Source organism: Passer domesticus, chromosome 1 (assembly GCF_036417665.1).
Source record: "Passer domesticus isolate bPasDom1 chromosome 1, bPasDom1.hap1, whole genome shotgun sequence".
Classification (NCBI taxonomy): domain Eukaryota; kingdom Metazoa; phylum Chordata; class Aves; order Passeriformes; family Passeridae; genus Passer; species Passer domesticus.
Window position 1 is genome coordinate 65,650,221 of NC_087474.1, and position 144,179 is coordinate 65,794,399.

The 144,179-nt window shown below is 38.1% G+C and overlaps 4 long non-coding RNA genes across 11 annotated transcripts; 2 read left to right on the forward strand and 2 right to left on the reverse strand.

The window, feature by feature from the left end:
* Window positions 1-1,818: 1,818 nt before the first annotated feature.
* Window positions 1,819-44,322, forward strand: LOC135301454 (uncharacterized). 2 transcript variants are annotated; one of them, XR_010363207.1, is made up of 5 exons: window positions 1,819-2,345; window positions 13,869-13,929; window positions 17,327-17,408; window positions 34,742-36,197; window positions 39,612-44,312. It is a non-coding gene; the product is annotated as an uncharacterized LOC135301454 (long non-coding RNA). The 2 variants fall into 2 exon arrangements; XR_010363208.1 differs by lacking the exon at window positions 34,742-36,197 and having other exon boundaries at window positions 39,612-44,322.
* A 7,874-nt stretch (window positions 44,323-52,196) lies between these two features.
* LOC135301480 (uncharacterized) lies at window positions 52,197-57,215 on the reverse strand. Its single transcript, XR_010363219.1, has 2 exons — window positions 56,961-57,215; window positions 52,197-55,495 (listed from the first exon to the last, which is right to left on the reverse strand). It is a non-coding gene; the product is annotated as an uncharacterized LOC135301480 (long non-coding RNA).
* A 213-nt stretch (window positions 57,216-57,428) lies between these two features.
* Window positions 57,429-71,054, forward strand: LOC135301435 (uncharacterized). Of its 5 annotated transcripts, none has more exons than XR_010363205.1 (4): window positions 57,429-61,105; window positions 62,853-62,999; window positions 63,083-63,138; window positions 66,198-71,054. It is a non-coding gene; the product is annotated as an uncharacterized LOC135301435 (long non-coding RNA). The 5 variants fall into 5 exon arrangements; XR_010363203.1 differs by having other exon boundaries at window positions 57,430-61,105; window positions 66,211-71,054; XR_010363202.1 differs by lacking the exon at window positions 66,198-71,054 and having other exon boundaries at window positions 57,435-61,105; window positions 63,083-64,675.
* Window positions 71,055-89,460: 18,406 nt separating this feature from the next.
* Window positions 89,461-100,482, reverse strand: LOC135301465 (uncharacterized). 3 transcript variants are annotated; one of them, XR_010363215.1, is made up of 5 exons: window positions 100,372-100,482; window positions 97,491-97,601; window positions 95,517-95,682; window positions 93,471-93,587; window positions 89,461-89,769 (listed from the first exon to the last, which is right to left on the reverse strand). It is a non-coding gene; the product is annotated as an uncharacterized LOC135301465 (long non-coding RNA). The 3 variants fall into 3 exon arrangements; XR_010363212.1 differs by lacking the exon at window positions 100,372-100,482 and adding an exon at window positions 97,680-97,949 and having other exon boundaries at window positions 97,506-97,601; XR_010363209.1 differs by lacking the exon at window positions 100,372-100,482 and adding an exon at window positions 97,680-97,949.
* Window positions 100,483-144,179: the final 43,697 nt, after the last annotated feature.

Sequence of the window (144,179 nt, forward strand, 5' to 3'; positions counted from 1 at the left end):
TTTATTGTTCATAAAGGGATAGGTGCATCTTGTTCCTGAACACCCTTCTGAATTTAATAGGTTGAATTATGTTGATTGAATTATTAAGGCTGAGAACAGAAGTGGGTACTGACAACCTGAATACATCTAAGTGGCACTATATACAAGTATGTATTATGACTGACTAGTGCTCACCAGGTCAGGGCCTGCATGAACATTGAAACCTTTTAAATGACTCTATTTAAAAAACTATTGATCTCTAGACTGACAGCCAGCATTCATCTTGGGTGTAAGTTTAAGGCTTTTTAAAGGATTAACTAAAGATACCATAATCCACTGAATTTTTGATCAGTGAGGCTTACTGTGGATACTGACAGTCTGGTCAGAGAAAGAGTCAGATAAACTTTCCCAGACATTCCTCTGGGAATTTTTGAGAAAATTAATTAAAACAATCCTGCAGCTGGTGTTTTGAACGTGTTGTTTACTTGTAAGAGGTGCAAGAAGGGTGTTGTTCCTAATGAGCCAGTGCTGTGAGGAGTGTTGATTAGGGACCAATCAGGTCCACCTTTACCGTAACTGTCTATAAAAAAAATGTGTGGTTTCTAATAAACTGCATTTTGCCTTCTGAGACTTTGGTGTCTACATGTCGTTTTATTCACCCGTCCTCAATACAACAGCGACATCTGGTGGACCCCGGATGTGACTGCAGCCAAGACTGAAGAACCACGGGTCTGGGGGACCCTCTCGTTCTCTGCAGCCGACACTGACGAACAAGGAGTCCGGCAATCTCCGACGTTCCTTGCAGCCAAGACTGGAGACTCGCAGTTGCCCCGTCCTCCAAGATGAGAGGTACGGTGCCTTTTCCCCGTGCCCTCCTAAGAGGGGGCTGGTCTTTTCTGACCATAGGTAGTGGAGACAGCTTAGCCTACTAGGATGGGTCCCCAGCAAGCGAGAGTTTGTGTTCTGGACCAAACCACTGCTTAGACAGACTGCTGGGAAGAGATTCCCTTCAAGATGGGGAATCAAACCTCTACAGAGAAACAAATCGTGCTTTTTGTGTGGAAGGACACATTGCCGTGCATGGAAGTTGCTGTATTGGATCACTCCATGCACGCCCTGCTTTGTTGGGCAAAGGCTCATGGATTTTCGGTGGACACCGGGACTGCTTTTAGTTTAAACACTTGGCAGTCGCTAGGAGCCCGGCTGTGGCAAGAAATGTCCAGTGGAGATAAGGACACTTCTGAATTAGCTGTTACACGGGGCACTCTTTTTAAATTGTTACAAAACAGGACACCCGGGGAGGGCGAACAGGACGTGGCCGACTCAGAGGGGGTGGACGATCCGTCTCTGGACAGTGATGTGCCGGAAGGCAAGGAGGCTGAGGGGGCTGCTGGCGGCTTTCCTTCGGCTCCGCCCGGACCCCTGAGGGACACAGAAGTTGCTCGTAAAATATATCCCTCACCGCGAGATTACGTCCCCCTGATATATCCCTCTTACCATGATTATATAATGCCAACGCATCTGTCACCGGTCACGCAGCTTACGACGGCTTCGTTACCCGAGCCCCAGCCAGAAATTTCTGGGCGTCCTCCTCCATTCGCCCCGCCACCGCCTCTCCCAGCACCACAAGCAGCAGCAGCAGCGGAGCCTTTGCAGCACACAGCTTCGTTCCTCCCGCCGGAGCCTCCTCTCTCCACGCCATAAGCGGCAGAAGGGGTGGCTCCACTGCAGCCAGCACCATTCCCCCCGCCTGCCCCTGCCTCCTCCGCATCGCAAACAGCGGCGGGGCTGGCTCCGCTGTAGACAGGTGGCCCACCTGGAGCCGTTGTCCCCTCGGCCCTCTCGTTCCCATCAGCGGGGTCGGCGCAAGCGTCTGCACTACCTCCTCCCTCTGCCGCGAGCAGAACTCTGGACGCCAGGCCTTCTGTTTCCGCTGTATAGGTGCCACCGCCCACAGGGCCCACCAAGGCTACCCCTCCCGCCTCAGCGCCTCAAGCCGGCCCGCTCTCTTCCGCTTCCTCCAAGCTGTCCGACGGGCTGCTGCCCCGGGATGTGACACGGATGAAAGCCGACAGTTTGTCCCGCAGCGGGGGAAGTGCCTTGGCAGTTGAGAGCCAGCACCGATGCGCTGCGAGAATGCCTCAGAGCCACCTGTGGACATTGCCACCCTGTCAGGTTATCAGTGCAACCAGAGCATTATGGACGTTTTTGGGAATTGGTCAAATTGCGAGCTCTGGAATTGGAGAATTGGGACTTGCTGGAGAAGATGGGAATGCCTGGCGGCGGTATTATCAAGACGGTAGATGCAGCGGCGGGAGACACGGGAAAGTCAAGCGGTTGTTCCAGCATCTGCAGGAAGTATGCAGGTGAATCAGGGAGGCAGTGTAGCCCCACAAGGGGGTGTCCAAGCCTTTCCCGTATTTAAGGCTGTTCCCAATGGGACAAGTCAACAGGCATGATGTTATCGCGTGGGAAGTTGTGCAAGATTTACAAGATAAAGTAGCAAAATAGGAGCTTGGTTCTTCAGAAGTTATCCAAGTTATCAGGGTGTTAAACACAGATCTGCTTGCCCCATTTGATATTAAACATCTGGGTCAAGTGTTGTTCCAACCTGTGCAATTCAGAGTTTTTGAGGACAACTGGAGGCAGATAGCTGATAAGGCTTCAGCAGATAACATGCTGATACCTGAGGATGATCCCAGATATACCGTTGGAATAGATGCTCTTATGGGGAAGGGTGTCTTTTCTAATCCTAATGTTCAGGCTACCTGGGACCCTGGGATTCTTCAGCAGGGTCAAAAGATAGGCATTGGAGCACTGTTAAAAACTACAGGAATGGCTGCTCCCAGGCTAAGATATGTAACAATAACCCAAGAAATAAAGGAACTATATCTGCCATTTGTTGAGAAAATTGCAGCAGACTTAGAAAGGCAGGTTGAGGATAATAACCTAAGACAGATTTTTTTGTAAGCAATTAGCAAAGGATGACACCTGAAGACTGCAATGAAAGAAAGTGATTTAAAATGACAGGATTGTTCGAATTTTGTGGCACTGTAAAATGATTAACTGTATATAGAGCTTTTTCCAATTGGCTGTGAGGGGTTTCTCCAGGCATTCCCCCTTTTTGTTTTTCAAGAACACGGTTTAAAGTACCATGAGTGCGTTCAACAATAGCTTGACCAGTTGGAGAATGCAGAATACCAAATTGCAACACTCCCCATATGGCCGCATCTTCTGTGAGACGTAGGCAGGACCATTATCCGTTTTCACAGAAGGTACACCTAAGATCACAAAAGCCATCCTCCAATGGGCAATAACATTGCGACCCTTTTCTCCAGTATGAGCAGATGCCCACATAGCAGAGGAGAAGGTGTCAATAGACACACGCAAGTACTTAAGTTGGCCAAATTCGACAATATGGGTGACATCTGTTTGCCAGAGCTGCAAGGCTTTTAGGCCTCTGGGGTTTACCCCTGCTGGTAAAGGTGCAGCCAGGCCATGACAGTCAGCGCAAGAACTGACAATGTTACGAGCCTCCGTTGGTGTTAGCTGAAATTGTTTCTGCAGAGTATGTGCACTTTGATGGAAAAAAATCATGTGATGCTTTGGCTTGTGCAATTTTGTCCAGCTGAGGTGCTACCCATGCAGGGTTAGCTAACCTGTCAGTCCTGGCATTACCTTCTGTTATGAAACCTGGTAAATTGGTGTGACTCTGAATGTGCAGGATGTAATATGGATGAACTCAGACCTGAATTGGACACCACAAAGTTTTCAACAAATGAAACAAAGCTGCATTATTTTCTTTCAGAAATGAACAATCTAAACATTTGGTTAAGTCTGCTACATAAGCAGAATCAGTGACCAGATTCAGAGGTACCTGAGAAAATCACTGGAATGCCATGGCAACTGACAGCCTTCAATTCAACCAACTTGGCCAAGCCTGACTCATCTCCTTTCAGCACCTGCCACTCAGATTCATCCTTCCAAGTAACAGCTGACAAAATTTTACCTGGAAATCACATATATTCATTTCAGCAGCCCAAACTATTTACAAAATTGTAGGCTGCTATCACTAATTCACCTGGACCAGACTATGCAGCTGAACATGCATGAAACAGCTGCCTTGACACTTAGCTGTGAGGAGAATCTCCTTACCTGTAACACTAAAGCTGAACTGAATTTTTAAAGTAATTGCCTTCGTAATTGTCAAATAACTAAAACATCAGTGGAATTCTGATATGTGAACTATTTTCTCCTTGATTGCAATGGACAGCATTAACTATTTCTTCTCTTTGGTAGGCTGATGGCCCATCTATAATACAGGCAATCAGCAGTGAGTCTCAGCCTCAGCAAGTTGAAACCAGTAAGATGTAAATATCAGATAAATTGATTGTCAAAGTTTACAGTGGGCAACTTCTCAAACTCAGTTAGAGGAGGTTAACTAAAAACCATTACATTATAATAATGCTGGTTAAATTTGAACACGCACTAATAGTCTGCATGTATCAGATGTGCACTGAGTTTAAATTCATTTTAGTATCTGTCCCAATGTTTTTGACATATAGCTTCCTTCTTTTTTGTGAGAACTACAAATTTATTTAGTGTTGCGGTTTGGGTTTGCCAGCTTGAGATTTCCTGGCTAATGCACTAATTACGTAGTGGATCCAGCACTGGCTATATTGTCAGGCACGTGGTAGAATTATTTACTCATTTTCTGCTGTGAGATAAGGGTTAGGAGGAAGACAATGCAGGCTTAAACTTCGAAGGGTATAAAGAAAACTTTATTAACAGAATTAAAAGAAAAATAATAAAATCATATCTTCACTATAGCCTTACAAAAAGAATTTCAGCCCAAAACTAAGGTATCTCCTCAGTCTCCTCCTATCTGGAATTTAACTCTCTCTTCAATGACCTTAGAGTCTCATGTTGTTGTTTCTACATGTCTTTACCCTTTCCTTTTCTTGATTCAGGAGAGAATTGGTGTTTATAGGTTTCTTTGTTCTCAATATGAATTTGCTCTCAATATCTCTTTATAAATTGAAACAATTTTTATAGAGTTCTGTATCATTGAAAGTTGATCTCATCTAGGCTCTGCAACTGAGGAATCGCTGTGTTTTTTGCTGCCAATCATGTGGTCTCTGCCAACACTGCACAAGCTGTGCTGGCTGCTGGCGCTACCCCACGCTTTTCCTTCATGCAGGGCACTGGGAAAGAGTAAGAAAAAAACCCTGTTGCTGCTGCTTTTGTCCTTCAATCTGCAGCATAGCAGGCTAAAAATGGGTAAGCAAACAAAGTCCACTGACAGTAATGACAAGATAGCTGTGACAACATGGTGCTGCCCCAATCCTGGCCGTGTGGCCCTGGCCATGTCACTGCTCCTGGTCCAGGATGGTGGCAGCTGCATGGCTGCTCTTGGCCCCCAGAACAGCAGTGGCTGCATGGCTGCTCCTGGCCCTGACCTCTATTGGCCTAGGGGCTTCCCCCAGTGCCAGCCATGGGGCCATTCCCAGCACTGGTGCTTGGACCCTGCCAGGAAGGGGCCCCAGCCACCTGCTGGGACAGGGCCTGGTGGGCTCCCCGGTGAGGGGCTTGGCAGCCTGCTTACCACCTGCCGGGGTCGGCTGTGATTTGTCTCTGCCCCAGCACGGGAAAAGGTGGTTCTGGGCAGGCTGCGCTCTCGAAGAAGGAGTCTGGACTCTTGCTTTTGGTCTTCAGTTGCATTTATTGTTCCTTATCTACAAAGTTTTTCTGTCTGTCCAGCCGAGGTCTGATCAGCAAGACAGCCAAGGGCACTCTCTCCCACCCACAGGGCAGTTGTCTCTTTTATAGTAAAAACTACATATAAGATATTTACCTTTAATTTCCAATACTTTTCGCCCTTGTTGGCAAGTGCACTTTCTCTATGAACCAATCCACACATGCCAACATCATCCTGAACATGGATGACAAGGAGAAGAAAGAAGAAGGACAGGGCATGCCCAAATTCCTCCATCTTAGAACTCCTGACCCCCATGTACAGAATTTCAAACCCCCCTGTACAGCATACAAAACCCCCCTGTACAGTGCTCCAAAGTTTTTCCCTTCACCCTGTGATTCCTACTACTATGCTACTTAAAGTTTTGTGGCCTGTAATTCTTTATATAAGGTTGGCAATTTGCTCTATGAATTAAGATCGAATTTCCAGGTGTCTTTGGCTTCCTGCCAGGGTCTCCGAGCCCCTGCCAGGGCTTTGAGACATCCAGGCCATCCAGAGAGATGGTCTGGGTTCCGACAACCACCCCTCCGGGGACAGAAAATCTTGGCTGGGCCACGCGGGGGCTGCCCTGTGGGAATCCATGGAATTAGAGGATTTTAGGAAAGGTGGGAAAAAGAAAGGCCGCAGAGACAGTAAGGATAGTGAAATGCTTAAGCAGCAGAAAAGAGATATCAGCAATAGCGAAGACATGAGAAATAGAACAATAAAGCTATGTAGTTTGGCATTCTAAGTTGCAAAAAGGTATATTTTAGTAAATCTTTAGAAGGTTAAATATGAATAGGGCTCTGTGCTTTGTCTTTTATAAATGAACTATTGTATGAGAGAAAAAGTTGCTATTGTTTTAACCAAAGCTACCTGTGCTTCATGTGGTTGGATAGAACGACTGTCAATATGCTTTTGCTTTATGTAATTGGCTGAAACTAGGTCTGAAACTATCTTATAATATGTTGCAACATTAAGTTTCTTGGGCCTGCTGTCTGGATAGCGAGCTGCTCGCATCGATCCATTGCCATAGCCATGTAATGAGACTGATGCTTCTTAAATAAACAGCTCACGATGCTGTTCAGGTGTGGTCCCGTTCCATTCGCGTCTGTAAATAGTTGCCGGCGTCACTGTCCCGACTGGGTGGTGCTGCCACACACTGCCCCAGACATGCACAGGGCCCAGATGGTCAGTTTACCTCTTCAAAGACTAGAAGCCAAGAGCATTTTCCCGGGCTTTGTTCATTTTTAATTGTGCTTTTTCACAGGGGCATGTTCAACTCTTTTAAGTGGTTTAACTGGGTGTCAATCTTCAAACCTAGCCAGCTGATTGGCTCTTCAAAACTAGCCAGTTGATTTGCTCCAGCAATCCCCACATGGGACCACACCCCCCAAATGAAAATCAGACTTCCATTAAACCATGACATTGGGAAAAACAAGGCATCCAAGAATTAAACAGTGAAATATTGTGCCTTACCACTATACATGTGGTCTTTTACCTGAATTTAATTCAGTCCAACTCAATTTATGTACCACAAATGAGTGCTAGAGACAGCTGAACAACATCACAACACAGGTTTAAAAGAAACCAGACTTTACTAAACCAGTAGTTATGGAATTGTTTATATAAAAAATAGAATAGTGTAGGAACATCTAGTGCTTCCTTGTATGAACTACTGGAAAGAATATAAGAAAATGTAATTACAATAGTAGCTAAAAGGAAGACATTATTGAGTGTGCCCATGGCACTTCAAAACGCATGTTTAAAAAACAAAGAAGGAGGTTTGGGGATGATATATACCCTCATGAAAGCCTTGGATGTTCTTAAAATTCTCAGTCATGACCTAACAAACTGACTGATGCAGGATGTTGTCAGCAATTGTGGGACAGTTGTTTGCCCATTGCTTCACTTAGCAATTGTGGGACAGTTAGTCCATTGCTTCATTTAAACTTGAAGATGAAACAATTTAAGGACAAGACTAAGCAGAAGGATATATACCCTTGATATGAAGATTTACCTATAACTTCTTTTAACTTCAAGAATCAGACATTTTTAAAGACAGGACTGAGTAGAAAGGATACGTATTTTATAGTGGAAACAAGACAGTGGTGCATTAGCTCTCGCAGTTTTTTGAATGTTATTTCTGACAGTGTTTGAGTTGACTTGTTTGTAACTTTCTTAAGTTTGTGTAATTAGGCCATAGATTAAAATAGCCTGCGGCATACCACCCCGCAAAGCTGTTCTTGATGGCTCCTGACATGTTTGTAAAATCTCTTGAAGGTTATGTGGGGTAAACCAACAGCTGGTAAGGCTAGACTTGTCGAGTTGGGTAAAGAGCCTCATTTGAACTAGGAGTATTATCTGTGTCATCATCATTATTCTGTACATTGTGTCATGTTTGTCATCCTGTCTGCAAGGGCCCTGCAGAGGATGACAGACACTGCCTTTGTATTTAAAAACAAAAAGAGGGAACTGTGGTGACTAACAGCTGGCCTGGAGGCCTCCCAGTTACAGATAACCCTAATTGTATAACTTGAACAGTCTGGGCTGGAAGGGAACCAATTTAGGCCATTAGGGACACAGACAACTATTGGCCAATAAACCAGGTGGTAACGAAATTCAGCCAATCAGGACAAACCCTGCAGGCTTTCTAAAACTATACAAAGAGAACTGCACTCAATAAAAGTTGGCTGTTGTCACATGAACCTTGAGTGTCGTGTCGTGTGTCCATCTCAACTGCAACAGAAACGCAGGTGCTGATCTCTTCTCCCTGGTACACAGTGCCAAGACTGGGAATGGCCGAAAGTTGTGTCAGTCAGTAAGGCTCTGACTTGACATAAGGAAACATTTCTTTACCAAGACCAAACCCAGTGGAACAGTCTTCCTGGACAGCCAGTCATGCTTGACCTTTCCTTTCAGCATTTAAGAGTCATTTGGACACTGCCCTTGATAACCTTTGGGCAGCCCTGAAGTGGTCAGGCAGTTGGACTGGATGATCAACCAACTGAGATAGTGTATTCTATTCCCATATGTGCATGAAATAGGCAAATAAGAATCTGGAACATGATCACATTTCACTGTGGAATCCTCTGAATCCTTCACCCTCTGGGAAGACCCCAGGGCATTGCCTTGGAAGAACTTACCATAGAGTTTCCCCCACCTAGCCAGACAGAAAAGACTTCTCTCTGGAGTCTTGCACAACACCATGAACCACTCCAGTTCCTTTTCCCATATGTTCCAAATTCTAGTGGTTTTTCCTTTCCCTGTTTCCTCTTTGGTTGTGGTGTTCCTGGTGGCCGGCCCCATCTTCCCTGTAGGCCAATGGCCTTTGTCCTGATTTTCCTTCAATGTGCCGAAATAAACCTTTTCTGTAACAGAATCATAAAAAAGGCCCTTCTGCCTCTCTTCTCTGAGCTAGCCATGGTGAGTGAGGTGTGTGGACTTGACTGCTTTGCCTGAATGCTTACCCAAGCGGCTTTTCCACAGCAGATGCCTATCGGGAAGTAAGTATACGTAGCAGCATCCACCATCTAAACCCCATGCTGGTACATTTCACCTTAGCAGGATTAAATATTCTCTTGTTGTTCCTCATAACAATTGTGACTAGAAGTTGAAGTGTTTTGATGACCTCACACTTCATTTTTGTACATATTTTTGTCAAAATGAAATTTTCTCATTCAGAGCATTTCACATCATGATGTGAAGATTTTTTCCCCTTCACTTTGCTAGAACAATATAAAAGATTTTTCAGTTCTCATTTGAGTTTCACTACAAGCAATGATCCAAGATGAACTTCACTTCCACCCATTGATGAGCCTAAAATATAGCATGTAGCTGGTTACTGAGTTGCAGTATATTTCAGGAGTTAGTGTCGTTTGAATACAACAGCTATTGTGCTCATGATCCAGTAAGCTGTTATATTTTTCTTAGCCTAACTCACCAATAAAAAAGACTCAACCCCTCCTCCCCTGCCAATCCTCCCAAACCCTAAATGCTAGTGAAACATCCAGTCTATCTTGTAAAGTACTTTACCACCTATGTACTGTTAAAATGGGCTAAACCCTGTTTGCCACAGGTAAATTATACAGATGCTGTTTCACCACTGAAAACTTGAGTTTCTTCACAGTGAAGCCATCACTGAGCCTCTTGAACTTCTCTGAAGAGCTGGCCATCATTTGTTGGTTGTGGGCCTTCAAGACCTGGAATCAAGATAGTGGCTTACTTTTGTTTCTTATTCAAAAGAATTTGTTTCTTATTCAAAAGAAAGGTCATATCTTTCCAATTTTCAGTGAAAAACCTCAGTATTTGAGTCTTGATAATAATTTATAAATGCTGCACATGCCATGAAATTGTGAATTTCAAAATACTATTTAGGAAAAACAATGTCTGCTGATACATATTCTTTCCTAATCTAATTATTATAGGAACTGAAAAGTGAGGTCTTTATTAAAATGAGATTATGTCAAAGTCTGGATATGTGTTATGATGAAATGTGTCATGCATAGCTGTGTATCTTAGTGTTTAAAAACAGAAAAAAAAATCTTGGAATCATTATAAGTTTTGGATAGTTTGGATGAATACAATATCTGGGTCCCTCTGGGACTGTGTGTTTCTGAGATCATCTAGCGACTGTTGGCTCTGGCCTTGGACATTTATTAGCATTTACTTTTGAATCCTAGCAGTCATGTTTTCCATTTAGACAAAGACCCCGCAAGGACTATAGCAGGCACCAAAGGTATGGGGGGAGCTGGACAGGTGTCCCTCACCAGCAAGAATCATGCAAACACTTGACCAATGGTGAGGCATGCTGCATGCTGGGCATCCCCTGAGTGGGGAGCAGTCCCTAAAGCATAACCTTGTATCATTAGCACTTCAGTCCTTGTTTGAAGGCAAAGCTTATCCAGGAAGACAAGAGAGTTAAAAAAAATAAGGCAGCTGCAGAGTTGGGAAATACTCTGAATAAGGCAGCTCAATGAGCAGCTGCAGTACAAGCTGTGGGTTGTACCATGGATGGGGAGAAATGGCCCCTGGCCACCAATCCTGACCTGGCTGTTTGCCTAACAAATGGCATGCAGACCTGTGGCACCAGACAGAGAGGGGTGTATGGTGTCTGTGGTGGTCACTAAGGGGCATGATGTGTGTGTGAGGAACGTGTCCACAGACCTTACGGATACAAAAGCCCAAAGATCCCTTTGTTTGGGGTCCCTCCCCAGAGCCATCAGCTTGAGCTGTTGTATTGCTGCTGCAACACGATTAAATGCCTAAAAGGAACCATACTTGTGGGACTCTACTCCAGGAAACCTATGTATTAAGTGGTGAGGGAAACCTGTCTGACTGTGTGAGAGAAGTGTCTGTAGGGAATTAAGTGGGACACCTTTTGGCTTGCTGAAGCCACCTGCTGCAAAGGAGCTTCAGTCCCAGTAGTTCAAATCTGAGGTGGTACAAGTGTGACTGCTAGAGTGACATCAGAATGGTCAGACATGAATTTTTCCTTAATTTACCCCTGCAAAAAAAGGGAAGAGAGGAAATGAAGGAATTAATGTACGGTTTCAATTTCCCCCCTCACCCCCCAACTCCCGTCCTAAGAAGCGTGTTATGGTACTCAGGAGGCTGTGTAAACTGGGAAAAAGATTACTTTTGAATGATATGGAGTTTAGAAACCCAGAAAAATTAAGAAGTGGTTCACAAAACTGTAGGGTTCCTGTTTGTGTCTGGATATTGCTTGTCGCATATTGTGAACCCTGGTCCTGAAGCTAGAGCCTGTAGGATTTCTGTAGCAGTGGATGAGGTGCGGTGCTTTAGGCATCAGTAGGCTGGCATAGACACGTGGCTAATTTTTTTTTTCCTGTTATTTCTTATTCATGTCTAAGAAGGGAGTAAACCAGAACAACCTTCCCAGGGATGTGGTAAAGAGTTTTAAGATGGATTGAACAGGGTTCTAGATAATCTCATTATGGCTCTTTCCCATGAAAAAAACTCTAAAGCCCACTTGCATCTTCCTTGTAGGGTTAAATTGGCCTAAGCAAAGGTGTGAGCTTAAATACTGTAGTAGGTTTGTAATAATCTCTGTGATGCTTTTATTTTGGAGCAAGAGAGCTGACACACACACACACACACACACACACACACACACACACACACACACACACACATTTATGTATACCAGGAAATAGAATGCTTTTATTTGCTATTATCAAATCTGCTTATGTCTACTTGCCTGATTACCAGCTATTTGAAACCATGCTGCAGTCATCTTTGGTGACATCCTCAGTATCTCTTCTTGCCAATTCAACGTTCCATGCATGAGGCATGTACAGAACCCTAAAAGGAGCATTTGTAAGATATGACTGTTGGCTTAACTGATTATTTGCTTGAATATATCAGGGAAAGTTATCTGAACATCTTTAATACACATACATATACAGAAGTATATGCCTTATTTATATGTACATGTGTATGTATGTATATTTATATATATATATATTTTTATATGAATTTCACTATGCCAAAGAGAATTAATTTTAATATATTATTTTGCTGCCATATCAGCAATCGGATATACATATATTGTTATGTAATTTGTATACATATGTCTGTATGCTTACCTTTTCAGTTTACTAGACTGTGCGTATGATACATATTTCTACTGTGGGCATAGATTACAACATCGAATCAAAAACTATGCTTAAAACTGAAAGGCCTTTTTGTTGTAATTAGCAGCTGATTATACTTTAGATATTCCATCAGTGGCATGCTCATCAGTACTTAATGATGTGACACTGACAACATAGCTATTGTGTGACAGCTGTAAGTTGTTCAGAGGAATGGAGAATTTTTTGTTCCAGCTTGGACAGCTTGGTTGTAGAAGAAAGGTAAGAACAGAGAGGGGCTACTGTTTCAGGGACATGTGATGCAGACAGAAAACTTTTTTGTAGAGAAGAGGTCTTAGACAACATGATGAACTTGTTCTCCTGCATTCTCACAGACAAGAGTAAGACATCTGTATCTGATAGTCCAGCTCAGTTTATGAAGATTTACATAGTTCTTTTTCTTAGAATTTATCATACCGGGGATATCTGAGAAGGATATCTGCTCCTGCAAAAATGATCTAACTAACTCACAGGAAGTCTGAGTTTCAGAAGTAGTGCATTTTAAAGCAAGCAAAATGTGGATTTAAGTGCTGGAGGCTGGTCTGTTCAGTGGAAAGTCTGGGTAAAGTGTCAATGGCCAGGTGGTTCAGGAGAATGGAAAGACAGTGGGTGCTCTTACCTCCTGCTGGTTTCTTAATGACTGACATGATGAGTTCTAAACATGGGTAAAATCTTGCCAGCATTTAATTAGATCTGTGAGGATCGTGGAAGTAATTTTGCCTGGCTTTTGTACAGAATTAAATTTTCCTTATGGAACCAAAATACTAACCAAAGATTTCCAGAATCAAAGCTATCATGAATGGGTTTACTGTGTTATATTTTTATATACTCATATATGTGCACTGTATTATGTTTTCGTATGTGCTGAAATGGAGGACAGTGAATGCCTGGAAAATTTAAGGAGTCTGGCAATGCAAGGTGATGACAGAAGCAAAAGCAAAGTTAATTTCAAAACTCTTGACAGTCTTAATTGCCATCAAATTACTATGTGCTCGAGTTTATTTTGGCTCATTTCCTTGGGAGCATCTGCCTTTATTATTGTTTAGAGAACAGAGTTGGGAGAGAGTGGTTGAGACTGAAATAGAGCCCTTTTTTTTTTTTTTTTTTTTTTTTTTCTTTTAATTTACTATTTGTGCTTGGCAGTACTTGGAATTGTGCTTAGTAGTTTTAAAGACACTGATTTTTGCTTAAAGGCCTTTGGAATTAAGCTGCCATGAGGAATTCTCCACGGTGGAGTGAGGCTGGTTAATTGGTATTCCCTTACCTCCCAGCCCTTTCATCTCTTTTTTCAGCAGTGGTAGTTGAATATTTCCCAAAATGCCCAGATTCCCCTGATGATTTTGCTGATAGCTGAAAATTTCTGCCCAGCAGATGGCGCATTTGTACAGTGCCTGAGACCTGCTTGAGCATATAAAACTAATTATCTGATTTTGAACTTTCCTTCATGCTGTTAAGATTACACAGAGTGCTTGCACATAAAGCTCCTCTTTTTTGCTCCACAGAAGAGAAGGGGCATATTGTGTCCATCTGTATCCTTGGAGTTGATGGTTCTTCTGAACAAGTGTAAGTTAGTCTTTGTTTTCTTCTAAAGTTGAAGCCATTCTGTTTAAACTGAATTATGCCACTTTGTTTCTAAAATGCAGGAAATTATAGAGGTGGTTTTGGTGAATGTGGGCAATGAAGAGTATCTGAATGGGGTGTAGAAACTTCCCAGGGAGAACCCTGACCTCTGCGCCCCTCTCCAGGGAATTGTACTGCCACATCGTTACCATGGCCCCAGTGATAGCTCACTATACCTTCTTCCTGCTGCTCAGCATTAAATTTAAAAGTCTCCAGAGGGGAATGTGAAGAATTGTGAGTGAGACACATATCACCCTTACTTGCTGTATCACAAACCTCTATCCTGTACTAATCAGCATACCCTGTCACAGATATTTCTTTCCTTTAAGACATTTCTGAATGAATTTTACAGTTATCTAAAAATAACACATTGTAAATTAATTTCTAGCAAAATCTGTGCATGATGTAGTTGTAAAATGCTTGTATTCTCTTGTGCAATTATAAACCAATGATGAACTTGCACATTCCATGTGCAGTTATCATTGAAAAAGCGTAATGTGGTTCTAGTGTCCTAAGGCTTAGATGAAATAAACTCAAATCTGCTGCTGATGGGTGTTCCCTAGACAAGCCTTTTTGCTTTGTCTGGTAAGGATTTTGTGGCATAGTTTGTTGGGGTTATTTTGTAGGTTTTGTGGATTGGGATGTTTGGGTGGGCTTAAGGTTTTTTTTTTTTTTTTTTTTTTTTTTGGTTGGTTGGTTTTGTTTTTTTTTTTCTTTTCCATGAGACTATCCAGAAATTACAATGGATTTGGGTTATAAGGAGAAATCTTTATAAGTATCTTCTTAGTACATTGATGCTGAAATGAAGAAACTGCAACACCTACTCCCAATTGTACAAGCAGGCCTTTATAACCATGTCTTTGAACTCTCATGTATTAAGGACAGTCTCTTCTTACACTTGAGATTGGAAAGTTTGAATATCCTTGCATAAGGCTTGTTTCTTTTATTAGTTACTATTTCTAGTGACTTTACAGTAATGATATCTAAGTATGACAGTTATGGAAATCTGTGGGAAACTTGAAAAGCTGATATTTAGTCAAAGGCTTTTTAGGTTGGATTGTTCCCTACTAATGTTTATATTTGCCATCTACATGGTTCAGAGTAAATATTTTCATTTGATTTTGCAAATATTTTGAGGTGCTTTGTATTAAGTATGTAATTACAAATATAAAAAATTGCTCATAGCTAGCATAGACATTTTTCTTCCTCACCTGTGCCCTATTGGTTCTCTTGAAAGAAATAGAGAAATAGTGAGCTTTCTCAACAGTGAGCTCACAACATTGAAATTACTGTTCACTGACTCCTCTCATCCATGAAGATAGATTCAGGGTGTAAATGCAGATGGATGAGTGGAACTTTTCCAGCTTTCTCACATCTAAAAACTGTAGTGGAGCACTGTAGTCTAAGCCACATCCCTACAATGTCTATGGTTCTCTCATAGAAGATGTCTGTAATCTGTGGTTAAATTAAGGAGAAAAATGGTGCAGTTACTACATAATGTTTCTTACTGAGCTTTTCAGAGTGCTTGTGCTGATGCTGCAAATCCATGATAAAGCCCAGAAGATAATCAGGTCTGATAGTCAGAATGATCAGTAACACTGAAAAACTTATCAGATATCCTGGTTACAGACAAGTCTTTAATTTTGGCTGTACTTATATGCTCTGGACCAGTGTATGCTAGTCATTATTCCATTTCACCCAAACAGGAGTAGTAGAGGAGCTGCACCAGGGGAGAATTTATTCTGCTTAGTGAAAATATAGCTGCGCTGTGCACATCAAAAAACTACCCTTGGTTGCAGCTGTCCAACAGTACCTCATGAGCTGGCTTCATTTTTATACATCTAACATTGCCATACACATGTTTTTACATTAAAATAACTCATCAACTATTAATCTTTGTAATGGACCCCAAGGCTGCCTCATCTTGTTCTCCTTTCCTGTTAAATCCATGGCAATGTCTTTGGAAGATCTTTTCCTAATCCTCTCCTGGATTTTAAGTTTGTTTTCTTTGTACTGTATTGAGCTCCCAATTGGAGGACAATGAGTGTTGTTTGCTTCATGAGTTACACATCTGCCAGGAAGCTCCATGAAGTCAGATCACTTTCTCCTATAGTTGCATCATTCAGCCATGCACAGAAGCTGACTCATAACATCATCAGCTACAAGGAATTAGAATAGCATTTTGTAAAACATTTAGAATAGTTTAATAAATAATTTTCACAACTGGATAGGCCAAATCACCGTTACTAGAAGTTTTTATGCCAACAAACTTTTATTTATAAAACACAGAGCCATAAATGGTCATCCATTTGTTTAGATGATATACTATACCTCTTGTTCCTATGAGGAAACTTCGGCTGACTTGGATTTGTTCTAGAATGGAGATCAGTAGAGCTTAAAACCCAGTAAGTGTAGTCCTCTGGTCTGCAGCTGCTCTGTTAATTGGTCGAAGTCTGCTGATGCTATGCTTTCAAACTCTTGCTTGAAATACTTTTCCCCTGCGGTTCAGCCTTACAGGCCAGGAAAGGACATTTACCTATCAATGGACAACTTTGCTGATGTTTGTACTCTTGAGGATCAATTGCACGATTCTAATGTTCACTCTAGATAGTGAATTGAAAGGTCTTTGTATTCCACATAGGCCCACCTCTAAATGCCTTGTTTTTTATTCCAGAGGAAACACAGGAACAAGTGTTAGGTAAAACACCTTACCTTAAAAAGGTAATTTGGCAAGCTGCCAGCTTAGAGATTTTTATCCCTTCTCATCTAGCTATGTCTGCAGAAGTACTCTTAATTGAATAGCACTCTTGTTTCTGCCCCTATAAACTTGCCTGGTAGTGGTAAAATTAGCGGATGTTTCTTTGGCAATCAGGCTGCACAGCTACTGCTCCTGGGAGTGTTGCAGCTTTTTCCATAGAGTGTGGCTGCACATGCTTTTCCCAATCTGCTTCCCAGTTATAACTTAGAGGATGTACTTCCACTTACTCCATGAAAGAATGGATCAGACCTTGATGAATAATAAAAAGGCTACTGCAACAGATCTTTTTTTCATTTGCATTTGCATGAAAGTTTCAATATAAAAGGTTTCTAACATTGTTACTGAGATTCTCTCTTCTCTCAGGTGCATTGAGCAAGTTCTTTTATGCGGCTTGCTTCTCTATAAGGTGTGACACCTATCTATCTCATGTACGACCTTTTGGGATGTGTATATTCACACTCTCTTTTGAAGATGAAAACTATTTGGACTGAGATAGACTTAATAGTTCTTTTCCTTGAGAGATAAGGAAAAAAGTTTTTCAAAAATAAGTCTTCAAAGTTATTAAACATTTGTTTTTTCCAGAAATATGGGCATTTCTTTGTGAAGACTTGACATAAAAATTGAATTGCAAGATGCATCAAGCAGCCTGAACTGGTCCTTACAGGTAATATAGAATGATTTTCTTCCTATTCTGCCTAAAATTCAAAATTTAATAATCTCAAAATAAACTGTTTATTTCAGTTTATAAGAGATATCAACTTGTGAGTATAATTTTATTAAACTATTTATCTTAAAAGGGAAGACAAACATATTGAAAGTCACATGAAAATTTATTACTTTATTTGTACAAAAATTTTGGAAAGTATTAAGGGTTTAGGTAAATCCTCTTCATTTGGCAAAATTAGTTAAAACCCACCAGCAAAGAAAATCACAGACAATTATTATATTTACTCTTCATATTTGCGTAATGGAAGAATGGTGCTATAGCCATTAGACTACAGTATTTCGTCCAGTAGTACTTTAAATTCAGTGAAGTTGTTGCAACCTCCAGAGGAAGGTTTCAGCTCTCCAGTTTTGGGTAGCTGTAAATTGTTGTCTGGCTGCTCACAATTGTGGGATGCTGCAGGTAGTTTAGTGGAAAGGACTGGTGAATATGCAACAGCAATCAGAAATGACAGTTTGCACAGAAGTGCAATGAAGGAATTATAAATTCCTTATGGAATTAGAGAGTTGGCTATTCCACTCTAAATGCAGAATTGGACATTTCATTTTAAAAGGGATATAGCAGAAGCAAAGGAATTTCAATTAAAATGCAGTGAGATTACAATAGACATCAAAATCTTGCCCTTGTTTTTTTTTTCTTTTTTTTTCTTTTTTTTTTTTTTTTTTTTTCCCAGAGAGATGACGGAGGTGTAGGAGAAGAAAAGCTCTAAACAAGAGGACAATGTTTGTAATTTAAAATGACACTTTGATAATAAGGGGGTTTATATTATAAAATATCGCACAAATTATACTTTATATTTTTTTGCTTTTATGCTTTAATATCCCCTTTTATACAAAGTAAAGAACTCTATGAAAAAGTGTAGCATCTAGAGGACTCACAAAAAATTTTCTGTGAGAAGATTTTTCAGTTATACGATATGAGTAGAATGCAATTGTGTGGGATAGCAGCATTAATCTTTAAGTATAAACTGGGTCAGGGTTGTCTGTAGCAATTATTATTATTGCAAAATGCTTCTTTATTGTAAGTAGCAGTTGTCTTGCTGTTAATTTGTAAACAGAAGATATCATGCCTACTGACTTCTGAAAATTAATTCACTCACATCCTTTCTTTTCCCCAGAATAACTGTTTTACTACAAGTGATAGTTCTTTGCAAATGTGCTTTGTATTGGGATAACAACACTGAATATGGTATTAATCAGACTTTTAACTGGGTCAAATACTCAGTGAATATAAACTGGCTGAGGTCCACTGAAGATCTGCCAGTATGCAGGTTTGGCCCAGAGCATTTGATGAAGCTAAAGGAATGCCAAATGTGTTCTTCAAAGGGTGTTCTTCCCCAGGATTGCATATTTGATGGAATTCTTTTGAGATTAGAACAAATGAACTGATTAGCATAATAGCAAAGTACGAACAAGAAAACAAACAATGGCCCCAAATCAAATCACATATTTTCCCTATTATATTAATTTTCAATGCCAATCTTCTCCACTGCTCTACTACTCTTGAGGCTGATTAGGTAGGCCATAATAATAAAATTTCATTATAATAATTTTTTAAAAACATGAATGTTGTTTTTGCAAGAATAATGTGCCCCAGATGCTATACGTATAGTGACAATAAGACGCTCCCCCTCCTTCCAAGTTCACTTGAAAGCAACTGTGAGAACATGGACTCTAATGTATAAGTACCTCATTAGAAACAAATGCAGTTCAGGTAAGGTGGAGACCAGTCCAAGACTACTGGTTTTACTACATGAAAGTCAATAACAGGAATTTAATTAAAGCTGCTCAACTTTGCCCTCATTTGACAAACTTTTAAAATAAATTCCCCACCCCACCACCACCTTTCTTTCCAACACAGTCCAGGAGCAGGAATGTGGAGTGAGCGCAGTTTCTGAAAACAAAATCCGCACTTCTTCTTTCCACTCCCTTCACTCAGAACCAGTCTTAAAGGCGCACAACTTATCCAGCATAAACAGAACAGATGACTGGGGATACAGGCATCATATAGCCAACCCAGGACATTTTTCCTGTTTACAAGGTAACCACTTAATCTATTTGGAAGTACTATTCTCAAAATTCGTTACAGTGATTAATTCTTTATCCATCTTCTTATTTGCACAAGGAAAGAATTGGCCAGTATACATCAGCACAGGGATGGCATGTTGTAATTAAAGAAGAATGTGCATGTCATGGTAATAAATTAATTAGGCTTGCTAGGGAAAAAAAACCACTTTCATTGTTTCTTCTTCAATGGCTTGTGAAAGATAAAATTTATTCTTAGTTGTATGTTGAAAAATATTAGGTTTTGGCAGGGCTTGTTTGAATGTCTGTTTTAGAGATATATATTAAAGCAAGACAATAAAGCCAACAAGTTTCTGAAACCTGTGTTCAAACTGCACAGTAAATATCAACAAGGAGGTGAAGTAATTTATGGAGCATTGACCTGAAAATCAGTCAAGATACCAGACCCAAATTATTTTGGTCTCATACAGGTCCTTCTGCTGATTTGGTATGTGTTATGTGCAAGTCTGGGATATAGATCACTTCCAAAAGGTAATGATTTCAGTTGAAAAATAGTCACCAGTTCCTCAGGGTTGCCTGCAGTCCTGGTGGAATTGATGGATTTACTTTTATATCAAAGACTGAATAAGACCTCTCTTTTGACAAACTGATATGTGGTTGAGGCTGTGCCTTAGATTTTTACAAGAGCCTTAATTTCTGAAGTTTTGCTTCAATTTAGTGAGCCAAACTATATTTCATTTTTATGCATTGTTTTCTTAATATCTGCTTTTGTCTTCCATGCATGCCTCTAGCTTTCACCATTGCATTTACCACCCATTGCTAATGTATAATGGGAGAGATTTTCAGTTGCACTGCTGAAGGTGAATCAAATCTTAGTGTCCTACAACTTCAATAGAAATAGCAATTTTCCCATTTGAGAGACCCATGTAGTTGTGGACTTTTAAAAGTCTCAGCCTTGTTAGTCTTTCATGCTTTTAGCTTTATGCAAAAATACTAAAAACCCACTAGTGTTTCTTGAGATAGGTAGTCCAGCTGAAACAAAATGGCATGAACTTCCTTTTGCAACTTCTCCAAGTTTACCTATACCCACATCTGATAAGTGCTGAAATTTGAACTGATGTGATATCAAGACTGAGTCTCCTTCCTATTTGGCCTTGTTACCTCATGAGTAGAACAGTATTATTGCTCTTTTGTGATGGAGATTGCTGGCTCCATTGTTAATGAAAATGCCTTCAGCCCAGTCCCACCTGCCTATCCTTTCCTTGCCTCAGGGACTGTGTCTTAGGGTGACTTTATGATGCTTGTATCAATTGTCCATCCTGTCTAGCTCAGAAATAAGTTCTGCTCCTTTAAGATTAGATCTGTGAGTGAAAGGAAGGGAAAGTGGTGGCAGGCAGTTTGTGTGTGCAGAAGCTTCATTTTCACTCCCCTGGAATTCCTTTTCTCTTGGTGCATGTTGTCTGCAGCATGGACAGGGAGTGGGAGAGAAGTCTCTTTTGCTTTTAGTTGTTTGTTTTTTTTTTTTTAGCTAGCTGAGGCAGAGAAGTTCCCCAGATTGTGGCTTTTCTGTTTCCTGGAACTGATCAGCCATGTTTTGGACCAAAAAACCCAGAAAAACACTGGGAGCTCATGCCTGTGTTCCACTGGGGCCTAGGATATGGCATTTTCCAGCTCAGGAGGGACTGATAAGAGACTGAGCGAACTGAGCTATATCCCATGAAAAGGACTCTCTCTCTGAATTTGCCATCTCTTCAGAACAATGAGAGGTTCCATTGTTTTATGTTATTAATTTTTCCATGTTTATGAATACTTTGCTTGTTAAATAAACAGTTTTTTCCACTTCTCTCTAAGGAGATTTATGTCTCCTGAACCAGTGTGGGAGAGGGGCCTCTTGAATTTGCTTTCTAGAGGGTCTGCTTCAGATGTTTACTCCCAAAATTCACCCTAAACCAGGACAAATACTTTTTTTCACCCAACATCGGGCAATGTCCTCGGGAAAAGTATTTGTGTATATATGTGTGTGTATATATGTATAGATATAGATATACATATAGATATAAAGGCAAATAGATACCAGCAACAGCAGCAACAACAACCAAAAACCCAGAAACCCATTAACAGCCTTCTTTCAGTTGTCAAGCACATTCCCCTTTGATGTAGTTGGTGTAGTAACTGTCACAGCCAGCAGGGGCGCTGGTGGCTCCTGGCTGGGCAGAGGAGGTGTGATGTTTCACCCGCGGCTGCAGAGGGCACTGTGGTGTGAGCTCAGCTGCTTCTTCACTGGTTAAGGCAGCTTAGCTAGTGGGAGAGATGGAAAGGGGATTTGTTTGTAAACTCACAGGAAACAACCAGTCTCAGTGCTCCTCCAGGCTGTGAAATGGGCTGTAGCAGGAACCTTGGAGTAGCAGGCTGGAACAGCAGAAGCGAGCGCACCTGGGGTCACAAAAAAAAGTGCAGCAAAAACTCTGAAGCTGTGCCAGAAGCCGTGAGGGGACATGGGGTGTCGGGCTAAATTAGAGCAAAAAAGCCTGAAGCGAGTGAGGGCCGAGCCCAGCCCTTTACCCCGCAGCTAAAATCTTGTGGTATTTTGCACTTCCCAAGAGAAAGCTGCCCAGTTAAGACATGGTAGCAAACTGCGCCCTTCTCCCTCCATCTCCTCCCTGCCACATCTTCAGTGTTGCAGTTTTCATCTCTTAGGCAACACATGGGAGAAAATGCCCTGGGAGAAGGGAAAAAAAAGGAAATATCCTAACCTCCAACACACAGAGAAGAGATCTTTCCAGGACACTACAAATAGATCAGATAATGAAAAGTAGCACTACTTTCCCAGAAGTTAAAAAGTGAACTAAACTGGGGGGAAAAAAAGTTTTAATGAAAGTATTTTTTTCCATGGAACATATTTTGGCCAGCTGAACTCTTCCCATTCCACCCCCACATTTTTTGGCAGTCAGTAGTCTGAAGCACTTAGAAAGCAGCAGCCAGTTATTTTTTTTTTTACAAACAATTTCCTAGCAAGTCACCATTATAAAAATATTTTGAAGTCAACAAAAAATATTGTAAATTAACCCAAGCAAGGAATCCTCTCCCCACAACCCCATGCCTTTCTTAATACCTGCTTCCATGAATTTGATACCATCAGAATTTGAGATAAAAAGAACAGGTAATCAAAGCAATGGTGGTGGATGAAAGACATGAGGGCTTTTGAGTCCTGAAGAATTCTTGCACCTGAGCAATTGTCTGTCATGTTATTCCTATGACAGCCTTTGTGTGGAATTTGATTACAAGGGAAAGACAGTTTTGAAATGAGGAATTTTCCTTGTATTATCAGAAAACTTTATTGTAGTTTGCTTTTTCTTTCCAAATTTATTCATATAATGTGGGGGCAAGGTCCCAATTTCAGAGAGAGAAGTAACATTTTTTGTTCCTTGGGTTTTATTTATCTTTATTTATAGACATATTCTTAAAGTAGAAAACTTCAGGTATTTTTCTGTTAGGTTCTCTCAATCTACCATATGGCAATATATAGTTTTAACTCCCACGTGATCTTGTTCACTGTTCTTGGTGGCAGATTGCTACATAGCTGTGCTTTAGTTGTGTAAATTCCAGTCCTGAATCAATTGTCCTTTTTTGCCTTATTTTCTTCAGTAAATACTACTCCATTGTTTTTTTTCCCCCTATTGAAATCTCAGGTAGCTGTAAAGAACTGGATGCTGCTACTTTAAATTAGTGTTTGAAAAATGCTCTACTACAGGAATTATCTACAACTGTTCATGAATAAATTAGCAAGACAGAAAAGAACCATGTCAATATTTTAAAAATAAATCTCTAATTGCACAATTAGGCATCAGAGCAAATGTTTATCTGATGGGTACATGTAGCCTTTTGCTTCTTCAGAAATGTGAGGGGAGGAGTTTATTTGCCAAAGCAGATTGGAGTAGATGTAGTTTCATATTTCCACACAGACAGATCCCACTGGAGCAAGTCAGAAACGTTCATTTGTGCTTAAGCATTCCTTAATTTGATTTAGTCTAAAACAAACATTTTGTTCCTGTTTGTGTGGTCATGGCAGCATGGAGGAAGTGGGGGGAGAGCTGTGGCTGGGATCAAACTCAACTATTATAAATGCTAAGTATGTTAATAGACTATACTTTTGACTATAAATGGGAAATTGAAGGATGCCTGTGAGGTTCAGGCTCAATGCAGTGGCTTGGCAGAAAACTGGGTTTAAGCTTTTAACTCTACCATAAACTTCCTGAACAAAACAGTGTTTCCTTTGGGTTTCTTTCCCCTTACCATGTATGTAAGAAATAATCAGATTTTGTTTATTTTAAGAGTATTATGAAAAGAAGATCATGCTTTATTCAAACGACTTTGTTATTAGGTACAGTAACTCAGATACCATATAACTTTGAAATGGTTAGTCACAAAGCTCAACCTAAGTGAGATAAAATTGATCCCGTATTATTTAGCTCTTGAAAAAGTATAGCTGTATCATACAGATGTTACCAGAATATAAGGCATAGCTGGGAGGAGCAAGGTTTACAAACTAGAAAGAATTGATTCTAGCTGCCCTCATCTTTGGGATTGGATTAATTTTGAATTAATCCATTAAGTACATGACACTGTTGCATGGTAACACTGTTGATTTATGAGTTAATTGTTTTTCAGACACTGTTTTTGTAAGACTGAGTATGGGTTTTTTGTTTTGTCTTTTTTGTTGTCACTGAACCACCATTCTTTTTTTCGCATAGAAATTTGGTTAAATGCCTTAAACTTTTATTAGCAGTACTGGCTGGCATTATGGATGTCACAGAAAGCAAACTGCCTACCGGTCTGGTAAATTTCAGACATGAAACACATGTAGGACACTGGCTTTTTAAGGAGTAGTTATGCCAGACACAAAACACAAAATATTACTTAGTAAGTGAATAAACTGGCTGGATCTAATAATGCACAGCTTGAGGTACTGTGATCCATACTGCAAACATATGTGAACAAACATAGCACCCAGTGGCCATTGCTTCAGAATGGTGTACACCAGGAATACTATTCCTGGAATAAGTGACTTAAGTTCTTAGAAATCTGTGGTTCTGGGCATATTTTTCCCTTGTGCTACACATAATGTGATATCCAACATCTGGCAGTAGACAGGTTGCTACTTGGGTTTTGTGTCCCAAAACACACAGATCTGGGAAAGAAGAGATAATGATTACTTCAGAAACCTCTGTGGGAAAACACACTTCCAGAAAAACATAAACAAAATGAAAACAAAGTTTACAGACATCTAAGAAACATTTGGTACATTAAAAGGAAAAACAAACAAACAAATCATCATCAGCTGATAAATGAGTCAGAAGTCCATGACCTCCTGTTGCAAAAAAAGGAGTGAGACTAGGCCAGCACCGGCTTGTTTTTGATTCATGAGTCTGAGACTTAGCCTTGCATTGAAGGGTGAGTAGCTGCACATATATAGGCTAATGTTCTCTGTGATAGAACCCTTGCAACCTCTTTTATATGGTGATTAAAACAGCAAGTGCTGACAGGTCCTAGTGAAGGTCTGACCAGATCATTGAGAGTGATCAGAAAAACTGTGAAGAAATTTTGGCAGGTTTTCAAAGGAGGGGGAAATCTTTAGACTATGCAGAGAATAATGTGTTTTCAATCTTTAATTTGTTGTGCAATTGCTTACAGTAAAATAATAAACTAAAAATCATTAGTAGAAGAGAAAAAAATATAATTAGTGAACATAATTTCCACTCAAAAAATGTGAAAATATGCAATACAGTTAATATATATTGCTATGTTACTTGCCATCTACCCTGTTGACAGTGAAGAATGACTTTTTTTAATAGTGTGTGAAGTGTCTTACTGTAAATCTCAAGCAAGGGAATGTTTATTGTTTCCTTCCCAAACACTAGGAAGTGAAAGCATTTTAGCTATTGAGTTTTACTCTCCCTTTCCAATTGTTCCACAAATTACATTTTTAGCTGAAATATAAAAGACACTCTGCTGTCTTGCTCTATGACCTGAAGTAGAGTTGGCATCCCCAAAATGGAGACTTTCTTTATTGCAAGGGCTTCACATTTTTTCTACCAAATACATCTAATGCAGCTGCTTTTATGCCAAACACTTGTTTTATTGTTACCCTTGTTTTCCCAAATTGTCTTTCTTTGTTTAAGCCCATTTACTTGTCTGACAAGGCAACTGCAAACTTTAGAGGCTGGGATTTGTGTGTTTCCACTGATCTGCATAATGCTTAGGACATTCCATTTGCCACTTTTGACCTGACGCTTATGCACAGCAGCTTCATTTAAGAACATAATAGTTAATTCTTCATCGTGTTTGTTACAGAACAAGAGCTCTAGGGATGGCTAGCAGCTAACTGCATATTGTACTTCTTTCTACAAATTGGGAGCTTTCTTGTTTTTCTTAATTTTCTTCTTAATTTGTGATGTGTTCCGTACTTAGTAGTTATAACCATGCCAATCTGAATTAGTTATGCAAGTTACACAGTGTAAGCTTGCCTCCGATATTTAATTTTAAGAGAAAATCAGCTATTCTTTGATACATGACCTTTTTCCTCTAATCTTATAGAACTATACTTGCTGATCATTCTTCTTGAAGAATGGACCTAGTAACTGTGTTGTCAGAAACCTGGAAGACATTAGCATCACATGAGACATTCTTCTTTTATTCTGACTAAGCATGAATATAATTGCACACATGGCTCTGTGGAGCATGAGTACAAAATAATGGCTTTCCTCTCTAATATCAATTCTCCAGTTAGGCTTGTGGCTTGGTAACTGTTGATGTCAGTCCTCCTTTTAATCTAAAATCTGATAGATTGTTTCCCTTTCCTTTTACTTTGATAGTTTATTCCTTTGCCTATTCTTTGAGTATTGAATTTTCTTTTTAAACCTCTGAATTAAAAACAAAATTGTTATTTTAGCAACCCTGGCAAATATCTGTTGATCTGTTTCTGTGTGTACATGTATTGTAGCACTGGCTTTTTAATAAAGAATAATTTTATTAGATAACCAAGCCTTCCAATAGATATTTTTTGACATTGCATGGCTGCCAAATCCTCTCCCAGCTGTTCTTTTTTAGTGCATCTTCCTTAACTGGATAGGGGATTAAAATGACAATAAATATTGCGGGTCAAGGCAAAGACAAGGAGGTCATGTACTAATTACCATTACAAGCAAAACAGACTTGACCTGGGGAAAGTTAATTCAACTGTTTTTTCCTTTTTCCTTCACCACCCCCCTGCTGGGCCATGCTCTGCCCATTCTCAGCTGTGCTTCCCCTATGGAGCTCAAGGCTAGAGAGCTGAGAGGCATTGGGGCTGCTGGAGCTATCTGGAACAAGTCATGTTAGGCCTGGGGTAGTCTCTCCTCTTCCAGAGAGCACATCTGGGCACTTGCACAAGGTAAATACCACCAGCAGTTTTGTATGTCTGTTTCCTCTTAAACAGTACAAAGTGGAACTGAGTATGTATTTGTAAAAGTAAATGACAGCTTAGAATGGATATTATCTGACTTGGCTCAATCAGAGCTAACTCTAAATTTTAAAAAAAGCCCGACTGTGGGAAATTATATGTCATGTGAATTAGCACTGATACTCATGCTGACTTCTCTAAAGTGAGGTGAATTAGCACTGGTATTCATGCTGACTTCTCTAAAGTTGCATTGGTTAATTCATATTGTCCTAAGTACAGACCTATTTTTGACTCACCGGGAGAGTGAGTACAGAATAACATAATAAGAAGTATTGTGTTTGATTATTTTCTTTCTTACTATGAAATCTTGACAGGATGTTGAAATAAGAGACATGCAGTATTAGTATAGACAAAGAGGTTAAAGGAAGCTGAGCCTTAGAGCACCATCTTGATTTGAAGAGGAGCTAGACATCAGGCTGCATTTGAAGGCCAGGTTAAATAGATTGAAGTACTTACTCCTTCATGAAGCCACAGACTAATGAAGTACATATTTTTTGCTTGCCACTGAGAAGATTTTCTATGTTATTTTTAGTTTCCTTTTACCCTTGGGTAAATATCTGTTTTATAATAAATAGATTCATAGCACATGGCTTCAGTAATGCCAAAGAACTACTTAAGTTCCCACTTACAGTAGATAGATATCCATTCTGTTTCCCTGGGGTATGCTGATGACTCTTACTGCCAAAAACTATGGATGTCTGGAGAAAAAAGTGTATTTCCTCATGATTGCAGCTTTATAGACATAACAATGCCACATATTTAAAACTTGTTCTGCAGCAACACACTCTTCACTGCAAAGTTGTAAAAGCCCAACTCTACCCGACAGAAGAAAGCAACATAGCCATTAATAAGCTTTGAAGGTTAGGGAAAATGCTGAATTGTAGATTAATGTCATTGTTAGATTTAGTCTGCAATTATTTAATTTATCCATAAGTGTCTGTGCAATGTTGTGCATTTTGTGCACTGGAGTTCAAGCGCAATACTAAGCATGGAAATACCAATGACTAGAGGCACTTATGGAACCTGGAGATGGTTCCATCTTTTACTGGTAATCTGATGAGGAGCAGCAGTGGGGAGTTGGCAAAGCAAGGTAACTATGGCTGAAAAAAACCATTTTGGTTACATCAGAAGAGAGTTAGCGTGTAGCCATTGAGATAAATGTAGTACATGAGAATCTCATTCAAGCTATCAGGATCAGTAAATGTCCTGTCTCTTGCATTTCAATTCTTAGTTGAAACCTATATTGGAATGTACAGAATAAAGCTAGAAAGCCAAGCTGGAAAAAGGAAAAAAGATTTCTAAAACTGCATGGTCGTATTGCAGGTGTTTGCTTCAACAGATGTCATACTACAAAGCAACTATTATTATGGTGGTAATGATCAGTTATTCTTAGAGTATCGTGAAAGCTAAATAAATGCATACTAGTGTAAGGTATTCAGAAAAAATAAGCTTTGGACCTCTGTTTCTGTTCTGTGCATATCCTTCTGTTCTGTGTGTATTCCTTTCTTCAAAGAAGCAACACCATTCAGGAAAACTGCAAGTCATGAGGCAGATAGTGGAACATTAATCTTACTGAAAGGAGATGGGAAAATTCACCCATCATTTCTATACAGGTCTTGATTGACTTTTTATCCAATGGAAAAATCTCTGTGCCTCCATTGCTTTTGTTCTGCTCTTCTTCACAAGTTGATTACTTATACACAGCCACTAGTGGACTTCCAACAAAAATCAATTTTCACATAGTCATTTTATTGACATTGTAACAATGTTGCTTGGCACAAGATGTTTTCATATTTAAAATGAGACATCATGAGGTCCAGGATTCTGACTTCTGATGTGATTCAAATTCCTGGACTGGGCCAAGATTCTGAGAGATATACAATCAAGAAATATTAGACTAAAATGAATGATTTATCAGAACAGGAGACAAAATATTTATGTTTTCCAGTGAGTACATGTTGATATAAAGTTGTTTTTATTATTATGAGCTACTAGATTAATATTTCATCAAATCCCACCGCACAACAATTCATATAGTTGTTAAAGGATTCTGTGCAGGTTACAGTGTGGATAGAAGTCTGTTTTTTATTTCTGGCATCGTTGCTGATATTTTTTATAACTTCAGTCATTTTGACTTCTCACTCTTTAGTGGCATTATATATTCAAATAATAAATCCACCAAATTGTCTATGATTTTTTACCTTGTCTATCCTAATGTCATAATGGATTAGAGGATTTGGGTATTCATATACCTTATAATAGTATTTCTGCAAGAACACATTTAGAACTTGTGTTCCAGTTTAAATTGAGTTTTTTATTTTAGGTACTTCTGCAGTTGAATATTCTGTAAGCCTGTTTAGGAAAAGAGATACACAGAGGTATCAATGGCACTTCTAGCTGAGATAAAGATGGGCCTGAGTAAGTGCTTCCCAGTTAGCAGTTGATTGTACTCACATAGTCAAACTCTGACATTAGGTTTCAACATGACTGAGCAATCAAAATGTGTTGAAGACATGAAGAGCTGCATTTTATATTCTATAGTTATTAAAAACATTTACTAGCCAGGAGAACAGATTTCACACCATCTTAAAAAAATGAACATAAAATTAAATATTTTGTAAGAAATGAGAATATTAATGTGTTAGAGAGCATTTTGGACAGACACTGTAGCCTATGTGCACAAACCTGCAGGCAAAACAATGGACATTCTGTGGATTTAGAAGCATGTTTGCAAACACTCTGAGTACGTGCCTGATAGCAGAGGCATACTGCCTATGGGCAGCCAGCATGAGAATGTTTGCCAACTGCATCCAAGGGAAAAAGATGTGAAAGAACATGGTCTGAAGATGCTTGCAGTGGATGAGAAAATTTTATGCTGATATTGCTGAAAGCTAAGCTACGTGACCAAGATATGTTTAAGAAATGCTCTTTGTTTTATGCATGGTGCTTTGTTAACCAATCAGATACTTTCCCGTGTCGCTTGAACCCTGGATAACCATATAAATGTACCCAGAACCTAACAATAAATGAGCATTGATCATACTTCTATGAAGATTTGATCTTTGACTCCGGAGGCTCCTCTCCTTTTTCCCCCTACCCCTACTCTCTCTTTTATGATTAATGCGCAGTAAGTCCAGGAAATATTTTTTTCTTTGTGTTGAGGTAGTGAAAAAAAGGGAGAGAAAGATGTTTCCCAGGAATAACTGTGAAAAAGCTATGCCAAGGCCCTTGTGTTGCCATCTCTACTTGGTAACATAATAGTTAAAATGAAGCAGCAAAGAAATCACTCTGTGTTGGGAGCAATTTACTCATGACTGTTAACTAATTGTTTTATATGTTTCCAGTCTTCCTGGCCTATGCACATTTATATAATTCCTTTGGCTTGTTCTGTTTGTGGCCTGTACTACAAGAATTAATAGTAGACCAGATGACTTTTGATAGCAGCCTTCCTATATGTTAAAATCTGAAGTCTAGTTTTTGTACTCTATAAGTATTAAAGATGGTGCCGGTTTAGCAAATCATGCTTAGATGTAACAGACTTTTAGGGGGCCATGTAACAAGTAAAACAAACAAAAGTATTTTTCCCCTCAGTGAATACCCCTTTTTAAGCCAGTGATAGAGCTAAAATTACAGAAGTCTACAATTTTGCTGAAGCTACTATTGGTAAATGAGGATTAATCTACTTAAATTTGTAATTTAAAACCTGTAACAAAAATCTGACCCTCAGAGCTACTACAAGTAACCACAAAAAATATTCATCCTCACCCCCCACAGAAAAATTAAAAATCCCTTTATAATTAGGGCATCATTCCTATCTCTTGGCTTTGGGTTCTTTTTGCTTTGACCTCCCATGTTTCAAGAAGGCTGTAGCCTTACCCTGTTGTAACATTTCTGAGAATAGCAAGACCACAGGTTTATTAATGCATTCACAGAAGGAGTGAAAAATAGTTTAAATATATACCAAGACTTTGTGCAAAGAGAAAAGAATTTTAAGACCCTGGTGAATTGGAACTAACTCTAAGAATGTAATTACAGCAAGGAAGATTCACATTAAGGGAAAACTTGAACATGGAAATGACAGTAGAATAGTAAACTGCACTAAGATTTATAATGTAACATAAAATTCCATATTTCTTTTCTCTAAATGTCTCCAAGAAACTCATGTTCAAAAATTTACTCTTGATATATACCTTTCCATTTCTGCTGAAGCACAATTGCTAGGTATTCTCCTCTGTCTTCTAAGTGGGGATAACCAACAGTCTTTATTGCCTTACTGTTTTCTTTCTATTTTTAGTTCTTTATTCATTTCCCTAATTTCTATTTTTAGTTCTCTATTCATTACCCTCCTTTCTATTTTTAAGGGTTTTTTTGCCAATAAATAAAGGGAAAAGTACTTTTAGAATACTTTCTTCTTCCCCATTCCACGTCTCTTCCTCTGTAAGAACACCAGCAATTTTTATAAACTTATGAAAATAATTTCTGAAATATAGTCAAATCCCGTTCTCTACACATGCATATTTTTCAAATAGAAGGACAGCTAAATCTAAAATATTACAGAACTGGGAATAATATGTATGTAATTGCTTTAAGGAATTATCCCTTTTGAGCACTTGCCTCTTCAGACTCCCTTGCACTTTTTGTCAACTAAGGAGCCATTAGCACTTTTTTTCTGATTGGTTTTCCCCTCCAGGTCCTGACACCTGTATAATTTCCCTGTCTCCAGACTTATAGAGACATTATATAATATATAATTCTTATATAAAATAATTATACCTCTCTCTTTCTTCCTCACCGATTTCCCTCTAATCTTATATTTTTCCTCTACTTGTGCTTCTGCGCAGCAGGAACACATCTAGCAGGAACAACCTGCTACAGGACCTAATGACAGGGCCAGTCTGTGGATTGTACCTTAGATTTCTGTAATAGCAACTGCCCAGTTTTGAAAAATATTGAAGTTAAAGCATTTCTCGCATCTTTGCAGAAGCTTGTTCTACCTATGTCCATGGAAGTTGTATTTTTATCTTTCCTTCCACTGTCTCTGGAAATCTTTCCCATCTTTAACCCATATGGCCTCTATCTACAGCTATGTGTTGCTTTTCTGAGATAGGCATGAGAGTGAAGGTGCCAAAACCCCTGATATGTCTGGTACAGTGCACAGTGTGAGGCAAAGATGGCAACTTGATTTAAGTAGCTAAATAAACATGTCAACATGATATATTATTGGGCTTATTAGCCTTGATTTTATTGATGAACTTAATTGTCATTAACTTGGAAATTACAGAATGGTGTCATGTTATCTCCTACATTTTTAAAGACACAATATCTTTGCAGCTGCTTTGCTACAGAGAAGAGAGGTTGTACAGTAGCAAGGAATTGGGATATTTTGCTTCACTTAAAAATACTTTATCATATTGGGTATTATTTGTCAGATCATTTTGTATGATAAAGAGGCTACTGGGAATGTCATATGCAGAATAGACTCCCTAGGCAAGTGGTTGAGTCACCATCCCTGGAGATATTTAAAGAGGGGTTGATGTGACACTTAGGGACATAGTTTAGTGATGTATTTGGCAGTGGTAGGTTAAAGATGGACTTGATGATCTTATGGGTCTTTTCCAACCTAAATATTTCTAAGAGTCTATATATGACTGCACAATTTTTGAGTAGCATGCCATTTTTTTGCAGAGGAAGGAGGACTGAGAATTTTGGTTACTTCAAGCTTAATTTTTTTTTCTAGTTTCTGAGAGCAAATATATCTACATAATTTAACAGTATCTTCAAAAGAGAATAATCTCCAATCTGCAAGCAAAATTGAATAATTTTTTCCTCCATCTCCTCTGATTCATCTATTAGTTGATGGAAGTGTTTACAAAAGTCTTGGCATCAAATTATAGTATCAAGTATCACAAATGGGGTCTAATGACTGGGTCAAATCAAAAGTCATGGAATGAGATTTACATGTCGACAATTAAATGTTTTCACAAATAATTGTAAAATTGTGAAGCCAGTATCATAGAAGTGTGAGAACCCTGTTTATTTAGGAAGTGGTAAATGTTGCTGTTGTGCAAAACTACACAGCAGCAGTGACAATGTCTGTGCTGTAAAAATAGTCACAGTGGGGCACAATAACGATCATAATTGGTAAGTATGCTTGTATACTTTTTCATACATATTTTCAGGTTGTTTGGATATAGAAGAAGGAAGAAAACCATGGTTACTTTATCTTTGTTAACGACATATAATATTCCATTTTAAATAAGATGTATTTTTAAAAACAGTTTGATGACATAACTATTCCTGCTGAAGTCTTTGATTATTGAATTCATAGGAAAAAAGCTTAACTAAATAAATAAATATATTTGATAGTTGCCTCACATAATATATATATGCAATTAATACCATAACACAGCTTACATAGAATGCTTATTAAGAATTGTAAGAGCCTAAATGAAAGATGCAGGACTCCAAGTGGCTCTTCCAAATGCAGTTTATTAAATCCAAGATGTTACAGCAGTCCAGGGTCATGGGTGACAGAGCCTGTACCTACAGCTGTCAGCTGCAGCTGCAGGCAGGCCTGGAGACCCCTAGTTTAGGTTACAAATGCATTATATACTTTTGTTTGCTGAGCATCCTAATACAGTAGAACCAATCTATACCTTAACTTTTATCTATAGCCTATCATAACTACTATAATTACCATATTCATGTTACTATTCTCCAATCACTAAAAGTTAGTACATTACAGTTTAACCTAGAAGTTGTTTTTCAGTTTTCTTGCAGTGGAAAATTCTGAGACCTTTTTTCTATTCGCAACATCTGCTGACTTGTTTGGCTGTGCTATCTTTCTGCTTGGTAAAAACATCTTGTTTGAGGTGGGTTTGTCCTTTGCTCTAAGTAATAAAAACCACCTTCTAACTAACATTGCCTTTGCCTCCTTAGTTAACCAGTAAGACTAGCTCAGCAATTCCTTTCTTCTATATCAAAACTTGCTTCCATCTCTATTCCTTCCTCAGCTTCTACATTCAAAAATCTTTCTGCTAAGCATACATATCTGTGAGACTTTCTTGTCAAACTTTCATCCTTCTCAACAAAAATGTCTGCAAATATCCTGAAAAATCAAATTCTACTGAACAGTGATGGTATTAAAAGCAATAATCCAGGTGAGTTTCCACCCTTCAAGGTATAGTAGGTTGATCCTGACTGGATGCTAGGCTTCCACCAAGCTGCTTTATCACTTCCCTCCACAACTAGATAGGAGATAGGAAATAGTGCAAAAGGTTCATGTGTTGAGATAAGGACAGGGATAGATCATTCACCAAATAGCACCATAGGCAAAAGAGACTGAATGTGACAATAGTGATTGACTTTATTCCCAACAAAATCAGAGCAGATAACGAGAAGTAAAATAAATCTTAAAACTACCTTCCCCCATCCCTCCTTCCTTAACAGACTCTCCCTCCTCCTCCTTGGTGGCATAGGAAGATGGGAAATGGGTATTACTATCAGATCATCACAGTTGTTCCAGCCACTGCTCAGGGAAGAGTCCTTCCTCTGCTCTAGCATGGAGACAGCTCTCCTTGAACTTCTCCAATGTGTATCTATCCAATGAGCAGCAGTGCTTCATAAACTGCTCCATCATGGGTCATTTTTCCATGGGGTCCTTCAGTCACAGCTTGCTCCAGTGTGAGGCCCCCACAGGGTCACAGGTCTTATCAGGAAACCTGCTCTAGTGTGATCTCCTCTCTCCACAGGTCTGCAGGTCCCTGCCAGGAGCCTGCTTCAGCAAGGACTCCCATGGGTTCACGGCCTCTTTTGGTCATCTACCTGCTCCAGCATGGGTCTCCTCCATGGGCTGCAGGGGCACAGCTGCTTCACCATGGTCTTCACCATGGACTGCAGAGGAACCTCAATTCCAGCACTTGAAGCACCTCCTCCCCCTCCTTCACCAAGGACCTGGGTGTCTGTAGAATTGTCCCTCACATAGTCTCACTTTTCTCTTCTCTGTCTCAAATTATACCTGTACAATAATTATTTTCTTCTTCCTTAATATGCTACAACAGAGGCGTTACTGCCATTTCTGATTGGCCCAGCTTTGGCCAGTGGTGGATGTGTCTTGGAGCCAGCTGGCATTGCCTGTGCTGAACATGGAGGAAACTTCTAGAGCTTCTCACAGCAGCCACCTCTGGAACCCTACCCCTGCTACTAAAACCTGGCCATGCAAACCCTATCCATAATGTTGGGCCCAGAATTCTTGCAATGTGCATCTTAATAGCTTATTTTTCACTCCTAGGGAGATATTTCTCCTGAACCAGTGCTGGAGCTATAGCTAAGCAGTTATCCCATTTAAATTCTGGGCATTTCTTTTTTCCCAGCATCAAGTAGTAGCTTCTGAAATAAACACTTCTCTTTGTAAAAAACATTCAGGGAGCCTATTAGTATTTCAGTTGCTACCTGCTGACTGACTGTTGAAACACTTCCCCTAGTTGAAAAGCCCCTTCATAGTGGCAAGTCAATAATATTTCTACTCTTGCCAATTGTGTTTTCATGTTTGTTGTGTAAGAACTACACAGGCGTTTTCCCTGCTGTCTTTTCTTCTGCTATCTAAACTTTTTTTCACCACTTTTAATTTTCCTTACCACAGGTAAAATAGGTCCATGTTTTTCTACATTTTAAATTAATCCAAAGACTGTGCACACATCTCATAAGGAGTCAAGATAGATTAAAGACCTGTTTGTTTGTGTCTTGGGGTGATTTTATGATGATACTCTATCCCCTAATCTTCTGCTCTATGCCCAGAAATGGTTGCTGTAGTTTTGAGATGGGTCCTGGGGAGGGGTGGAAGCCTTGGGGGCTCTTGCCCAGGCTTTGTTCCAAGCCTCACTCCTGGACATGCTTGGTGTGATTTGGACTGACATTACTTTGTTGCTTAACTAGCTTGGTTTTTTGTTAGCTTAAGCAAGAAGTTTCTTTCCCCTTTTCTTTGGCCTTGGAGACGGCAATCCTTTGTCAGCTTTTAGTTTTTTTCTTGAACTGTTAGCTTGGTTTTGATCCAAGATCGGAGAGGTGATCAGCTGGGGATCTGCGGAGAGCTGTGAGGAGCTTTTCCATCCTAGCCCCAGACCTCAGAAAAAGCCAGTGCAGCAAAGTACCCTGAATCCACTCACTTCGTCTTCTGTGAGGAGGAGACCAACATTGGAGATTCAGCAGGTTCCCATCTTTTTTTCTTTTTTTCTGGAGCTGCTGCATGAACTTTCTTGGTGGTGCCATTTTGTTCCTCCCTGCCAGGAGGCCAGCCAGTTTTTCTTCCCCTGGCATTTTTTTTCATTTTTTAGGGGTTTTTTTTTTTTTTTTTTTTTTTTTTTTCTGTGTGTGTGTGTGTGTGTAGGAGGAATAAGGCTCTGACATTTAATATCTAGCATTTATTCTTTTTTTGTGTGCCATGTGAGCACTTTGTCAATAAACAATTGGATTTTTTTCATCTTCACACTCTAGTACTCATTTCTTATCAGCAAGAAGGGATTGCTGAAGCCCTTTTCTTTATAGGAACACTAATGTTTTTTTCCAAAACTTATCTCTAAACCAAGACAGTTTGCTTAGTTCCTAAATAGTTACTAAAATATTTTCTGTATGAGTATTTGTATTTCACAGATAAATATATTTCTCTTAATTTTAAATACAGTTCTTACCAACTGACCAATACAGGAAAATAAACATTCACCATGTAAGGAGTAGGATTTCTTTATTATAGTTATGTTAAATGTAGTAAAACAATTGTATACATTTTGTTGCAGCATGAGAGGTCTAAGAGAAAGATAGGAAACATAATTACTGCCTTGAGTATTTTATTGTGAGACAAATATGATTTGGGAATCTCTGACATGGATTTTACCCAGTTCCTAAATGGGGTCTGTATAATTGTGTTCCTTACAATACCTGACTATAAAATGTTCTTTCTTATGAAATAAGACACAGAAGCCTGCCATGGCATTCTGATATTTCAGTTGTCTAGCCATTTGGATCATGAAGCATGGTAAAATGTAGTTTCGCTTTCCTTGGCTTTTTTTTTTTTTTTTTTTTTGGCTGTATTACTGTGGAATAAAAAAGGTTAGATAGACCTTCCTGGAGGAAAAGGGAGATCATTAACCTGCCTTGGGAGAATGTATTGTGAAAGGAATGTGAGAGGAAGCTCACAAGCCTGCACAATATAGAGTGCTTAAGTTTTATAGCAGCACAGAAACCCCCTACATATGTGGAAACATGGGCAGTTTGCTGTGAAGCAAAGAGAATGAAAAGTCAGGACTTGTACCTAGAAGTACCTTTCTAGGGGTCAGATGGTACTGTGCTTAGGAAGCTATGTTGAAACCTTTCATATATCTTATTATTGCAACCACTGTGTTTTTCTTCCTCCTCATTTGGACCAAAGTAATATATTTGATATCCAAATGATGCATTAATTTCTTGGTATTTTAAACTGTCTGGGTTTTTTTGTTTATTTACTTGTTAAAAAAATTTCCCAGTAACTTGCTGTAAGTGAGAAGCTTGGGCAGAATTGTCTTGAAGGTCTAGCTGATTTGGAGCTCTATCACATGTTACTGGTGTCATTAATGAGCTGGTCACTGCACAGATGAACTCTGTATCTCTGGCTTTTTTTCTGTTTTTAGTAAAGAGAAGAGCAGATCTCAAAACTTCTATATTGCAAGTTTGCCTAGCACATTATACAATAGTATCTGTTAGCCTCTACCCCCTATATGGAAGAATGGAAAGGATGACCCCTGTGGGGTCTCACAGGGAAATGATGGTATAAATTCACTAAATATTGGGGTAGGGAGTGCTATATGAATGTCAAGATTGCTAGGAGTTTTGTGGAGAGCAAGCTTCTTTTTGAGTTCTGAAACTGAAATTCAAGCTGAATTTGAGCTGCCTTGTGCTACTATGTAGCTATAATTCACATTCATGCTGTTTAAAAATGTATGAAGAAACCTGATGCAGTAACTTTGTCAAACTGTAATGCTTGGCCAAAATTATTTCTTAGTGAAAGCATTTAAAAGATTTTTAAACAAGCAAACATAAATCTTGATTTGGTTAACCTGCAGCTGGCATGCTGTTTCCCTCTTATTTAAACATTTGTATCTAATGGACTGATCTAATGTTGCAGTAGAGATGGACATGACACTCCAAGGTTCAAACAGCAATAGCAATCTTTATTGTTCACAGCTCATATTTATATGGTTTTCAAAAACTGCATGTTCAATCCCTATTGGTAGTAACTTGTTATCGCCCAATTCATTGGCCAATAGCTGTCTGTGTGTGTGCTTGCCAAAGACTGGCCAGCATCTGTTCCTTGCGGTTAAGTCCTTCCGCTTTTCAGTGCTTTTGTCCTTAAAGATGTTTAATTCCTTTTCTCATGGGTACAGGCTGATCAAGTCAAGGTCAAGGTTACTTGTGTCTGTGAGGCCTTCAGGCCAGCTGTTAGCAGTCAGAGTTCCCTCTTTTGGTTTTTTGACTACAAAGGCAGTCTTTATCATCCTTTGCAGGACCGTTTGCAGACAGGATAACAAACACGGCACAATGAGCAAAATAATTATGATAGTACAAAAAATTATAAGCCCAGTTTGAACAAGACTCTTCACCCAGATTGACAAACCTAACCCTTCCAGCCAGTGATCTCTCCCAGAAAATCCACCATACAACACATGCTATCAAACTCTTCACAACCATGTACATGAGCTAACAAAAGAAAATCAGTAGCAGCACGATTTTGCAAGGTAGCATGCCGCACACTATCTACATCTATAACCAAAGCACTCAAAATTAAGGAAATTTCATTTACTCTTTTTGTTATAAAGCAAGCCAATTTATTTAATTCAGAAACTATCAGGGGTAACATTTTGCTTTCCTATTCCAATTTAGTCCCACATATCATGTCCTGGTGTATAATTAAAAAATATACATCTTTCTGCTGAATCATCCTTCTAATGTCCCTAAAATGTCCAACTCTTGGGCTTCAAGTGAAGCAACAGGTAAATTGTCATCCCAAAGAACCTGTAGTTCCCAGCGGGTTGTGGTATTACAATTCTTCTGGGAAGAGCATCACATTTTGACAATATTTTGTGCTACTTGTATACTTTGTGTGCAATTCAAGGATACTCCCACTAAGCAGGTATCAAAAGATTGTTCTGCTTGTGCCACAGACACACAAAACCGTGTGTGATTCAATGCATGTAGCAACAATACCCAAACACTGTTACTGTTCCATGGAGTCAGCTGAGGGACCGTCAAAGAGGTGTTGCTTGTTCTCATCCAGAGCAGAGTGTAGAGCAGGGTGCACACACCAGGTAGGTACCTATTGAATTCCAGCATCTGTAGAAATACAGGCATTCCCATGCCCCCAAGTGACAAGGTCCCAAGTACCTTCTCACATGTTGATAATGAGGTCTCATACCAATACCTTAGGCTTGGGCAACTGGATGTCACTGGAGGATTGTGATAACAAAAAAAAAAGATTTAAAATTATGGGGTTTTGGGAGTTTGGCAATATCATAAGGTGATTCAGCATATACAGAGCTTTGACCACCCTACTTTGTGGGGTTTCACCAGACATTCCCCTTTTTGTTTTTCTAGGATGTGCTTCAAAGTGCCATGGGCATGATCAACAATGGCTTGGCCTACAGGGGAATGAAGAATGCCACTGAGATGTGACACACCCCGTAACTGCAAGAATTGATGAATTTTCTGTGAGATATAGGCAGGGCTGTTATCAGTTTTAATGGTGTGGAGAATGCCTAGGACAGCAAAGGCTAGCTGCCTTTGTAATATGTAATGTGTAATAGCATCATGGCTTTTTTCTCATATAGTGGATGAAGCCCATATAGTGGATGAAGAGGTGCCTATGCAAACATGTACATACTTTAGCCAACCAAATTCAGAAATGTGTGTAACATCTCACTGCTAAATTTGTAAGTCTCTGTCCTGGCTTGTAAAGTAGGCATGTATTCTATTTTGCCATCTGTTGGGGGTTGGGCAGTTTTTCTTATCTCTTTCAAGAACAATGACACTGCCAGGAAGATAATCTCCTGCTAATGGGCTATTGAATTACTCACTGTGGCTGGTAAGATTAGTTACATCATCCCATTAAGAGATGCTCCACCCAGAGGGAGGAGCCAAGCATCCCTGCCACCATAAAACAAGCATTTCTGAGACCACAGACAGCCTTCTTCGCTGGATTTCTCAGAGGAATCAGGAACCAAGGCCCAGCTGCTCCTTTGCCACGTTTTCAGAAAGGATCTACACCCTTCTGCAGATCGCCGCTCCAGGAGGAGCAGCCACCATCTGGCTGGACTACTATCAACACCCTGACTTCTCAGGGTGTCAGGTTTTTCTCACTCTGCCAGTGGTTTTTTTTTGCTTGTGTTAAATTACATTGTTATTTAGTTTTTTTTTTCCTTCCTAGTAAAAAAACTGTTATTCCCATTCCCATATCTTTGCCTGAGAGCCCTTTTAATTCTGAAATTGTGATAATTCGGAAGGAGGGGGTTTACCTTTTCCATTTCACAGAAGGCTTTTTGCCTTCCTTCACAGACTCCTGTCTTTTCAAACCAAGACAGTCTCACAGACCACAGGGGTGTGCACTGATGCAGTGTGGCCTTGACGATCAGCATAGGTATTAACATTGCAGGCCTTGGTATTTGTTAACAAAAACTGTTTTTGTGAGGCCTGAACACTTTGGTGAAAAAAAAGCATGTGATGCTCTCGCTTGTGCCAGCATGTGTGGGTGTGGTGCTGTCCAGGCATGACTGGCTAACTAATCAGCTTGTGCATTACCTTCTACGATTAAGCCAGGCAAATTTGTATGACTCTGAACATGCGACACATAATAGGGACGAGTTCTGCCTTGGATTGCATGCCACAAAGTTTTTAACAATTCAAATAATGCAGCATTATCAATTTCTTTCAACAACGATCAGTCCAATCATTGTGTGATGTCTGCAATATAAGCAGAATCAGTTACAAAATTTAAGGGAACATGAGGGAAACATTGAAAAGCCATGGCTACAGCACATAATTCCACTAACTGAGATGATCCGCTATCGTGACCCTCTACTGTTTGCCATCCATTGACGTCTTTCCAGGTCACAATGGCTTTTCCTGTTTTCCCAGACCCATCAGTAAAAACAGTGAGACCCTTCAAGGGTGTGCAATTGTTTAGCAGTTTCAAAGACAACACAGTGTTGTCTGGTACCGCTCAGCTGCAACAGTTTGTGACTGGGTAGGTGATAGGTAATTTGCCCTGTAAAGTTTTGTAAGGCATTTTGTAGCACTGTGCTCTTTGTAAAGCACATACAAAGTATTCTTGTTGTACTGGAATGATAATTTTAAAAGGATCCCTAGCATTCAGCTGCAAGCATCTCTGATGGCATTTACTAAGTAATTGTGCAATCAATTAAAAAATAGTGGATGCTGTCTTTTTAGGTTGGTGGGGCAAAAAGACCCATTCTAAAATGTGTAGTGTGTTAGACCACTGAATGTCCCATTGACCAATAACACCTGTAGCATGTAAAACAGCAATAACAATTACTATTGTAATAGAAACCTCAGGGCATAGTCGATAAACTTGTCTGTTTGTTATGGCCCACCCTACTGTTTTGAGTGTGGCTTTTGCTTCTGGAATTAATTTCCTTGTAGAAGCTAACTCAGGGTCACCTTAAGACTATTAAAGAAGGGTGATAACTGTGGGGTAATTAACCCTAAATACGGTCGTACCCAGTTGATGACACCCACATTTTTTGTGCATCATTTAATGTTTGGATCTTGGTTGAAAATTGAATTGCTTGCGGCTGTACTGTTTGGTCTAATATTTTAACTCCTAAGTATTTCACTGGGAGTTGTTGTTCCACCTTTTCTGATGCAATTTGCAACACAAACTCTTGCAGTGCTTGCATCAATTTTAGCTGAATCTGTATAAGGCCTTCTTTTGTTGAAGTTACTATTAAAATGTCATCCATGTAATGATAACAATAAGCTCTCAGGAATTGTTCTCTTACTATTGAGAATGCCTGTGCAACATACCACTGGCAAATTGTTGGACTATTTTTCATACCCTATTGGCAGCACTTTCCATTGATCTTGAGTGGTGCTGCATGATTGATAGAGAACAACTGCATTAATTTTTAAGTAATGGAGTAAACTTCATTTACCTGATTTCTTTTTAATCACACAGGAGTGTTCCATGGACTTACTGATGGCTCAATATGTCCTTGATTTAATTATTCTTGAACTACCAATTTAACGGTGTTTAATTTTTCTTTTTCAAGGGGCCACTGATCAACCCACATACATCATTCAGTGAGCCACTTTAAGCCTAATGTAGGATGCTTTGTGCCCTTCAGCACAGTGGCCCCTGTTAAAAATTTGTTCCCAGCCAAATCCCCCATGCTGACAAGACATCATTTCCCCATAGGCTGAGTGGCACAACAGTAACATAGGGATGGATAATGGCTGTCTGTCCTTATCCTTTTAACTAACACAGACTTACTACTCAAGTAACTTTGTGTGGTACCTCCAAGGCCAGCAACAACAGATCCTACAGCCATGGTGGGCCATGATTGAGGCCATGTGTTAGCAGATATGATAGTAATGTCTGCTCCAGTATCTATCATCCCATTAACCTTGATGTGGGATGGATTTGCCTGAGGCATTGTAAGAGTACAAACCATGTTTAGTCTTTGATCACATACAACCTGAGTCCAGTATGCTTGAGATTCCCCCACTGACCTGAAGCCTTGGTTTCCTCACAGCTTTGAGTCTGTTTTAGGAACAAAAGACTTAAAAGGTACAAGCTGAGCAATATGACTTTTAGCTGGAATGTTTACAGGAGGAGTAGGTGTTGATACTATAGCAAATATCTATCCAGTATAGTCTGCATCTATAACTTCAGGGTGGACAAAAATACCCTGTAATGTTGCACTTGATTGTCCTAATAGTAATGCACTTAATCCCTTCCCAGTAGGCCAATGGGCCTTAAGGCAGATTTTATATACCTTTAGTGAGTCTATAGTTATTGTGTGGGCAGTAGAAACACCCATGCCAGCTGATCCTCTTCTTTTCCCCTGTCTGTGTGCAACTTTCCCCTTCACACTCTTGTTCCTGTTTCTCCGTCTATTAAGAGGTTGTCTGTTAGCATGGAATTTAGACTTGCAATGCTTGGCAAAATGACTGGATTTTCTGCATTGGTTACTGTGGTGGCCTACAGCTGGCCTGTAGGCCTCAAAGTATAAATAATTATAAAATTACAAGGGAAATATGTGATCAGTTACATAATTACCTGACTCCTACAATTCGGCTGATAGGAGCAGGCCCAGGCCATTGGAGACTCAGGCTTCTATTGGCTGGCTGAGCAGGAAGTAACAGGCTCAGCCAATGAGGATTATCTTCATGGGCTCCTAAGGTATATAAGGGAGCTAGACCTGAATAAAGTGAAGTCTTGCTGCATGAACTCAGTGTGTCTTGTCACTGGTGACAGGCTACAGTTTCCCACTATAGGCACAGATCTCTGTTTCCGATGTGTCCCCAATTAGTTGGACTTACGGGGACAATTTGCTTTCATGTGGCCTTGTTGCCCACATCTATAGCATTGGTATGACAACCTCACAGCAGCTGCCAAAGAATTAGCTAATGAAGCCATGTTATAGGATTCAGTTCCAACTTTAGCACATGCATCAATCATTTAATCTAAAAACAGATTTTCTCTTGGTAATAAGTCTATAGCTTTCCTACAGTCTTCATTTGCATTGTCTCGTGCCAATTGCAATATCAGCTGATTTTTTTGCATCGTTATTTACTATTTGCTTTTTTATTGCATCTTATTATCATTCTGTAATTTGCATATAAGGCTCTTTGGGGCCCTGCTTAATTGTTGCATATTTCTGAGTTGGTGTTGCCATGTTTGCAACTTTCATCAGTGCCTGCATTCCTAAATCTCTTGCATGTGCCAATATCAAGGGATATAGGTGTGCTTGCAGCTGGGTTATCTATGGGAGGCAATCCCAGAAGTTGAGGGACCCCTACCCCAAAGTGTGGATCTTGCTGCAGCACCTCTAAATTATGCAGCCCTTACTCTTCCACATATCGCTGTCAGGTGGATTCAAACATCATGTATTGAGTCAGGGTACAGAGCAACTCAGCCATTTGTTTGATATCAAAGGGTGTCATTTCATTGGTAACTAGAAATCATAGCATGTTTGCTATGGCTGGAGACCCCAGTCCATGTTTGGTGGCCAGTTGGTATAACTTGGAAAGAATTTGCCATTTAAAGGGCACATGTATAATGGGTGCAGGCCCATTGTTTTGCAGCACTGGAAATTCCCCAGTCATCCCACTTGCAGGCTCCTGTGGGAAGCCATGGGTCAGGTACTGAAGTGGGAATGCCCTGGGAGGCAACCCCATTAGTTCAGGGTGAGAAACTGAAACATTTTCCCAAGGTTCTCCATTCCTTTATGTAAATCTAGTCTTGTCACTCAGATAGTACTCCCTCCCCTGTTCTAGATGACTCTGTACCTTCTGTCCACCCATTGGCCTCTGTTCAGAACCACTCCCCTCTCTGCTTCCCATTGGCTGTGGTTGTGTCACTGCATCCCACCTCCTCCCTTCTCCCCTAACCCTGTTGGTTTATTTGTGTCCCATCCCCTCCCACTCTTCCCCAGTGATATATCTTGTCCCCGCCGCTGCTGGGGGCTGTCAGTGCCTTGTGCCTGGGTGCATTGTAGTTCTGTGAGAGAGCTCAGCACCATCTCTCTGGCTTCTTGATCCCAAGACCCTTCAACTGGTGGTTGTGGACCTTCCAGCCCGTCCTACCCTCCACTTCACCTGGAACCTACATTCCCTAGACCTTCCACTGTTCCTGTAATAAAACCCAGTTGGATTCCTTGAGTGAAGAGCCCGCCTTCATTTTCTGGTAGAACACGCAGTTATTCCATCCGGGCCTGAGTGTAAGGTGGGCTGCGAGAGCTGGTGGTCTGGACCGGGAGGGAATTGCTCTCAGGAAGGTGGTCACCCTGACAGCACCTGCCCAGGGATTCCCGCAGCCACCCAAGGACAGTGGGGCATAGGTACACAAATTCATTCAGAGCCTTTGAGATCCCCACTAGCAACTGCCATTAATTTCATATGTTTCCAAAAGCTAACCTCATTGTATGCTGAGATAATAACTGATACCAGTTGCATGGTAAAAACATCCTCCTGAGGGCCAGCACGGGGGCAACAACTTGGGCCTCCCCTGTGAGGATCCTGCAAATCTATTAACAGAGCGGGTTCCTTGGGCCTCTCAGGCTTTGACTGTGGATGTAGTGCGATGCAGCATCCTGTGACCCCAGGTGGTGGCAGCTCCCCACCAGAAATCTCAGTGCTGAGCGCCGTTCGGCTCATGGCTTCCTTTTGCATGCTGAGGCTGTGAATGGGCATATCAAGCAGTGGCTGTTGGCATAAGTTCATCATCAGTCATCTGCAGGCAGAGGAGCATAGAATGGGTTTGTGGAAACTGCAGGTGTAGGACAAGGTGCATGTGGTGCAGGCGGTGTTGCAGGGATAGGAGGCTTGGCTAACAGCCACTCCCCTTCTAGTTTCACGCCCATCCCTTCTGCCTACAAACTCGAACTCGATGCGGCACCTGCTCCCCCAGCCACTCCCTCTTGTGCTCCACTATCACTGGGTGTTCTGGTGGGGGGTGTCTATGGTGCCTTAGCTGCTGCTTTTGCATTTTGCTTGGCTTTCAGCAATTTCAAGGTATCCTGCACCAACCTCCATACTATAGTCATAGTATTTTTAGCAGTCTCATTGCCTTGAGAGGCTGACTCAAATATCAATTCACCAGCCCATTCCCAGCTTTTAGTACTAAATGTGACTTCTGTGGTGGCATCTACCCCTTGGCTCTTGCACCATAACAATAAAGTTCGCAGTGCCTGCTTATCATATTTTATCCCTCATTTGCCCAGCATAAGGGTCCATACATTCACTATAGCTTTTTTTTTCCGGTTGACACTTGAACTCCCATGGTCCCCAGCAGCCCATCTTCTTAATTGTAGGTCTGGACCTTTGCAGCTCTCCACACTCCTCCACTGGGCTTCCTCTCTGCCACTCTCCACACAGCTGGCTATTGTTGCATCATGTCGGGGTTCTTCTGCTTTTCAGTGCTTTCTTCCTTAAAGAAAGCACTTCCTTTTCTCATGAGTACAGGCTGATCAAGTCAAGGTCAAGGTTACTTGTGTCTGTGAAGCCTTCAGGCCAGTTGTTAGCTGTCACAATCTAAAAGAGATTTTCTCTTGTGGCATAAATAACAAGTAGCAGTTAAGGCCACTTATTGGTTCAATTCCAGTACATTTTGGGAAAGTAAACTGATATATTTAGTAGCAAAGGTAATATATATATTAGAAAGTAAGAAAGGCATAAAGCAAGGAACTGTCTACAGACTAACACTATAAAGTTCACTTGGATCCAAGACTGGGTGACTTCCAGCTGGAGAAAACACTCATAATAAATACTGCACACTCCACATGAACATGGGAATGTGTGCCATGTTAGCAGAAGTGTAAGGACAGTGTAGCAGGGCTATTTGAGCCTGTGTTAATCTGGGTAGCAATAGAAATACCTTCCAGAACTGTATGTAAATTGTGTATTGCTGCTATTATTATGAATTCATATTCTCAGACGTCCCAAACCTATCTAATTGCTCTCTTCTGCTGGCAGGAAATTCCAATGTTTCTATCTAATCAGGTAATTTCCTATGTAATTGTAGGAGTAAGTCTTGCTACCGTATCAGTGGAGGGAGTGGTCAAATGAGTAGCATTTTCAAAGAGGTGGGGCATGTGTTGATGATTGAGGTAGTTGAGAGTGGGTAGCATGAACCGGTCTTTTCCCCTCCAACCCCCTCATTTAAAAGTTAGGCTTGTTCCCTGCAAGTCCTGAAGCTGCAACCTTCAAAAACTGAATTATTCAGAAATTTGTGCTAGTACATTTTAGATGTTTTTAAGCATATTTACTGGCTTCAGTATGCTTCCTCATGCTATGGACACACTTCAGATTACACTGCTTCTCAAACTTTAAATTTTATATCTTCTTTCCTTCTCTTGAATGAATTCTCAGAGAAGAAGGTTTAAGAAGTAAGAACAGACCATAGGTGACATAGCATGAGGTCATCGTGATGATAAGCTGGTTTACGGGAACGATGAAGCAGGACCACAGGGAGGAAGAGGCAAGGTGGGGCAGTGGGGAGGCTGAGCGGACCCTACAAGTGAGCCCCCTCTCCCTCCAAGACACCCAAAGCAAAAATTACTTCCATTGTGTCGTAGTTAGCTGCTTTTATGTGCTAAGGTTCTTCCCACAGCTTGATTTCCCAGGCAGCCCATATTCTTTGCGGGCATCTGGGTATTTGCCCCATCATGGAGGCTTTCTCTGCCCTGATTGCTAGGAGAAGCCTCTCCAGGGATAGGGATGCCCGCACAGTCTTTATAGGAATCTTTCACCTTATGTGTCACATATGTTGTGACAAAAACCTGCTTGGTCTGTCTCAATAGTAGGATGCACATTGAACATAAGTCAGTAATGTGCTCTTGATTGAGGCAAGTGGTTTTACCTCTCTTTGTGATACTTGTGAGATTGTATGTGGAGTGCTGTGCACAAATTCAGGTCTAAAGACGAGCAGGGGAAAAACTGGAGCAAGTCCAAGTGGATGGCTGACAGCATATGGTAAAGGGGTCTAAGATGAGAGCTCAAGATCTCAGAATCCCTTCAGCCTTAGGAAGAGAAGGCTAAAGACAGGTCTTACTGGTGTCTATACCTACCTGCAAAAAAGATACAAAGACTGATTATTCTCAAGGGTGTTGATAGTACAAGAAGCAGTAGATGCATGTTGCAATATGGAATATTCCAGTTAGAGAGGAAAAAAGATCACCATGATGGTTGTCAAACACCATAGTAGTTTGCCCAGCTAGGCTGTAGTAATCACCAATCATTAGAACATGGCCTTGAGCAACCTGCTTTGAGCAGGACATGAATTTGACTAGGCGACCTCCAGATATGCCTTCCAGCCTTGTGTGAGGGCCTGGAAAGATTGATGTCTTGAGACATTTTGGCATTCATGTGGGGGGGGGGAAGGGGCAGGTCAGGCCTTGCCCTGGTGAGGCAGCTATCTGCCCTCTATACCCCCACTCCTAGAGTCTATATTCCAGCCTGGCAGTGGCTGCCAGTCATGGAACACCAGAGGCAATGCCCCACACTCTTCTAACCCAGTTTCTAAGTGGCCAAATGACCAGAATTCCCACCTGGTGGAAGTGCCCAGGAAGGCCAAGGGGTATTTAAGACCAAACATGAGACCATCACTTTGTCTGGACCCTATCTCCTTTTGGAATTTCTATCATCCTGGGAAACCAGGAGCTGGTAGCTATATGTGTGCTTTTCTGTATGTTTTTTGTCTCTTTCTTCTTCTTCAATTCCCTTTTCTTGGAATTCTTGAATAACTTGTAGTTTAACAGGCTTAAAATTTGCTAGCTTGAATGGGCTAAATTAACGCTCTGAGAAGTCTTTTAAATAGATTGAATATTGCACTAAACCTTTTGCCAAAGTTTCCTTGATTTTCTAAAGTTGCTGGTAAAGTTCTTTTCTGTTGTTTTGACCTCTTGAGAATATCTTGTCAGTATTTCTACCATGTGTCTAACTCAGAGTACACGAACAACTGTAAGCCCTGTTAAAAATCTTGTCAACTAAGTCTTACAACTTCGTAAGGCTTTACAATCCCATACCAACATGAACTGGAAATCAATTGGAGATGAAGGTCTTTTCTCTTTCAAAGAGAGCTTTGAATACAGTAAATCTAAAAATGAAATTAAACAGTATTTGAGTACTTTGAACACCTCCATGAAAAGTAATTCTTGTCTTTGCTTAATTCTCTGTTGACTACTTCAGACAGGAAAATGAGATTAATTTTCTGATAGCTTACTTGTTTTCAATACAAACTTCACTTTGATTTGACTGAGGACTTTGTAGGCAAAAACAACGTCTCACTTGCCTTTTCTTCTTCCCCACTTTCTTTTAAAGGAAGCTGTGGGTGGTTTTAAGCTCAGTTTTCTGGAGTATAAAGGAAATGTGGATTTTTTAATGGTGTATTTTGTCCAGTAGGTGTCCCTCATTCATAAAGAATCTTAAAAGGATTTTTCCACTGCCAGACCATAGATAAATGAAGAGAAAAGCTTCAAAAACAATTACCTGCCTTATCATTTGCCTATTTACACTAAGGTGTAATAATTATATATATAATTACTATACTGTATATTACTGGACTTTGAAGTTAAGGAATTTTTTAAAGAAGTAGCTCCCATTCTGACTCTAGTTCATTCTGAATAAAAACAGTGGGAAGCATCGTAGCAAGAAAAGGGAGGGGAACTGGCATAGTGGTGATTCACAGCTGTTATTTAACTCTCATGTGGTTTGGGCAAAGCTTCTCTCATGAATGGTCCCCTGGCAACAGTTTTAAAAGTAATTTTTTGTATCTACTTCCTTAGTTTTTCAAACAAAACCCTTATCTTCTCAGTGTTTTATTGAAAGATGATTATTTCTTTTACCTCAGCCAGCTTTAACATATCCAGGTGGTGCTGGAGAATAGGTGAAGGCTTGATGGTGTAAGACACAGAGGCACTATAACTTTGGCTTGCTATTGGCAACTGTGCTTCTGGCAAAACATAATGTTTTTAGGATGGAATAAGTATTTGTGCTTATAAAGGGCACCCAGCTGCCTTCACAACTGTTTTTATTCTTTATAAATTTAAAACTTAAAAGCTATAAATTTTGACTGCAAGTGCAGGGATTAGGAAAAAGAACTGCAACAGCATGAATGAACTGCAAATGCCATGATGACTGGATTGAGCTAGGAAAGGTCTAGGATATGTGGGAAGCTATGGTTTCTAGAAATACTTTTAGAAGAATAGGAATGTTTGAGTAATATGTTTTAATTGTAGTTAAAGAATATTCATTTTCTTGAGCTACATCTGTTTGATTCAAATAACCTCAAATCAATAACAGGTCTTCAATTAACCACATGGATAGGAAACTGCAATGATACTACATCATTTGCTTCTGGGTATCTAGATGTAGCTAACTTATTATAGACAGGGAATCATTGTATTAGAAAATAATGAAGAGACCCACTCAGTTCTTAGTTTAATCCATGCATTGGGGAAGTAAAGAGTATGTGGCTGAATGGAATAAATAGTGACAGTCTTCTGGAGGCTGACATACAACTCGGTAATTCTAATACAGAGAGTGAAGAAGGAGGTATTTTTGCTCTGGCCTGGAAACTGCACCATGTGCACCTCTGTTATGGTTTGACTCTGGCACAACGGAAACAGAACAAAGCAGGCTCCAACTGGGAATGGAGGGAAAAAACACAACACTTTATTAATCTACAACATAAAGACAAAAGGGAAAGAAAAAAACAAACACACACAACAATCCACAATGGAATACTTCTAAAACACTCCTCCTCCTTCCACCCCTCTAACACTCAATCCTTTCTAACACTCAATTTTCAATCTAATACCATCCTCCACACAACATCCCCCAGTTCATCAGGAGAGAGGAGTCTCTCTCTTGCACCATGGGCCTCCCCAGGAAACACAGCTGGAACCTCCTGTGCTTCCATGTCACACGTGGCAGCCGCCCGGAGAGAATCTGCCGTGGTGACCATCTTCCTTCCATGTCTAGTGCTCTCACTACTGTCCATGGATCCCAACTGCTTCTTAGGTCTTTTTAAGAATGCCTTGCCTAGTTCCAAGAAGTGGCCACCTCTCACCATTTGGGACACCTGACCTCCTCATATTTACTCCCCTGGAGCCTGGGGGTCTCAGGAACAAAGATCTTTTGCTGGAGGCAGAGGGCTCCACCACACCTTCCCCATCAGTCTTTGTTCCTTCTACTTCTCATAACCGCTTTGTCACTCTTGGCTTCTGGCCAACCGCCTCCCCAAGGTGCAGTCTCTACATTACAGGAAGATTTGGTTCCGTCCCGTGGCCATGTAAGAGAAAAGTCCAGCCAAAAGGCCACTCCAAATCATCTCTTCTATCTAGGGTGCTTCTCATCTGCTGGTATTTCTTCACTCACTCAAGCCTCCTTCTCATCTGCACATCCTCCGTCCCCTCTCAGTTCTCAGCTGGGGAGGATCAGTGTTTTTTTACATCTTCCACTGTTTCAGCACCAACGGGGTTAAAACTTCAGCCGCGGTCTGCTGGTGGCTGGGCACCTTGCCCCACCCTCCCTTCTTCTCCTGGCTATGGTGCCGGCACAAGCTATCAAAGTTCAAGCCAGCACAGTCTCTATCACTCTCTCCCGGGGGGGGGGGGGGGGGGGGGGGGGGGGGTGGTGCTGCCCAAACATCCCAGGTCTCCTCCACCCCTGCACCTTGCAGGGGCTCCGGCCTCCCTCCCCACAGGATGCATGGCCTTCCCCTCCCCCACCCAGACGCAGCTGGGCAGGGGAGAGGTCAGCTCACCACCGGACGAAAAAGAGGAAGTTCTCTGGGAATCCTCTGCTTTTAACCCCTGTGTGTTCTCAGAGGCGTATCCAGGTCCCCAGTGGCCACAACAGTAATAACCAGGAAGTTAGGAAAAGTGATTGTACTGGGTGTAGACCTCAACTTCATATATTGCCAAGCCACACTACAGCAGCTAGGCACAACAGAAAAAAACAATCAATGAGTCAAAGGAAAATGGTCTTTGAGAAGTTCTGTCTCTTGTAGCCTTATTGAGCAGCTGATTATGAAGGTCTCACAAAACCATTGGCCTAACCATCTGTTCTGCCTTTAGCTATTTTCATAGTACAGCAATCCAAGTCAATGTCTTACTGATTTGGTGAAGGCAAAATAACTAGAACAACAGAAAATACCTGAAATTCCTTATCTAGCATTGAAAAGTGTCTTAAAAAAAAAATGGCTGTTCTGAATGGCAGATCACAGCTACGTACTATATGCTTCAGATTTTAATTTTCTACTAGCCTTTTATTGGAAAAGAAGCCATCAGTATTTTAGTTATATTTTCCTCATAATTTCAGGAAGCCATCCTGAATCCTGGCCTAAGTGTTTTTTTTTTTTTTTTTTTTGGTTTTTTTGTTGGTTTTTTTTTTGTTGTTGTTGGGTTTTTTTTGTTTGTTTTTTGTTTTTTTGTTTGTTTGTTTGTTTGGTTGTTTTTTTTGTTATTTTTTGACTTTGGCATTCTTTAATGCTTTTATTTAGTTTTAAAGGTTTAAAAGTTGCTTTGTGGCTTCATACTTCTAATTCCACAAGTAATTTAGGCACCTGTCTTCTCTTCTCCTTTTCCTTCTCCTCCTCCTTCTCATTGATCTTGTTCTTATTTCAAGCCATGAAGTTTACTTTTTTTTCCTCTTGGATTCTGCTTCCCACTGGGTTTGCATGAGGGAATGTGTGGGCAGCTGCATGATGGTACACAGTTTCTAGATGGGATTAAACCATGACAACAAGATAAACCCTCAATTCTTCAGTGATTTTATATTCTAGGTAATAGTGCATGAGTGCTTATAGAGATGAGTGTTCATGGCTTACACCTTGGTTGAACTGCTGAGAACTGGGATTGCTGAAGCAAAAACTGCTGGGAGCTGGGATTGCAAGGATCATGTTTACCTCACTCTGCTGTAAGACTGAGGCATAGAAGGTTTGTAAAGAACTCATTAGGGTCAGGTCCTAACACTTTCCAAGTCTGCCCTTTCCTAACCAAATATCAAGCAGCATTGCCAACAGTAATAGCTTGTTGTTCAGCGGCTCGAGTCACACATTTGTATGTGTAATTTTGGAGGATAAAATGTAGGTGTGGTACCACCACCAGTGTCTTTCTGAATTTGTAGTTGTCATCTCTTTTTCTAGTCAAAGGCCAGAGGAGGAAAAAGAATAAAGGATCACAGTTCCCCTGCCCTCATCTTTTCTTTTCTACTACGAGTTGCTAAAGAAGGTGTTAGAACATTTTTCTTAAGTGTTTCCCCAACATGATGATATTTTTATCTTGTATTTATGTCTCACAGTTGCCAAGTTAGCTGACCCAGGAACACATCTGTTCTACTCCCTGGACAGATCACACTGCTATCTCTGCCAGTCCAGAAGTGATGAATGCACATGAGCATTAGGGTAGGATGACTAGTAAACATTGGTAGCATTTTTGTTAATCAAGAGGAAATTGCTAGTATGATATATAACTGGAATGAAATACGGCCTCTCTGGGTTTTGAGCTCTGAGAGGTTAAAAAAACACAGCAAGTAATATGAAAAGGACATTGATTTTCTGCCGTGAGTTCTAACAGAGAGCTACCTAGTCACAGTAGAAAAGAGTCCCTGCACAGCAAATCCTAGGAATGTAGCCTGAAGCCTCAGACTCTGGAGGGGGGCCAGCTATAAAGCTCCCCTCAAGCTAAGACTTGAATCCATTCACTTGGACACAGAGACCATTTACAGATGCTAAATTTTACTTGGTGGCGATGCTGCAAAAGCCAAAAATAAATCCATTTGTTTTTTCAACTTCATAAATGTAGTTCACATTTGTTTAAAGCTATGGTTTCCAGGCCTGCCAGTGACTCCAAGGTGAGATATTTTTGAAAATAGAATAATTACCTTAGCAGGCTTTTGTGTAACACATCTGTTGACATGCAAATGATGGATACTATAGTATATGTTTGTGTACAATGACTATATTAATTTTCTGTGACCAATGAAGTGGTAACCTTTTAAGAAAGAAGAAATATTCACGGTCCTAAGTTTCCCCTTTACTTTGAGTACAGAACGTCCATTATTTTCATCTTGCTGCATAATATAGGTATTTATTTGTTCTTTATTTGAAAGACTGTGGTTGGAAAATATTTGGTGAAATCAGTAGTACTAGGTTATAGGAGGAATAAGCCATCCAGAAACTTATATATCTGTTAAGATATATAACAATTATTTAAATAATTGACATTATATTGTAGTAATTTCTTCAATTTCCTATTGTAGAAAAATAGTTCTTTTTGGACATCATGTTACATACCTATTTCAATAGGAAGTTTGGGATAAGGGATCCAATCTATGAACTACACTGGGCTTTGTGACTCTAAGCATCAAATATTATGTGGCATACAGAATAAAAGGGAAAGGATTTTTTACCATGCCTTATCTGACATATTTAATAAAGTTAACTTTGGTGGAATTGCATATGAGGAAATAGAACAACATTCTTATTTTACTGCAGATATTTTTTTCTTGAAATTCTTTTCTCTTTCTTGGAATAACTAACACACATAGTAGTGTTTAAGGCTGCATCAAGAATGCACTTTATCTCCCAATTGCTACCACATAAAATATTTTGGTTCATATCCTGAAACGGTCTTGGAGTGCAGGAACTATTTTTTTTTCTCTTTCCTCCCTCCCTCCTGCTCCATCCCCCTGTCCCCTCAATCTATATCAGAAAATGTGCTCCAAAAGTACACCTCATACACTTTAATCACTAACAGGTGCTCAGTCTAGGTGGTCAGACTAAAGCTATTCCAGAATAAAGCCCCAACTGCATGTGTTGTGGACATGAAGTCTTCAGCACGAGGTGCTGTACAAAACTGTGTTTATTGTGCTGTACTGCTTCCTAGATGGAGTCAAAGACTGTGATGCCATTAAAAGAATTAAGAACAAAATAGAGTAGAATTGCAGAGTATTTGGGTAAAATAATTTTAGAAATTTTAGACATCTTAGTGGGGAAGGTATTAGATTTTAAGCTGATGAACTGAGAGGGGGGAAAGCATCTTTCTGTTGTTCTAGCAGTCGTTATGTCTAAGATTGTGACCCATTGTAGCTGCATAGGGCTGAGGACTACACCCAGTGCAGGCAGCTCAGTGAGCAGCTGCAGTGCAAGTTGCAGGTTGTGCCTTGGATGAGCACATGGTAAATGACTGCTCCCAGCAACAAGCCATGACCTGGCACCAACCCTTTGCACAGCTGAGGGTATGGGGAATTTGAGGGAAGGCTGATCTGTCACTCAGGGACTCTGTGGCAACAAATGAAAGACAAGAAGACTCCAGACCCAAAATCACCACTGGAATAGGTGCACAGACTGTAAGGAAACAAACGCCCAAGGATTTCTTTGTTTGGGGTCCTTCCTGGGCGGCATCAGTACAAGCTGTTGTTGTGCTGCTGCACCATGATAAAAGGCTCAATGTTAACTTATGGGAACCAGACATCTGTGACTGCTACATGGAACCTGGGCTTGAGCTGGTGAGGGAAACCTGTCTATCCGTGTGAGTGGAATGTGTAGAGAGTCAAGCAGGGCACCCGCTGTCTCAGTGGAGTCATGTGTTGTGATGGGGCTTCGATCCCAGCGGTAACAGTCTTAGGTGGTGAGAGTGGTTCCTGGATGGTCAGACGAGAAAGTTTCTTCAACATTAGCATTATCCAGTGCATACAAAGAAACCTCATTTTCAGGCTGGGCAGAACATGTGGTATTGCTGAAAATCGGGAAATAAACTCACTTGTTTGTTAGGGTAGAAAGTCAGTTTTATTAGGTGTGAGCTATATGGGGATCCCTCCACAAATCAGGTATATCAGTTATCAAAACTTGTAACTATTTATAGATTTTAGCAAACAAAGGAATTAGTGTTCATTGGCTAACAAGTTACATGATGTGAGAAATGGATTTGTAAGGAATTCTCAAAACTTGTCAGAAAGCTCACATAGTCTTGTACACCTGTATAAAAACACTGAGATAAGGTGTGCTGTCTTAAGAAGGCCATGGAATAGACATGACACTGTTGAGAGACATATTGAACTACAAACAAGTTTCAGCAAGTTTCAAAATATGGCTTTGCAAAAAGACCAGATATTTTAGAGAATTAGAACTGTGAAAGATGCATTGTAGCAGGACCATGTGGGGTAAAAATATAAGTGATTGGTATTAGAACTATTAGCAGCACTGTGTGGCAAAAGATAATAGGCTGAAAAACATTTATAAGGTATTGTAACCAGTAAATAGGTTGGCTTCTGATAGAATGGCATAGAGTTTTACATCTCTTATATCTCACCCTTCGTCAAGACTGAAAATGGAATAAAAATTTTAAAACGCCTCTCAGTTGCCCCGTCTCTGAAAAGCTGGGAAAACCAACAACATAGTCCTTCGTTAATTAGTATTCTGTCTTCTATTGGTAATCAATTTCTTGCTTCTCATGCCAATTAGTCCACATTTTCTGTCTTTTTATTAACTTTTTCCCAGATAGGGAGACCCCCAGTAATTGTCTTAGTTTCTTCTTCATGTCTGGTTTTTGTAATTTATCTTTGCAGTTTATAACTTCTGCATCCCTGGTATCCAGGTCTCAACAATAAATTTCACTTCCCGGATTTGTTAATTTCCTATCCCAGGTCTGGGAGCACTGAAGCATGACAGGCCCTAAATGTTTTTCTAACCCATGGATATCACCCAGAGCTTGCTTGTTAACTGCTATCTATTTCATGGAATATGACTTTTTGATAACACTATCTATCTGTTTATTTATTTAGTTATTATATTTCAGAGGAGTGACTATAATGATGACAAGGACTGAAGTTTTGATGTACAGAGTATGATTTCCTCTTATTAAGAGCAGAAAAAATATTTTGCAAACATCTAAGTGAAGCCAAACATTCTTACGACTTCATATTGTGGCTTAGCCTCAGCAAACAGGCAAAATCCCAGCCAGCTGCTTGCTTATCCCTTGTCACTTCCCCAGGATGGGGCAGAAAATAAAAAGAGCAGAAATGAGAAAGCTTGAGGGCATGTATTTTTTTTTATTATTTTTTTTTGCAGGCAAAAAGTATTGCAGGCAAAAAAAAACTTACTATGGGTAAAATAACTTAATCACTTGCCAATTAAAATAAAAACAATCAGTAGTTGGAGTAGGGGGAAATAAGGACAAACTTTAAAATAACAACCTTTCTTACCCCGCTTCTCCGATATAGTATCACTCCTTCACTCTAGTTTCATGCTAGACCCCTTCCCCCTTCTTCAAGTGATGCAGGCAGATGAGAAATGGTGCGCTGCAGTCAGTCTGTGGTGGCCTACAGCTGGCCTGTAGGTCTCAAAGGATAAATAATTATAAAATTATAACAGAAATATGTGACCAGTTACATAACTACCTGACTTCTATAATATGATCACTAAGAGTGGGCCCAGGCCATTGGAGACTCAGGCTTCTATTGGCTGGCTGAGCAGGAAGTAACAGGCTCAGCCAATGAGGTTTAACCTCATGGGCTCCTAAGGTATATAAGGGAGCTAGACCTGAATAAAGTGAAGTCTTGCTGCATGAACTCAGTGTGTCTTGTCACTGGTCTGTCTCCAAAATTGTGACAATTAACTACCATGAAAAAGGCAGAAACTCCTTAATTGTATTGCATGAGGTATTTCCAGTAAGGATATGTCATTTTGGATGTAATTTTAAAACAAACTGATCATGTCTCATATGAATAGTGTGTACGATGTCAAATTGAGGCTCTTGCGGACAGAGATAAATGGGAGCATAGAAACCTTGCTTTATAAGAGAAAAATAAATGTTGGTTTTCTATAAATATGTGATCTCTTTAAATATTAAAAACAGGAGAAACATTTCTATCAGCTAAAAGCTGAGCTTTTCAAACATTTGAACAAGTAGTTACAGTAGGGACAATTTTTTTCTTTTTTGTCACTGTAGACAGAAATGTCTAAGGCTTGTTAAACCTATCTGTTTTTAAAATGGGACTCAGTTCACTGTTACATATGACCTGAACTGAATGTTAGGGATGTGAACCTAAAGACTCAGGATTTTCTTATAATTCCTGTGTTTGTTCACGTTGTCAACTTCCCTTTGAGGGGTAAGGAATCAATTTGTGAAGTTCAAATGACTTAAATTTCTCACATTAAATTTCAAAATTTATTCACTAAATTCTGAAAATATTTGGAATGAAATATTGGTAAAAAAAAATTCATTGCGTACTTGTCTTTGTTTAAGACAATTTACAGGGTGGAGCCTGGGAAGCAAGCTCCCTCCCCTTTAGTTTAAATAATTTACACCAATTTAACCCTTTCATCAATAAGGAGAAATGAATGTAAGGAGAAGTAAGTGAAAAAAATAACTGTTTACTAAAAAAAAAACCAAACCAACAACAACTAAGATAACAATAATAAGCACTAGATATTAATGTGCTGAATCCTGTGGACTCCATGGGACCAAAACAATATGGTGGATTGTCCTTTAAAAGAGAGGGATCTGCCAAGAAAGGCAGGAATCTTCCTTGAATGGAGAAGATGACCCCCTGACTGCCTCCCTACAAATTTTTATAACTCTGAAATTATGGGGCTGTCAGGCAAAGATAGGGGAAAATAAATGACAGCAGTTCTTTACTAGAATACACACACACACACACACACTCACACACACACACACACACACATAACAACAGGAACAACAACAGCAACATCAACAACACAAAAAAGAAGAAAACTCAATAAGAGCCTTTTCCCGCCCTTTGGTGTATGGACACAACTGGCATGGAGTGCTGATGGCTCGTGTTGAGGCAGAGGGGCTGTAATGACTCCCCTAGGGCTTACAGGGGATACTGGGATATGAGCCCTGAGCCTCCCAAGGGGTTTATGGCCCAGGGAAGAGAGAGAAGCTAGAGGGGCTGGAGGCTGTTCAGTTTCCCTGTGTTTTCAGGTGTCTGGTGCAGTAACCTGGTAATGGTGGCTCTATTGAGGTTCTAGTCTACAAGCAGCTGGGAGGTGGTCTCTCCAGACAGAAGGAGAGAGGAGTTGGGGGCCCAGTCTTTTTCCCTTGGAAATACCCACGCAGATGGTGCAGGTCTCTCCTGATGAGGATGGGTGCTGCAGAGTGAGTCCTAGTCCACTGGCAGTTTACTGTAAGCAGTGGCCTCACCAATAGGCAGTCAGGAGAAAACTTCACAGCAGTGCCAGACCCCCTGGGCTGAAAAAGTCCAGCACCAGCCACCACAACCATCTCCCCTGCAAACCAGTAAAAGACTGCTCCACCCCCAGCTAAGATCAACATCTGTTTGCCATTTCCATGACAACAAATGTGAAGAAAATTCCTTCAAGAAACCTAACCCCAAACACAAACAAATCCCTTGCCCAGTATGGCTACCTCTTTAGTCAACTGTGTGGCCCATAGGGCAAAGACAAGATGATGAAGAAGCCCTGTTCAGCTCAACCTTCCCCTTTGGTGTTAGTTCCTCTGCTTCTTTTTGACCAGCTGGACCCAGCTGATGTTGGTGTTGCAGTCCTGAACTGCTGCTGTGTTCCGGAGAAAGAAAATAGACTCACTGGGCATTGAAACCCATAGCCCCAGGCCCAACAGCTCCAGCTTGGTGGTACAGCTGTGTATTGTAAAACTCTCTCTGAAATAGTTTTGGATTGTAAAATTTGCAGTTTCTTGGAGATCTGGCCAGGCAACTTCCCACAGACCTCAGAGAGAAACGAAAGAAGGCTTCTGCCTCATGCTGCCTTGGCCCAGAGAACCTGCCCCAGCTAACTCTCTTGGCAGCTCAGTGAGAATGGAAGAGGGCTCTGTGTGCCTGTTCCCTGTCTCTTAAAGAGAACCTGAGAATCCCCATGTCCCTGAAAACTTGGTGTCAAAACTCCAATTCCTATTTTGGTTCCCAGGTTTTAAAGGGACAGTAAAACAAACTGCGTGGATTTTTGTAGAGAAAAAATGGAATAAAATACATTTTTTTTTGGTCACCCAGGAAAATACTTTTCTATTTTTCACATAATTTATAAAAGTCATTCCATCCTCTGAATTATGGAGATTACTAAAAATCTGTTTCAAAGGAATCTGCTAATATCAATGCCAAGTTGATTTTAATGATATCAAATTTTAGCTTTCAGAATGCTGCAGGGTAAATATAATAAATAAAATTTATTAATGTATTAAATGTACATTACAGGGGAAAAACTCCAAAGACAAACACTCCTTCCATATAAGCTTGGCTCTTAAAACTACACATTGTCATACTGCAGCAATTGCTGTTAAAAATGTGATATCACTCTCACTGGAAAGCATAAGGCACATGCTGTAGTTTTAGGTTCATGTTTCCAAACTCACAAAATCTTTTCAGGGTTCTTCATCTTTTCAAGACAGTTAATTTGATAACAAACATACAGAAAAAAATAGCGGGGAGTCAGGGGAGAAGAATTACCATGTAGCAAAGGAAATGTGTGAAGTTATACTCATGGTTCTTTGCCCACTGCTGTTTTTCTCCATGTCAAAGAAAGTGTTCACTTGTATTCATCAAATGTACCATCACAGACAATATTTACAAATAGTACTGTTGTTAAACATATTCTGTGGTAATTTTGTAGCATCTGTTAAGAGTTTTAAGACTTGTCCAAGAAGTTTTTTGTCAGTTTTGTGTTACACTGAACATTTGTCTCAAATGGCAAATATGCATTTAATAATAGTTAAATAAAACTCTGTGTTGAGGACAAGTTTGAGAGATATCCCTGGGAATCCTACATTAATCCAACATGGTAGTATTTTTTCATGTCCCCCTGCAATCATGCAGATTGCTGTTGCCTTAAAACTGAAGGCTGGAGAAAAGTATCACTGGTGTTGGAGACAGGAATGCGACAAAACACATCAAGGTTCATGCACAACAGCCAACTTTTATTGAATGATCTTTTCCTTGCATGGATTTGAAGGTTTGTGCATTTATTCCCATTGGCCAAACCAGTTGCCACCCGGCCAACCAGCCAATAGCTGCTCGTGTCCGCAGTGGACTAGACCTGCTCTCCAACAGTCCACACTGGTCAAGTTACATAATCAAGGCACTTACATAATTAGTTATATTTCAGTTGTAAGATTTGGATTATAAATAATTGTGAGGCCTTCAGGCCAGCTGTTAGCTACCACAGAAAGGGATGTATAGATTTCACAAAACAAGAGTATGTAAGTGTATATATGTTTTGAGCTCAATCCAGCAGGATTTGTGGAGTAGTAATTGGAAGAATCTTCCTGAGAAGAATTAATTAGATACAAATGGGGCATGTTTAAGCTCAAAATTGAAAATATGCACTACTCTTGCATTTGGTGACAAAGGTAAGCTAGATCTTCTACAGCAGCCTGGAAGCATCAGCAACAAAATTTATTTCATTTTGTCTTGTTTTTGGTTTGAAGCTAGGTATTTTTGCCATATGCCTTTCAGTGGTAAATAAGGTCTTTTTGGTTTTCTTTTGTGATATGGTGGTCTCTCTTCAGAGCTTTTCACTGCCTCCCCTCAAATGACATTTTAAAAGCTGAGATGGTTAGCTGAGATCATGTGGATTAATTTTTCTACTTAGTTCTTCTTGGCATTGGCAGCCATCATTGTCCCAAATATATGGGCCAAATAAATTCACTTAAGGTTTGCATCTGCAAAAGGCAAGGAATCTCCTATTTCTTTTCTAGAACTATGTCTTCAAAAGAGGAGTCAACATGGTTAAACTAGGTAATAACCAAGAATTTAGGAGAGTGATACATATTTATAAAATTATATATAAAAAGAAACAACCTACAAAAACTAACCTGGAAGAATTTTTTTGATTTTGTACCTCAGAAAGGTTAGACTCCAGAACATTTCATCTTGTGTGAGACTCAAGACGTTGGATAAAATATATGCTCGCAATTTTGTTAATTTTCAATTGCCATAAAACTGCAAGAAATGTATATTTGATTAAAGCATTACTTTCATAAATATATTCTCCTCACAATATTTTTAGCAGAAATTTTTCAGCTTTGGCTGAAAATAAATGGAAAATATTTCCATGAAGTTGTATTGATAATTTGTGTGACATGAGGTCAAATTAAAATCCAGTAATTTTTTTTTAAAGTAGAATTAGTTTTCAGTAGTAACTCTTATCCTAAGTCTTCTAGCCAATTTTTATGGTTTTGAGAACAAATTTCTACTATTTTAAATACAGGCTTTCCTTTTTGCTCCTTCATACAGTGTAAATGTACTTCCAAATAAAAGAAGAATTATACATCTTACAAAAATGTACACATATCTCTATTTGTAGGAAGCTCATTGCCTTTAGACACATATAGAAATCTTTTACAGACTGGCTTAGAAAGGACATCATTCATCACATCTGCTAGTCTCTTCTAAATTGTAATTACAGTAAATGTTGTTAGTTGCAATTCTTGTTAGTTACTTTCTTGGCAGTTTTGTAGGTTGGAGGGCAAAGCAATGACAGAATTATGTTTTAATTAGCATCAGTTGTCTTCTTATTAGCAATAAAAATTGAAATAAATTTTTTTAAAAGATATTCTATAATAAGGAGAGCCTGCTAATATACTTCCTTTCTCTTTACTAAAATTATTGAGATGCCCTGATTTTTACACACTGATGCCAACCTTCTAATATAGTAGTTTTCAACTTGCAAGACACTTTAGATTTTGAAAATATTAATTGTGGTTGGAAAGGGTACGTAAAGATTCTTCCCTTCTCAGGTCTCTCATTTTCTGGAAACTGTTGAAAAGATGGAGATGAATTATTTAGGCCTTAAACTGCCTGTGGAAAGTTACCTGCTCAAGAACTGCTTGGTTTTGTTTTGTTTTCATTTTGATGTTTTTGGGTTTTTTTTGTTTTTTTTTTTTTTTTTTTTTTTTTTTTTTTTTTTTTTTTACAAGGTAGCATTTACTTCACTCCTATATGGAGCAATGTCCATATAGATAAAGAAATGAGTTGTCCACCAAAGTTTTGTCAGTAATAACCTCTTTTTTGCACACACCAGTCCTTCCAAGACTGTAGCACTTTGGCAAGTTCTGTCTGTATACATCAACTATCAGGTTTTGTTTTTAAATACAGGTGAATTTCGACAACTTATTGTAATGTAGTAAGACCTGACAAATAATGGATATGAAGGACCTGTTTGGTACAGGAATTGGTCACAGTCAACACAGCTTCTTGAGAGGAGAGTCCTGCTTGCCAAGCCTGATTTCCTTTTATGACAAGGTAATCCATCTAGTTCGTCAGCGCAAGCCGGATGATGTAATTTTTTTGAATTTCAGTAAACCTTTCCAAACTGTCTCTCACAGTATCCTCCAGAAAAAAAATGTCCAGCCTACATCTGGTTAAAGACATCATGGGATGGGTAAGCAACTGGCTCACAGGTTGGTGACATCTGGTCCAGAGTGGTTACCTGTTACTAGTGGAGTTCTTTTAGGGCTCCATCCTTGGCTCTGTGCTCTTCAGAAACTCCACTAATGACCTGGTTGCAGGACTGGAAAGGATACTAAGCAAGTTTGCAGACAGTACTAAATTGGAGGAAATGTTGACTCCCTTGAAGGCAGGGAGACCCTGCAGACACACCTCAACAAATTAGAGGACTGGGGAATTATCTTCTGTGCTCCCCTGGCATCTTCTAAGTGATTTGAAAAACCCAGCCTATAGGTTACTTCAGAAAAAATAAAGATGTGAAGAAAATAATTTTAGTGTTAATAAGGCTATCTTTGGGAGGAATGGACTCCTTAAGTAGCTTGCTAACTTATACAATTTAAGAAGTCAAACAGAAATAGTAATATGACAGTAGGGAGAAACGGGTCTTGATGGAGCCTATAGGAGTGACATACCCAATGTTATCTTAGCTCAGAAATGGACAATTGGAAAGAATCACAGACTCAGCTTTTTGTCAGAAGGAATATTCTTCTCAAAGATACACTTCTTAACTAGACTGTTCAAGTCATAAATATTAATAATTTTACTATGCTAGAAGAGAGATATAGAAATAACACGGAGATGAAAATATGGAAAGGAAGAGAAAAATAAAAAATAAAAACACAAAAAAGAAATGTGTAAAAGAGTAAAATACACAATGAAAGCCTAAAAGAGCTAAGAAAATAAATGCAAAACAGGATTAGGTCCTCTGGGTTACATACAGTCAAGGAATTGAATTGTTTTAGGCTTCAGAAGGTCAGGGCTTTCCTTTTTCAGTTTCTGAGTTCGGGCTGTGCTTACTCATTGCTCCAGGACTAAATCATGGTGGCGAGAGCTTCTATTTTAAGTTGTAAAGCCAGCAAAAAACTTCAAAAAAATACACCATTCTTTGCTCTTTTACAACATTTTGTACTTTATTATGTTTGATTTTACTAATCCATTTAGTTATTGAAAAACAATGCCTAAGTACCTTTCTTGTGTTCTAAAATAGTAGCATTGTGAAATAAATTTTCAGAGTGGAAAGAGAAGCTTTTGCTTCACTGTTTTTAATGCGTGTTTGTATCAGAGCTCAAAGTGTACTTTGTATCAGGCTGCTTTCCAGATTGATGCTTTCCTTTTTGTAGTGCTGCTGAGGTAGGAGCAGCACAATGCCAATTTGATCACATTGCCTTTTCTGACCTGAAAGCCAGGTTGCACCTTCTAGGAATAGGTTTGAATCCTTGGTGGCATGCTAGTTTGACAAAATAGTAGTTGCTGAACTAATACTTGATATGGTTAGACAAATTGCAGGACAAGGCGTGTTAGGTATTTTTGCTTCACAGTGCTTGATTTTGGTTCTTGCTCTGATGAATAGCAATGTAGCTACCTAAACTCAAAATAAGAACAAATGTTTTTCACATCTCAGAGCCTTTGTTGTTTTGTTGGGTTTTTTTTGCATGGTTTTTTGTTTGTTTGTTCGTTTGTTGTTTTGTTCCCCCCCCCCCCCCCCCCCCCAAACCACTGAATAGTTGCTGGAGCATGTCATGCTTTGAAGAAAAACATCTATAGTTCAATACACACTTAACACTTCCTCTCATATCCTCAATGCTATTTTCCACCATTATGCATTCAAAATCTTATTAAAAGAATGGGGTAACTGAAGGGTTTTGTATCAAAAATCATTATAGCTATAGCAAAATCAACATCAAACACCTTCAAATATATTGCCAGTATAAAATATAAATATTGTTATTCTATTAATATTAATATGAAATATATGCAATGAGTAGCTATTTATTATTAAAATAAATTCTCAGAAACATTAATAGAGGACATTGCAGCATTTTCATGTAATTTGCACTTAGTTGTATAAAGGGATGGTATTCATAACATAAAGGACTACTTTTCTATAGCTTGATCAATGGAATTAATTTATTGTCTTCTTGATTACAAAGAAAATAATTAGAAGTACTTTGATGTAGATTAGGTGGAATGGAATTGAATAGAAAAATAACTTGACCTACTTCTAAGGTAACGGCATTTTGTTGCTGTTTTGAAGTTTATACTTCATTACAGAAGGTTTTTGAGATTTTAAGAATATGGTGCTTTGGAGGGGATGGGAGCTCTATAAAATAGCACTTCAAAAGTCTTGTACTTCATCTTGCAGTGATACCGATACGCATACCTTAATTTCTTAATTTTTATATGTTGTTAAATGGAAGTTTTATTATTTGCTATCCTTGTGGAGAAAAGGGATGCATTGAGAATTCTTGAATATTTTTACTCCTTTTTTCCTCTCCTTGTCAGCCAAATTTTATTGAATCCCCCCTTTTCTAACAAGATTGAGCTTGGTAGAAAAATTATACTTAAATAATCTAGAATGAAATATTTAAACATCATGTTTTGAGACATAATTCCTGCACTAATCCTGGAAATCCTTTCAACATCATCAATTGTATTTTACTGTGACACAGTGGAGAGAGAAGCATTATGTTGCCTCTAAGCCACTAACTGCTCTATTTACATTCTCCATTTGTCAAATCTAGTTTACTTCTAGTTTACTTCTATGCTTCTTTACTACTGGTGTACTTCTATACTTCTACGCCTTTGGCTTTTGTTGTATGAGGGAAATCCAGCAGCACAATATTTAAAATGTGTTGTGATGGGGAAGATTTGGATTCGTAATCTTGTTTCTTGCTTGGCAAGAGAAGAATTAAGATCTAATAATTGAATGCATCATAAAAAATAATTGCAAAATACTGTTATGAAGTTTTACTTGCTAGGACTTTAAAATTTTGTTCTTTGTTTCTACACTAACACAGTTTTTATTGGCGTCTTAGGTTACAATGTAAGATGTAACCAAAAGTATGTATTCTATCACCATCTGTTAAAACCAGGCGGGGCAGTGTTCTTTATCTCTTCCATGACCCATCCCTCATTACTCCAGAGAGCTGTCTCTGTTAATGGGCCATCAAGTCTCACTGCAGGACTCATAACATGACGTCTTCTCATTGTGAGATGTTCTGCTCAGGGGGAGGAACCAAGCATTCGCATCTGGATATAATCTGAGGCTTGGAACACCAAAGGCGGCCTTATCCACTGAATTCCCAGAGGAAGACCAGACGCTTCTACACCACCACTGGACATTCCGAGGAAGACCTTCTTCTGCTTCAACAAAACCACATCTATCACTCCAAGAGGACTGCAGCCATGATTTAATTGGACTGATACCAACACCCTGACCAACATGGCGTCAGGTTGTATTGTGACCCTATCAGTGATTTTATACTATTAAATTTATTTTAATGCTCCTATTAAATTATAGTTATGACATGGAATCTTCCACTGGTTTGCTTTCATACTAATACAATTGGTATTCCTCCTATGCCTTTCCAAAGAGAAAAAAGTTGATTGAGGTAAAGGTATGATATATATTCTATGTATCATATTTTTTAGGTATACTGAAGTTAAGATAATCTAATAAAGCATAGGGGGCTCTAAGGTATTCTTTTTCTTGTCAAGTCCTCTATAGTAGGGCTATGGCAATGGTTCTAATTTTGGAATATATCTGATAGAATAATTCTGAAAAAAAAGTGTTACCATAACTTAGGTCCTAATACCTGGCTATCTGTGATGTTTCTTCAAATCTGCACTCATGTAAATGCAACTTAAATAAAGAACAAGAATCTCAACATCTGTAAAAAAGTTATACTGCCCTTTGCCTTCTAAAGAATGTAAATCCCCTTTGCTCTTTTCAAAGCTGAAATAAAAATAAAGCCTTTATCCCAATGCCAAGTAATTTGAACTTGAGGCACTTGCTGTTTAAATTCTTCAAAATAAATTTCCAGTTGAATCCACCAGAATGGAGATTTGCTACACCTTTTCTTCTTTCATTCAATTTTTAACTAATCTGAAATCCTTTACTGGTTGACAGTTCTGAACTATACACCTAGATTTTCCACTGGTGAATTTTGGGCGGATGCCAATAGGTCTCATACATTTTTTTCATGTATTCCCTTGCTAACTCTGGGCTAAATTTACATTTCAAATGAGAAGAAGCCATATAAACCTCCCACAGATCTGTTTGTTGTAACAACAGTAACCCAAACCCATCAAATTTTATTTTTCAATGAAAGATATCATAAAGAAACTAAAAAAAAAATGTAGTTCCTGTCTACTAAATTAAATGGTGCTTTTCAGAGAGAAATAGGAAAGGGAATCTTTTATTTTCCTTCAATACTTTCTCAGCTATGTGATCAAAATATATCAGGAACTGGTTAATAAAGCAATGGTGCTTTCTTTAGCTTGTACCAGTGAGCTTTAGGACTCACAAAGTTGTATTTTTCAGTACCTGAAAATGGACTGCTGGCTCTTTACTGCGAAGATTGTTGTGGTTGACACAATTATTTAAGATAATCTTTTATCCTAATGCTAGGGCCTGTAAACTGTTTCCCTTTTCTCTTCAAATGTGCTGTGTTTAATAAGCAACTTTTTCAGCAAAAGTGCATCTTTAAAAATAATGGGAATGGAGTGCAGCAGAAGACTTCCTGGACCAGCTGAGGGTAAACATATTTAGCAGTGAAAACAAGGATGATGAGTGATTGATAGAATAATTGCCAAACTTGCATGCAATTGAGGATGCTAGGGTCAGTAGGCTAGCTCTTTTGGAAAAATATTGAAGGATTTTGCCTTGCTTCTATAGGGAATTTGGAAAAAAAATAGAAGGGAAAAAAAGAGAAAGGTCCAGGAAGCAGCATAAGTGTTTTGTCTCATGATCTTTCTTTACAGTAACAGTGATGTCAGAGCTAATATCTTCTCATGTGTGGACTAGTTATTTGTTATTAATACTCATTCATAACAGCATACAAATGCCACTAAATTATGGAAAACATTATTTCTTATATCCTTGGCAATGTTTCAGAAGCATTTAAAGGCTCCTGATGGGATAAAGGTTTTGCAGTCATACCTCATCATTGTGAGTCAAAACCTGCCCTTGAGAAGTGTTAGCAGACCCTCGGGTCTCTTGTGTCCCAATATAGTGCCCTGGCAAAACTGCCTCTAATTATAATGCACAGAAGTAATATTGCAGTCAATGAAACTTAAATAGAATTAGTATAATTCACAGCATTGAAGAGATTGGATTCTCAGTTTATAAGAACAGAGAAGACAATGAGAATTTTAAAATATAATTATTTAGCTTTGCCAGGATTAGAATGACCTTGGCTCTCAGCCAAGAACATTCCAATTGAGCTAACACCAGGAAACACATCTAATGTTGAGATTGTCTTTGCAATATGATAACAATTTAATTTAATTTGTGAAGGTCATCCAAACTTGTATTAAGGACAGTATTAGTGTACAGTATGTTCACATATTTTAATGTCACAGTGTAAAAGACATGAAAAGGAGTCCAAGAACCAGGATACAACTACTCTAAGAAATGTTACAAAATGATGCAATACTATTTCTTAAAAAATATTATAATGAAATGTCAGAGTTCATAGATGTTATTTTAACTTTAAAGTCTAGTTTTTAATTTCTTCATTTAACTCCATTTATTTTACACACTATATACAGCTGTTCAAACTCATAATACATTTCAAATCAGAAAGCATTATGAGAAGTCAGTCAAGACATTCTCAGACTGCTCATAGTAGTCATATTTGGCTTATTGGAAACTAGGGAAACTGCATAGTATTTATTTGGAATAAAAGTGCAAAAGAAGCAGTCCTTTGTTAAATTTCAATTTTGACCTATCTCATTATGCAATCATGTCTTCAGATTGTGCAGACTGGGATCAAGGAGATGACAAATGCTAGGAAAGGCACCTTTTTTGTACAGTTCTACCACAATGCACATATGAAAACATGGCTTTAGCTTAAATTTACCAAAGAGGTGGCTGTGCTATGGCGCTTGGCTGTGGACTGGAGTGACAGAAGTGTAGGTGTATTTCTCTCTGCCTCTTTGCATGGCTGACTAAGGTGATTTCTTTGACTGCTTCTGCTACATATACCCATGGATGCCCCTCAAATCCTGTGGATAGGTGGAAAGACCTATTACAATCTTCCTAATCTGTGTGAAATATTTTTCAACAAAATTGTAATTTATGGAATGTAACAGAATTGCTTGGGAAAAAAGGAGCAGAGGTAGCAGCAGATTTAACAAATCAAAGGTTGTGCTACAGATAGCTTTCTTATTTTCCAGGATTATAAACAGAGCAGGAAAGCATTCCTTTCAATAGCTTTCTTTGAACTCATTCAGATAATATATGTATTGGAAAGCTGAGAGAAGGAGAAATTAGGGACAAAAATGAAATTTCAGCTTTATCTAAGAGGTCACCATAACCTTTGTCTTCCCATCTTCCAAATCTTTCAGTCTTGAGAGTTAAGAGGACAGATTTACTTGGATGAATTATGTAGTAATTATAGATATATAATTAATTATAATAGAAGAGTCTTTTTGCCACTCTTCTCACTCTCTTTGAGTTGAATATATAAATATATTTCTTAGGGATGGGAAGCAACTGCCTTTTTTAGATGACCTTGATGAAGAAGAGGTGAACTAGAAGGTCCTCAAAGACTTTACAAATCAGAGAAGATTTTAATGCCAGTTGTGGAAGCAGGATTTGGAGAATACTAGCAAGTCAACTTGTGGAATGAGGGACAAGTATGCTTTGCTTTCAAGGGACTTAGACAAACCACATGCCTTTAGAAGTAGTTTTTGTTTTCTAAAAAATCAATCTTTCTAAATATTGTAATTGAAGAGTATGATTTTTCCCCCCTTCTTTTGTATTGTTTTTGGTTTTGTTTGTTTTTGTTTTTGTTTTTGTTTTTTAGAGCTAATTTGGATTTTACAATGACAACAATTTAGGACTAATTCTAATAAAAGGGGCTGTGCAATGAAGAAATAATTTCAGGGAGTTGAAAATCAGTTGATAATCTATTGATAATCATATTGAATTGCATGTTCATCTTCTTTCTTGGACTCTATATCAGTCTGTGCCACTGTGCCATTTCTGAAAGACAAAGTGTTTGTAGTACTTATTACAGGAAACCCAGTACAAGTCATTTTACATGACTGGTATTAAACAGTAATAAAACCACTGAATCTGTTTTCTTGAGCTCTTTTTTGGATAAACTTTACAGGTCAATAAAGTTCAAGCCTACCTTGTCCTACCTTGATGTTTTTGTTTTCAGTCTTGTAATTGCAGATACTGAAATTATTTCTACATGGCAGCGTACAGGTCTAGTGATTCACTGAAGAATTGGTAGCTGAATATCTGTAAAGGCCACCGCTCATGCTATCACAACTTCCTTAATTTTGAAAGTTATAGGAAAAAAAATTGTCTTCTGGCTGTTAAGTGTATACACTTACTAGAGTGACTGTTGCAAGTTGTCCTGGTTCTAGACAAGACAGAGCTAATTTTTTTCAATATCCAAAATGGAGCATGGCCAGGACCATGGAGATTACTTTGTTTCATTTCATGTCATTGCTGGGAGCAGGGGAAAGGGATTCTCTTGTCTCTTCCAGGGAGGAGGGCTTCCTTCCTGTCAAGAAAACATGGTAGGGGAAGCCATCTAATATTTGTTTATTGTTGTGGATGTTCTATGTAAATTGTTTCTTTATTTTACACCTTTAGTTAGTAATATTGTTGTGTTATGGTTAATTTCCTTACCTCATTGCTGTTTCCAGTAAATTATTTTGATCTCAAACTATGCTCTTTACCTTTTGTGCCTCCAATGGAAGGGGGAGAGGAGAATGAGTGGTGGCGTGGTTTTAATGGGAAAACTAAATTAGAGAATAACATTCCTAAACCATAACACAAGTCAAATCACATATTAATAATTTTCAGTTTTCAGATTGTATTTTCCTCCTAAATACTCACTGCAATATCTTTCTATTCTCTGCATTCCTTTAGGCATTTCATTCTGATGTTTCAAGCCCCATCAAATCTCAATTATAAATATACTGCTAGTATAAGAAGATTTTCATTAAAATATAATCTACCATCTTTTAGCAAGTCTGAACCCTCATGTTAGAAAATAATGAAGTTTTATAACTTACTCTTCATGGTAAATTTCATAGTATTTTTAAGCAGCAAGAATATTTTCAATTTAAAGGTTAAGGTTAGCGTTTTTTTTTTTTTTTTAGTCTTTTTCTATTTCCCCTTACTCAACAGAAAATCCTGTATGGATATCAATAGCATGCCTTTTGTGCTCATAGTTTGCAGTAATGGGAGCAAACTATTTTTGCAGTAATGGGAGCCTCAACTTTGTTCAGTAGAAACCTTGTAAATTAAAAAAATGGCAATCTGAATGAACTACTATGAATCAAGGTGATAGCTGTGAGCATAGACTTGTCAGTGAGTTCTGCAGACAGCATGTGGCAGCTTCCCACTTTATCTTCTGATAGATCGGGGTATATATGCTGCTTTTTTTTTACATTTTAAATCACATTTGAATTTCATAATACTTGGTGACTCTTTATGGAGATAATCAGCACACAGGCTACATATGTTAGAGAGTTACAGGGCATGAGACTTCTAGAAAGAAAACACCAAAACACTTCCTTTTCCTGCTATGGCAAAAACTATTCAGTCTCAGGAACTTCTTTCATTTAACATGTAACATAGCAAGATGTAGCGTATCTTTGGGTAAGAGAGGGGTTGTATGTTTTTTCTTTTTTTCTTTTTCTTTTTTTTTTAGTAGAAGATTGTCTCAGTGAACAAATGGTTGTGAGTTTTCTGAGCAAATTAATACTTGTGAGACAGGTCATCCTGTCTCACAAGTTGTGAAGAAATCTTTTATGTGAATTTTCCTTCTGTAACTTCATATTTTTGAAAATGTCTCAGCAAAGGTAACTGATTTAGACTTGGACTAGCAGTCACTCACTTTGCATATTCAAAGACTTCACACACATAGGTACTGATAACAAGTTTTCAGTAGCTTCAGGGAAATATTAAACTTTTGTCCTTTTAAGTAACACATGTTTTTCCAAATAGCAAAGTACCTTTAGTACTTCAGTATCTTGAACTCTAACAAATATTAATCATACCAAAATGGAACTTTAGCCTATTTTTTCTAGTTAGCAGTCTCATAAGAATGTTTGATAATTGCTATATGAAAAAAATTTCAATTTGCAAAAATATTCTGTCATTAATAATGTTTGGCCTGAATGAAGGGCAGCAGTTGCAGATGACTTCAAATGCTTAGCCAATTACAAATCCAGTACTTGTATTAAGATGGAAAAAGAAAAGGAATTACTTGGAAACCATATCATAATCTCTAATCTCAATAGGATGCATATTTTAGAACAATTATGAAGGAAGCTTGGAAAACAAAAGAAAAGAAAATTCAGGACAAGATTAACTATTGCAAATTACTACATATGTGGTGAACAAACTTGCTTCACTCAAAATGTCTCATCATCTATAGACAAAATTCTGGGAGAAAAAAATTAAATTAGACTGCTTTAGCATTTTTGTGATGCACCTGGTATTCAGTACCACACAAACTGAAACTGTCAGGGAGGATGAGGAATAATGAAAGATTAATAAAGATCCTATGCTGGTTAATGGTGCTGAGTGTCAGATGCCGACTTGTCTGGCATGAGGTTATAAATGGTAAACCTAAAGAAAGAGATTTGCAAACATTCTTGCTTCACAGTTTTGTTAATGATCTTGGCATTTAAAAATACACACATCCTAAGTAAATTAGCTGTTAGTACAAGGAACAAATGTGAATAACTTTGAAGATTGTTGTAAAGGAAATGGGTTAATATACAATATGATAAAGCTGTTTTATTAGAAAATAGCAGTAAGTGTATCTGCTGTAGTCTTGGTTTCAGAAAGAATTGTGGGAGTACATTCCCCTTGCCCCCCAGGGCACACTATGATTATTCATGACAAGAGCAACTAAGAAAATAAAGAAGATTTCTCTCCGTTTGTGAGGATTATAAAAAAATTATTGGGACATACATTAAAGACACATATTTAAACTAGAGGATATTATTAGCAGAAGAAGAAATAAGCAAACTGATTACTAACACATTGAATTTTAAAATACAAGGAAATTCTAACTCCTTGTAAGACAATTCAGTTAACTCCTAATTGGAGTGATTGCTTTCGAAATTCAACTCAGCAAGATTATGAAGGGAATTCTACACGGCAGTCATTGCAAAAGAATAAGATTGGGCTACAAAATGGGAAAGCGTTTTTTAGTATTATGCTCTTAATTGTGTCAAAAATAAGTGGTATTCTCAGTGTATTATGTAATGTATTTTCAGGTTTCAGCATAATTTGGATTAGTGATGAAGGAAGATAAATGACTGATAAGAACTCACACTTTAAGAAAGTGTTATTGAGTTTTATGTATGCTTTAATTTTTACTTTCATTTTGCTTAACTTGCCTGAATAATTTTTCTGATTGAACCATATCCTTTTTGATACAAACAACCTGTGACTGTTCTGTCCCTCGGTAGGGGGCTAGGTATGTCCCTGGTGGGCAGGAGCAAATAATGAGAGTTGATTCACCTTTGACCCTTCAACACCATTACATGCAAAATTGGGCACATTGTTCTAGTGTTTGTTGCCTTGCTGGGACTGTTCACTTTGATGACACTAACACATCTTTGTCATTCTGGTGTTATCTTGTTGTGATTCTCACAGCAGAGTAGTTGAAAGAAGGTTTGCCAGGTGTGAGAAGAAGAACACAGTGATTATGTGTGTGATTATGATTAGATTAGGTTTAATACAGTATCTAAATGTTGCCAATGCAATATATAACAACTCTATGAGCTATTATGATGGATTATGATCATGAGGTTGTGGTCCCTCCTGTTGAATCACAACCTTCAGTGTGACCCCTTGCCTTTTACAACTTCTCAGAGAAGTCTAGGTGCAGCTAGGTCCATCTAGTTTCAGATTTAATAAACAGTTTATGACTGAAGGGGTATAATATAGACAGGTTCATCTAGAAACCTACAGGTTTACAGTCTTTGGTGATGCAGAATTCCCAATAACAAAGCAGCAAAGCACCAATGAAACTATTGCAGGATTTTGTTCCTATGTTTGCCTGAATCTTAGCAATTTTTTCACACTTATCCAAAAGTGAGTATTCCTCATCTTGAGGTGGGATGTACTCTGCAGGATCACTTGTAAACTGCTTGCAGCCTCAGGATTCCAGTTTGCCCAGCTGGCCTAGTCTCCAGCAACATTTTATGCCCTTTTATAGGCCCATGTACACCAAAGTCAATCACAAATACCTCTGTTTCCCCATCTCTGGACTGTATTAATTATGGAGGATTCAGCCAGTTCTTCCTGTAATATCTACCTGGTGTTCTTATATTAAGACAAACCACACTGCCTATTAGAGACAGAAAAAAGGGAGAAGGATGCATGCATGGTGAAGGGGGAGGACATACCTAAGACCTGACTATAGCTCATTTCTTTGTTTCTATTTGACCATTTTTGGGAATTTTGAGAACAAATGTATAATGTTATTGTCCTATGAACTATCTATATCTGAAGGTTTGTGTCAAAATAACTGAAAGTAGTATAAAGTATATATTGAGTTAATTTAGTTCTTGACAAAACACAACTCAAACAAACTAAAATATTCATAATATTTGTATTTTCTAGCTTGCCACTTCAATCAGTAGCCATCATAAATGGAAAAGATAGTAATGCCAAACTGCTTTGAAATAATTCACTTGGTATCCTCCAATCAGATCCATAAGCAGATATAAGAAAAAAACTATCAGGGAGATTTTAGAAGGAAAAAAATATTTAGTCTGTACTCGGGAATTTTTTTCTTTTTGAATTATATGTCTGAAACCACTGAAACTACTGTCATTATAATGACCAAGGTAATCTGTTTGCTTGATTAAGTTTATGTTCACTAAAGAAATAGAAGTTCATAAGTTCATTAATGTAGCAAAAGTAATGTTCTCTTCAAACTCTTCATGAATTCCACTGCACTGAAGGCATAATGTCGACTTAACATATAGATATTACTCCATTTGCTGTAATAATTTTAGAGAAATTTGAGCCATATCCAGATGGCTTTTGAAGATTTCCAGGGCCATTGTTCAGTCACCCTCTCAGTATAAAAATATTTCCTTTTATTCAGAGGGAAACTCCGGTATTTCTGTAGGTCCTGTCACTGGACAGCATGTAAAAGAGTCTGACTCTGTCCTTTTTGTATCCTTCCTTCAGGGATCTTGATAAGACCCCTCTGCGTGTCCTCTATTTCAAACGGAACAGTTCAAGTTCTCTCCGCCTTTCCTCATAGGAAAGACACTCCAGTCCCTTAGTCATCTTCATGGCCCTTCACTTGACTGTGTCCAGTACATCCACGTCTGTCTTGTAATGGGGACCTCAGAACTGAATACAGTACTTCAGAGTTGGCATCAGCAGTGTAAACAGAAGAGAAGAAAAACTCCCTCAAATTGCTGTAAATACAGAGCAAGGTGTCAATTAGCCTTCTTTGTTCTAAAGACACATTGCTGCTTTGTGTTCTGTTTTATGTGGATGTGGCACCTGGGGATATGGTTTAGTGCTGAACAAGGTGATGCTAGATTAAGGGTCAGACTCAATGATCTTAGAGAATTTTTTCCAGCCTTAATGACTCTGTGATTCTATGTTCACCACCATCCTCAGGTCCTTTTCCACCCAGAAGCTTTTAGTTGTTTCTTCCCAGGTTGAAGGACTTGGCACTTCCACTTGCTGAACTTGAAATTCCTGTACTTTCCATCAGCTTGTCAAAGTGCCTTTAGAAAGCATCGTCACCCTTCGATGTATCAGTATCATCATGGTATCAATATTAAAATGTAAAATAAATATTTATGCTGATTTTATGTTATTTAGGAATAGCTTGTTCTATTGTAAAATAGTAATCTCCTAACTCACCTACAAGAGGGCTTTAAAAATTATATTAATAAAAATTTTCAAAATTATTGTAAAGGTTTGAGAAGTCAGTCCATCTTGTTGTTTATAGCTTTATAGGCTGTTGTCAAGATGAAAAATGAATTGATCTGTTACTTTGATGTCAAGGGATGATAAATTTAGAAGTAATTCTAATAACAACAGAATGGAATCATGGGAGGTTTATAGTTTAGAATGATCTTCTGTCTTCTTCTTAAGGAGTCTTCTTTAGTGCAGATTTTGACTTACATCAAATGCATTGAGCATATTCTTCCATTCTAGTATGCTGTGAGTGAAATAAATTTATTTTTGATGCAGTAACACAAGTTTTCACCTATGGAAATAATAATTATTAGAATAATAAGAAAACAAACCATATTTTCTGAAAGATGCCTATTTCTACAAATCTTTAGAGATCCCTTCTTTCTTCCTTTCTTTGCAGCACTTTTAATAATACAAATACTTTACTGAAAGCTATTTTTCTTCAACTCAGTAATGTGTGATAAGTGCTAAGAAACAGTGGACAATGTAGGAAGCATCTCTTTTTCTCTGGTGCTGCTTTTAAACTACCTTAAAAATGCCCTAAGTCCACAAAAAGGTCCAAAACCCACAAATGATGACTTCAAAGGTAAATTTAACCATGATGATGGTTATGATTATCATAAAACTTGATACCTGATGTGCTTATTTAAATTCCACTGGGTATTCCATTGGAGCCTAAATATATTTGGAAGTCTGCCCTCACGACCGTGTATATCAGCTCACGATATGCTGTAAAATTTTTTTAATTTGGAAGAGCCTAAACATGAAGGTAAATTTAAAAGATTATATACTGGTTGTTGCCTCTTAGTTGTATGGATCATAAAGAGTACCAATATACTGTATTTATAGAAGTAATCTTTATACCCAGCAGAGTTTCACATCAGAAGCACCCTCACTGTGAACCTTACTATATCATTGAAAACCTGACCCTGAATATAGAATTGTAATATAAAGTCCCTAAACTTATTTGAGAAATATTTGTTTTAATTTAAGAATTAACTCTTAATTATTTTGTGGATGCCTGATAAAGGATCTTAAAGCTGGTTTATAAGATTTAATAAATAGAAATTTAGCTATCAAAGGCTACAAGGGGTTTGGTGAACAATCTATATTAAATTTTCAAGTTGGAGTGGAATTCTTGCAAAACTATTTTTAATTTTCTGCCTTTTATTTGGACTCAAAATTATGACTGCTCTAAAACCTACAAACACCTCTTTTGGAGGCCCAATCACTATCACCTCGGTGATTACCTTTCAGTTTTCAGAGTCCTGCTGTTTCCATACTCTGAATGTATTTTTTTTCCTGGCAAATAAACCTACTGTTCACTAAAAGATTCCATACTGTTGTTCTGTTTGCGTACAATTTTCCTTATTGACTCACATTGATCTGTTTGGTTTGCATAATTGACTGAATTGCTTCAGAGGTTTACATTTTTTTTTTTCTGAAGTTATACATGTTTTTAGACCTTATGTATGAAAATAACTATTCTTACTATTTTTCTGATAGTGGTACTCTGTGGTTGTAAGATTGAAAGATGATAAGAGAAAAGCATAAGGAATAGCAGAACCAGATTCTGAATGGCAAATTGTAAAGATAGCATGGAATCAACATAGAGAAATAAGCTAAAATCATGGGAGTGTTTCAGTGGGAGAAGATTTGAGTAGTGATAGTGAACACTGTATTAAAGGTATACCAATACCTTTGAGGGAAAACCCCTACAATTTTCAGGAGTGTGTGAACACATAGTCATATACACATATGTGAAAAAACACAGCTCTATTCAGCACTCATAAAATTTTGTTTAGATAACTGCTTCCAGGTGTGGGAAAAGTTATAGCATTTAATTTTCCACTGTCATTTGATAGCCATAACTTTAGGTGTCATGTCAGGGCTCAAATGTCTTCTGTTCCTTAGGTGTATTTTATCTATTCAGAGCTGAATTTGTTTTCTCTTTTGCAGGATGATAGTTTCCTACATCTTTCATAAGTGTGAGAACTCTAACAATATGTAGTGTTTTTTCCCAGCACTGAGGAGTCCAGTTTATGTTCACATTTTTGTCTCCAATACTCATCTTTTTCATAACCTTCAGTTTATTCAGTTTTCAAAATTCTATGCTGTTTTCAACAGCAGTCCTTATTTTTCATTCCCAGTAGTTTTCATTTATCAGCATGGTAATCTCACCCTGTAAATTTTCCTGTTGAAGACTAAATTTTTTGGCCTTTATTTCAAACCTCCTTTCAATTAGTTGTCTGGCTTGTGTTGGGTCTGGGATCCTCAAAGAGACAAGAGCAGTTGTTAGTTGTAGTAAAGTTGTTTATGGTATGAATACATCAGTCTCGAAGGTAGAGTTCAAGGTATTAAAGTCCATGTTAATGTATTAAAGTCTGTGTTAAAAACTTTTTGTCATAGAGTCTCAAGAAAAAGCTGCAGCTGCAACAGCTGCTCTGTCATAGAGTCCCAGGTTGTGTGCAGCAGTAACAGTTGTTCTCTGGTATAGAGTCTGATGTTCTAGGTAGCAGCAGAAGGAACTTCTGGCACAGAGTCCCCGAGCTCCATGTAGGAACAGCAGCAGCAGCAGCAATTGTTCCTTGGCATAGTCCCATGTTCTGAACAGTAGCAGTAGGAACTACAGCTTTCTATTCTTCTTTCTTATTTTCTTTATCTTGTTGTTCTTCTTCAATCTTCTTGTTGATTTTTGTTACATCTCATTACAGCGTATTTTATTCATGAAACAGCTAATTAGCTAAAAACATAATTACAAAACATTCTTTCTAAACTAATCTAAACTTAATTTTAATGTATGAAAGCAGTACGAAAGTAGTGTCAGTTCTCACCTAAAAACTATGCATATATTATTAATTTATGTAAATATACTGTTTTCTTACTTAAAATTTACATATATGTTTATTTATTTACATGAATGGTTTTATCTATGTACACCTATAGTTCTATTTGTTTTAGAGATGTAAGCAAAGTTTTGCAATGTTTTTGTTATATCTGCACTGTTACTGAACTTTAAACTAGGCCTTAGGGCCTTTACTAGCTAACACAGTTTCTTGAGGTACTTCAAATGTATTTCAACTTACTTAAAACTATAACTTACGCTTCCACTTACTTAAACTTATATTTCTTCTTTATATCTATGTGGCTTAATGCATCTTAATTTCTCTAAAGGCTTTAATTCAACCTCTGCATTCATCTCTCTCTCTGAGGAACTGAGAGAGGCTTGCATTCCAACACTTAGTTATCAATCTTTGGCACAAATGTTCTGTCTTTAGAATTAAATTTTCAATATACATTTTTCTAACTCACTTTCCTACGATTAGCTGACATTTGTCAAACATTCCACTTGTGAAACTATATATACAATCTCTTTCCTAATATGCTGTCTCTTAACAGGTCATAAAAAATACAGTTCTGAATAATTTTCTCCTTCTTTTGCAATTTATTTTTCCTTGTTCTAACTTTGTTTTAATTGAAAAGATAAAAATTCATTGTGTGAGTCTTTGTCAGCTAGTGGGATGCATTCTAAAATCAGAAGCAGTGAGACAACAGCTGCCTTTGAAAGAAATGATAAATGCATTCTCCCACATGACTAAAAATTGAGGACTTGGCTAAAAGAGAGGTTTTACCCTCAAGTGGAACACTAACATTTTTAAAAAGGTATTTGATAGATGTGGCCCAGCAATTCTGACTTCATTTTCTTCCTTCCAATTTCATTCATGGAATGTAAATTTTACGTTATTCAATAGTATTCTTTAGGAAAGTCCATATTTTACACCAAAAGCTTTTTAAATTATTATAGTGCTTTACAAATCACATACCTATTCACAAATCCATTTAGTTATGGACTGTGCAGCTCAATTGACCTATGATGTGACTGATAAACCCTAATTCCTTATTTCCTCTGATTAAGCTTGGATGATGTAAACATCTGCTGACACATTCAGTGACCTGTCAGAATTGGCCTGACTCCCAGAAAGTCCCATTAACTCATTCCTTTAATAGCTTTGTATCGTGTGATTTTACTGGAATAGCAATCATAAAAGGAGTTCAAAAGTATTCAGTTCATATGTGCAAAATCATAAGGATTTCTCAAATTGATACCACCACTCATTCTTTCAAAGTACAGATTCATGTATAAAATGTCAATATTATTTTATTTCCAAGTCAAAGTGGGGGTATTTTATGCCCAAACTCAAAAGTCAGCTTGTACAGAAAAAAATGAAACACTTTTTAATGTTACAGTGTGTTGTCTGCATTAGTTCTTATCTGTTCTGGGAGGATATGCAGATGGTACTTAGAGCCAAGTAATTGTAGACATAAAACCTTTCAGACAGACAGCTGTATCCTGCATTTAAAGACACTGACTGGGGCATAACCTTATGTACTGTTGTTAGAGTTCTAACACATTAGCTTTTTGTACTTCATTGTACATTTAAACATAAAGGAATGGCAGTTTGATGTGATATTTTGTCATTTCCCACACTTGCAATGTCGTTTCTGCCCATTTGCTTGTTCCAACACATGGCAGAAAAAAGATACAGGATATTTTTCTTTGGTATCTACCTTTCATCCCTTCAGTAATTATTGAAACCACTGGCTAACTTCTATCAGTTGAAGAGGAGAATGACTTCATAGGCACAGCAGCTGTTCAGGGAGAGACACTCTCCAAGTTCCCTTACTAAAAAGCATATGAAATTGAAATGTGTGATTTTCATCAGGCTTTATGATTCCAGGAAGCATGGTTGGCTCATGTGTGTCAACTGGAAACCAGACAAAAAAGTATGCTGCCTCTTTACCCTGCAAAAAATTGCATGTTTTCAACAAAGACTGGGGACAGGTATTGATGGGTACTGAGAAGATACTGTCAATCAGGTACTGACAAGTCTCCTGGTAGCTGAGTTACAGAGGAAAGCAAAGTCTTGCATTTAGGAAGAATATCTTAAGGAAAGTTGAATTTCAAATAGAAGGAGCTGTAAGTTAAACTAGCTTCATATCTGAAACATAGCAATATCTTATTATCCAATATTGGAATCTTTGGGGGTTTGTACTAAAATGAACATTGTGTCAAGCTGAAACTACCTACCTCTAAGCAGCAGGCCTCTCATTTTTGGATTCTGAAATACTACAGAAAAAGGATATTTTTTCCTTCATAAAAGATTCCTTTCATGTCCGTATTGATAATAATAGGAACTAAAATAATGAAAAGAAAGCTTTGAAATTCAAAAACCTTATCCTGAATATTTGATTGGCTTTGTGGACAAAGAAATTGACAGATTAAGGATAGGTGAGTGGTTGGAAAAATTGTTTAAATTTTTAATTTTTTCAGTGATTTATGGCAGAAAAGCAAACAAAACTATTTTTCTGTTTGAGGCCAGTGAAAAGATCTTTTCTTTCTTTTAGTATCTGGAAAACAAGGTAGTTCAGAAAGTATCAGACACACTATTTTCAAGGACAGAAATTGAATTTTCATCTACCTTGAGTTATGTGGAAAACAGTACTCGGCAGAAGTGACATCTGGGAAATTTGAAATAGAAAGTTTTGTATTTATCTTTGACTGAATAGTCATTAATTGCTACATTTTCCCAAACAGCATCTCCACAGATGAATTGTGCATCCTGTATCTTTTCGTATTCCATTGGAGTCCTTTCGTAATGACAAAGTATGAGTGTTTGCATAAGGAAAGGGAGAAAAAATAGTCAAGGGGAAGGGAAGGAAGAAGCTGACAACCTCAAAGAGCTTCTTGAAATTCACTACACCATTTGCTCAATTTACATTGATACCTACAGGGGAATCAGGCTTTATTAAAAAGTCACATTTATGGATTTCACACTAAAACAGATGTAGAGCTGTTAGTCACAGCAAGTTGATCACATGTGAATAATATTATTAAAGGTGGGATTAGGCTTGACTCAGTCATGTTTATAAGAATAAACACTATGTGTAAAATTTTTATTATGAAACAACTAATGATTTCTTGCCATGACTGCTTTTTCAGAGTATGCCAATATTACTAGATTATTACTTGTAAGGAAACAAATATGAATGAGATCAATACCTGTTATAGATGTCAATCTACTTATTAAGAATTTATTAATCCTTTTAATAAAGCTATATTTCTGTATTTTCAGTTGGTTTTTACCCTATATGTATACTAAAAATCTTTACTGGCCTAAGACTGCCATCTTTTCTTTAAGAGTCAGTTCATGGATTCCTATTTTCTTTCTTTCTTGTTTATTTGTTTCTTTTATTTTGTAATGGCTGGTGTAAATGGGAAAAAATTCTATATGTAATCATAATTTTTGATGTTCCAAAATCACGTGTCTAGCCTTGGACTGTTATTATATTTCTGTATTGAGAAGTCCACAGACTTCAAACACTGCAATTACATAGACTGATCCTAATGTGTGCTGTAACATCTTTTTTTGTTGTGACGTTGATTAAATTTAAAATACAGTTGTTTCAGAATAACCATAAAGAAAAAAGAATTCATTTTACTGCCCTTGTTTTCACAACCATAGAACTATAGAACATAGATCTAAACAATCAAATATCACACACCTGTTCAGGGAATCCCTGCACTAAGTTCCTGTAAAAGTATCTTGTACATATTGTATATATTGATTATATTCAGCAGAATGCTTTCTTTCAGGTCTATCTAGAATTAAATATCTTTTATACAATATTGCAATAACTATTAGTTACTGCTTTGTGATAACTAAACCCCATATAGAACTATTATATTTGAATTATTTAAATGGGGATTTTTTTCTACTTTATCAAGCACTAAAATTAGCACAAAGCTAATTTCTTTACTGTGGATGTTTGTCTTACAATGATAGGAAACTCTTGCACTTGTGTACAGTTACTGGTTACTCACACATAGTACCTTGTCATATTAGAGGCTTTCTTTGTTACACAAGTACTTATTCTTAAAAAATAACAGATTAAAATAGATTATGAATTAAATCTGAAATCTTGAACATTAAAGTTGGAATGCACTTGAACTGCCCTATGTATTAGATCATGAAAGGGCAATAAGAAAGTAATTGCAATCAGAAACAGATAAAATTGAAATTAATGATATTCATTAGCTGGGGGATTTAGATACTTGCTGGACCATGTTACCTCAGAACTTAACCATTCACTCCTTGAACTTTCTATCCCTATGATCCCCTTAAGTTATGAAAAAGTGTTATCTAGATTTTCAAACAGGGAAATCATATGGACATTGCAATGCTTGGGTTAGTATTAAAAATTCTAATATCTTTCTGCTTAAATCTATGGTTTATATACTTGTTTGCTATACATATTTTATGAACAGAGTGATCAGAAAAATATCTCAAGAAACTGTCAACTTTTCAAAGCACTTTATTTTGAGTGTCTTTTGCTAAAATGAAGATTGTTATTTCTGTATCATCTTCTATCATCATCTTCTTCTTCTATCATCATCTTCTTCTTCTATCATCATCATCATCATCATCTTCTTCTTCTTCTTCTTCTTCTTCTTCTTCTTCTTCTTCTTCTTCTTCTTCTTCTTCTTCTTCTTCTTTTTCTTCTTCTTCTCCTCCTCCTCCTCCTCCTCCTCCTCCTCCTCCTTCTTCTCCTTCTCCTTTGTTTCAGATACCAGAATACCAACTTGGAGAAAGAGTTTAGTTCACTACCAATTAGGTATTCTCATTTTTGCCTCATTAATTCTGTTAGCAAGAAAAGGAATTGCAAGTCTATAGGTATAGGAAGTAATAGAAGTAGCCAAAGAAGCAAAAAAACCCAGCACTTGATGTTTGGAGGAATTTACTTCCTGTCTGGCCATGATGAAGCATTTGCCAAGAAAGTGAGTGGCACTCTAGATTCATCATTTCTTTGTGTATCTTGCCACAAAATATCACAGTATGAAATATGAAGTTTCTAATCCAAGTAACAATGTGTTATAACTAATATTTAGGAAATTGTGAAATTATTTATTTGAATTAATTTTAAATTATATTAAGTATCAACTTATTTTTTAGGTCCCAAGAAGTAAGGTTGATGGGAGATGAAATGTTAAAAGAATAAAATATTTTCTTAATACAAAGTAACTTTTCAATTATGAGCAGAGTAACATTTTTACATAATAATGTAAATCCATGTATCAGGATTAGTTACATCTTTCCTAAAGTATTTAATAAATTCTGTCTTTCATTTTTATATTTTAGTAGTATGATGAAAATGATTGATTTATAATAATGAGGTCAATGAATCAGATTAAGTAGTAACAGGCAACTTGAAGGCTTCATATTAAGTCACAGCAAGCAGACAAGAGATTGAGTATATCCATCATCATGTGTTTCCAAAACACTATGCCAGCAAAAATAAGTTTAATTAATTAAAAATATGTTTTCTTTTATCATACAAGATTTGTTTGAGATGTAAAAATAATAGCTTTGTCTTTCTTTTATGCCTGAAAGGTAGTGGATAATAGGATCATAAGTATACTTCCACTTGTCTCAAAAATAGTTGCATATGTTCCAAATTATAAAGAAAAATAGCAGAAGAAAGTGGATAGAAAAGCTTGTTCATGAAGTGCAGGACTTGTTTGAACTAGTGCTTAGTGGTTTTTTTCCCCTCATGCAACATTCCTTAATTTTTATGTATTTGTTTGTCTATTCCAGCTAAAAACATACAGTCCTAGAAACTACAATAGATGTGAGGAAGAGATATTTATGAAGAAAACCAAAACCAGACCACCAAAAAAACCCCCCAAAAATAGAAAAAAATAAAAAAATAAAGAGGAACCAATTTATTCTATTTAGATTAAATGTAAATTAATCTTAATTTAAAGAGTCACCAAAATCCAATAGCACCATACAAGTGTTCTCTACCTAGTGGAACTGTTGTACTTTCATCAATTGGAATTACATGTATTAAAAACATGGAAACTTATGTTGTATGTTGCAACCATTCTCCTTTCTTACAAAAAATACATACACATGATATAGTTTTAGATATTTATGCGACACACAAATATATAGAATGTTACTATTTGTCTCCATGAAAAAAAAATGCCAACATAATTTTACAAGATAATGTATAGATCAGATTTAGAGCCATATCGATAGGCATGGGTATATTAGAAAAGGGAACATATAAATCTTCACATATTGGATTTTTTAAGCTGATATATCTGTTCTTAAAGTAAAGGTGTAGTACACTTGAGCCCTCACCTAATCATTAATCTGTAGTAGAACTATCTATTGCTGTTTTCAGGTAAGAAAACTATTTCTAATGAATGACTAAGAGTGGAGCATTACAACATTTTGGTTAGATCCCGACTTGAAGAAAGTGGCAAAAAATGAGGCAAAGGAAGAGTAAAGAGGTGATTCTTTTATACTGAAGCTGGATTAGAAACCAGTAATGTAAACCAGATTTTGTGATGTGCTAGTTGGAAGGAAATGCTCTGTGAAAAGGGGAGTTTTTGGCTGTCAAACGGTGGTTCGCATAGAATCACAGAACAGAGGATATTGCTTGAAAATAGTGTAAGGTTTCTTTGAGCATCAAAAAGATTTTTGTACCAAAGAAACACTGGAAGAAGTAACAGTGATCTAAGAATAGGCAAAGGTTTTGTGAACTTATTTTCCCTCTGTAATAAATGATTATTATTATTATTATTATTATTATTATTATTATTATTATTATTGTTTTGTTGTTGTTGCTGTTGTTGTTATCATCATCATCATCGTCAATAATAATAATAATAATGATAATAATAATGATAATAATAATGATAATAATAATAATAATAATAGTAATAACTTAATTATAGTTGGAAAACATCTTCTATCTAGACATAAACAAAGTATGGACTGATCTATTTAGTGCAAGTTACACAAAAAGGATTTTGAGATTCATCCAACTCTAAAACTTGTTGGTGCTGTATGACAGGCATCATGCTATCAGAAAATAATTTTTTGGCTGACTAGTGCTGTGTAATTAAATTGAAAGGTTTTTCACAGACAATGTTAATATTTAAAGTGTTTAGCCTTAAAGTGGGCAAAACACAAGAGAATACAGGGCAAAAACTCCAGTTGTTCTGGGAAGCATGATAGAGATCTTCATATGTTATCACAAATTTTTATTAATCCTTTTAAGGTAAAGATCATCCACTAACCAAAAAGTGTTTTCTCAAATAAATTAGCCAGGTAATTACAGATGGGAAGTGCATGACAGTGGGTTTGCTGTACTTCACTGCAAGTATATAGAAGTAGTAGATACCTTACTATAATACTCTCCATGACAAGTAAATGTGTCTTTTCTCTTCAAATACTGAAAATGGTCTATGGTCTAAGCAGATATTCATGTACTCAGTCCCAAGCATATCTTGCTCAGTGACTTCAGGACCATGAAGTAAGGAACACATAGGAAAAGTTAGATTCTTGTTGTGCTAATGGGTCAGCAAGTCCAGAGGAATATTGCTTTTGGTGTTAGCTTTTGGGCATTTTACAGCAAATGTATAATGATCTTAAATTAATGATTAAAAAGAAACCATCATTGTTTTAGTAAGATGTTGGAAAATTTAGTCACTAGTGAAGCAAGGCAAATATGTTTTAATTATTCTTATGTATGGCTGGTTACACACATCCCTTGAGTATTTCCAGGCATGCTTCCTAATCATTGGGAAACTTATGGAACTGTCTCTTGCTAATTCCACTTCAAATGCTTCAAAAATTAATAATCAATTAAGGTTTTACTTTAGAGACAAGCTTGCTTCCTAGTTAATTATTCTTAGCTCATAAAAATTGTGCTGACAAGTGGTTGAGTCATATCCTTTATGATCTTGCCAAAAGTCACACAGCAAGTGCAGGAAAGGTTGATATAAAGTGAAACCATATGCATTAACTCCACAATTAGATAATTCTCCAGATCAGTATTGGTATGAATGTGGTGCATTGTGAAGCAGTAGAAGTCACACTGTGAAAGGGTCTTCTACGGTCTTGAAAGTGAAGTCAAAGTCCTGCAGTGCTGCTATGGTGACATTGCCAATATCATCTAGTCAGTTATAATCTTCAGGAACTTGGATTTCTGCAAAAGCATTAAAATTTCTTAATAACACTCAGAGAAAAAAATGGCATGACTTTGTAAAGTACACCACACGTAGACTGTAAGTCAGAAGACCTCAGCAATGTTAATATTGATTCTTGTGGATCATGCCTAGAAGAGGTCAGCTTGTGAGTGGCATCTGTATTGTGCTTCTTCCCAACTACAGGAATAGAAGTCTATTGCTGACAATGGTAAATGGATACAGTTATTCTAGATGTCTTCACAATTTTTACTGTGTATCTGATGATATGTATCTTTCCCCGTGTTTCCTACAAAATTCTAATCTCTACTGCCTCAACTTTTATCTCTCTTGATTATGTAGTTGATAGCTGGATGTAATGAATATAGTACAGAGTTTAGACCAGAATGGGAAAATACACATGCAAACCTACAGTATTCTTCTAGGTTTTGTGGCATAGTAAAATGAGCTGAAGGGATGTCTTTTTACTAGATGCTGATACACACTATCTTCTTGATAAAAGGATCATACAAATCTGTCCCATAGTAATCCTACTAGTTTCTCCAACAACAAAGTTACTTTTGTCCCAGAGGAAGTAATCAGCTTGTCATGTTTCTAATTACTAATACTTGCCTTCAAGTTCCTTTCCTTTCAAATTATCCAATCAAATTTTGTATCATAGAGAAATTGTTCTCATATTTCACTTGATATAATTTCACTTTGATGTTAGAAGTTTCTATTTGAAAACATATATCTTTTGAGTTTCTTTCCATTTACGTCAAAATCCATAACAGATAAGAATGTATGTGTGCCGTAACTTTTACAGTTCCTTATGATGATCTACTTATCTGTGTGGATTTGTATCAATATGGTTTTTTTAGAGGGATGAGGTGTTTATATTATTTATATGCCGATAAAATGCTTGTTTTCAGAAAAGTTATTTATATGTGCACTAATAAATGCATGTAATGGATTTACCAACCACTCAAAATTCAACCAGCTCACAACAAAGTTAAGGTAACCTGAGGAAGAAGTTGATTGTTCTTTATTATAGACCATTTGGCCAAGATGAAGAGGCAGATAAATTATTTTATAAGCACCTTGGAGAAGTCTCATGGTCACTGGCCTTTGTTCTTGTGGGGGACCTAAACTTACCATATGTCTGAAGGAAAATAAATACAGGAGAGAGTAAAATCTAGAGGGTTCTTGGAGTGTGTGGAATAGAACTTCCTGACACAGCTGGTGAGTAAGCCAACCAGGGGACATGGCCTGCTGGACTTCCCATTTATAAAATGAGAAGGACTTGTTATTATTGTGATTGTTGGAGACTTTCTTGGCCACATCATGAAATAATAGTGTTTTCAATTGTCAGAAAAGTAAGGAGGGGGATCAGCTGAATGACCACCTTAGACTTTCAGAAGATAGATTTTGGCCTGCTTTGGACCATGGTTGAGACTTTCCCTGAGGAGGCAGTCCTGAAGGGTAACGGACTCTGGTAGGGCAGGATGTGTTTTAAATAGTAAATCTAAAAGACAGAGGAGAAGCCAATGCCCATATGCCAAAAAGATAAGATGGAGTAAGAATACTAGTCTGGCTGAAAAGAGAGCTTTGGCTGGAACTCAGGACAAAAAAAAAATGAGAGTTTATGACCTTTGGAAGAAGAGATAGATAACTTAGGAGGACTACAGGAATGACACGATGTTCAGCAGTGAGAAAATTTGAAGGACCAAAGTCCAACTAGAACTTAATTTTGCTACTACCATACAAAACCCTAAAATCAACCAAAACCAGCTTCTATAAATACATCAGCAACAAAAAAAGGGTTAAAGAGAATCTTCATCCTTTATTGCATGCAATGGGACAGATAGGGACAAAGGATGAGGAAAAGGCTAAGATACTTGATGCCTTCATTTCCTCAGTATTTATTGGTAAGGTTGTTCTCAGGGTACTCAGCACCCTGAATTGGAAGAGAAGGAAGAGGAGCAGAATGAAGCCCCCATAATTTAAGTGGAAGTGGACAGAAACTTGCTATTTCATATAAAGCCACACACATCACCTGACCTTACTCCCACTAGCCATTTTTTTTATGACAGCCTCAGAAGAAGTTCCCCTTGCTTGCTTGTTTCCTATTCCATTCATCAGTTAATTTTCTTCTAAAATCTTTGCTAAGAGTATTAGCAATGAATTTAAGAAGAAAGAAAGATACAGAATATCAGAGCAATTTATGATACTGGATTTACTGTTTGAAGCGGAAAATATCCTCTCAGTAAAGGGAAATTACCTTACAGATTTTCATATTGGTAAAAAATTGGTAAAAAAATCTTTTAGATGAACATTTTGGTGTAAATATAGGAAGTCTTTGTACCAAAAGTAACAGATGTTGATTCTAATACTTTCTGTTTTCCAACCATTTTTACCTTTTCTGACCTTTCTAGGGAAGATATTTCTGTTTCATTAGTTCCTCTCTCAAGATAAATAATAAAAATTTGCCTTACTTCTCTTCAATTAGAGTGTTAAGCTTCAAATTCAACAGTCAGGTTATCAGCTTAAGCAAGAATACATGAGGAGATGTAATAAGTAATTGGAATCTGAAAAACAGAAGGAAAATATTATTCCAAAATAATCACTTAGAGCCATAGTTATTTCTTATAATTTGTTGTATTTTTATTTCCTAATTCAATACATGTGGACTGAGGTGATTCATAATGCTATTGTATTCCATATCTACCTGTACCCAAAAGTTGTTATTGTATGTTTAAGACACTACAAATGAGAACCTTGTGTGTATAAGGGATGCTATCACTGGCATTTATTGAATTGGTGATCCCAGGCAGTTTTGGAGTCTTTGCCATGTGGCATTTGCTTCACAGGCTGCTTTGCTCGTGCAAAGGTTTTTTCTTCCCTTTTTGTGTTTGCTTTTGGTTTTTTGTTTTCTTTTTCTTCAGATCAGAGAGGCTGCAGTTAGCAGTTTTGACCTGCCTTGGGACGAATTCTACAGGTGCCTGCCCACAGTTGAGGCATCGTGCTAACAGCAGCAGAACATCCCTGGCTCCAGTCTGGGTCACTATCTAGAGTGCTCAGCCAAGAAGAGAAAACACCAAGTGGCTCCAGCTCAGCTCCTTCACCTGGCCCTGGCTGCTCTGCTGTCCATGTCTGTGGGGAGGAAGTTGACTCCAGACAAGCTGTTGGATGGTCATCTGCTGCTGGAACTGCTCTGTGAGGCTCCTGCCTTCCCAAAAGGGATCTGACACTATCTCTTCCCTTTTTCTTACAGGCCTGAGGCTGTCCCTGCCCAGTGCTAACTTGGGGAGGGTATTTCTGACATTTCAGGTCTCTCTTTGTTCCTGTGGGGTTGGGGCGTGAGTTTTTAGTAGTTTGGTATCTAGGAGTAATTTTTTTTCTCTTGCCTGTCTTTCTGTTAGTAAACATTCTTTTTCAGTTATATCTACTCATATCCAGTCCTTTTTGGTGGAAAGGGATTGGTTGAATGTATAGAGGGAGGCAACTCATTCCAGAGTGTTCTTCTTCAAATTGTTCTTATCTCAAATCAAGACAACATCATAAAAAAAAAAAAAAAAAAAAAAAATTCAAAATTGATTTAACAAGCTAACAACATTACCCGTTGTTAGACTTATGCCTATGAAGTAGTGCTATGTGAGAGAGTATTACATGCTCCTACTAAAGAATATACTTCTGTAGGCCTCTTAGCAGAGTCTTCACAACATTTCCTAAATGAGACATCTTATTGCTGTATCACAATGGACTTCCAAAGAATTCTGTCTATTGCAAGGTTTCAGCCTTCAATGCCTCTCGTGCAGAAGCATTAGTTGCTTAAATAGAATGTTGTAAGCATTTCTTAAAATGTTTATTTACTCTAACTGCCTTTTTTCGACAACAGATTTAGTTTTGTATTTCAAATCAAGCTGGATAATACTGTATCTGACAATGCTACTAAGTGAAATGACCAAATGTACCATAAACCAAGTATGTGAAAGGGTATAATGTTTCAGAATCAGAACCAAGAGATTAACATTTTTATGCTAAGCTTTGTAAAATTTCACCTGCAAGCAGACACTAGGCCTGCACTATTAGGCACGAATGCTTAATTTCATAGGAGTTAGATGTAGTTTTAATAGTTCTTCAAAATGAAACATGCAGATAAATTTAGGTATAATTTCTTACTCTATCTGCATCAATGGCCAGCAAAAATTAGTGTTTCTTTTACATTAGAGAGCCTTTTATTTCATTGATTTTTTAAAGTCCTCGTTCTTCATGAAGAAAAGCTACAGGGTACAATAACTATACATCCTTGACATGGCATGGAGCTGGATATGATTTCTGTAGGGAACATCAGTATGTTCAACAGGCTCTCTAATTGTATTTATTTTATTTTTTATATAAGGAGAAAGCCAGTTTTATTCCCACTCTTAAGTTTTTCAGGGAAGCAATTAATAGATTTTTATTTTGATACATTTTTTAAAAGCAAAAAGAAAATAGAAACCGTTGTAGCCAATCACTGTATGTTTTCTATCACTCTAGGACTGAGAAACCCATTTTTCAGGCAGAACAGGGCTTTTAAGTTATATTTTGGAGTTGTAAGGAAGAACTCTAGGTCTTTCCTCTTCAGCCTTCTGGGACTTCTCTGGCTTACCCTTGGTCCCATTCTGATACTGAATGAAATAAAGTGAAAATGTTTTAATTTCTGTTGATTGGTACCTGTCCATTTCAAAACTCTGACTTTGTTCACTGAAGCTGGTGCTTCACATGTTTTCTTTGAGGAAAAATCATTGATGTATTAAGAATAGTCTGGTGAGAACAATGACTCCCATTAATGAGTGGCATATGCATATTTGTTCTTGTTGGTTTTGATGTTACTATATTCAAAGGATTTTAACCTTTAAAATTCAGTGAGGTGCTAGAGTGGTTGCAGATATTTCCATGATAGGCCTTGAGAGTGATTTGATCGCAGAAGATCAATGAGGGTAAATGCCTTAACTGTTGCCTTGTTATATTTGTGCCATTAGAAAATCAAACCTGAAATACCTAAAAAGCAGGTAACCAGAACAGTGCATATCTTGTGCTTTTCAGCCTGGTACTCTGTGCATGCTTTACAGCTATAATCTGGATATGCCAATGAATTTTCCTCTGTGTTGGTTTTGCAATGTCAGAGTGTTTTAATCTTCAAGTCTGCAGTTTTGAAAGATGGCCAGGAAGAAAAAAAGCAGGAACAAAGAGAAGTAGAAACTACTGAGTTTGTATTATCAAGTCCTTTCTGTTGCTTCCCTGGCCTCTGCTTTGTGTCACTTTCAGCTGCTGAGCATTTCTTAAACAAAGAGCATTTTACACTACCACTATGTTCTTTTTTCTTCAAAAGTGAAACTGCCAAACCACACTTTGACAAAAGAGAATTTCCCTTATCAGAATCCAGCAAGTCAATGTAAGTAGGTAGTGTGAGAAGCACCTCATCTACAAGATGCTGTTAAACACAAAATTAACAGTTTGATCCTCCATTACTCTGTAAATATATATTCTTCCCTGTATGAACTGAGCTTTATTGTTCACAGATAATGAAGTCCTTGAAAATACTTTGACTTTTCTAGCTGTTTATTTTATGATAATTTCATAAAGCAAGAATGGTCATTATACAGTCTCACACAATTTAATTTTATGACAAGTAGTCGACTCAACTTTACAGAGATATAGATCAAATAATTCAAACAGTATAAATTTGAATGCTTCCTATAATCACAAAAATATTTAGTAGAATAAATACTTGGCTATGCTTTGCATATCTGTGCCTGCAGCTTGTAACTAGTACTTGGCCCTCAATCCCTTCACACACTATGCACTCCAAATCTGTGCATCTCTTGATTGTGTGGTTGTGTGCTGTGTTTACACCATAGTATATCTGCAATGATAATACCATCGTTTGTTGTAAACATTAGAAGATCATATAATATAACACTCTTTCTGTGTAGTTATGATAATTGTTTTTTGGTGTCACATGTTTCATCATTTTATGATTTTGAGTTTTGGCATAATATGCTCCATGCCTTTGCATGTATAATCTCCATGCCTTGCATTTTTTCAAGATAAGTTCTTTTTTGTTCAAGTGCTAATGGCACTTTGGACCTAATCCAGAACTGTTGTTTCACGAGTTTGTGGTCACATTTTGGAAGTGCAGGAATAACAATAACATCTTTGTTCTTCCACGACTGCCAGTTTCACTAGGTTCTAGTAGAAAAAAGTGTCTATTATTCCTCCTTTTGCTTGGTTTTGTTAGTCATACCTCTTCAGTCTTTGTTTTGACTTTTTTTTTCACTCCCTGTTCATCTCTTCCTTCCTTCCAGCCTAATTATTGCCACATTTCTGGGAACTGAGAGGATTCAGTTCTAGTAATCTAGGACTTGAAAAACAACACAGTTAGAACCCATTTGCATGATGACTAATTTCCACTCTTTGTTTTAAGAGCTAAAAAATCCTTTCTACTTATACTTGTACAGAAAGGAAGAGCTCTTCCTTCTTAATGAGAATTTACAGGAAATGTATCCTGAATATGTTACCCTGATGAGACTAGAAAAGGAGGATAGAAGGACTGACTTAGCTTGAATATAAGCACACTGCGGAACTAACAAATTATGAATCACCTTCATCATGCATGCAGTGTGAACTGTGACTGAAATATCTCACAGTTAAGTGGGGATAATTCTAAGATAGAGATCAGTCAAACAAACGCCATCAAGAATCAAATTTGTTTGGACAGCAAGCAGATAGGGTTGACAGGTGCTGTGATGCTGGTAGTGATTCTTTTTCTTGAGTGAACAAGAGAAGAGAAAACTGCACAACTAACTGTTGTTGAAGTGCAGCTGCTTATTGACTAAATAATCAGTTTCACTATTTTCAGTTGTTAGCTATATTTGAATATATTGTGAAACAATATAACAGGTTAAATTCAGTTCTGGGATTATATTCTAAACACCAGGTTTCATCTTCCATTAGTTGAAATGCATGAATACTTTTAGCATTTTGTAACAGTATCTCATGGCTTTCATCTCACTCTTTCACTAGTAGAAATTGAGATATATTGTGTACATACACTCTTCTAGATGTAGGTACAAATGTAGGGTTGATAATTTGTTAATTAGAAATTATTTTCATGAAAATTCAAAGAAATTAGATGTTTGGGGAACATATCAACTCTGATAAAGGCTTTTTTTTTGGTGTGGGAGGAGTAGGCTGGTGGGTGGGGGAAAGAATTCTCATTTGCAGACAGGAATATCTAATCCAGGATCAGCTCTCCCTTTTTATGACTTTGCACTCACTATCATGAGACAAATCAGACTTGATTAAACATGCACAGTGATTAAACATACACTTATTTGTGTCTGTATAGCATGAAGTGTTACACAGTCATGTGTAAAACACTTCAGAACTATGTTGCATAAAATGGAAAAGTACACAAATGTGTATGGAAAGTTATGTTTCAACCATTTTGGTTGAAATTTATTAACATTGCCTCACACTGAAATGTCAGTTTAAGTGCAAATGTATCTTTTTTTTCTTTTCTGGTCATATTCTATCTCCATACAACAATATGTCTTTTACTTTGTATGAGTTACATATCTACAGTACTTAAAATGTTACATGAAGAACTTGTTTTGTGGGGTATTTTCCATGCAGAGTAGGAGGATAGAAGAGTTTCAGCTGGATAAATCTGTAGAAATGAAGTGTGCTTTCTCTAACTCCGAGATGAACCATCTGATGTGAGCACATCCCTTTTTGTAACTCATAGCAACTAAATTTATCTTAGAATTTTGGGTTGCATTTTTGTAGTAGTTTTGGTTCACCGATTGCAGATTTCCTGGCCAATTTTCTCATTGAAGAGTATACTAATTCATCTTTCCTGTCTTCTGAAGACTTTATAGTATAAAAAAATTTGACATAGACTTAGTTTTGCTGAATGAAGTCTCAGAAATTGAGCCTTTCAGTCATGTTTCATCTCCTAATAAATAAAAAAGTGTCTGCTATGGGTCACTCATCTATATCAAGCAACAGCAACCACCTGACAACTATAGAGCATATGTCCTACCAAGTACTCTTCCAGCCACTGAGTATTTTCACTCCTTGAGATTTCTTGATCCTGTTTTAGTTTGGTAGCTCTCACTGCAATTTCCTCTGTAAGTACTTGTCTGATCTCTTCTGCAACCCATGAAAAATCCCAAAATCACAGTATTCAGTGGCAAGACATCCCAACAGTCTATTGTTGCATGAAGAAAAACTCAATTGTTATTTGTTTTGCTGTTTTTGCCTGATTTTAACCCACATATGTCAGTACCTCTTTTGAAGACTGGGAGAAGGAGAACACCTAGAGACAACCATTTTAGCCAGTCTTGTGCAGCTGGGTCTTTGATGGGCTGACAACTCCTGGGATGGTATTAATTGGGTACCCCCAACTGTTACTGCCTTTTGCCACGTAGCCTTATATCATCTGTCCAGGTCCACTGCACTTGCCAGAAACCAGAATAAAATTAATAGATTGTATTTCCCCTTTCAGAAAGGTTTTTAAGCAACTACAGGTTGCTTAAAACAATATGTTGTTTGATATATTTTCATGTATGCTTCTTTGTGCTTACACGTAAAGTCCACCTTGGAAAGTTTACCTTTTTAATTTGTTAGTGAAACAAAAAAAAAAATCCTAATGTTTAAGTTCATCAGATTTGACGACTTCGTATTTCTCAATCTTGCTATTAAAACATCAGAGTGGGGAAATGTCAGAATTTTTGTAATTTTGGCAGCTGAGTAATATTTTGAATTTTCTCTGCCTCTGCTGGGCATCATGTCAAAATCAGAGAATACAATTTGGCAGCTGTGTTTGGTTGTTACAGAAAATTTATAGGAAAAGAAACAGTTAATTGAGAGAGGAAAATTTTGCAAGATGTAAGTGTATAAAGAGGCCCCTCCTTTGGTGATGAAAAATTTTTTAAACTCTAAAATTGTGTTGTACCTATACACAAGCAACATTCTTTTCAACATTTGCAACTTAAAATACCTTCTTTAATATTCAGTGCAGGGTTCACTTTATACAATAAAACCAGAAATACAGCAGGATAGTATAAACAATGCTTACCACTATTTTGGATTATGTGGGACTTTTTTCCTGTCTACATTTAGAAAAATAATTATCATCTATGGAATAAAATTACTTTTTCCAACTCTGTGATTATATTTATTTGGTCTGAAGTTTGATTCATAGCTTAGGTGTTTTTGAGTGCTTCTGAAAAAAAGGGGGAAGGGGATTAAGCCCAGCTCTCCAGGGTGACAAACCAGACTCAACCCTGAAATCAGCCCAACTGAAGTGGATGTGCACTAAGGCATGCAGCATGGGTAAAAAATGAGAGCTAAAAGCCATTGTACAGAAGGAGAGCTGTAATGTAGTATCACAGAAACCTTGTGGGATGACTTTCATGACTGTACTGCTGCAATGGATGGCTACATGCTCTTCACAAGAGACATGAGAGGTAGGAGGGGTAGCTCTGTTTATTATGGAGTCTCTTGACACTGTAGAACTTGAGGTTAATTGACAGTAGGGCTGAATGCCTATGGGTAAGAATCAAAGGGAAGTCCAACAAGGCTGGCATGCTGGTGGGGCTGTTATAGACCACCCAAGCAGAATGAAAAAGTAGATGAATTTTTCTATAAGCAGCTGCAGGATGTTCCAAGATTGCCAGCATTTGTTCTTGCAGGAGACTTTAACCTTCCAGATACCTGCTGGGAACTCAGCTCAGTGGGGAAGAGGGAGTCTAGGACATTATTAGGGTGTATGGAGGAGAGATTCTAGTCTCAGCTGGTGAGCGAGCCTACCACAGGTGAAGGTCCGCTGGGCCTGCTGTTTACAAGCAGAGAAGTCCTGTTTAACACCTTTATTGATGATCTGGATGACAGGATTGAGTCTACCAATTAGAAAATTTGCAGATGATACCAAGTTGGAGGAGATTGTCAATCTGCTGGGGGGTAGGAGAGCTCTGCTGAGGGACCTGGACAGGCTGGATTGATGGGCCAAGTCCAAGTTTTATTAAGTACAGGTTCTGGGTCCTGAACTTTGGCCACAAAAACCCCCTGCAGCACTACAGGTTGGGGACTGAGTGGCTGGACAGAGGCTAGGCAGAAAGGGACTTGAGGATACTGATTGATGGCAGACGGAACATGAGTTAGAATTATGGACCAGAGGCCAAGGTCATTGGCAACTTGAGCTGTATCAGGAATAGTGCGTCCAGCAGGACGAGGGAAGTGCTTCTTCCCCTATACTCACCAGGTGAGGCTGTACCTTGAGTACTGTGTCCAGTTCTGGGCCCCTCAGTTTATGAAGGATGTTGAGATGCTTGATTGTGTCCAGAGAAAGGCAATAAGGCTGGTGAACTGTCTGGAACACAAATCCAATGACAAGTGGTGAAGGAGCTTGGGGTTGTTTATCCTGGAGAAGATGAGGCTCAGGGGAGACCTTATCATTCTTTACAACTGCCTGAAAGGAGGGTGTAGCCAGGTGGGGGTCAGTCTCTCCTCCCAGGCAATCAGCATCAGGACAAGAAGACACAGTCTTAAGCTGTGCCAGGGGAAGTTTAAGCTGGACATTAGGAAGAAGTTTTTCACAGAAAGAGTGATTGAGCATCAGAACGGTTTGCCAGTCTGGGGAGGTGGTGGAGTCTCCATCCTTGGGGGTGTTTAAGAAAAAAGTGTAGGTGACACTTAGTGCCATGGTCTATTTGGCAAGGTGATGTTAGGTCATAGGTTGGACTTGATGATCACAAAGGTCTTTTCCAACCTAGTTGATTCTGTGATTCCATATCGTGGTGCTCTTATGTGGAGACCTGTGAGCCTACTGGGAAAAGGGCTGTGGCAATACCCTGTAGGGATGCACCATAGACTCTGGGCATCCCCCATAGGGTAGGGTGAGACAGAAGTTTTCCGCCATAGTGCTCTGCACCACTATGCTAATTTACCTCAGTTCTGTATTCCCCACTGGCCCATTGGCTATCCCTACCCCTTTTACCCGTTGTAAAAGGGTCTTGTTCTAGAATATTCACAGAATTCACAGAATGACTAGGATAGAAGAGACCTTTAAGATCATCGAGTCCAACACCTCAACCAAACCATGACACTGTGTGCCATATCCCTGTCTTTTCTTAAACACATACAGGGATGGTGACTCCACTAGCTCCCGGGGCAGACCATTCCAGAACTTTATCATCCTTTCTGTAAAAAACTTCTTCCTAATATCCAACCTATATTTCCCTTGGCACAGCTTAAGACTGTGTCCTCTTGTTTTGTCAGTTGCTGCCTGGAGAAAGAGACCAACCCCCATGTGACTACAGCCACCTTTCAGGAAGTCGTAGAGAGTGATAAGGTCACTCCTAAGTCTCCTTTTCTCCAGGCTAAACAACCACAGCTCCCTCAGTCATTACTGATAGGGCTTGTGTTCCAAGTCCCTCCTCAAAATAGCTGTCCTTCTCTGGATGCACTCGAGCATCTCAATGACCTTCCTAAACTGAGGGGCCCAGAACTGTACACAGTACTCTAGATGCAGCCTCACCAGTGCCGAGTCTGGGGGAAGGATGACCTCCCTGCTCCTGCTGGCCACATTATTCCTGATACAGGCCAGGATGCCATTGGCCTTCTTGGCCACCAGAGCACACTGTACTGGTCAACAGCTGGCTCATGTTCAGCCAGCTGTTGACCAGTACCCCAAGGTCCCTTTCTGCCTGGGCACTGTCCAGCCACACTGTCCCCAACCTGTAACATTGCAAGGGGTTATGGTGGCCAAAATGCAGGACTTGGCACTTGGATTTATTAAACTTCATCCTGTTAGACTCTGCCTATCCATTCAACCATTCCAAGTCTCTCTGCAGAGCCCTCCTGCCTTCTAACAGATCGACACATGCTCCTAGCTTAGTGTCGTCTGCAAATTTACTAATGCAAGACTCAAGCCCCTCATCCATGTCATCAATAAAGATATTGAACAGAACTGGTCCCAGCACAGACCCCTGAGGGACACCACTGGTAACTGGCCACCAGCTGGATGCAGCACCATTCACCACCACTCTCTGGCCCCAGCTATCCAGCTAATTCTTAACCCAGCAAGAATGATCCTGTCCAAGCCAGTGGGCTGCCAGCTTTTCCAGGAGTATGCTGTGGGAGACAGTGTTAAAGGCCTTGCTGAAATCCAGGTATACAACATCAACAGCCTTTTCTGCATCCACCAGGTGGGTCACTTGACCATAAAAGATCAGGTTGGTCAAACATGACCTACCGCTCCTAAACCTATGCTGGCTGGGTCTGATACCCTGGCCATCCTGTAAGTTCTGTGTGATGACACAAAATAAACTGTTCCATAACCTTACCGGGTACTGAGGTCAGGCTAACTGGCCTATAATTGCCAGGATCCTCCTTCCCACTCTTTTTATGAATGGCCATCACACTGGCCAGCTTCCAGTCATCTGGAACCTTGCCAGTGAGCCAGGACTGCTGGTAAATGAGGGAGAGCATCTTCACAAGCTTATCTGCCAGCTCCCTCATCACCTTGGGATGGGTCCTATCTGGTCCCATGGATATATGAATATCCAAGTGGCTCAGTAGTTCTCTGACTGTGTCCTCTAATGGCGGGGGGGACCTGATATTATTGAGTAACCCAAGAGGACGGTTATCCCGAGTGTAGTCTTCTCACTAAAGTAAGTCTTCTCACTAAAAACTGAGACAAAGAAGGTGTTAAGCATCTCTGCCTTCTCCTCATCTACAGTAACAAAGTTCCCTTCTGCATCTGATAAAGAACAAAGGTTAGTCTTACCCTTCCTTTACCATTCATGTATTTATAGAAACAGTTTTGTTATAGTTTACAAAAGTCACCATTTTAAGTTCAAACTGAGCTTTAGCCTCCCAAATTTTCTTCCTACATATCCTAACAGCTCTCTTAAATACTACCTGAGAAACCTGACTCTCCTTCCAAAGATATTACATCGTTTTTTCATTCCTGAGTTCCTCCAAAATCTCCTTGCCCATCCAGGCTGGATGTTTGCCTTGGCGACTTGTCTTTCGGAACACACGGACAGTCTATTCCCCACTCCCTGTTTCCTCATTGGTTAATGTAACCCTCTCTGTCCACCTTGGCACTCCCTATTGGCTCCTGCCCTTTGTACTACCTCTATGCCCTCAGTTGATTGGACCTGATGCTTTGCTTCAGCCTGTCTTTCGCATATTTATACTCTGGACCCTCTGCTGTCCATCATCTTCTGTCCCTGGATGCCTTCAGTGCCAGAACCTAATAAACCCTCTCTGGAACCCCATACAGAAGATGTTCCCATGTCACACCTGCCTGCTAGCTGTGGTGTGCTTGAGTGTGTTATTGTCATGTGCCTGCCCAAATGTTCTCCCTCTGAGAACGCTTGCGGTGAAGGTAGTGGCACAGACCACCTTGCCTCGCTGCTACAACTCTTAAAGGTATGATGCTGAGAATACAGAAAATGATAGAATTTTCCACAGTGTAAAATGTTTTGACTGGAAATAATTTGATGATTTTGTGTGTACATCGTGCTTCTTTTTATGAGAATAAACTTGGAGAAATTGAGATTTGGAATTCAGAACTCTTTCTCATTTACTGTTAAAACATTTACTTTGCAGGGTGATGTCCAAATGAATAAAGTTTATCTTAATGTGTTCTTAAAGGCCTGAAGTGTTGAACAGCACAGCTACTCAAACAAATATCTTCCAGTGATTCACCTTTTTAAGGTTTTTTGCACCCTAAAGTTTAAATCTAAATCTTTCTCTAGCAGAAATAGAAAGAGTACTATGTCTTACCTTTTTCATAAAGATTTGATTTCTAGATTTGAAAATTATTGTCATGCATCTACTTAGGCTCCTCTAATTTTCTTTCAGTCCTCTTGTAGGTTATACTTTTACAAAGCTCTTACCTTCTTGCTAAGCTTTGGACTTTTAAATCTTCTGCAATATTTTTAGATTATGTTACACAAAATAATGCATACAGCTCAATGTGAGACCTTTCTATCTATTTGCATGTCTAAGATGGTGTTTCTCCGGCTTTCTGCCTTTAAGTATTATTACATTACCCTTTTCTACCTTCTGATTTCTGTACCTTTTATATCTCATCTGTATCTTACTGTTTTTCAGACCATGTGTTGAGTTAGCCCAAGTAATTTTGAATTCTATTCTGATCTTCAGTTTATTTGCATTTCCTCTAACACTGAGGGTACTAATGCTAAACACACTCTCAGCATTATACATATTGTCTAATTAATGATAACAGTAAAGTACTCAAACTAAAACCCAAAAAAGCCTTTCTGTTGGAAAGTGATAGCTATTACTCTGAATACAGACATTAAAAATTTACAACAGATTCAACTACACTGTACTACACTCTCAACTTGCTCATGAGCATGTAAAGAAAAGAAGTATCAATAAGTCTTGTAAAAATTAGGGCTTCTAACTGTAGCTGCCTATTCTATATTCATACAACTTGATAACATGTTTTACTGGAATAATAGATTGATTTCACATACCCTGTTCTTCATAAAATATGATTGGGTTTTGCCTGTCTCCTTGGGATTTTTTGAGCCTTACAAATTATTTGCCACTTTTCCTCAGTGTTCTTCCTGAGGGTTGAAATTGCCCTGTGCTATGTAATGACTTATTTTTGTTTTTTATGGGTTTAAAAAAAGAACTGCTAATGAGGAAGAGGTTGCTTTAGTCCAGTTTACTAAATATTATGTGGTAAATCTATAAAAGCTTTATGCTGTGATTCTTGTGTTATTTTGAGAGAGTGGATATCTTTTTCTCAAAACAAATCACTTTGAAATCTGCTGGCAAGGCCTATAAATCTGTGCCAATGAAACAGAAAATTATGTCCTGCAGTTGTCTGAACAATTTCAAACTGAAAACTGCTTCTGACAATTCAGTAAAACCGACTCGTCCCATAAATCTAACTTCAAGAGCAAGCTGTCTGCACATGAACTAATTGCTTAAGCTGCACCCTGATCTGTACAGCTGACTGATCTGTTGTCTCACAAAAATAGGTAGTGGTGTTTGCTTTGGGCTTTTTTAACCTTTTCAGTTCCTTGGGAAGTTGACACCAGGAAATAAAAAATGTCATGGATGAGTTTATGGTCCATGAAAGAGCATGATCCCTTTTTGCTCCAAAATTGAACTTGACATTCACATAAAGCAGTTTATGTAATTGTGGGTGAAATAGACAACATATACTCCACCATACAGACTTCTCCGCGCTTCATTTTTCCTGGAAAAGATAGGCACCACTCATTTATTTATCTTAACTGCTAAACACTGCCACAGGGTCTTGACCTGCCTAGATTGAAGCTTACTACTCTGTTTTATAGAATAATATAATCATAGAATAATTTAGATTGGAAAAGACCTTTAAGATCATTCAGTCCAACCATTACCCTAACACTGCCAAGTCAGTAAACCATGTCCACAACTGCCATATTATGTAGTTTTTAAATACCTCCAGGGATGGTGACTTAAACAGTTCCTTGGGCAGTCTGTTCTGATGCTTGTTAACCCTTTAGTGAAGAATTTTTTTTCTAATATCTAATCTAAATCTCCCCTGACGCAACTTGAGGCTGTTCCCTCTTGTCTTTTTGTTTGTTAAATGTGAGAAGAGATCAACCCTTACTGCACTACCACTGTCATATTCATATTTTCTGAAATATCCCTTCGCCCAGGATTTTTCTCCTGGGAAGCTGAGAAGCCTCAGAGGAAAAGGAAAACAATATTATCTCATTTGCTTCTCCTGTGTTTTGCTCCTTTGGAATATGTTTGGAGATTGTTTGCCATCAGGTGATTGTTTCATTGCTTTCTGCTGTGGGTTGTTTTCACTCATTGGCCAATCAGTGCCAAGCTGTGTCGAGACTCTGGAGAGAGTCACGAGTTTTCATTACTATCTTTCTGTATTCTATAGTATAGTATAGTATAGTATAGTATAGTATTCTTTAATATAATATAGTATCATAAAATAATAAATTAGCCTTCTGAGAACATGGAGTCAGATTCATCATTCCTTCCTTTGTCTGGGGGCCCTGCCAATATAATACCACCACCTCCTTTCAGGTAGTTGTAGAGAGTAGTAACATCTCCCCTGAACCACCTTTTCTCCAGACTAAACAGGCTAACAGCTTTTTTGGCTGCTCCTCATCAGGCCTGTGCTCCTGTGCCCTTCTCTGAACACACAGTCACTGTCTTTCTTATAGTGAGGGTCCATTTATTTAGAAGTAAATACTGAACATAGGAATTAAAGATGAAGTATTATGAGAATTAAGGCATTTCTCTGTCAGACAGGAAGAAGATACTGATACACAATAGTGCTGAGTCAGGAGCAGTTTAAATGTCAAACTTAAGAAAATTAATTTACAAGCAAAAAACTGGTTTTCTGCTTTATAAATCTGACTTGGCAGAATTGTTTTTGGCTTTATTGCATGGTCCAAAGTGATTTTACATCAGACCTAGGATTATGGTTTGGTGTGAGAATCTGTGTGTGGATTTTTTTCACTGTGTTCAAGTAACATGTATATATTTTTACAGTGTTGAGTGGGAAATGGCAGCTCAAAACAGTGTATTCATGCAGCAATATTTGATAGTAATTAGAAGGAAGAACAGACAGTTTACTGGTATTAAACTGTGACTGAATGATTGGGAAACTTGTGGGACAACTTTACAAAGATTTCGTATTGTGTGTGAAGTAAGGAATGTTTTGTTTGGGTTTTTTTATCCCGCCTTGAGATACTGTAAAGAAACTACGGAAAATTCTGCTGTGTCCTAGGAGTCCTGTTTGTTTCCCACCAAGTGGCTATCTCATGAACTGCTTTTCCCAGAGCCTGTTTACTGTAGAAATGCAATTTTTATCAAATACTTTACCAGATGGATAGAAGTGGTATACCTATGCCTGTGTATAGAATCATGCAGTTTTGCTTTTCATTATTATCAGAGTGGTCAAACTAAGCAGTGCTATGTACTTACATTGATTTTTTTTGTAAAATACTATTTGTTTTGTGAATTTCTGCAGTGAAAGCTGGTTTCACTTGTGCAATGCAATAAGCGAAAAAAAAGAGAACATGAAGAAAACAAATTACAATTGGAGGCTGAAGGATGTAATTTGTATTCAGGATTGCAGCTTACAAATCAGTCTATATTTATTCTCTGATAAATTTTACTAGGTTAGAGATCTATAAAAGGAATCCAAATATAATAATACAATACAACATGTGACCTAAGCTGGAGAGTACCTAAACATCAGTGTAGGATAAACTAGGTCCAGTTTCCATATTTTGATAATCACAATTTTCTTTTATCAAAGTCCAATTGAGTCTGTATCACATTCCATTTCTTTCTTTCCTCAGATCTGGTGAAGAACAATTTGGATTGAAAAGAAAATTGTTAAAAGAAGATCCCAGCCATTTTGCTTAATTTATTAACTATTACATTTTGCTGCACAGTAGCAGCTTCAAAATATTTGGATTATTTTGGATTGCAAGATAGGGAATAGATATTATTTTAAGAAATGTTGGCATCAAGTAGGAAGTCTATGACAGAACTGAGTTGGAATATATTTTTTGTCAGAGCATATTAACACATTCAGTAACAATTTCCTAGTAAATGAAAGCTATGCTATATCATGACCACAAAACAATGAAAGAACCTTGACTGAAGGAGGAAATCAATAAAAAGGTTTATTTTTAAGGGAATAATATTTCTTTTATTAATTCATCTATATGAGTAGATAGGGTATTAATCTATAAATGTAATATGGTAGCATTCTTTGTTTAGATGACGTATGTGATGCTGATGATATACTTAATATGTTAAGAATGCCTTTGTCCAGGCAACAGTTGTGATTTCATCTGGGGGAATGCAGATAGTCAGCAGATAGAATGATAGATAGAATTCAGATTTGGTCAATGGTTTGGTTTTGGTACCTGGATATTTGCAAAATGGTATGTATGTAAATTGTATGTGTGGTAATTTTGCTACTGTAATTAATCTTTGTTTTTAGGTAGAAGCTTCACTTTTTAAATCCTAGGTAGTAAAAGCTAGGCACATGCACGGATCTACATGCAAAAGATAACCAAACATTAGGGTTAGCAAAATCTCTATTGGTTCAACTAGCAAGATAATCTCAGGATTTATGATCATCTAAGTTTAGTGGATATTCTATGACAATGTATCTGTATAAATGAACTTGCAAAGTTGCAGAATTGCTTTGAACACAAAGAGTACGTCATTTTATTTCAGGGCTTTTAGAAAAAACCAAAATATTAAAAAATTAATTCAGACAACATCCAGTATATATTTTGTCTATTCTTTAATTCTTCTCTAATTTTATCTACTCTTTCCTAAAATGATATTTTTGGCTGCAAGTGGTGGGCTGTAGTGTTTTGCTCACAGTGTTTAAATGGAAGCTTCTTGACATCTCTACTTTCTTATGATGATTTATGTTGTCCTTCTGTTTCTAGTCCTTTTCACAATGTATTTTTGGGTCTATTAATTAATTAAGTAATTTTCAGATCTGTTAGGAATCAGAGTTTTGTAGCATCAATCTATTAACCACAGTACCATTTTTCACTGCTGAAATTCTGCGGAAGTGGTCTTTGTACTTGAAAATGTACCTGGAATTAAGTTTCATGTCATAGGCCTGCTCCAGTACCACATAACTCTGGAGACATCTAATTTCCATTAGGGCCTCAACTTTTAGTTTGTTTTTTTCTGTGGAAACAAAGTTCATATGATGTATTCTTTTCTTCCTTTATCTCCCCATATATGAACAAATCAGGATGTTTGTGAAAGTAGGGGGCAATTCCTTTGCAATTTTCTTTCCTTTTCTGAAGGAAAGGTTCCATTAGAACCTTCCATTCCACCCTTTATTTGACATGGGAGGATTTGCATGCTTTTCATGTACATGGGACTTTGTAAGGTTTCTTCCCCACATGTATTCTTTGATCTATAGTGGGGGATGATGTCACAATATACTGCTGTTAAAAAGTAATTTAAAAACTTTCTTAAAACTCCACCTTAATTTATTCTGGTGTTTGCAGGTTGTTTACCTCATAGCTCCTCACGCAGGTGAGGCTGCGCTAGAAATAGTTTTTTAATCAGCATGCCTGACCAGCATTCTGTTTATCTCATGCTTACAAGCATTCAAGCATCATTGCTTACTCAGGTATTTTTATAGGTTTTAGGAAATTAGCATAATTAATAAAAATCCCCAATTATGAGAACAAGTGGTGATGCAATTCTCTCCTCCCCCCTCACCCCCAACCAAGCCCCTTCTCTGGAGTCCTCCTGTTGGCACTAGCTGTGTTCTGTCTATTAAATGTATCTCGAATAGTGTTTCTCAACTTTGGTTTCCAGGAGGAACCAAGATAGCATAGGGGCCTTCCAACTTCCCAGGGCTTCAAGCCCTGGAATTTGTTTTGTCTTTCTGCCTAGGGAAAGGCCATGCAAAAGTACTAGGAAACTAGCCACTGTACAATAGGTGACAGTTACAAATACATGTGCGAAGAATACAGAGAACATATAATAGAAAAAGGATAAAAACAAAGCAGTATCACCAAATCCCAGATTATATGCAGGTAAGAATGTTTGGTACTTCCCCCAGGCAGGGCATTTCACAATATGATGATGTAATTCCATGAGTCATTCTTGGGACTCCTTGATGGCCCAATAAGCAGATGTGGCCCCCCTTTAGACTGAGTGTGCATTGTGCAGCTGGTGCAAATAACCAACCATTAAGAGCTCATCAGAAAGTGATATAGGTGGTGACAGAATACATACTTTTGTTGAAAACAAGAGCAGGCTCCCAGTACTAAAATAATTTCAGCATTTATTATCAGAAAAAAGAAAGGCCTAAAGCAAGGGGGCCCATGGGCCAAGCAGGCGCGTTCCTGTTGAGGATGCTGCAGCACTGGCGCTGGGTCTTCTTCAGCAGTGATGCAGCAATGTCCTGGATGTCTCAGATGGAGTGGCACAAATTCAGTGGGTCAGAAGCCCCTTTTAATCCTGTTTTTTGTCCCTTTGGATTGGTTTCTTTTTGGATCCTTCATTTGCATGAAGGTTTAAGGCACTTGATTGTCCCATAACAGTTCTGTCCAGGCTGGCTCATTTCGCTTGGGGGTGGTGCATTTTACTTATGTGTATTATGGTACGTTGAGTACTGTACTTCTTATAACTACGTTTTAACCCCTTTTACAATATAATAACCAAACTAACAGTACATGCTTGATGATCGATCAACTATTTTACAACAGTTTTTAACCTATTTTTAACATTTTGGCAACCCAAGACAACCTTTTGTATACAGGGAAATAGATTCTGGTCCATGTTTCTAAGGTTACTCATGCAGTTTGTGTTTCATGATATTTGGGGAAGACAGATACTAACAGGATGTGAGTGTGAATAAGTGAGAGCATGAGTGAGTGAGGGGAATGAATTGGGTATCCTCAGTTATTACACTTCTGCCATTCCTTTTTAAGATTCGATGTTGATGGCTACTTCATAGCTTTAACTGCCTCCAAGGAGACAAAGGGTAACTTCACCTTGAATGTGAGAGAGAGCATTAGGACTTAAGATTTACATTGTATTTCTGAATTTTATATTGAGTACTCAGGATGCCAGCTATAATAACTATTATTCTAGGAGTGCCCTCTTCTTGTCCATATATTATGTAAGATCTTGGGTCATGTACCTTGGCCAAAATTAAGCCTAGTTACTGGTCTGGACAATTGTCTCTAATTAATTTTTCCTCCTTCTTCCCCTAGACATTAAAAAATAAAATATGTCACATGATTTTTAAATTGTTTTTTAATATACTACATTTAGTGGTGCTTTTAAAAAGTTCATAATTTATAGTTTTTAAAGTTGGTTTTTAATCTTTTAGTGTCTTATATGTAAAAGAACACAGTGAATATATAATACATGAAAAATCTATGAATTTTGACTCCTAACTGAGTAGGGATGACTGATGAGCAAGAGAATATTCATAATGCCTTGAACAGAGTAATCACATAGTGATAGAATTAAAAGTTTGTACATACTTTTGTCTTGAATTTGCTCAGCTGTTGCCAAATTGAGAAATTGAGAGAAATAATTACATTAATATAGTACTGTTAAAATAAAAGTACTTAAAAGAATGAGAACTTTAAAAAAAGTATTGATCAATAGTTTGCAGAATGTTAAAAAAAAGTTCATGGTATTGTTCTGCTAATACAGCTGAAGAAAAAAAAAAGCATGAAACCAGTATAGAAAAGAATTCTTCCTTTCTGACACCATTCTTTAATAAGAACTTTTATTTTTGTGACAAAAAGGAAGTGACAGTGGCAGAAGAATGCACATTAATACACATATTCTGAATTGTGTGATGTTTTATGGGACATTATTCAGTTATTGTATAGAAAATGACACTCCATCCTCCTTACTGTGCTCTTGACCCTTACTCTGCAGTATTCAGTGACTTGTGTAGTTGGACCTTACCAGACATCAGAGTTGAAAACTCCAGCTTTGAGGGAAAACTTGCATAGTGAATAAGGACGTATGTAATTTCTGTACTTGCTTTTAAAATTAAGGTAGTTTTAACTTCACACTTCTATAAATATTTATGGGCCAAGATCCTTGGTCTGACTTTTTTTTTAAAATTGATATTCATCATTATTTTTTCTTGTAATTCATAAATATTTGATGAAAGGTCACATTCATAAAGTTTTATTTTAAGTTGAGAATTTAGACAGTTTCTTAGCATACGATGAGTTCTACTCTTTGAACTAACCTTTTCACTTCATCCTATGCCCAGATATACCTGTTACTAGTTACATGTGAGGAAATACTTTTATAAAGCATCCTACAAATAGTTTTGAGAAAATACAATCCGTTTTAGGCAAAATGTGCTGTACAGCTGTAGGAAATTTGGTCTTCATAGATAGTACTTTCACTCTATTTTTCACTCTATTTTTCCAAGAACCACTTCAGAATTTAATCAATGGCAATACCAATACGAGACAACTAATGCATTAAATAGTGTGGCTAAACCTATATCTAAAAGATGCTAAACAAAAAACGAAAACCTCAACCATCCAACCAACCAGCTGAAAGACCCCAATTTCTCATGGTTCTTTCAAAGAAAAATCTATCTTAACATGGTGTTTCTTGAATTTGTGTTGAGCCATTAGTTCTCAGCTAGGATTAATACCAGCTCCTGCCTCTAAGTGGTATAATAAAAGACTTGCAGCTTGAAAAGACATGGTAACAATCTAATTTTTTCTTCTTTTTTTTACGCATTTAGAAATTGTTAAATGAAAAATTTTCTTGTGTATTCTAAGCTGCTTCTATCCATTGAATTGGAGCTTTTTCTTCTTCTCACTTGGAGCTATGCCATATACTGAATTCTCTTTCCTGGCAATTCTTCCAGAGTGAGTTTGAAGTTTAGTGTTGCTTTTGTGTGTTTTTTTTTTTTTGTTTTGTGGTTTTTTTGTTTGTTTGTTTTATGTTTGTTGTTTTGGGTTTGTTGTTGTTGTTGTTGTTGTTGTTGTCACAATCATGTAGTCACACCTTTAATGAGACTCCAGTGATTTTGGTTATCCTTAGTAGTTGCTGGGTAGACAGGGAGCTTTGTTGCCTAGACAGGATAGTAATTTGTGCTATAGAAGAGAAAGTGACATGGGTTAATTGTGACATTTTCAGTAAGATGCCGATAAGTCTTTGGTATGTTTCTTCTTTTGCTAGTTGTTTCAAGTATTTCCTAAATCTTTCTGTGGTTGTGCTGTGCCTGTTTTTTTCTTGTGAAATAAGGAAATAAGTTTTTTTTCCATAGATGAGTGTTTATAAAAAGACCTTGGTCAAAATGTAGGAGCATTGAAGAAATTAATAATGTTTCAAAGAATAAGGACTTTTAGATGAAATTGTGTTCTCAGATATACCAGACATAAAATTTCACAATGTTTTTAGGGCAATAAACACAGGTTTGAGGGAGAAAGAAAAGAGTGACAATATGAGAAGTCTAGGAAATACTTTAGTGACTTTCACTTGAAACCTGAACCATCCTCAAATTAGAATTTCTTGTGTAGGCACACCCAATCTCATGTTCTTGACTAAACAACCTGTAAGTTAAAAGGTCTTGCTAGTTTGTTGACTCTAGATGCACCCATTAATCTGTTAGCTGACTACATTTTTTAATAATGAAGACAGTATATTCACTGAGATCAACAAAACCTACAGCATAAAATAAGAATGAATCTTTGTGTGGGAGGATGCAATGTAGAAGAATAGAGATAATGCTGAAGGCAATCTCACCCCTGAGAAGTTGCAGCTATACTAATTACCAAAGAGTAGCCCCGCCCTTAATAGGCCACAGCTATGTCCAGTAAGGATGGGTGTTATAAAAGAGTGGATTAGCTGATTAAGAGGAGAGTTGGAGTTTGTTGGCTGTGCTGTGAGGAGCAGTAAGGCTTAGGCGGTCGTGCAAGGAACAGGTACGAGTCAGCTGGCTGTGCGGAAAGAAGAGAAAAGGACACAGTGTAGCAAGAAGCTGCCCATGGGAACTCACAGAGAGAAGGTCTGAAAAGGTGATAAACTGATGGTGATGGTCAGATTGGTTCCAAGCACTGATGCCAACAATTGGTGGCCCATACAGGGATGAGCCCCGACATTTTTGCTTAGTGTTGAAGCTGAAGAAAGATCTGTCAATGAAATTAATTTTACTAGGGAATGCGCTTGAGGGAATGTGCAAGGAGCAAGCAAAGAAGGAAGAATTGTTTTAAATATTTCTTTGAAGTCATTGAGAACAATTTAGTTGTGTCACAAGCAGTTTCTCCTTGCTGACATCTAGCAATCTTTAGAGACATTGTGGAATGACCCAAGTGAAAACAGTGCTTATAGGACAACATTGTTGTTCTTCACCTAGAAACAATTCCTTTCTATGCTTAATCTTTTAATAACTTTACTCTTTTGTTTTACAGGGGTTTGTTCAGTGTTTTGTACAGGTCACCTGCTCAGTGGATGTAACTTCATACTGATGTTTTGTTTTTTTCATGCAGTCTAGTAGGGAGACACAGCTTGCAAAAACAAAACAGGAAGCAAAGAAGACACACAAATAACAACCTCTTAATGCTGACTTTTTAATAAAAAATAAATATTATTCAGTGTCAGAATATACTTCATAAGATAGAGCTTATTTATTATTGAATGTTTTCTCCTTCCTCATTGTTTTGGTCATCCTTAAATAAAATTAAAAACTCAGTGACAAAGTAATTGAGAGCACAGAAGTAATTTGATGTGTTGAGCATGCCTCCCTAATGCATGTATTCCTTTGGTAAAAAGTGTACAAACAGGAATTTCTGTGATAAAAATATGTTTATTACACTATCTGGTGAAATAACAATATTATTTATATTGTAGGTGCCCAAGATGCATAGCTTCCTGTTATAATGTACTACGATATTTTCTGCTAGTCCCAGCCATACCCTGTCTTTTCCTTCTCGCTGTCGCTCCATGATGCTAACCTGCTCCATAAATGAGCTCCATTTATGCTAACCTGCCAGGCAGCATAATGAAACTTCAATTAAAAAAATCTATTTTCTCCTACTGAAGGTATAAATAGGTGCATTTTCCATGTCAATGACTGGAAAGGGTTTTTGTGAGGTATGATATAAAATCTGTTTGTGTATTAGAATATGGTAGAGCAGGAAAATTAAAAACTAGGAATGGGAAGTCTGTCAACAGTAATAAATATCTTACCAGGAAATGTATACTGCTTTATGGTTTTCTTTCCTGGAAATATCAAAAGCATCAAAATATAAAAAATCTAGAAAAGATTTTAAAGATTTTAAAAGATGATTTTAAAAGAATGGTAACAGCTGGCTTTATGCTACATGACTGCATAGACATTTTGAACTTGCCTTTATCAGACACTCTTTCCTTTTTCTACCTGCTACACTGTTTGCATTCCAAAATCTCCTGTTAAATTTTTTGGTAGAAAGCTCACTTCCTGTTAGCCCACTGAGTAAGCTGACTCTCTTATTTTCATGCACAGAGTAGGTGTCAATCTTTCTTCGTTATAATGTCATGGTTTAACTCCAGCCAACCGCCAAGCCCATGCAGCCACTCACTCATTTCCCAACCAGCAAGGAGAGAATGGGAAGAATAAAAGCTGGAAAACTCGTGATTCAAGATAAAGACAGTTTGCCAGGTAAAACAAAAGCCATGCACTCAAGTAAAGAAAAGCAAGGAAAAAAAAAGCTTGCTTCCCATGAGCAGGCAGGTGTTCAGTCATCTCCAGGAGAGCAGGGTCCCATCACATGTAACGATGACTTGGGAAGACAAATGCCATCACTCCAAATGTCCTCCCCTTCCTTCTTCCTTCTCCCCAGTATACATACTGAGTGTGATGTCATGTGGTCTGGAATATCCCCTTGGTCAATTTGGGTCACCTGTCCTCATTGAGTTTCCTCCTAACATCCCATGCAACTCCAGCCTCCTTGCCAGTGGGCCAGTATTGAAAGCAGAAAAGGTGTTGGTTCTATATAAGCCTTGCTCAGCAATAGCAAAACATCTCTATATTATCAACCCTTCAGCAATAGCAAAACATCTCTATATTATCAACCCTTCAGCAAATCCAAAACACAGTCCCGTGCTAGCCGCTCTGAAGAAAAGTAACACTACTCTAGCCAAAGCCAGCACAATTAGCTTCAATGCAGCTTCAATACCAAGGTGCAAATTCTTCAGTAATGTCTCTCTGGAATTATGTCAGATGAACTCCTAATGTTTGCCTGTTAAAAGCTAGTAATTCTGTGTTTCACCTTGTTTTCACAAAAATTAGTGTCAGACATTTTTTTAATGCCTAAAAAATACATTTTATATTGAAAGTAATTCAGATGCTGTTGTCAGGAAAAATTTTTCTGCTGTATCTTCCATACACAATATTTATCATATTTTTAGAACACCAGCTTGCTTCAATTAAAATAATCTCTTTTTACACTGCAAAAAATTATAGGTTAAATATATCTAACTAACAGAAGGAACTGAAAGGAGTTATTCTGTGTTTCTATTTTCAAATCACTTTAAGATTTTTGATTCAGAGACAGTAATTTCCTATTATTCTTAGCTCATTTCCCTACTTTGAGGCACTTTTCTGCTTCTCTTCTCATTAAACAGATAATCTGTGTTCTCCAAAACAAAAATGTTTAAAACACCATGTCTAATGACATCACATAATGTCAACAGTGGCAGGTAGCACAAATCCTGTGTATTAAAGTTACCTGAGGAAATTTTATGACTTTGAGAACTCTGCCTGGGGCACTTTTGACTCCTGCAACTAGTGATTGCGTGCATCTTCTCATGTTCCACACATTTAATTGCTCTTATTAAATGTCTCTAAATATTTTTACCTATTCTCATTTATCAGCAAGTGTGAAAGTAGAGTCCATCCCACCGAATGTTGGATAGACTTATTTTTGAAGAGCTATTATAAAAAATATGTATTTTTATTTTTTAATAAGAATCATGACCTGAATTAGCATTCAGGTCAATGAATTCTAATATTAGAAGTTGGATTAGACAAATAAAGATGAGACATTGAAAGTAAACTTTCAGAAGTATTTTTGCACAGGGAAGATTCCTGTAGTCTCAAATTTTATCAGCACTGAAAAAGAACCTAGTAGTAGTCTTGTAATGTTGTTCATTGGTTTGGGGGATTTTTTTAACCTGAAGGGATATAAGAAGAGATTTTTTTTTTTTTGTCAAATTCTGAATTTTGATCTGAGTCCATAAAGGAAATTGAGGCCATGCTGAACAGTATGGCTCAAGGATAGGACAGAAGGGATAGAAAGCCCTCTTCCATGTAGTACTCAGCTAGTACTGCTGACTACGATGTTGGTCAGCTCTCAGTATAATAACCCAAAACACTCCTTGTTGAACTTCTACTGCTAATCCATACTGCTCCGAGGAATTGTTAAGTTTTGTGTGTGTATGTGTTTGTGTATGCAGATTACTAATTGTCACATTCACGATTAGAGGAAAGAAAACCTCACTGAATGGCAAAAGCTCTAATCTTTGTTTTACTTGCTAATTATTTTGAATTCAGATTTTGCAAAGAACAAAATGACAATATGGAGGGTAAATTTAGCACAGTTAGTCAGTTGTGTCCACTGACTGTGTAATGTGGAAATGTTTAAAAGGCATAACAGCACCATTAATTGTGGTTTTAAGAAAAGTTTCTTTGCTAACACTTGCAGCTGTGGTTACTAATCAACTTGGCTCTTCTCCTCCTATGGTATGTGCAGAAAAGTTCCCCTGGCTTTTGTCCCAGTCCAGGAACACATCTTCAGCTATGAACATGGAAGGGAATGGAATAGCTAGAGTAAGATAAAGACACCAACAAGGTCAAATGTTGGTAATCAAAATGATAATTCACTTTTTTCCACTAACATAGTAGAGAGCAGAAAAGTAGGAAAGAGCGAAGAACTACAGCAAGCAAAAATGTTAATCACCCCCAAGAATCTGCAGCATCCCATGAAGATCCTTCGTCTTTCATCTATCGATAGCTGGGTTCACTCTCTAAGGGCTTGTGAAGCATGTTTTACTTATCATCATGTGCTTTTCCAAGCCCACGGACCATGGCAGTGGCATTCTCACCATGAAGACCTTGGTGCTCTTGAGACATTTGCATGATGCACTTAAAAGTTTATAGGTTGAAACCTGGGTGTTCATGTACCATTCATGCAACAGATGACTGGGTGTTACAGTTCGCACTGTTGGCAGTTCAGGCATAAGAAGTTTTGATCTACTCCTATTGTTTTGTAAGTGCCTCAATTCACTCCAACAGACCCAAGATTTTAAAATACTTAGATCTGAGATTACCTCACTTCTGAAAGTCATATACAACTTACTATTTGGACTTGAAACAAACAGCAAGCCAAATATGACTTGCATTCCTGAACAAAGGGTGGAGAAAAGCAGGTGAAAAAAAGATCTAAAAGAAAGCTAAAACTAGCTCCTTAAGGCAGTCAGTGAGAGCTATGTCACTAGAATCCTTCTAGTGAAATCCTTCTGACAAATCTGTTGCTCACACCACAATAAAATGTGTAAATAATTCTGAACTAAAGAATAATTCATTTTGAGATTAAAAGTAAGTATCAACTGTGATCTGTTTATTTTAGATCACATAGGTCCTTGAATAGTAAAGTAATTGAGCTGTCTACTGTTGAAAATACCTAATGAATATATAAAAATTGAATATGGTAAAATCCCCAATTTTCTCTTGCCCTAAGCTACCAATAAGGTTACTAATATTGTAGTAGCAATTTTTTCTTGATTTACAAGATTTAAATATGACAACCAGTTTATGTAAACTGGTACATCAACATTTGAACTTAAGCAAACTGTCAGTTTGTGTCAGCAAAGATTTTTTACTTTTTTCTTAGAATAGGAATTTTGCTTCTAAGCATTAAAACAGGAACAGTCTGCACATTTTGGGATTTTGCAATGTCTGTGGCTGGACAGAAATTCTGTTTGCATTAAAATGTGTTTACTAGTTTCTTAGGAAACATTTTGCTTTGGTGGAAGAGTTTGAGAAGCAGGGAACTAAACAAATATGAATAAAAAATTAAGCTCAGATAGTATAATGCTCCATGTAAGGGACATTTCTCCCTATACTTCTTCCTGTTTCATCTGTGTTTACTGTAGTTATGTTGCATTATTAGTGCTCTTTAAAGTTTTTATATGCTTAAACAGTTTTGTGGTAGAAAATAAAGTATTACATATGATTTCTAAGTCATCACAAATGGGGTGAAATGGCAAAATGAAAAAAACCTGCTTTTTCTCTTTGTCCAAGGTAAGGAAGAACCTGCTGCATATTAGTGGCAGCACTGCTAGGACAAACTATCCTTAGCTGGGAAGGAGGTAATGGAGCAGTCATCTATTCTTTTTTTATTCTTTTTCTTGTAGCAACCAAATTTTTTTTTCTTTTAATTACTTTATGTTTTCACTTGCTACAGGAGGTTTTGCACATGTTTGATATATTTTTTTTTGTTCCCTTGATAAACGCTTAAAGTCAGCTAAGTTGCATCCATTCAGTGGCTAATTATTTATCACTGGCTATTTATTATTTGCACTTATAAATGCAGGGCCTTTGAAATCAGTGTGTTATCTTAGTGTCAGTCATCATCCATGTGGTCTTCGGGAGCCTACTCTACCAGTTTGTGAACATCATCTTCTAGTTGAAGTGGTGGCATTTCTCTTCAAGGCAAGGAAGAATAAAAAATAAAACCAAAGGAAAAAAAAGAAGGAACAGCTGAAGGCCATCTTGTAAAAAAATATCCAATCACTAACACTGGCATCAGAGTATTTAATTGTGTAGTCTGATGAGCCCTGTAACAAAAGAAGAATTGTGTTCATTTACCAATAAACTCAATAGGATAATTTTAATGTACCTAATTAACCATACTATTTACAATCATCAACCATTGAACTGCAAGAATCTGGGGCTTTGTAATTATTCTAATGGTAGTAGATAATTTGTTTCCACAATATTGGAAAATAAAATTACATTATTAAGCTGTTAATTAATATAAATTAAGTGATTCTAGAGCAGATAACTACAGTTATATAGTGTTCAGTGGTCCTGAAGTTTTGATGCTTCTCCTTTCAGGATTATTAGCTGCATGGTATATCCACTGCACTGTCCAGCCAGGCTGTGATAGGCTTTTGAAAGTCATGCTAATTTGTTTTCTTCTCCTATTTTCTGTGTGATGCTTCTTTTTGTCTCTGCTTTCTCAATGACTACAATGGCTTTCCAGTAAGGAACAGAGGAGTGAGGCACTATAGCATGTTGCCCAGAGAAGCTGTGGATGCCCAGTCCCTGGCACTGTTCAAGGCCAGGTTGGATAAGGCTTTGATCAACCTGGTCTATGTCCACAGTAGTGGGACTGTAACTAGATGATCTTTAAAGTCCTCTCCAACAAAAACTATTCCAGGATTCTATAGTTCTAAAAGTTTAGTGGCCTTTGCTACATGGTGGCATTACCTCTGCTTTATTCTGTGCTCCCTCTGAGGCAATAGTAGAGGCAGTTATTGTGAGACATGGTAAAAGAAATTTGCTGCTCTCTCAGTAGGTGGAAGGCAAAATGCACAGTAGTAATATGCTAATATTGAGATGGAGAAATGTAGAGTATTTCTTAGCACAGCTGTTGAACCATGAATAGGAAAAACATTGGGGAAGTGTCATTGCTAACACTATCAAATGCCAGCCCAGTTTTTTGCTGATAAGGTGGAAGAGAAAATGCCCACCTTGCTCTTTAAAATTAATCATTAACATTGTGTTTCAGGCTTAATTAATTCGTTAAGTACATTTTCTAAGTAGTAAAGTCCCAATGCTGTTGAAAACAAAAGCAGACAATTTCTTTTACAAAATTTGCCATTCATAAGTGAATTATTCTTTTTGTAGGGAAGTAGCAACTTTATTTATATATTTTTTTCTTTGTAGTTTGATTGACTGCCCCCATTCTTCTCTTCCAAGAAAACAAAGAAGATGAGCAACTCTGTTTGCAATTATTTTTTAAAGCCTTTGATATCAGGATTAAGTCAGTTCCTGTTTATCTTCTCTCTCAGAACTTTTTCTTTGATAATTCTAAATAATCAATCTGAGTGTGTTTTTATTTAGGAAAAGTTTTCTGTTATTTTTCTGTGAAAACTTGTATTTTTCTCATAATACTTTAATCCCTTGCTGATAACGATCTGTCTAGTCTATAAAATTTGCACTTGTATTTACTAAGGAAAAAGTGCAAATTCTTTGACTAGGAGCAGAGACTGGGAACTTTTTTTCTCCTCCCATATACAGCAAAAATCAGGGATATTGATTGCATTTCAATAAATCTTTGCCATATATTTTTAGTTGTTTCACTTTGGACAGCTGTTTATTCAGCATGCAGAAGGCAGAGTTTTCACTTTAGGACAGTGGGCAAGCTATATCTCAGGGATGTAAAACTGCTGAATTCAAGTCTGGTTGCTACTCTATAACACATTACTACAAGAGCAAGCATGCACTTAGCATATTTTGTGCCTGCTGCCCATCTCCCTTAGTTTTAAACCTGAAACCTCTTCTTGGATCTAAAAAACATTTATCAAGAGAAAGCCCACTACTTTCCAGAGAGGATGGCTCTTGGCATATACTTGTTCAAATTATGAGAAAAGGTCTGCTGGGAGAATGCCTTAGCAGCTTTCATTTGTAACATAATTTTTGTTTTCTTTTACAATAAAAATACATCTATTTTACAAGAAGCTGAGCATGCTCTCTCTTCTTTTGCACTGGTTGCAGAACCAAGACTGTGAGAATGGCAGCTGTATCTTTCTTCAATTTTGTGGTTCTTTCCAGTCATGTTTTCTGTTGTGATCCACTATGGAAAAATAGTAAAGTACAAACAAAAAAGTTTTTCACTTTAATGTGGTTACAATGGTTTCCTTTGCAGATTAGCTTCCTTTTAAGTGCGGTCTCTATGAAGAACATCAACAAATAGTTATTGCAGATTTAGCTCAGCAGAACAATGCATTTTCTCCAACAGATTTTTTTTTTCTCATGTAAGCCAAACATGTTTGCTTTTTCAGTTGCGTAATCAGAGTGTTAAGACTGAGGAGACATGGTCGTAATTGATTTCTCCCTCTTTCCTAAAAAAACCATGACCAAATTCAATTTCAGCTGGCATATTACAATACGCTTGAATGAATGCAGAAAAGGTCTAACATGCATTAGCTGGAAATCTCTGATTCCTTGCAAGAAAAACGGGCTGCTTCAGGGCTCATTGCTTCAGATTATCCTATCATGATACTTGCATGTCATTGCCATATATTTAGCAAATGTCTTCCTAGTATTATCAATTCTATCACAACTTATGCATCTAAGCAAAAGGAATGTAGAAATGTCACTCACATCAAGCTAGTGTTGCATATCAAACCACTTTTATTAAAGACATCTAAAATCCGTAGGCTGCTTTCAATCACTGATGGGTTTCTATTTCAACTAGATTTTGGCCTACAGTGATCAAGGTTGCAATATTGCAGGACAAGATTGCAATATGATTCTGTATTTGAAGTAAATTTTTTTCTCTATCTCATGCCAAATTAAGTTTTTTTGAAGTATAGTGCATAGAATGCGGCATAGTGATAGAGTGTAACAATCACGAATAAAAAGAACAATATTCTGGCCTCTTATTTTACACTGCTCTCATGTCTAACTGAAATAACTTAGTTTCAATTATTCACTTTATGAATGAACATTCTGGTTTTTAGACACTGCTGTAATACTTCTCCGCTATTAAAAGGAAACAAAACCAAAAAGTACTGATGAGCTTTGGAATTTCTATTCACAAAAGATATCTCCAGTTACTCCTCAAAATGTGTCTTAGCATACATTAGAAGAATGCATGCTTTGATATTTGTCAATACATAATGCAAGCCTTGGAAGTAAAATTAAAGAAGTCTCAGTTTCTGAATCAGTTTATAAGATCAGAGTTCAAAAAAATGTGTAAACTACTTAGACTTCACACTAGACTGCTAATACTTTACGAAGATGATAGACTAATGTAGATTATACTATAATGTAGATTATACCTTTTCCTTACCAGTTTCTTTCTTTTGTTTTGATAATCCCTACCTTAGGATTCTTACTCTTTTAAATGAGTGTAAAAAGCCAGGATTTTCATCAGCATTTTAGCTAAATAATTTGCATAGAAATATTGCTTAGTTTGTGAAGTTGTTAAAAGGAGAACTATATTTAAAGATTAAAAAACTGTCACAAAAAATGGAAATCTACTCCTTAATTAAAATTATTTTCATCAAGGTATTTTGAAAATTGACTGAAGAAATCTTTTTATCAGCCTTTCCACATTTGCTCCTTTTTAAATTTAGTTTTGGCTTGGTATTGAACATTATTTTCTACCAGTTGTTTTTCCAATATGGTTAATATCACAAACATTATAACTTTTTTTCTGCTCAAGGGAGGAATGGTAGGGGGGCAAAGAGAATGTCACCACATTTTTTTAAAAAAACCAGGTTCCTGAAAATTGAGCCTGAGAATATCTACCACCATTCCATATATCTAAAAGATCATTATATTTTTTTTTCCCTACAGGACATAAACTGCTGTGTATGCATCAAGATCAGTGGATTTTCATTCTTCCAGACTTCATAGAATGGAAGTAATAATGTTCTATAGGATGTGGATTTTTGTATGTTTTGTAACAGTGGTTTTGAAAACCATCTTTATAATATGGTTTGTACCTTGCAGAAAAAATGCAACTGAAAGTTCATAGGCATCAAAGCCATTTAGAAGTCTTAATGGTGAAAACAAAACAAGATTTTTTTTTAAGGGAACAGCTACTTACTCCCTGCATTTTTACATAAATTAATAAAATTAATTTAAAAGCATAATATTTAATTAATTAATTTAAAAGCATAAAATTAATTAAAAAGCATAATCGAATTCTCTGAAACAGAAAATGTGCACTATGTGCATTAAATACTGCATAAAATATGCATTAATGTGTATTAATTAGTACACATAATGCATAGAAAATATGCATTATGTGTATTGATTAAATAAATTAAATAGTGAATTAAATGTTCCATGTAGTTTTTTCAGTTGAAAAAACTACATGGAACATTTGCAGTGTAATTAATAATAAGTATTATCTAAAATGCTATTGGTTAGACTTTATACTTCTGTAAGGCTTTTTTTCCATAGTTCTCACTAGGTTTAGAATTCTGTCTCTAAACGTGTGCCTTCACTTTCTAGCACTGGACAGATAAACATCAATTTGATTGGAAGAGCATTTTCTTGTCATTCCACACTTTACCAGAAGAAGGGTAAGCAGTGTAAGCAGAGATGAACTGCCTTAAATTTCACACAAATTATCTCTGCTTTTCATTCATGACAGGTTCCTGAAAACATAGAGCATCCAAGATACACACTGTTGGTATTTTAGTGAGACAGTCAGGAAGAAATGTTTATCTGGACCACTTAAAAAGTTTAGCAATACACAGCCAACATGAAAATGCAGCAATATGACACTGAATTTTAATTCTCCCTTCTGGAGTCTGAAGGAACTCAGTGCATGACCAACAATTCCCTGAGTTACTTTTATCAATCTGTGATACTAAATACACTAATAGTACTGACCGCTTTTGGAGGAGAAACACTATTCAGGGCTAACTTTGTTTGGCCTTCTTCAATCTAGGCCAACTTCACTTGTGGTCCTGATGGCTTGAGAGGCTGCCTAGAACAGAGGCTAGACAGTGTTAAAGGAATAAAATAGGTATTTATTAAAAAGGCCTTCAAAAGATACACCTTGGGCAGTACAAGAGCCTGGCCACGGCTACACCCAAGATAGATGACAGGTCATATGTTTTCACACTTTTATAAGTTTACATATTTGGGTTAATTGTCCAGTTACAGCTTCAGGTTATGAAGTTCTATCATCCCAGACTGCTCTCCTCAATTCACTGTTGTTTATAGTTTTTGGGCCTGAAGCTACAATGGAGTCCTTAGTTCTTGGCCTGTTGTTTTGTCTAACTAAACTGTGAACAGAACTTCCTAACACTTAACATGAAGTTCAGAGTTATATACTAATGTAGTACAGAATCTGGAAAATATGAAAGCTAAAATTTAAGGCATCGATCCCTCCAGAGATGAGGAGGGAAGGAAGAAGTGAGATGAGGAGGCATATGCACATTAAAGTGTATGGGATTCAGAAGACTTATTCCTGACTCAGTCTTGAGCACAAGGGGAGGAAGGGGTTAAAGTAATGATGTTTCCAAAATTTTTTTCCTTTTTTTTTTTTTTAAGTATCCACAGCATATGGCAGTCAGGTACTCAGTTTCTATTCAGTAGGTATTTGGGCCTATAACTCTCTGAAACTTTTCTGAGGATACAGAATTACATTAATTAGAAAAAGGATGGCTTCTTGCAGATGTCTAAGCTCGTTTCCCTTCTGTAGCCATAATTTTTCTTTTGGAACTTTTGCTGCCATGAGACACAGTCACAGTCACAGACCCCATATCCAAAGATTTCACGATAGTCATGGACTAAAATATGTATCTTGATGTATGTATGATTCTGAAAATGGTTCTCATCTGCAATCATTGTCTGATTTAAGTTAATTTGATTTATTTATTTATTTTAAAAAATTATCATTAACAAAAGGAACCCTTCCAGCATCCCCAGCTTGATACCATTTAAGGTACACTTGTATCACTAGACAGAAAATCACTATTACAATTGAACACTAGCAATTAATAGTGTGATATCATCTGCAGAATTGCTGTGTTTCAAAGATATTATTTCAACATGCTTAGCTGTTAAAAATAAGTGTATTGAGATGACAATACTTTCTACTGATAGACTTTCCAAGCAACTTTTTCTCTGACATCAGCTGGTAGATACTGATCTGAGTGAGACAAAAAAATTTCAGGAAAGCAGAGTATCTTCTGCTTTGTAGAGCGCAGCTTGGTAAATGAAAGTAGTATTTATGTATGTACATACACTACTTTATATGTTTTCCAGATTCTCTAACTTTGTTAATTGAGAGTATTGGTAGTTACACTGATATCAGGAATGAATATTATTCCTATCCCTTTGGACTGCAATACAGCAGTGTAAAACTTCAAACATAATCAAAGTAGTCCTTAAGTTCATGTCTCATGACCACTTTTTTCCTAGTCTAAGGTTGTCCTATTGGTAAGAGATTGATATTTTCCTGGTGCTGAGCAAAGTCTCTAATTTTGTAGGTGGAAAGCTATACTATTAAATTAGTTACTTTTTGTTCATTACCATTTAAGTGTAGTCTTGTAAAAAGATTTGTATTAGTATGACCCAGAGAATCTGAACATTTCTCTCCTGAGAACTTTACCTGTACCTTCCAAAACTAAATTTGATGAAGTTTCCTTCAGCAAACTTTCAGAAAAATGAAAATTTCAAGAAACTCTCCTTAGCATAGAAAATGACAAAGAATTAAGGCACTTTAACTTTTGGGAATTCACATAGATGTATTAAGATTGCTCATATTTTCCTCCCATTTTCTCCTTTTTCCTGCAGAAGATACCTACTCTCTAAAAATCAGATAGTTGTTCTTAAATAACTGTGCCCAAAATCAGTAGTTGCTTTTAAAAGCCCTGTTGGTTTGCTGGACTTAATTTTGTTTGGGGATTTTTAATAGTAAAATGTTGATTACCCAACTGTTTACACATAAATGAGCAAAAGTTATCAATTACTCAATATTAATCCGAAGTGTGCTATATATATGGTATATTACTACAAGGTGAGGATTCTGAAATGTCTTCCTACTTGTTTTATAAATCTGGATATCTTCTTTTTTTTATTCTTATTTTCGTACCCAATGATCTTTAGTCTGCTGTATTGCTACAAATTATCAACAAAGGTCTGTTGCCTGTATCTATCTTCTTTCTGGTTTTTACATATGAAACATTGGACAGAGAAGTGTTTAAAAAAACATCTTTATGTTCATCATCACTATGATGGTGTTTCTGCAAATCTGCAGGTAATTTTAAGTTCATAGTAAGATTCTGTGTGCACTCTGTACTTTCCTGTTTGTTTAGGGTCTGAAATAGCACGTGGGACATTCTGAGTGTTTCTTATCAGCGAGAATTGAGGTTCTTATACCTTTAAGTATAATTTTGATTGTCACAGAAATATGAAAAAAAAATTCTGCAAGCAATATTTTTCAAGTGCTGGCATATTCTGTTAAAGAAGCCAATGAGCTTCCACAGAAGTAAAGTAATTTAAAACAGTTCATAAGGCAATTTAATTATGAAAAGAAAAAAGTAATTATTGATGTCTCTCTGAACACATCTCAGTATCTGTCTTTGGCAATTCATTCATTCCTTCCCTCACCCTTTTTAAAAAAACAAAACAAAACAAAAAAGGGAGGGATGGACCAGTGAAGTCAAAAGGTAAGATTTCATGTTAGGGCATTTTGAAAAAAGAAGTCTCAACTTTTCCTGTCCTGATAAACATGTTTAACAAACTTACTGCATGAATACATAAAGCAGGTTAAAAAAGAGATCAGAAAAGAGATTTTAGTAGGAATAGGACAAGGGTAATATTGTGATAGGAAAATGGTTATGGTTTTAAACTAAAAGAGGGCAGTTTCAAAGTAGATAAGAGCAGGAATTTTTTTTTTTTATGAGAGTGGTGAAAACTTCAATAGGTGCCCCAGAGAGGCTGTAGATGATCCATCCCTGGACATTTGAAGTCAGAGTGGATGGGGCAACCTGGTACATTGGTAGGTATCCCTTTAATTTCAGGGCCTTGGACCCTAAAGATTCTTTCCCCATATATTCCCATAGTATTCCTTGGTTCTATTGTATCATATGAAAGTGTCATAGTTTGACCCTGGCACAATGCTAGGGCCCTCTTGAAAGGTGTATTTCCAAAATGGTTACTGTGAGATGTGACTTGGAAACAGAACAAAGCAGGCTCTAACTTGGGGATGGAGGGAAAAACACAACACTTTATTAACCTACAACATAAAAGACAAAAGGGAAAGAGAAACAAACACACACAACAATCCACAATGGAATACCTCCAAAACACTCTTTTTCCCTCTACCTCTCTAACACTCAATCCTCTCTAACACTGAATTCTCAATCTAATACCATCCTTCACACGACTTCCACCCAGTTCATCAGGAGAGAGAGGAGTCTCTCTCTTGCACCATGGGCCTCCCCAGGAAACACAGCTGGAACCTCCTGTGCTTCCATGTCACACGTGGCAGCCACCCAGAGAGAATCTGCCACGGTGACCATCTTCCTTCCATGTCCAGTGCTCTCACCACTGTCCATGGATCCAAACTGCTTCTTAGGTCCTTTAAGAATGCCTCACCCAGTTCCAAGAAGTGGCAGCCTCTCACTATTTGGGACACCTGTCCCCCCCATATTTCACTCCCTGGGGCCCAGGGGCCTCATGAACAGAGATCCTTCTCCGCTGAAGGCAGAGGGCTCCACCACACCCTCCCCATCAGTCTCTGTTCCCTGTACTTCTTCTCACAATGGCTTTGTCACTCCTGGCTCCTGGTCAACCGCCTCCCCCAAGGTGCAGTCTCTACATTACAGGAAGATTTGGTTCCATCCCGTGGCTATGTAAGAGAAAAGTCCAGCCAAAAGGCCACTCCAAATCATCTCTTCCATCTAGGGCGCTTCTCATCTGCTGGTGTTTCTTCACTCACTCAAGCCTTCTTCTCATCTGCCCATCCTCTGTCCCCTCTCAGTTCTCAGCTAGGGAGGATCAGTGTTTTTTACAGCTTCCATTGTTTCAGCATCAACGGGGTTAAAAACCTCGGCCACAGTAGCCACCACAGGTACCAATTTCAAATCTGGCCACTGATTGGTTTGACCACGACTTTTCCAGAAACTCACTTCCTGGCCAGACCATGACAGAAAGCACCTCAAATTTTCCTTTGCCTTGTCAGAAGGTCTCATATAGGCCTATTATATGAAGCAGAAGTCTCTGTGGTCCACAAGTTTTGTGACAGTATTTGTGTTCTTGATGATATTGTATAAGCTAAAACCCAAGCAAACCCAACCTCTCATTTTGTACTTTGCCATTAAACTCAGTGCTTGAGTATGCACATCATCTTTTGGAGAAAATGCTATTTTTGTTTGTAAGCTAAACAACTTAAGGTTGCTGCATCTTCCCCATCTACTGTGTTGTTTTTGTGGGAACCATACAGTAATTGAATGAAAACTGATTATTACATAAGGAAATTAATCACAGACTAAAGTTCTTGGGGGACAGGATGTTTTATCAATTTCAGTCCTCTAACAGTCTGTGTATTTTCAGAATCAGAATAAAGATCCAGTAAATATAGAAAATAATTTATATTAGAAGTTTTTTGCATATGCATTACCACTTTCCTATTTTTGTTCATATAAACCTTGAATAACTGTTGGCAAAAATATCAAGAATAAGTGGGAAAACTTGAAATGAGATCAGTAATACAAAAGCTAAGAAACATAAACAAAAAACTACATAGATGAAGCAGAGGAAGATTACAGCTGCAAATATATAATCATGTCTGTGTGACTGCCTCTGGGAATACTTACTAGTATACTGTTCACACAGTGGGCTGTACTTGTCACATCTTTCATATGCTGCATATATTCTACTTTGTGTTGCATAATTTCCATAGATGAATTTATACTGATGCTAAGTATCTTGTCTTTCACCAAATCACATTCTTCAAAATTTATTTCCCATGTATTTTTCACATACAAACCATTGTTAATAGTTATTTTCATATATAAAATTTCATGTAACAAATTTTCTAACACCCCTTTATGGCTCCCATGGAAGTGTTTCTTTACTGCATTAATTCCAGGATCACATCTCAGATTGCAGCCTCCTTCTAGCTGTGAAACACACTTGCATGGTGAGCTTTTCTAAGACACTAGGTTTTCTCTTGACTAATCACTCTGAATATTTCTTTTAATTCAATTTTCTAATATTATCATGGTGAAGGCACTCAGACTCAACACTGGAAATCTCCACAGCTAGATCTGTTATGTGTGGTTTATTGAACTTTGGTAGTGAGTTTGGGTTTTTTCTAACAGAGTACTGATGTGAGTATATGAACTTTACGAAGCTAAATTCAGACATGCTGTCTTTATTTTTCCACTTTATTTTTAATATCCTTTATTCATAAAATTAAGACATAAGGGGGTTTATATTTTGTACAGTGTTTTGAATGAGTAATATAGTTCAAATGGGTAGAAATGAGGGCCTGGAAGTTATTCCCCTTTTAAAAATCTGATTTTAAAAAGGAAAACACAGCTTTATCATATTGACAAAGCTTTCTACTTATCAAATGCCCTTCATAAAGATGGCAAATTGTTTCTCTGCTTTGGATATAGTCCATTTCTGAGATTTTTTTCAGCTGACTAAAAGGAAAAGGAAGATGCAATTTTATTCTTGCTAACCTATTGCAAACAGGTGTTCAGGTTTGTGTAGAAGAAACACAACACTTTTGATTTTGTGATGACACCTCATTTGATTTAAGGAGAAAATTTAATCCAATATCTTTCACTACACTGTGTGATAGTATAGAGAATTTTCCAATGTCAGAGTTATAAAGGAACTTCTTAAAAGATTTTTTTAATATAACCATGTCATATTTTGCATAAATTGTGTCTCATCAGGACCATTCCTTTGGAACATTTTATGCAATTTATTAAATAAGATTCTTATGTGAGAAGAAGAGAAATTTTAAGACTGCCTTTGGCAGCAGTTGTCATGCACAAACAATTGCATTAGAATATACAAGGAATGTTTATTTTTATCTTTATTTCTCTTTTATGTTTTTTATTACCTTGTTTTCAACTGTTTTGTAATTGAAAGTCAATCAAGAAATATTAATTAATTTAAGAATTTGTGGCTGTAGGTGCCATGTCAATCCCATTATTGTAGGCGAGCAGTAGCCACAGCAATTGTCTTAAAATCAAATCAGAAAAAAAATTTGTAAATATATTCAGCATGTTCCATTTGGACAAGAAGTAATGGACACAAGTTGGAACATAGGAAATTCTGACCAGATATGAGGAAACAAGAGAATGGTTCAATACTGTTACAGATTGCCTAGAGAGCACATGGAATTTCCAGCACTAGCAAAGTTCAAGTCTGGACATGATACTTGAACATTCTGATTTAATTAAACCTGCTGTGAGCATAAGGATGAACTTCCTGATCACATGAGATTACTTCCAGTAAAATCTATTCTAGTGCAGCTGATCTTAGAAGCCAAAAAGATACATTTCTTTTACTCATAAACGTGATAATTTTCTTCCCAGTACAGTGCTTTAGTTTTGAGGTTAACAGTTTGAGGCATGCGTTAATATTTAATTTGTTTGCTCAAGCAATATATCTAGTAATTACAAGACCTAAACAAAGTGCAGACAGTGTGCACAGGAGAACTCCCTTCCACTGGCTGCCCATAGGGTTAGTTGTGTTACTTTTTTATATGACTGTTCTATATACCTTTTTTTTATGTGTTGTTTGCATGCTACAAAGCAAGCCTCAAAACAGTCCACGTGAAAAGAAAATAAGAGAAAATGCTATCCCGGCTGGGAAGATGAACCAGAAAGAGACCAAACAAAAATCTGTGAAAAGCAGACAACTTGTTCGATATGTAGACTAAGAAGCTGAAAACAAGAAAATCTTTCCCTTAAGAAGGATGGGAAATTTACAGGATAGGATCTCAGCTATACTTAAATTTTGGAAAAAAATCTAACAGCTTGAATTTTATTTTTTATAATGAAAAAGTATTATTAATATTTTCCCTCTTTATGCCCCTGGAAAGAGAAAGAAATTATTCTAGAGGAATGAAGAAAGTAACACATTTGTTACCAGTATTCAGCTAAAAAAAAAAAAAAAGAAGAATGTTTTCATAGACAACTGCAATTTTTGCTGTTGATTGCAGGAGCTATTAATCAGGAGTATTTGTCTTGGAAGTGAAGGAACAGGATGCAGATCACTGAAGGATCCTCAGGGACTGAATTGCAAGGACTGAATTTAAACAGCAGTTATTGCCCAAATATATGAATTACAGTTTTTTGGAAAAGTTATGGAAAGCTAGCCTAAATCATAGTTTTATGCAATGTCAAAAAGAGCATCCTAGCTTGCAAAGAAAGGAAAAATCATCACAGGGGAATTCCAAGAACATCCTCACTCTGTATGCTTTTATTTTTTATAGCAAATAAACAGATTGTAGCTGGCCAGCTCATGACTTCTCATCTAAAGAAGAGTTTGGAAGGCCTGTAAATTTTTTTCTGCAGGAATACTGACTACAGCAAAAGAGTGCTTTGACACCCTTTGTATCTATTCAGAATTCTTAGAATAACAAGAAAGTTTGAGTGCTATTAAATGTTATTGCAAGGATTAGGGCTTCCTGGTTAGTTCTATTTTTAATAATGTCTACAAAGATACATGAGTCTACAAGAATCAACCTTGTAACATTGTTAACAATTAAATCCACTTATAAAATGAACTTTTAAAACATTCATATTACAGGTAAATGGCAAAAGAAAACATACAATAACACTCTAAGATAAAACATCACATCTTTCTTTAATTCAACGCTAGTCAATAGCTGTGGGAGCTCAGTACATCACTCCGGATGTCCAGAGCTACTGAGACAACCCTTGGGGGGCTCGGAGGCCCTGGAATGTTGCCAAAAGTACCTGGTGGCTTGACTTTGATCCTTTTAAAGAAATGACACCTGAAGGTGAAGAGATGAGAGAATTTCATGTCTGAATGGTGAGGGGATGTTATTCACTTGTTAGAACTTAAGTTAGAATGCACTGTACAGGGGGGTTTTATGTGTTGTACAGGGGGGTCTAGAATTCTGTGCATGGATCAGGAGTCCCAAGATGGAGGAATTTGGGCGTGCCCTGTCCTTCTTCTTTCTTCTCCTTGGCATCCATGTTCAGGATGATGTTGGCATGTGTGGATTGGTTCATAGAAAGAGTACACTTGCCAACAAGGGCAGAAAGTATTGGGAAGTAAAGGTAAATATCGAATACGTAATTTTCATTATAAAAGAGACAACCGCCTCGTGGGCGGGAGAGAGTGCCTTTGGCTGTCCTGCTGAACAGACCTCGGCTGGACAGACAGAAAATCTTTGTAGATAAGAAATAATAAACTCGACTGAAGACCGAAAGCAAGAGTCCAGACTCCTTCTTCGAGAGCGCGGCCTACCCAGAACCACTTTTTCCCGTGCTGGGGCAGAGACAAGCAACAGCCGACCCCGGCAAATAGCTATCATTTGCTCCAGCTGGAAACCTGGCCCAAGCACACTGCTACTAAGTTGTGAAGTTAATTTCACACTTTTAACCTCAACCTCCAATGCAAGGTCATTTCAAATTAGGGTCATGACTTTATTTTATATAAATACATTAATAAACAGAGAAAAGCATTATTTTCCATTATTATTGTCTTTAAGTCTTTCAGTAAGAGTGGAAAACATGAATTTTATCAATAGAAAAAGATATCTTGCATGTTAAAAAATAGAAATGGGGAAAACTCCCCAAACATCAATTTATCAAAGAAGTTTATTGGCTGTACATAAATCCTACAATGGGTCAATGTCTTGACAGCTGTATACATGCCAGATTCAGGGATAAAATACCCATGAGGGTAAGCATGACAAAATCCCATTTAAAGAGAAAACTATGCATCCTGAGTCAAGTATCCAAGTTTCTGTGAAGGAGGGTAGTCTATTGCCTAGCAAGCTCAAAAGTTTCAGATTTTAGTTCAGCTTTTACTCAGTTTTCACAGACTAAAACAATTCTGAAATAGAAAAAGATATATGAAAAAATATTGGTCTACCACAATGATAAATATAAGAAATGCCAGAACTTCAACAAAGGGAAGAGCAAAGCCCTTTATCCTGGGGTAGAACAACCCCATGCACTACTATATGCTTTGGGCTGCCCAGCTGGAATGCAGCTTGGCAAAAACAAAAAAAAAAACTAACACAAAGAAGGTTAATAGTATCCTGCGTTAGACAGGTATTGCTAGCAGTTTGAGGGAGCTGTTCCTTCCCCTTTACTCAGCACTGGTGAGGCCACAGCCTGGAGTATTTCGTCCTGTTCTGGGCTCACCAGTACAAGAGAGATATGGACATATTTGAGGAGAGCCCAGTGAAGGGCCAAAAAGATGCTCAAGGGACTGGAGCTCTTGTACTTCCAGCTACTATGTAGGGTTACAATTTACCCTTAGTCTAATGGAAGATATTTCTATTGTGGTTCTCAATTCACATTCTTCATGTGAATCAGGAAGCATTCTGCAAAAAGAGAATAATCCTCAAACCGTCTTAGACTGGAATGCTACATTCCTAGAAGAGCTGACAGATCTGGACAGAACATTATGATACATGAATTATTAAAATCTTTTTTGTACCCAGACTGACTTTTTTGAAGTCTCCATGTTCTACTTTGAAACTTCCAACATTTCCTAAATGCACATTTTGACAGTGTGGGTTTATTTTGGAGTTTGTATACACAAAAAACATTTCACAAATGTTATTATCATAATGTAATGTATACCCTTTTCATTAGTTTTATTATTTATCTTGTTTTATATGGACCATTATTTTCATAGGGCATGAAAACATGGACAACTGTGAGAAAACTGAGAGAAGCTGGAAGCAATGAAGGGAAGAATATTTCATAATGAACAGGCCTACTTTAAAAGCATATTCATACTTCTCAGCAACAGTAAATTAATGCTTCTACCCTCTCTTAACATGATCTTTATGCATTAGGCTATCTTCAAAATGTAATGATGTACGTCGATCATCAGATATTAATCTGATGGAAAAGAGATATAAACTGTTTGTTTGGTCCTGCAAACCAATCAGAAGGAGTGGATAACTTCCTCTCTGAATAATTAGAGTGCTATTATCAAAGTCCTTGGGAAGAACGTGTACAAGAAGCCAAACTTAGGAAGGGTTATGATGATTCTCCCTGTCTTACTATTTTTACTTCAAGGAAGACAAATCCCAGGGAATATATATTTTTGTTTCTGACCTGTTTGCAAAGAAACTCACCTGCACCAAAATTGTCCTTAAAGCAATTTAAACTCTGTGTGAAAAAGACATTTTGTTGGTGGCTATATTTGTTTCAGTGTAGTTTAACGGCATGTCTTTGTATGAGGTATTCACCTACCTAAGTAATAAATGGTATTGATGCCAAAACATTTTAAGTGCTGGACAGGACTGATTCAAGTATCTCACAAACAGAGATAAAACATGGTGGTGGTTGTCCACCTAGTAGAATATCAAATTGAAGAGAAATGTGAGAATGTTAAGTTAACAGATGTTAGTGTTAAACAAACGAGAAATATGTATGTCCAAAGAAATGGGATATAGAAGATGTGATGTCAGCAGTGTGAGGAAATATAGAGGGGAACAAAGCAATAGCCTGTTGTATCAGAACACTAAACTCCATTTTGCTGGGTACAGCAGTGAGGCACTTTAAAACAATAATATGGTAGCAAGTAATGATTCAATTCTCTGCCTTGGTCTTTTCCCTAAGCCCCCCTCTTTCTTCCTTTTCTTGAAAAGTGAGGAAAAATGAAATAGGGACACTCAACTAGCTTACAAAGGAAAGGAGATTTCAATGACTGACTTTTTTCTTTCCTTCATCAAGGCAGGTTACTCACTCTGTGAATAAATTTATAAGGGATAACTGTTAACTTACAGGTGTCACTCAGTGCTTGGCAATGTGGTGATACGTTCAGATAGTCGTAACCAGGACCTCCTGGATTGACCCATCTCCTTTCTTAAAGTAATATGATTTAGCCTGATTTTGCATCTGAATTAGTGCTATGCCACATTTTACTGCAAAATATATTTATAAACCACAGGATGGCAAAAGAATATTTGTGTTTTTTCCCTTTTTCTGTAGTAAAAAACCTCCAATTTTCATTTTGGTTATAGACTGCCATATAGAACTGATTTATGATTTATGAATTGTATTGCACAAAGCAGTTTATCCACATGGGTTCTAATTTATATAGATACTCAAATACATTCTCATGGAAATTATTGAAATTTTCAGTGATTTGAAGAATGAAGGCAATGAACTCAAGGAATTTTTTCCTACTAACTTTCTGTTGTGTAACACATGTATTAGGAGAGGAAGACAGAATTTATTTATTCTTACCTCTAAACTGGAGAAATATAGGTTTGATTCATGGACTGTTAAAAGATAAGGAATTGGGTGAATGATTCCATCCAAAGAGTTACATTCAATGACTCAGTGTCCGAGTAGAAATCATTAATCAAGAGCCTGTCATTGGATTAGTACTACTTAATATCTTCATCAATGACACAGGCAATGGGATTGAGTGCACACTCAGCAAGTTTTGGACCACATCACGCTGAGTGATGTGGTTGATGTGCTTCTGAGAAGGGATGCCATCAAAAGGGACCTTTAAGACTTGAGGAATGGGGACATGTGAACCTCATGAACTTCAACAAGTCCAAGCAGAATCTTGTAGCTTGGGGCAATTCCCAACATCAATACAGACAGGGTGATCAATAAATTCATAGTGCTCCTGTAGAAGAGGACTTAGGAGGAGTGGTGGATGAAAAATTTGACATGAACCAGCAATATGTAGTTGCAGCCCAGAAAGAAAATTGCATCCAGAAAAAAAGCATAGCCCATAGGTCAAGGGAAGTGATTCTTCACCTGCACTCTGTTCCTGTGAAACCCCACTCCATTACTGGAAATATTCAAGATCAGACTGGATGGTGCCTTGAGGAAACTGATCTATGGAAGGATTTCCATGTCCATTGTGAGAGTTTGGATCAGATCATCTAAAGACCCCATCCAACCCAAACTATATTATGATTCTATAAGTTTGGTTAATGGTTAAATATTTCTTGGCAGTTGTGAACCTCCTGGTGAGCAAAGTGAAACAAAATCTTGTTTCTTTCAGCTTTTTTTTTTTCAATTTTTGTAAAGGCATATTATTATAGGGGAAGGGGAAAACCAAGATGCCTTATTTATTCATATTTCAGATACATAGAATAATTTGGAAATCAGCATTATTCAAGAAAATGGCGTGTTTGTAGCAGGTCTAGTGCTGGCTAAGTCTCATTGCACATTAGAATATATTCACTCATTTTCCTGCTGTGAGATAAGCATTAGGAGAAGGAAGGCAAAACAGGCGCAAACTTTAGACGGTATAAAGAAAATTTATTAACAAAATTAAGAGAAAAATAGTAAGAAAAATCAGAATAAAACCTTCAGAACACTTTTCCTCCCCCAACACCTTCTTTTCTTTCCCACTGACAATGTAAGAAGACAAAACTTGGGACTTTCAGTCAGTTTATCCTCTCTAGTATAGTCTTTCTTCAGTCTACTTAGGGATAAGACTCTCTCTTGTTATGCTATGAAGAGTTTTTCACAATAAACAGTTCTCTCGTGGCTTCAATGTCATAGCAAATAAGCTGCCTGGGAAAGGAAAATTTGCTTTGTGAAAAAGTTCCTCCCATGCCTTGCAGCTGTCTCACGGCTGCTTTCATATAGGCCATGTCAACTTATTAGGGTGCTCTTTTAAGGATGAGCTGTTCTAGTGTTAAATAAAAGTTCTCTTCATCCATCTCTGGAACAGAGATTTTCTATTACTGTCACTAGGGCAAAGTTTCTCATCTCTCTCTGTTCAAGCTTCTCATTGGATTACAGTAACATCTACTTGCTTCAACACTGGTGCCTTGGCTTACAGTTGTGTTAGAACACTACATCCTCCTAATGCATTTTTATGAGTTACAGGGAAAAAGAGTCAGATGTATCAATTATATCTTCTCTATAGCCTTACAAGAGGATTTCAGCCCAAGTTTAAGGCATCTCCTCAATTCCCCCATCTAGAATTTGACTCTTCACCAACCTCAGAGTCCCATGTTGTTGTCTCTATGTGTCTTCACCCTTTCTTCTTCCTAATTCAGGACAGAATTGATGTTCGTAGGTTCATTTGCTCCTAAGCTTTATCAGTTGAAACAATTTTTATAGAGTCCTGTATCATTGAAAGATTGCTCTTGTCCAGGCTCTGCAACTGAGTGTTAGCGTTCAGGAACACATAATCACAGAATGATTATATGCAGGTGCTTTTATTGAAGAGCTCTGGATGTCAGGGATACAGACCCAAATCTGACTCCGCCATGGGTTCGGGATGAACATGTTTTTATATTCTATCGTTATATAACTTACATATTAATTATTAAACTTACATTGTTCTATTGCATAAATTGATTTCATCCAAGCATAGGTTTCTTGTGATCCCCCCCAAACCATTGAACATAGTTTCTCATGGTTCTTCTTGCGATTAAACAATAATTATATCTGAACAATCATCACATCTAACAATCATTTATCATATACTGGTTACGCAGGTGCAATTTCACATGATTTGGCTAACACAAGGCCTAGTGTTTCCCAGGGCCTACTTTTAACATTTCCCAGGGCCTACTTTTAACATTTCCCAGGGCCTACTAAGCGTAGCTTTCTTTCTAAATCCCTGAATTTTCTATGATTTTAAAATCTTTTACTGTCATTCCCCCCCTTTGAAAGCATTTTCACTTCACTATAAGTGCAAATGTTTTCACTTGATACAGTCCTTTGCTTCTGGGTCTATACTTATGTTCTTGGAATCCATGATTGATGTAAACATTGTCATGGGTGCTGTCATGAACTGGAGAACCCGAGGATGGCGGGTGTGGATCTCGTGTCAGTGCCTTTATTATTTTTCGGCTCCAGGACATTTTCTTCTGTATTTCTCCCTTTAAGATGCTGTAAACTAACCAAACTGCTAAGAATACAATTAGGATTATCACACTCTCAATGATGGATTTAATCCATTAACTCACTGTTGAGAGCTTTGTAACAAGCTGGCTCCGAGCTAAAGGTCACAGTGAGATTAATTTGACCGAGATAGAGAATGAGGGGAGTTGCCATTCCAATTAAACTGTGTGTCCTTGTCCCACGGGTGAAGTAATGCACCGAGCAGGTGGTGGAGCGGGACAGCCTGGGAAAGTAGTAAGTAGTTATACCAAAACAGCACGTAGATAGCTGATAACTAATTAGCCAATGGTGAGCTGGGATTTTGCACTATGCATGAGCTAATTAAAAGGTGTATAATCGGTGATTCGGGAATAAAGACGAGACTTGTCGATCATCATATGGTGAGCGAGTCTTCCTTCTCCATCAACTCACATTCCACCCTAACCCTTTGAAGATTTTGCCTAACCAGCTTGTAGCCAAATCCTTTTGCTCTTCTTGTGCTTCATGCTCTATTTGTTTCAACTGATTGATGTCATATTCTACATCTGCAGTTACATTTGGGATGTGGACACAGCAATGATCAACCCGTTACTTTAAAAATCCACACATTTCATTCTCTTTCAGGAGTAACAAATCTAAGGCAAACCAATTTTGTAAAGTCATTTCTGTGGTAGCTTGTAATTGTACGTTTAGTTCTTTAAATCCTTCCCAAGTGACTCTTGCCAGTCTATCTACCTGACCTGTAAGATTGTATAGCATTTCTCTACTCTGATAGTTTGCTGTAAAGCAAAGACTCTAGGGCCCACCCAAATTTCACTCTGCTAGAGGTTCTTGCCAAGTGTCATCTTGATTTTCATTGTCTATAACTTCTCGTCTTGTTCTTATCTGCAGAAGTTCATGTTCTTCATTAAATGGGGACTTTTTCCAAATTTGACATAAGGTAGGGAGGCCCAAAGTAATTTCTTTTACTTTCCCGTCTACAGGCAGATGTGTTGTCCAGGTACCATCGCTTGTCACCCATACAAATTGTCCTGGACTTCGGATTGTAATCTTGGTACATCCTACGATTATTTTGTAATCCACTTTACCTTGCTTATGTTTGATCCCTTTGCAGGCACAACCAATTTGTAGGGCTATTACCAGGGGTGGCATCTGTTTTATCTCTATATCATCAGAAGTGCAGTCATAAGTTTTATTACATGACCACCAACTTACTTTGTCTGCCCTCGTTCTGCTACTAGTGGCAGTGTTCGTTACTGCTGGATCTGTTTCATTCTCAGAGACTTCCCATTTAATACACCAAGGGGTGTTTGCCATATATTGGAATTTTTGAAGTATACTCACGGATGACGCACTGTCCCAAGGCTCTATCTGGTCTTTCTGATCCTTGGCCTCACACTTCCATACCAGAGTGGTTTCTGTAATACTCTCTATAATCTTTTTATAGTGTGGCAAATAGCATTGCCATTGTGCAGTATCTCCCGACCCTCCCACAGGAGTTCCTACTATACCATCACTTAGAATACAATCTTTCTGGCTCAAAAGCTTCATCCATGTTCCTGTTTTATCCCATGTTTCCTTGACTACTTGCCTCGACTCAGGCGCCTGTTTGCATGCAATTTTTGTTTTGTTCTTTTGTATTTCAGGTAGTTTTGTTGTTATAATTCCCCAGTTTATTGGGTCTCCTGCAGCTTTCGGTATTGGCAGAAAGGCAGTTATTCTGCTGGTGTTTTGCATTTTGGCAAAGTCTTTGACTAATCCGATCATTACATTCTCAGCTCAAATTACATTAGAAACTTTCATCACCTGTGTTTCTGCTTGTACCTCTCTCTTCATTCTAGAATGAAGAGTGGTTAGTTGATAATTTTGCATTCCACATCCCAAAGACATTAATAACCATAAAATGAGCATTGGCACAATTACTGGTAACATTCTTGAAGCACTTAAACACATCTTATCTACAGTCTTGTTGGTTCCACAGTTTACACAGTCTGTGATCCGGAATGGATTTTCTTCACTCGGGTATAGTGAATCCAGGGGTCCACACCGGCTAATTTGACTGCTGTAAAGGTGGTCAACAGTACCTGACGGTGTCCCGTCCGCTTTTCTTTCAGCGGTTCTTCGTTCCAATTTTTGATGTACACCTCATCTCCTGGATGTATGTCATGAACTGGGTTCTCAAGAGTCAGCGGCCTATTCCACACGAGGATGCTCCGCAGTCAAGCTAAAGTTTTCCCGAGAGATAGAATATAATTATACACTTTCTGTTTTCCCATGACATCTACATTTGGATTAGGCTCAGGAGATTTATATGGTTCCCATACAATATTTCATAAGGACTGACTGACATCCCACTCCTAGGCTTTATCCAAATCCTCAACAGTGCTATTGGCAAAGCCTGGGGCCACTGCAATTTGCCTTCTTGGCATATTTTACTGATTTGCCTTTTCAGTGTCTGATTCATCCTCTCTACTTGTCCACTTGACTGGGATCTCCACGGTGTGTGGAGATCCCAAGTTATTCCTAGCAATCTACTTACTCCTCTTACTACTGTAGCTATAAAATGGGGCCCCCTGTCTGATGATACCCCTAGGGGTACCCCGAACCTGGGAATACTCTCTTGTAGTAACCACTTAACTGTTTCCTTTGCTTGGTTTGTGTGACAGGGAAGGGTTTCTGGCCATCCAGAATATGTGTCAACTCCCACTAACAGGTATTTGTATCCCTGAGTTCTTGGCAACTCTACAAAGTCTACCTGCCAGTAGTCTCCTGGCTCTATTCCTATCTGAATCCTTCCTAGCTGTGCCTGCCGTCTAGCCCACTGGGTTGTTTTTCAAGCAGATCTCACATTTTGACATTACTGATTTTGCCATTGTTAACATCCATACCGAGATTAATCTTCACTTTAGCAATTTTATCAATGCCTTTGCACCCCAATGGCATTTGTTATGTTTAATTTGTAGAACTTCTCTCATTATCAAGGGGGGTACACTATTTGTCCTTGTGCAGTCACGTACCATCCTTCTGAATTATTTAGTGCATTTAGCAAACGTGCCAATCTCTCATCTTCTACTGAATATTTTGGTTTTGGAGGCAAATTGAATTGAGATACATTAAGCTTTAAAGGTATCAATGCCATTGTTGTTTGCACCTCTCAAGCAACCTGTCAGGCTGTCCAGTCTGCCTTTCAATTTCCCTCACAGATTTTGGAGTTTCCTGTTTGGTGTGCTTTACAGTGTAGAATTGTCACTTGTTCAGGTTTTTGTACTGCTTTTGTCAATTGCAGGACTGATCTTGATGTTTAATATGCGTACCTTGAGAAGACAATAGTCCTCTTTCTTTCCACAGTGCTCCATGTACATGCACCACTCCAAAAGCATACTTTGAGTCAGTCCATATGTTTACCCTTTTCCCTTCACCTAATTCTAGTGCTCTGGTTAAGGCAACCAGTTCTGCCTTTTGGGCAGATGTGTTTGGTGGTAATGCTCTTGCCTCCACTGTTGTTACTGCATATCCAGTGTATCTGGTTCCATTCTCCATGAAGTTGCTCCCATCTGTGAATAGTTCCCACTCTGGCTGCTTAAGTGGTACGTCTTTCAGGTCTCCTCTTGCTGAATAGGTGTAATCTATTACCTCTACACAGTCATGCTCTAATGGGCCTTCTTCAGTTGTGGTACCTAGAAACAAAGCTGGATTCAAAAGATTAGTTGTTTTTAATGTGACATCATCCTGCTCAGTCAGGATTATCTGGAATTTTACCATGCTGCTTGGAGATAGCCAATGGCCCCCCTTCTGCTCTAAGGCAGTGGTTACCATGTGTGGTACACAGCCATCTATGTGCCTTCCCATAAGGGAAGTAAGCTTACAGGAAGTAAGCTTCCTGGCTTCTTGTATCAGTATCACAGTGGCTGCAACTGCTCACAGACATGAAGGCCACCCGGCACTTACGTTGTCAAGTTTTTTGGAAAAATAGCCCACCGGCCTTTTCCAGCTTCCCAGACGTTGGGTCAGGACTCCCAGTGCTAGGCGCAGCCTTTCATGTACAAAAAGCTGAAAATCTTTAGACAGATCAGGTAACCCTAATGCTGGAGCAGTTGTCAGTGCTTCTTTTAATTTTAGGAAGGCTTCTTTCTGTGGTTTGCCCCAGATGAATGGCTGTGTCTTCTGGGCTTCATACGGGGTTTTGTGATTAGTTCATAGTCCATGATCCACAGGCGACACCACCCTGCCATCCCGAGGAAGACTCGCAGCTCGTGTAAATTCTGGGGCTCTGGAATAGCACAAATAGCTTGGATACGGTTAGTACCTAATTTTCATTGCCCTTATGAAATTACTGTAGATTACAGTTCGTCGGGCAATTTGTGCCTTTTCTCTGGATACTTTATAATCTCCCATTCCCAGTGAATTTAAAATCTTGATGGTTACCTTTATACAGGTTGCTTTTTCTTCTGTAGCTATTAGTATATCATCAACATACTGTAACAACAGGTATTGGTCTCTCAGTACTTGCCCATTCTCAGTCCAAATCTCCACCTCCTTCGCCAGCTGGTTTCTGAATAGGGTCGGCGAGTTCTTGTAGCCTTGCGGTAGTCGTGTCCAGGTGAGCTGGGTCTTCCTTCCGTTTCCTGGATTTTTCCATTCAAACACAAACAGTTTCTTGCTTTCTTTGTCAAGGGATTTGCTACCACTGGATAAATGTCCTTTGTTATTTCGTTTATTGCTCTCAAATCCTGCACTAATCTACATTTCCCATTTGGTTTCTTTACTGGAAATATTGGTGTATTAAATTCTGATTCACATTCCTCTAGAATTTGGTATTTCAAGAATTTATCAATAATCTTTACTATTCCTTGCCATGCTTCTGGTTTTATGGGATACTGCTTGACCTGGACAGCCCTCGCCCCTTCTTTTAACTCTACATGTACTGGCTGTGACAATTTAGATTTCCCTGGTATATCCGTTTCCCATACAGAGCGAATCACTGCATCTTCTACTTCCCTAGGGATAGAGGGGACCAGTTTTTCTTTGATCATTAAAATTTGTCCCGCCTTTGATTCAGGTACTTTCATTACAAGTTCCCCGTTCTCAAAGGTTATTACTGCATCAAGTTTCGCGAGCAAATCCCTCCCTAAAAGCGGAATTGGACACTCAGGTACATGTAAGAATTCATGCGACAAAACCTTGTTCCCAAAACACAAATCTAGGGGTCGCGAGAATGGCCAATTTTCCTCTTTCCCTGTAGCCCCAACTACTGTTATTTGCTTGCCCCCAATTTGCCCTTGCAAATCATTTAGTACCGAATATGTGACCAGCGTATCCACCAGGAATTTTACCTCTTTATCCCCTAATTGAATGGTTACCACAGGTTCTTGTACTAATTCTAATTCTAGTCAGCTGCTTTTTGTCCTTCAGTCCACAGCCTAGCTGGGTAAAAGCGGCTGAGCAAACAAAGTCTATTGAGTCATGAAGAGACAGCTGTGACTGTGTGGGCCCAGCTATGTGGCTGCTCCTGATTCAGGACAGCAGCAGCTGCATAGCTGGTCCTGGCCCTGGCCCCTCTCTTTGGGGCCACTCGCAGCGCCGGCCACAGGGCCATTTTCCAGTACTGGTCCCCGGGCTCTGCCGAGAAGGGGGCCCACCCCGCTGAGATGGGACCCCCTTCACTGAGAGGTGACAGGGCTGCCCAGCCTTCACTGGCAGGCTCCCCAGTGAAGGGCTGGGCAGCTCTCTCACCACCCCTCTGAGGGCAGAAAATCTCATCTGGGCCATGCACTGATCCAGCTGCAGGGGCTGCGTTGGCCCAGCCCAGGCCTGTTCAAAAGACATAAGTCAAAAGAGCATTCTCCTGGGCTTCCTTTGTTTTTAAATGTGCTTTTCTGCAGGAACGTGCTTAACTCCTTGAAGTAGTCCAACCGGGCGTCAATCCCCAAACTTAGCCAGCTGATTGGCCCTTCAAAACCAGCCAGTTCATTGGCTCTGTCAGGTCCCCACACAGGGAACCACCCTCTTCCCCCGCAACTGAAAATCAGACTTTCATTTAACTATGACAGTGTTATAGGTAAATACAATACATCCTTAGAAGCTTTAATTTGGACAAGTCTAGCAACATAGGCAGAGAAGATGTTTTACCAAGAATTTCAGTGTAACTTAGTCAGAACTGAAAGCATTTCGGCTCTACAACAAGGCTTTTGCTGTTATCCTGAACTTCTCATATCCACAGCTTCATTGTCTATGCTACCCAAGACAGTGAAACTAAAGTCAAACTGGGTATGTCTCTGTGTCAGGCAATCATATCTCTAGTTTTTGCACAGGTGGAAATCTTTGTCAGTTCTTCCCTAACTGTGCTGGTTTGAAGATAAACCAGTGGGAGAAATGAGCTCCACACAAATACCTTGTGAGAGATTTCAAGTCAGAGAAGCAGTTTAATTTAAAAAAAATGAATAAATTACAATAAAGTCAATAGTACAGAAACACTGTCTTAAACCGACAAAGTTGGGGTATAACCTGACACCCTGTTGGTGGTGGTAGCAGTCCAAATAAATGGTGGTTGAGTCAAGTTGGAGTAATGAATGTGGTCTTGTCAAAAACAGCAGTCCTGTGGAAAGGTCTTATCCTTCTCTGGAGGTCCAGTGGTGGTGGTCAAGAGCTCTTGTCCTCTGGGTGTCCAGTGATGGTCATGGTGTCCCAAATCCCAGATTATACACAGGCAGGAATGTCTGGTACCTCCCCCAGGGCAGGGACTTTCACAATGGGATGATGTATTTCTGAGTCATTCTTGGTAATCCTTGATGACCCATTAGTAGAGATGATGCCCTCAGAGTGGGTGGCGCTGCTTGTCTCAGTTTAGAGACAAGTTTAGGAAAAAATCACTCTAGAATGAGTGTTTCCTTGAAAGTAAAGGGGTTTCAGCAATCCCTTCTCACCAATAAGAAATGAATAATAGCGGATGAAAGTGAAAAAACCCAACAGTTTATTGATAAACAGAATTCTTGCACAGCACAGAAAGAAAAATACTAATGCTAATGATATTGAATTGTTTGAATCTTACCCCCACACTCACCCACACCAGAACAATAAAACCTACAAGGTGCCAGGGGAAAAAATACAACGGCCAGCCATTTGACAGGGAGAAACAAAATGGTGCTGGCTTCTGTCTCAGGGAAGAAAAAGACCCCAAAAGATGCACTCAGCAGCTTGGGCAAAACCAGATGGGAACCTGGTGAATCATGTTGGTCTCCTCTTCACAGAATATGAAGCTGGTGGACTTTGATGACCTTTTTCTTGTTGGTTCAGCCTTTCTGAGGTCTAGGGTTGGGATGGAGAAGTCCCTTGGCTCCCCGCTGGTCCCTGGATGATTTTTCTCCCATTGATTGTTCTCTCTCATCTCAGACCAAAACCAAACCATTCAGGAAAAAAAAACCAAAAACACTCAGAAGGTTTGCTGTGGCAGTCTTCTATGCCAGGGAAAGGAAAAAAAAGCCTTCTTGCCTAAGCTAACAAAAAACCAAGCTAGCTAAACAACAAAGTAACACAGTCTCCTCAGCACCACAGACACCTGAGAGCGAGGCTTTGAAAAAAGCCCATGCAAGAGCCCCAAGGATCTCCCCCCACACCCCCTGAACCCACCTGTAAAGCTACAGCATTTTTGGACATAGAGATGATGATCAGGAAATACAGTATCATCATAAAATCACCCCAAGACATGGCTGCTTCCCTGGGGGAAGTTATCACTGTTGAGTCATGGTGAAGATAAAGAAACATGGCTCCACCCATTTTAAGAGTTCATCAGAAGGTAATACAGATGGTGGTGGAATACATGCTTTGGTTACATTCCATATTGTAACCCAGAGTACCTATACTAACCGAAGACCAGAATACAAGCTCAGAATGTAACAAGAAAAAAAAATCCCTTGAAGTGGCAATGAAAACTGTCTGAATCTTTTGAGTAAACATGAAAGTTAGGAAAACACTTCTTTTCTGTTCTGGCCTATGAATTGCTTTCAAAGAAAGATTTGAGCCATTAACATAAATTTACATTCCTTTCAGCCTAATTTCTTTCTTATGTAGTTCTCTTTTTCTGTTTCTCAGCTGATTCCCAGTTCTATCAGTCTTTGTCCTGTACATGTCTTAAAACTGTCTGAAAAGGTTACGGTCCTAGAATCAGTAGGATTTTGAAAGCTTCTACTGTGTTTGTAGCAAAATATTGCTACAATATTATACAAAAAGGGGAAATATTCCTTTTTATTCTATGCAGTTCTTTGTGAATGGGATTAGTACATTAGAAAATTGTGGATAAGGGCTTTATGTGGGCATAATCTTTGACTATTAGACATTAAAGGCTGAAGTACATCTGTCCAAGGACATCAAGGATAATGAAAAAAGTTTCTAAAAGTATGTTTGCAATTAAAAAAAAAAAGGCTAAGGAAAATGTGGGTCCTCTCAGAAAGGTTATGAGAGACCTGGTTATCCAGGACATGGAGAACACTGAGGTACTCAATGTCTTTTTTGCATCAGTCTTCACAGCAAGTGCTCCAGTCATGCTGCAGAAGGAAAAGAGAGAAACTGGGAGAAGGAAGAACCTCCCACTCTAGGAGAA